General features: G+C 42.8%; 1 protein-coding gene across 13 annotated transcripts; it reads left to right on the plus strand.

Moving 5' to 3' along the window:
• The first annotated feature begins 46,287 nt into the window (after positions 1–46,287).
• PCBP3 (poly(rC) binding protein 3) lies at positions 46,288–110,345 on the plus strand. 13 transcript variants are annotated; one of them, XM_063118555.1, is made up of 14 exons: positions 46,288–46,356; positions 46,970–46,993; positions 51,294–51,326; positions 52,439–52,555; positions 55,295–55,426; positions 56,614–56,751; positions 57,929–57,931; positions 61,735–61,809; positions 71,881–71,922; positions 87,297–87,376; positions 93,132–93,154; positions 96,574–96,626; positions 108,110–108,279; positions 110,224–110,345. In XM_063118555.1, exons 1-14 carry the CDS (start codon positions 46,288–46,290, stop codon positions 110,258–110,260), a joined length of 996 nt encoding a protein of 331 aa, XP_062974625.1. In that variant the 3' UTR covers positions 110,261–110,345. The 13 variants fall into 13 exon arrangements, with proteins under 13 accessions (XP_062974625.1, XP_062974618.1, XP_062974614.1 ...); XM_063118548.1 differs by lacking the exon at positions 93,132–93,154 and adding an exon at positions 88,143–88,202 and having other exon boundaries at positions 87,297–87,372; XM_063118544.1 differs by lacking the exons at positions 57,929–57,931; positions 93,132–93,154 and adding an exon at positions 88,143–88,202 and having other exon boundaries at positions 56,614–56,763; positions 61,735–61,878; positions 87,294–87,372.
• The last annotated feature ends 31,210 nt before the right edge of the window (positions 110,346–141,555 follow it).

Below are 141,555 nucleotides of genomic sequence, written 5' to 3' on the forward strand. Positions count from 1 at the left end.
AATATAATAAAATCATTTAAAATAACAACAATAATAAAATCACAGAAGCTGCAGTATAGTCCAATAAAATCTAACACATCTATAAAATGCTTGGGCAAATAAAGAAGTCTTTGCCTGGTGCAGAAAAGATATCCCTACCAAGAGTATAACTGCCCCTCCCCCCCAAAAAAGCACCCATGACATTCAATCCCTTGGTTTTGACTCCTTGGTATGCATTCAAAAACAAGCTTTCAGAAAGGGTAACTTAAACAACACCCGAAATTATACTTAGATGACTAAGGTGAATTTGCAATCATCTTATATCACCTTTATATTAACAAGTGATATCTGTCACTAGTGTAAGTACTTAGATAAAAAGGCCCATTGGAATATATTGACTGCTGCATCACATGACAAGATGTATTATTTAGCTAGAATTGCATGGATATTGCAATGGGGATATATATTATATATGCACACTCATACACATGTACACACACACACACACACACACACACACACATACATGCATATGTTCAAGACCATAATGTTTGTTCTCCATCTGTCACCTAAAACAAACAAAACAAAAATGTAAACAGTGAAGGAGTAATAATTGGCTAATTGCTGGATCTATCTCTCCAATCATAGGGAACTCCTGTATGCTGAAGCCTCACGGCCTGAGGGCAACTGATTTGCTCAGTGACTTTTTAAAAAATGTCATCAAAATTACAAAAACATCAGTGTTGGTTGCCTCCCATTTCAAGAGAACTAAAGGATTTGGGAGAAAATAGGTCACATGCACTTCATCCCATGTCACATGATTCCTATCCAGAGGCCAATGAGGTTTTAGACCTCTATGCATTTGAACAAGATATCATTGTAATTTCATCCATTCGCATTTTTCTTCTTTTCTCAATGTGGGAAGACTGACCATCTGTTTGAAACCCACATCAAACTAAATCATTTCCAAAGCTGCTTTTTTGGAGGTAAGAAGATTTAAAATAATGTTTTGGTGGAGTACAATAGCTGTGTAAAAATAAGGTCTCCTACCCCAGTGTACTTTATTGGGAAGCATGAAGTCAGATGAGGATATTATCTAGCAAATGAGATAAAACAGCTCTAAAGTCTTATAAGACATGTATTGAACGATCTTCTCAAGAACTTTTCTTGACAGGAAATCTAAAACAAGATATAGTGGATTTAATGTTTTCTCTTTGAAAGAAAATTAACAGAAAATAATTTAATTTAAAAATCTTGTGAGTAAATGTCATATTTTTTTACTCAAGTATATTTGTACAGTACTTAATATATTATATATAACATTGCATTAAATACCTTGACATGGTAGTACTAATCATACAGTATGATGATTAAATTTAAATGATGGAGAACATATTTTCTCTGTGTATCTTTTTCATATATGTAATTAACTTGGATATGGATCAGAAGAGATGAATGTAGCAGTTCGGGAATACTCATAGTTCTGGTAAAAAATATGACGTATCAAACAAAATGTATACATCATGGTAAAGCTGGAAACCTTCATTACTTTAAATATTGAATCTGAGATTATATATGTGTGTGTGTGTGTGTGTGTGTGTGTGTGTGTGTGTGTGTGTATATATATATATATATATATATATATATATATAAAAATTATCTAACATATTTTATTCCTTCTCTTAGGCTGTAATCCTATGCACACCTACCTCAGAGTAAATCCCGTTGCAATAATGGGACTTACTTATGAGTAAACATGCATAGGATTGCACTGCACATCTTCTCCTTTATAGGGAATGAATAAATAAAGTTAGATCTGAGGAGAACACATATAAATTAATACTAAGGGATTGGGTGATGATTTGTTTTTGTTTATCCATAAAAGCTGCGTAATGTAAAATCAAACTGCATTATACAAATTGGTGTTTTGATGTTTCTCAGAACTACATTCAATAAAACGTAAATTTGAAATGTAACTTATTCTGATTGAACTGTTAAGTAACTAACATTAGAGAGATTATATCATAAATGGTGTCGAACATAAATACATCAAGTTTCATGGATCCATTTCCTGGGGAAAAAATCATTCTGAAATTTATCTTTTAGCTAATCTCATTTAAATTTGATCCATAATGCATTTTCTTATTGTGTACTAGTTATCCTAAAATAAATCAGATATCACATATTATATAACATTTCAGTGCGCATCAGTCTTTATGCTATCAGAGAATGTTAAGGAAAGATTAATCCTGGCATGCGTTGTCATGTAGATTAAAATGTAGGAAAAATACTAGGATTTCTATCACATTTCTGATTTTAACTTAATGTTTTAGATTACAGTGAAATATTTGGTATAAAGTTTGTTTATAGTTCCATCAAAAGAACATTCTAAATAATTTGTTTTATCTGAGTTAAACCTCAAGACTGTTAATATTAAAAGGAGATATAATATGGGAAATATTCTAAATCCAAGATTGGACTTAACACTGTTACCATTTCTATGTTTTGTGTGTATTGCTTCCCACATTTTGGATGAAATGGTATAAACTACAGGAAATATAAAGGCATGCAGTGCAACCCTAAGCATGATTACTCAGAAGAAAGACCCACTGATCTCACTGGTGCTTACGCTATAGTAAACGGATTTAGGATTGCAGTTTTACAAAAATAATTATTCAGATTATTAACTGTGCTGCACTATGTCCTAACTGCATGGATGTTATCTGTTTCTCTGTGTTGCAAAATGTGCTAAGGATTGACTATTGAAAGTGCAATTTGGTTTCCAGTGAAATCAGAAAAAATGCAAATTCTAAGCAAGTTTACTCAGATGTAGTTACCATTGAGCATAATGGGGCTTACTCACTAGTAAATTACTGCAACCTGAAGAAATGAAATGAAAATTTGGGTGCAACCTAGGGTGACCATATGGAAAGGAGGACAGGGCTCCTGTATCTTTAATAGTTGTATAGAAAAGGGAATTTCAGCAGGTGTCCTTTGTATGCATGCAGCACCTGGTGAAATTCCCTCTTCATCACAACAGTTCAAGCTGCAGGAGCTATACTAGAGTGACGAGATACAAAAGAGGGCAGGGCTCCTGCAGCTTTAACTGTTGTGATGAAGAGGGAATTTCACCAGGTGCTTCATGCATACAAATGACACCTGCTTAAATCCCCTTTTCTATACAACAAAGGTACAGTAGCCCTGTCCTTCTTTCCATATGGTCACCCTAAACATGGCAAGTCTTAATTAGAAAATGCTGGGTTTTGTTTGTGGTCCAGAATCGCATCCATGCTAGTGCACAGATAAAACCCGCATTTTCTGAATAATTCATATGGAAAATGGCTTCCGTATTATTTCTTGATTCATATAACCCAAAGTATGGGGATTTGTTGTCTAAACAGAATAAAATGTGAAATATGCATCACTTTGTTGAGTGAAATATATGTTCCTTTGCTAGTGCACCTCTGCATATGCTTATCTCATAGTTTTTCATGAACAATGAATTATGATTTCATGAGGAAAGCATTTCCTCATATTAACTCCATCAAAGGTTACCTACAGACTAAATTCACATTATAAATTCAATGGAAATTCTAAATCTACAAGTTCTTCATTTTCTAATTATGTTTATGAGGTTTCAGTGATTATGCAGAGAAATCAATGTTAGAATATATCTGTCAGAATCAATACAGTATCAAACATTTTGCTACAAATTCTTAAAAAAAAACTATAGCAGTTCTGATCTCTTGTTTTGGGCATTCAGTGTTCTGTCCATGCCAAGAGTGGAAAGGAAAGGAAGAAGGAATGTCAAACATTGTGTGTATTTGTGCAAGCTTCTGTGCACATGAATACTCAAACACCAAAAAATGTTGCAACATTTGGTGGATTTATATTTATATCATTATTTAATACCACTTAGAACATAGAAGATTGGTTTGAAATATAGGATACAGAGGTGTGATTTCAGATTTCTGATGATGGGGGGAAATTTGCAAGGGGGTAACGTTCAGAAACCTGAAGGCCCGTTCCTGGATGGATAGATAGATGTTAAATATTTTTAAAGCGAGCATTTTTTACAAAAAGGTGTGTTTTTTTTACAAAAAGTTCATTACAACAGCAATGTTATGAGCCAGGACAAATAACTGCACTTGCTCTTTTCCTGCTCCTCCTCCCCTCATTTTACTTTGAGCCAAGAAATGGGTGCCTTCAGCCGGCACATCTAAGATGCAGACCCAGTTAACTGTTAATAACAATAGCAGGGGACCAGTGAATTGGCCAGAGATATGTGCAGACTTCTACTGTTACTTTCTACTGTTAGTTTTACCCTACCCTGTGCCTCCTTACCCTACCCTGTACCTGTTTGCATTCTCTTCCCCTCCTTATTGTTTTACTATGATTTTATTAGATTGTAAGCCTATGCGGCAGGGTCTTGCTATTTACTGTTTTACTCTGTACAGCACCATGTACATTGATGGTGCTATATAAATAAATAAATAAATTAATAATAATAATAATAATAATAATAATAATAATAATAAAGATATTGAGAGGTGCCATGACAGAAATAATCAGGTGAGCTGAATATGGGCAGGTTGCGGGAGGTGCTCCCCACACTAATGGCACTGTCCAGGAGGAAAGGAAGCCCTCTGAATGCTCCTTAATGTTGACTGCAATGGCCTCCCTGTCCTGAGTAGTTCAACTACTCCTGTGATGACTCTAATGGAAGTGCTGACTTTTCAGGAACTGACAGCATCTTCTTCCTCATGCTAGGATTAGTAATGCAAGAAGGAGTTCCCCTCTTTGTTCCTTACCCCAGTCATGAAAAGTCTGAAGTAATAATAATAGTGTTGTCCGAGTGTTCAAAGCATATCATTTCCATTACCTTTTTATAATCTTTACAAAAGCCCTGGAAATCAGGTCAGTATTATTATCATCCACAAATTTAGGCACGGGGCTTGCAGGTGGAAGAGAGTTGGCTTGCGTAATGAGAGTGTAAGTTCATAGCAGAGGTTAGATCCAAACAGTGACTTTTTGACTCACACTAGACCTGTCTTTAAGCCATGACACTCCACCATAGATGCCGAAGTAGACATTACTCAGGAAAGTCCTACTGCAGGCAGAGAAAGAGAAAAAAGGTTCCATACATGCTCAAGCTATTTATATAGGTTAGAGTGCATTATGCAAACAATTCTATTCATATGCTCACAAATAATATATTCTGTGAAAAACAACTACACAATCTAACACAAAATATTATTCACCAGAACCTATTTATTTATCGGAATTTAGTAATTAATTCGAGGAAACTTTTCTATTGACAGTTGAACGGATCCTCACTTTGTGGGATGTGCTTCATTGTGCAAAAGTAAATCAATGGAAAAAGTGATTTTTCTAAAACAAATTCATTTATTTGTGTATACTTTACCTTTTTAAAAAAATCAAACACATTTTTAAAAACCCATACTTCAACACAGAATTAAACCCTCTTAAATCCAGTTGAAATCAGTGGAAGGTAAATCGAATAACCGTCCTCCAGATTACTTTCAAAGAATAATATTTTTTTCTTTTTTAAAGAAACTACTCTTGATTTTAATTCAGACTGAGATTTAGGTGAAGTGAAAACAGATCTGGAGTGACAGTTTTAGAGCTTGCTGTCAGGGTCAGAATGGAGTGTGCTTAGTTTATGAGGTTTTGCAATAACTGAAGAGCATATAATGACTTCACAGATCCATTATCTTTGCTGGCAAAATATTAAAGATCGGATGGTCTAAAGAATTAACCTACTAGATGAATCCATTTCATGTGTGTGTGTTTGTGTGTGTGTTAAAGACATTTTTAAGAACATAAGAAGTGCCCTGATGCTGGATCAGACCAAAGGTCCATCTAGTCCTGTACTCTGTTGGAGCCATCGGCCAGGGATGAAGAAGCAGGACGTGGTGCAACAGCACCCTCCCGCCCATGTTCCCCAGCAACTGGAGCACACAGGCTTACTGCTGCAAATACTAGAGATAGCACACAACCATCAGAGCTAGTAGCCATTGATAGCCTTTGCCTCCAGGAATTTATCCAACCTCCTTTTAAAGCCCTCCAAAATCAGTGCCCATCACCACATCTTGTGGTAGTGAGTTCCATAACTTAACTATGCACTGTGTGAAGAAGTACTTCCTTTTATTTGTCCTGAATCTCCCACCAATCAGCTTCATGGGATGACCCCGGGTTCTAGCATTTTGAGAGATGGAGAAAAATGTCTCCCTATCCATATTCTCCATTCCATGCATAATTTTGTAAACCTGAAATATGTTTCCCCTCAGCTTCCTCTTCGCCAAGCTAAACAATCCCACTTGATGTAACCTTCCCTCATAGGGGAGATGCTCCAGGCCCTTAATCAGTTTAGTTGCCCTTTTGTGCACCTTTTCCAGCTCTATAATACAGTGGCCGCACACTGTGTGGACATTTTCATCGAGCTGTCCACCACAATCCCAAGATCTCTTTCTTCTTTGGTCACCGCCAGCTCAGATCCCATTAAGTTATAATTGAAGTTGGGGATTTTTGCTTCAATGTGCATCACCTTACACTTGCTTACATTGAATCACATCTGCCATTTGGATGCCCACTCTCCCAGCTTGGAGAGATCCTTTTGGAGCTCTTCACAATCCCTTTGTGTTTTAACAACCTTAACTAATTTGGTGTCGTCAGAAAAGTTGGCCACTTCACTGCTCACTACTAATTCCAGATCATTTATGAACAAGTTGAAAAGAATTGGTCCCACTTCCGATCCCTGTGGGACCCCACTATTTACTTCTCTCCATCGGGAGAATTGACCATTTATTCCTACTCTCTGCTTTCTGTTCTTTAACCAGTTACTGATCCATAAGAGGACCTCTCCCCTTATTCCATGACTGCTATGTTTTCTCAGGAGTCTTTGGTGAGGGACTTCCTCAAAAGCCTTTTGGAAGTCCAAGTAAACAATGTCCACCAGATCACCCCTGTCTACATGTTTGTTGACACTTTCAAAGAATTCTAGTAGATTAGTGAGACAGGACTTGCCTTTGCAGAATCCATGTTGATTCTTCTTCAGCTGGACCTGCCCTTCTACATGCTTACTAATTTTGTCTTTAATAATGCTTTCAACCAATTTACCTGGAACAGATGTCAAACCAACCGGCCTGTAATTTCCTGGATCCTTTTTGAAAATTGGTGTTACATTGGCCATCTTCCAGTCTTCTGGTACAGAGGCTGAGCTTGGGGACATGTTGCATATTTTTGTGAGGAGGTCCGCAATTTCATATTTGAGTCCTTTGAGAACTCTAGGATGGATACCATCGGGGCCTGGTGATTTATTTATTTTCAATTTGTCAGTAAGTTTGAGAACTTTGTCTTTTGTCACCACAATCTGCCTCAGTTCCTCAGACTCCCTTCCTGAAAACATCAGTTCAGGCACAGGCATCTGTCCTGTATCCTCTGCAGTGAACACCAATGCAAAGAATTCATTCAGCTTCTCTGCAATTTCCCTATCTTCGTTTAGCGCTCCCTTAACTCCATTGTCATCCAACAGTCCAATTGCGTCCCTAGCTGTTTTTCTGCTTCTGGTATATTTAAAGAATTCTTTATTGTTGAGCTTGATATTGGCCTTAGCTAGACCTAAGGTTTATCTTGGGATCGTCCCGGGGTCATCCCTGTTCATGTAAATGACACACAGGATATCCCGGGAGCAGGCAGGTACGACTCCGGGATGATCCTGGGATAAACCTTAGGTCTAGATAAGGCCATAATTAGCGATGTGCTCTTCAAAATGCTTTTTTGCAACTCTTATTGTTTGCTTGCATCTCCTTTGTGCCAGCTTGTGCTCCCTTTTATTTTCCTCACTTGGGCAACTCTTCCATTTTTTGAAGGAAGCCCTCTTTTCTACAGTAGCTTCTTTGGCACTTCTTGTTAACCATGCTGGTGACCTCTTGGATTGGTGCTACCTTTCCTAACCTGTGGAATACTTTTTAGTTGAGATTCTATTATTGTGTTTTTGAGTAAGTTCCATGCATTTTCCAAGGATTTAACCCTCTTGATTCCCCCTTTCAACTTCCTTTTCACTAGTTCCCTCATTTTAGAGAAGTTTCCTCTTTTGAAGTCAAGGGTGAATGTGTTGGATTTCCTGGGCAATTTCCCACTTAAGTATATATTGAATCTGATAGCACTGTGGTCACTGTTACCGATTGGTTCAACAATATTTACATCTTGTACTCGGTCCTGGGCAGCAGCACTTAAGATTAAGTCCAGGGTTGCCTCCCCTCTGGTTGGTTCCATAACCAATTGTTGCAGGGCACAGTCATTTAGGACATCAAGAAATTTAACCTCATTGTCATGACTGGAATATTAATTTGTCCAGTCAATGTGAGGATAATTGATGTCACCCATTATTACAACACTTCCTCGTTTGGAGACCTCCCTGATTTCATCCTCCATCTCAAGGTCACTCTGAGCATTTTGGTCTGGGGGATGGTAGCACGTTCCTAGCACTACATTAGTTTTGGGGGCTGCATTGTCACCCACAGCACTCTTGTCTTCCCCGTTTAGGTGCTCTAGTCTACTAGACACAATGCTCTCTTTTACGTAGAGAGAAACACTGCCCCAGTGTGCCCTTCCCTGTCCTTCCTGTAGGGTTTGTATCCAGGGATGACCGTATCCCACTGGTTCTCTCCATGCCACCAGGGCCGGATCTACACTATTGCTTTAAAGCGCTTTAAAGCAGTAGTGTAGATCCGGCCCTGGTTTCTGTAATGCCCACTATGTCTAGGTTCTCCTTTGAAACCAAGCACACCAATTCTCCCATTTTGGCTCATTTGGCTTCTAGTATTTGCATAGGAACACCTATACACAGATGTCTCATAGCTTCAGCTATTGGGCAGTATAGACATGCAATAAATAAATAAATAAATAAATGTCCCTTTTTCACTGTTGCACTTTAGCCTCTTTGATTGCTATCACGTCCTCTCCTGTACTCATGGCCTGTTTGCTCCCCTTCTACATTGGGACAATCTAAAATATGTTTAATTCATCTCCTTCAGATGATTTAACCCAAACCAGATGCTTCTTAGCTCCTGTTGGCTTTCCCACGGGATTTAGTTTAAAAGCTGCTCTGCCACCTTTTTTATGTTTTGCGCCAGCAGTCTGGTTCCATTTTGGGTTAAGTGCAGCCTGTTCCTCTTGTACAGGCCCGGCTTGTCCCAAAATGTTCCTCAGTGCCTAACAAATCTGAACCCCTCCTCTCTCTGCACCATCGTCTCATCCACGCATTGAGACTTCTCATTTTTCTTACAATGATTTTCATGCCGTTCATGGAGAAGAATAGCAACTACTGGAAGATGGTTTTATCCCATTCATTGACAGTTTAGGGCACTCTCCCTCAATGTGGTGCCCTCCAGGTGTATTGGATTAGAACTCCCATCACCCCAGTCAGTAAGCCAATGACCGTGCTGGCTGGGGATGATGGGAGTTGTAGACAACTTATTTGGAGGGCACCACATTGGGAGGGCTGGTTTAGGAGGAGGAGGAGGGGGGGAGACAGGCCATTTGTACTAGGCTGAGTTCATGCCTCCTGAGGAGCTGCCAAGATGTTTGGGGCACAATCATCCTACTGTCCCCAAGGGCTGTGGAATATTGCCAGCCTCCCTCTCTGTGAGCAACAGAGGCATCTTAGTTGTGGCAGGTGAAGCCCCGGCTGGTATGAAGCTAACTAGATGGCCCTGGTCCAATCATACTCTCTCAATTCAGCCTAACCCATCTCACATGGTTTATTTATTTATTTATTTATTGCACTTATATACCGCTCCCATAGCCAGGGCTCTCTGGGCGGTTTACAAAAATTCTAAAATTAAGATAAAAACGAGTATACAAAATATAAAATTCACAGAACATACACGCATAAAGCATTAAAAACCATTAAAAAAACTAAACATGTGGATGATTAAGATGTGCCACCATATGCCTGGGCAAAGAGGAAAGATAGCAGCGTTGGTTGTTGTGATGATAAAGAAGTGGGGGCTGAAGGCATATATACATAGGCGTGCGCAGCACATTTCATTAGGGGGTTCAGCCAGGGATTTTTTTTAAGGTAAACATTGATTAAATATACAGTAATAAACGACTTTTTTTCATTCATCAAACAAACAAAATAAATGAAAACTGAAGTAAACTGTATTTTTTAATTAACAAGTAATCTGTACTTTAAAAATACACATTTTAAAATGGAGACTCTGAATACTATTTTTTTGCTGTAGTGATAACCAGGCATATATAAAGACACAGTCAATTTTCACCATCTTTAAATTTAATCAGATAATGACCTAATCCAAACTTTCTAAAACAGATTCACGTTTAAAACAGATTCTATCACATTAACAACGAGTATCATCTTAAGTTCCAGCACCATACATAGAATACACCATACATAAAATGCCCTAATAATGATTTTAAAAGATTGCCCTGTGTGCTGCTGAGCAAAGAATTTGGAATGAGGTCCAGGAGAGAGACTTCTGGGGTGAATATAGTGAGGACGAGGGGTGGCTGCGAGCCTAGCATAAGAGAGGGCTGGCTGGCAAGATTTGGAGAACTTGTGGGAGTGTAGGAGATCTGGAAGTAGGGACATCTCTGGAAGGCCGCGAAGGGGCTATTGGCAGAAGACAGGAGATGAAGGAGAAAAGAGAGGATGGGAAACCGTCACAAGGGCACATCAGTCTTCTTTACTGATCAATTGTAAGCCGCTCCGGGAGCCTTTTAGGCTGAGGTGCGGGATAAAAATACTCTAAATAAAATAAGGGCAGAAGAAGAGGATTGGCGTAGGGGGAGCCCTGGGGAAAGAAGAGAGAGAAATGCCCCTATGTGTGGGGGTAGAAGAGGGAGAGAGGGTGCAGACAGGAAAGGTAGGAGTGTCCCGGAGGGGAGAGGAAACAGAGGTAATGTTTAGCCTTGAGGAGAAGCCTGAGGGGAGACATGATAACATTCCTCAAATACTTGAAAGATTGACACACACAGGAGGGCCAGGATCTCTTCTCGATCATCCCAGAGTGCAGGACATGGAATAATGGGCTCAAGTTACAGGAAGTCAGATTCCGGCTGGACATCAGGAAAAACTTCCTGACTGTTAGAGTATGACAGTAGAACCAGTTACCTAGGACGGTTGTGGGCTCTCCCACATGAGAGGCATTCAAGAAGCGGCTAGACAACCACCTGTCAGAGATGCTTTAAGCTGGATTCCTGCATTGAGTGGGGGGTTGGACTTGATGGCCTTATAGACCTCTCCCAACTCTATTATTCTATGATTCTATGAAAACAGTAGTGTAGATCCTGCTTGAGACACCTGGGCCCTGTACACTTAGGAAACCCAATGTATGTTGTTCAGTATCTAAATTATAGCCAGCTCTTGCCAGGGCTGGCCCAAGATATTTTGCTGCCCAAAGTGGAATAGCAAATGACATGACCCCCCACCCCACCCCCAAACTCACAGTGCAAAGCCAGTAAAGTCATTTTGGCACTTGAGGCCAGTGGACAATAGCTTATTGTGCCATAATAAAGTTGTGAGTCTTCCAGATCTCACAGGATACTTTACGGCTTTTGAACACAAAAGAAGAAGAGGACTATACCACAACCTGGCCTTGTGGGTCATGTAACCAGCAAGTACAGTCCAGAAAGGAAATCCAGACACAAGCAATTCAAGCCAAACCACACCACATACCCACATACTGTATTATTTTGCCCCAGTCCAAACATTGGTGCTCATATCCCTTTTTGCTGCAGTGCCACTTCTGCCCCCTTGACCCAGATAAGGGGCCTGGGCAGCTTGGAAGAAGCAACAAGTAAAGAAGGCCTATGGCACTCCACTGAACATGTCAACAGCCAGTCTACCCACTCCTCCCCTTGCCAGGAGTCACGCTGCCTATAATGGCAAAGTATAGTAATTGCCTGGGCATCTCTCTCTGCATAATCAGGTAGTAGCTTACAATGGTGTTAAGCAATTTTAGAAACCATATGTAATAGTCTTATAGACCCCTTTATGTCTTAAAATGCATTGCTTCAGTTCAAATGGCAGATATATCTTCCACACTGACAGCTGCTACATTCCTGATACTAGACCAATAGTATATATATGATTCAGCACATGTGAGGAGTTTCACATTTTAAACTCATTTAAGGTGCAAGCCTGTGCATATTTAGAAAGAAAAGAAGTCCTACAATTCTCAGCATACCCCAGCCAGCCATGCCAGCTAGGGGATTCTAGGAGTTGAAGGACTTTTTTCTGTCTAAACATGCATAAAATTGTGCCTTTAACTTATCATGTCACACTAACAGGAATACAGGAATCAAATAGGATTTCCTTCTTCAGTGGGACACACTTACTTAGGAGTAAGTACCATTTTGTTATAGGAAAGGATAATATTTTTTTAATTAAAATTTAAAAATAACTATCACCTGGTATCATCATTATCTACTTATATAGCACCATCAATGCACATGGCGCTGTACAGAGTAAGACAGTAAATAGCAAGACCCTGCCGCATAGGCTTACATTCTAATATGCACAGGCTTGCACCTTAAATGAGTTTAAAATGTGAAACTCCTCACATGTGTTGAATCATATATATACTATTGGTCTAGTATCAGGAATGTAGCAGCTGTCAGTGTGGAAGATATATCTGCCATTTGAACTGAAGCAATGCATTTTAAGACATAAAGGGGTCTATAAGACTATTACATATGTACAGAGTTTTCCTATGGAAGACCTGGCTGGTTCACTGTTGTAATTATTTGATTGGGACTGAAGTAGAGGGGCACTAATTTTGCTGTACTTATTGTCTTTAAATATGGTTAAATATCCCAGTGTGGGATGTACTTAATATCGTTAAATATCCCACAGTTACTTTGCAATTCTATTTCTACAATTCTTTTTCTCCTGTCCTTTCTTCATCCTCTCTTCATTTTCAGGCTGCATCCGGTGAACATTTACCTCAGAGTAAGTTTGATTGATCTCAGTGGGGCTTACTTCTGAGTAGACATACATAGGATTGTGCTGCAGCTCTGTTTTAAAGTGACACAAGATGCACACATCCAATGTTTACCAAAAGAATGGCTTTAAAGAAGGGGGTTGGACACCCTAAAATAAGCAAGGACAGATAGGAATTGTTTTTGCATGCATTCTGAAAAAGGTCCTGCTGAATGAACCCTCCTTAGCCAGGAGGTCCTGGGGGCGGGGGGGCATTGCAGTTCTCCCCTCTTCCCCCTTTCTTTTCTCTTGCTGGAGACCAGACTGGGGTGGGCGGTGGGGCAGCGATGAGGAGAGAAGGCACGCAAACATGCAGCTTCTCCCTCTTTCTCCCAAACATTACAGTACCTGCAGGGCTGATGGGGAGAGGAGGGCAGCAGCTCCGAAGGGGGAAAGGCCCCAATCTGCAGCTCCGGGCAATCTTACTGGGTAGACCATTGGATCAACAGCCTCAGCTTTTCAAGGAGGCGTTCCTCCCCTTCCTCCCTCCAGTTCTCAAAAATATCAATACAGCAACAGCTGAAATGTGCTTAACACCACAATACCAAGAGGCTTACTCAGAAGTAACTCCCCGCCGCCTTGGAGAGGATTTGCTTCCAAGTAATACTTGTCAAATTAAAAACAAAAATAAAACACAGCTTTTTATCTCTCCCAAATTTGTCAGAATTGGGAACCTAATTGCCACATATGTAGACTACCAAAACATATTAAAGAAAGCCACCGGTAACCTTTTGGGGAAAAAAATATAACAGAAGAATAGGCAAAGATTTTATTCTCTGGAAAGTATTTAAGCTGAGCTCACAGAAGACAAGACATTTTACATTAAAGAAAAAGAGAGAGATACAGATGGTGGGAACCTCCTGACGTGTGCTTATCCCCAGGATAGCAATACGGCACAAACACAATCCAAAGCCCATGTTTCCTACACAAAGCCTCCCTTGGAGTAGAGCTTCGTTTGTTCTAGGGGGCTTTTGCAGGAGAAGCAATCTGGGTTGGGCATTATTAGAGGTTGCGGAGGGGGAGGCGGGCGAAAACCAAGCAGCTGAGGATGGGGAATGGACACGGGGGCCACGTACCTTCCCTGGCAGCGCTGCTGGCCTCCCGCTGCTACTCCCTCCGCCTCGTAAGGTGCTGCTGCTGCTGCTGCTTCTCATCCTCCCTCCTCGCGCTGCCCACAGCTCTGGCCCTCGCGCCGCCGCGCCTCGTGCTTCGTGCTGTGCAGCTCAGCCAGCAGCCGGGGTCTTCGGCGCGCTCTTGAATCGCGCGAGATCTCGGCTGCTGGCTGGGAAGTCTCGCAGGAACTCTTGCAAGCCTTCCTACTTCCTGTGAAAGTTGGCTGGGAAGCAAGGCTGCAGAGCAGCTGCGGGGCTGGGCCGCGCTTGTCCTCTCTCCCTCAAGTGGCTCACTGTGCAGGCGGGGCAAACATGGCGGCGGCAGCGGATTAGGGGGTTCATTTGAACCTCTTGAACCTGCTGTGCGCACGCCAATGCATATATACTACTCTGAACTCCTTGGACAAAGGATGAGTTAGTTATGTAGAAAAACCTTATTGAGAATATTCATCCTTAGCTGATTGGTCTCAACCTACAACTGGATCATGCCCTAACCTAAAGTAGGTTGCACCATCACCATACATAGAGGATTTTTTAAAAAAACAGAGAGAGAGAGAGAGAGAGAGAAGGGGTGTGGGAGAAGGAAAAGCAAAATGTACACACAGTAAATACAAAAGTGGGTCTCTTGTTGCAAGTTGGGGCTAGAGTTATTTCCCAGGTTGTAAACAGTTAGACTACAGATCCAAAATATTCAACTATCCCTGGTGATTCCCTTTGGCCTTTAGTTATGTTGTTCCTCAGCTCTTCCCAGCACCAGTGAGCTGGGAGGGCTGTGTGTGCAATGGGATTTCAGCAACCCCCTTGTGTGTCTCCCTCTACACTTCAGCCAATTGGCACCATCTAATTTCATGTGTGTAAATGGGAAGGTTTTTGTATATGTTTGTGTATGAGAACGGGGTGGGGGTGGGAGCCCAGGCCCACCCACCGCCAGCCCTAACTCTACTCATTGGCAGGTGGACCCCGATCCAGCAGACACCACTTCATGCAACTATTGGGAGTAAAAAGGTTTTCCACTCCTGAGTTAAAGGATCTTGGGTAGCAGATGCTGAGAAACGTCTTAGAGAGCCTCTTCTTATCAGGATAGGCAGGACAAATAGTCTGATGTGCTATAAGACATGACTTCAGGCAGGCAGCATGATCATGGCCATTCCTAGCACTTGTTCAAAATAAGTTATATTATTAGAATAACTACTGAGTGTATGAATGTACTACCCCAAAAACTCTTTGGATGTTAAACTATTTTAAAGGGGGATGGCTTTTCTGAGTGGATTGTGCATCTTCAGAGCTTCGGCTATTGGGCTATATAAAAATGTAATAAATAAATAAATAAAGGTCTGTTCACATTTGCATGATGCATAAGGGGTGAGGGATGGAGACCAGATACTAGTCCTATGTCCTTCTTACCCGTCTTTACTTACTTTTTAAGGTGTCTCTAGGGTATTTTAAAATCCACATTAATGATTAGAGCACAAACACACCTTTAAATTGTGTTAAATGTTGCAGCGTATCTAATACCAAGCTGTTCTCTGGCTCATGACAAATAGCCAGAGCATGGCTTGGTATTAGATATATTACAAGACATAATTTAAAAGTTTACAAAATTAAGTGTATATTTTCTTATTTATTTTTAATTTTTATTTATTTATTATCTACACACATTTTGAGCAGTACCTTATTTTCCAGAACACATTTCTTAATTGCTTCATCTTACATTTCAGGTCTGTACAATATTATGTATTTATGAAACTACATAAAATGATACCTTCCTGTCCCATCACTGGAAACCTTAGGGAAGCTAACATACAAATTTAAAAACAGAACCAATAAGGTATCATCAATAAACCAGTTAAACCAATAAAAACAAAACCATCCTCAAACAAGGAACAGAAAAATGCATGGTAAAAGTCCACTGGAATACCATAATGATTTTTTTAATATCTCAGAAATAACCAGGCCACTTCAGAAAAAAATGTTCTTTAAATATATGAATAGTAAATATGTAATCAAATGCATAGTGTGTATACAATGAGTTTGAATACCAAGTCACACTAATGTTTATTACATTTATCCATTCAAATACTACACTACATTCCAAAAGATTAAAAACACAAACACATGAAATGAGGCCATAAAGAGTGCTTTGCTCTTGGACTGAGAGGATTTGAGGAACATGACTAGATCAAGAGATTGAAACTGAAGGCCGATTATTTGGAAGCTATTGCCTGTGGGATTAAAACAAGAGCTATGAATGGATTCAGGCTGAGTGAGCAGAGGGAGAATCCCACATGTAGAGGTCGTTGGCTGTTCAGTTGATATAAAAGCAGAGGAATTGTGTCACATATTAGCAGGACTTTATCCACTGTGTTAGTGGATGGAGGCCTAAATGTAATGGGGTGGAGAGAATAGCCATTCGTGTTGCATTTATATTTTGCAGAGAACCTAGCTGACATATATTTAACTATGTTTCTCAAATTGATAATGGCAGAGTGTTTAACAATTCCATAGGACAGACAGACAGAGGCTATGTTCCAACCAAGCACACCCTCTTGCCAACATGTGATGCTGGTGAGTGCTGGACGTGTGTGTGATCTCCCAGGTCATCCACACTCTGTACGCCCTTCCTGCTTTCCCTGTGGAGAACATAAAGAATGAGCACAGGTAACAAGCTGAGGGAGCTTGTGGATTTATACGAATCCAGTAATGCAGCAGGTTTTATGGAGGTGTTATATACCAGAGGGGCCACTGGACTAGCTAAGAGAGATCCTGCATTGAATGGAGGCTGGTGGCAGTCCCTGCACGTTACAGGCAGCATAGTCAGCATGCCCAGGGGATCCTCTGCCCAACCCAAAAGCTGGCAGCTCAGAACTTTCTCAAAGAGAGGGGCCGGATCTACACTACTGCTTTAAAGTGCTTTATAACAGTTTTATAGCGCTTTAAAGCGCTTTATAACTGTTCCTGCCCAGGAAAGAGAAAAAGTGCTAAAACTCTACAGGAATTTAAACAGAAAGAGGGGAACTGGTGAAAAAGGTGGAGAAGGCAAACAGAAGGAAGATGCTCATAAGAAAGACAGAGTGGTCCGAAGGAGGACAAAGGACAGCAGGAGGACAGAGGAGGAAGAGGGGGGGAAGTGGAGTAGAGTGGGCAAAGGTGACATGTAAGGGAGGTAGAGAAGCCATTTCAGGCTGGGCAACCACACCACTTTAGTGTCTCTCAAACCAAGGGAGCCTCAACCAGGGCTCACCCATCCAAGAAGGTCCAGGTCTGGGAAGAGGCCATCCCATCCCATCCCAGCAGCAAGGAGAGCAGCAAGAAAAAAATATCTCATACCAGTCCTGCAGGACAGCATCATAGAATCATAGAATCATAGAATGGTAGATTTGGAAGGGGACTATAAGACCATTGAGTTCAACCCTCTGCTCAATGCAGGAATCCACCCTAAAGCATCCCTGACAGATGGTTGTCTAGCTGCCTCTTGAACGCCTCTAGTGTGGGAGAGCCCACAACCTCCCTAGGTAACTGCTTCCATTATCCTACTGCCATAACAGTAAGAAAGATTTTCCTGATGTCCAGCCGGAATCTGGCTTCCTGTAACTTGAGTCCATTATTCCGTGTCCTGCACTCTGGCAGGATCGAGAAGAAATCCTGGCCCTCCTCTGTGTGACAACCTTTTAAGTATTTGAAAAGTGCTATCATGTCTCCCCTCAATCTTCTCTTCTCCAGGCTAAACATGCCCAGTTCTTTCAGTCTTTCTTCATAGGGCTTTGTTTCCAGACCCCTGATCATCCTGGTTGCCCTCCTCTGAACATGCTCCAGCTTGTCTGTGTCCTTCTTGAATTGTGGAGCCCAGAACTGGATGCAATACTCTAGATGAGGCCTAAACAGGACCGAATAGAGAGGAACCAGTACCTCATGTGATTTGGAAGCTATACTTCTATTAATGCAGCCCAAAATAGCATCTGCCTTTCTTGCAGCCATATCGCACTGTTGGCTCATATTCAGCTTGTGATCTACAACAATTCCAGGATCAGTCTCATTTGTATTGTTGCTGACCCAAGTATCCTCCATCTTGTAACTATGCATTTGGTTTCTATTTCCTACATGTAGAACTTGGCATTTATCCCTATTAAATGTCATTCTGTTGTTTTCAGCCCAGCGCTCCAGCCTATCAAGATCACTTTGAAGTTTGTTTCTGTCTTCCAGGGTATTAGCTATCCCACCCAAATTTGTATTATCTGCAAATTTGATTAGTGTCACCTCCTCGTCCAAATCATTAATAAAAATGTTGAAGAGCACTGGGCCCAGGACTGAGCCTTGCGGTACCCCACTCGTTACATCCCCCCAGTTTGAGAAGGTACCATTGATAAGCACTCTTTGAGTGTGATTCTGTAGCCAACTATGAATCAACCTAATAGTTGTTCCATCTAGCCCACTTTTAGCTAGTTTGTAAATCAGAATATCACGGGGCAATTTGTCAAAAGCTTTGCTAAAGTCAAGATATATTACATGATACATCCACAGCATTCCCACAGTCCACAAGTACCTCTGAGCTCACTCTGGCTGCCCGTTCCTCTCCCCATCCTCGTCCCCGTGTAGATGTCCCTTAGGACGCAGTTCATCGGGCCCTGGAGATTTGAACACATTCAAAGAAATTAGGTGTTCTGATTTGTTGATCAGTCTCACATTGCAATCCTGCTCCTTCAACTTCTGCTTCACTTTTTCCAGTGGGGTCATAGACCTGCTTTTGGGAGAAGACTGAGCCAAAGTAGGAATTGACCACTTCAGCCTTTTCTTTGTCCTCTGTTATCAATTTGCCATCCTCATTAAGCAGTTGAACCACCATTTCTTTCCTCTGTCTTTTACTGCTCACATATCTGAAGAAAGCCTTTTTATTGCTTTTAGCATCCCTCACTAATCTCAGCTCATTCTCAGCTTTAGCCTTCCTGATGCCATTTCGGCACTTTTGTGCCACCTGTCTGTACTCTTCTTTTGTAGCCTGGCCTTCCTTCCACTTCCTATATGTATCCTTTTTTTTTCCGGCTCATCTCTAAGCTTTTGGTGGAACAACATTGGTTTCCTCTGTTGTCTTCTATCTTTTCTCCTTGTTGGCATTATTTGTAATTGTGCCTTTCAAATTTCCTTTTTAAAAACGCTCACCCATCTTGCACTCCTTTTCTCATTAGGGCCACTTGCCATGGGACCTTAACTTATCATAGTTCTGAGTTTATTAAAATTAACTTTCCTAAAATCCAGAGTTCATGTATGGCTACACTCAGCTTTTGCTTCCTTTAAAATCAAGAATTCAAATATATTATTGATTATTATTATTATTATTATTATTATTATTATTATTATTATTTATATGCTACCTATCTTGGCCAGGGTGGCACTCCTCCTGAAACACCAGGTTTGCTCTTTGTAGGTGCTGACAAACGCAGCATTGTCACTGGAGATCTAACTTGAGAACCAATGAAGATGTTCCATGTCAGCAACATTCTGTCACCATTTTATATGTTCTTAAGCACCGTGGCTTCCAGAATGATCTCTACTTTGAGCTGCCTTTGAAGACAGTTGAATATTACAACTATAACAAAATGTGTCTGCCAGAAATTGTTTGTTTTGGTTTAAAATAAATGTATAAAATATAGCTGCCAGGTTACTAAATGATGTTCTCATGAAGTAACCCAGCAGCTGTATTTTAAACCAAATGAAATTTCCAAGAACTTTTCAAAGACAACCTCATTGACAACATACTGCAGTAGTCTAATGGGTAGAGATAAATGGCCAGGCTGTTTCTGTCTAGGCAGGGTAACAGCTGGATCAACAGTGGTAACTGATGGAAGATGCTGCATGCCAGTTCTCTGAGTAGAAAAAGCCACTACCTTATTTTGGGGTGGACCATTTAGCTTCTAAACTGGTAGCGTAGGATCATACAAATGAGATGATGATGATGATTTTCTTTTGATACTTTGGGTGTGTCTTTTGAAAAATAGAGTTCATGTATGACTACCATGCATAGAACCTACATCTATGGAGGAAACATTTTCCAGATTATTTTACAAAATGATGTAGTGATGGAATTTAGGATAAAATTAAAGTACTGCCTTCTGGAAGGAAGATCTTTCCCAGGGTGCCGTTACTCCTTAGCACTGTACACAGAGAAATGACTTTGGATAATGACATTCTCCCCACCCCCACCCCCGTGATGAAAATGTCATAATGTGACATGAAAGATTAGAAATGCTTATGCCTACCCATGATTCAAATTGTGAACTTTATTGTGGTGCCCATTAATAGTGTGTGCATGAGGGAAGAATAAAGCAAAAAAGCAGATGGATTAAATGCAGACTTGCCTTCTCTGGCTGCCTATTTCACAAAAAAGTACCTACAAAAAGCCAGTATGTTAAGGTCTGAAGCAAACATAGTTGGGAGAAAAGATGAAATCAGCTAATAAGGAGCAGAGAATGTTCACATGAATTCTACCTAGACATGAAACCATCTGATTCCTTTACATCTGCTGAGAGCAGTTGCTAAATGTTCCTCCTCTCACAATTATGGTTGCTAGAATAAAGAAGGGTATAAAGTTAAAACTGGTGGCAGCAACAACTGCAGTCCACCTAGTGAGTATACAGGGGTGTATTGAGTATGAGGTAAAAGTAGCCACAGAAGGACCCCTTTAGTCACAGTGCTTAGCTCTAGCTCACACACTGTCCAGTCTAGCTGCTAACTTTGCTTGTAGTTTCCACTGGGATCCTGAAGTGTTTCCTGTACAACAAGGGCTGCAGGACCTCTTTCATCCTGAAACCTGAATTCCATTTTGGAGAATCTCTCTGCAGTTCTGATTTACAGGGTTAATGGTAAAAAAAAATCACCCACAACCTGCCTTTTTGAAAGTCCTTGACTCAACTTGAACCTCAAATGGAAATGGCAGTTTTCTGAAATTTCTCAGCATATGTGCCTAGCATCTGAATAGGGCATAGCAAATTAGCTATGGAATTGTTTCAGTTTTGTTGTCAATTAAGGGCTAACTGAAGCAAGGTGCAATTCAGTGTGAAGAAAAGTGACCAACTCAAAAAGTGTCAGGGGAATTCTGTGAATTATAAACAAGATTCCGTTCAACCTGTTCTGGAGCAAATTACGCTCCCCTGAAGGAGCAGGTTCATAGCTTGGGGGTTCTCCTAAAACCATCTCTGTCACTTGAGGCCCAGGTGGCCTCGGTGACACAGAGTGCCTTCTCTCAGCTTTGGTTGGTGGCCCAGCTACACCCCTGTCTGGACAGGGATAACCTGGCTTCAGTTGTCTATGCTCTGGCAACCTCCTAGTTAGATTACTGCAAAGCGCTCTATGTGGGGCTGCCTTTGAAGATGGTTCAGAAGCTGCCACTTGTGCAAAATGCAGCAGCCATATTGATAACAGGGAGAAAGAGGTTCGAACATATAAGACTGACTCTGGCCTGCTTATATTGGTTGCCTGTATGTTTCTGAGCCTGGTTCAAGGTGTTGGTTCTAACCTATAAAACTTTACATGGCTTGGGAATGCAGTATCTGATGAAACGCTTCTCACGACATGAACCTACCCATACACTATGCTCAACATCTAAGGTCCTCCTCCAGGTGCCTACTCTGAGGGCAGCTTGGAGGACAGCAGCAAGGGAGAGGCCTTCTCGGTGGTGGTCCCCCCAATTATGGAATTATCTCCCCAGCGAGACCCACATGGCACCAACATTGTTATCTTTTCAGCACCAGGTCAAGACTTTTCTCTTTTTTCTTTTAATCAATCCCAGATGTTTTAATGTTTTAATTTTTTGTCATCAAGATCCATTTCAATCAGGCTTCAGGCCTGGTTTTGGAATGGAAACCACTTTGGTCATCCTGTGGGATGACCTTTGCCAGGAGAGGGACAGGGGGAGTGCGACCCTGTTGATTCTCTTGGACCTCTCAGCGGCTTTCGATACCATCGAACATGGTATCCTTCTGGATAGGTTGTCTGAGCTGGGAGTTGGAGGCACTGTGTTGCAGTGGTTCCGCTTCTACTTGGATAGCCGATTCCAGAAGGTGGTACTTGGAGATTATTGCTCTGTGCCATGTCATTTAGGCCATGGGGTTCCACAGGGCTCTATTTTATCCCCTATGCTGTTTAACATTTCCATGAAACTACTGGGAGAGGTTATCCGGAGATGTGGGTTGAGGTGCCATCAATATGCAGATGACACCCAGCTCTACCTCTCCTTTTCATCAAACCCAGGTGAGGCAGTGGCTGTTCTGAATCAGTGCCTGGGCACGGTAATGAACTGGCTGAGGGCCAATAAACTGAGACTCAGTCCAGACAAGATGGAGGTACTGTTAGCGGGTGGTTCATCTGTCCAGCTAGGTGATGTTCACCCTGTTCTGGATGGGGTTGCACTCCCCCTAAAGGATCAGGTTCATAGTCTGGGGGTGCTCTTTGATCCAGAGCTGTCACTTGAGACACAGGTGAACTCAGTGGCAAAGAGCACCTTTTATCAGCTTAGGCTGATATACCGGCTGTGCCCTTTTCTGGATGGAGATAGCCTAGCTACAGTTATCTATGCTCTGATAACCTCTTGTTTGGATTACTGCAATGCGTTATACGTGGGGCTGCCTTTGAAAATGGTCCGGAGACTTCAACTGGTACAAAACAGGGCAGCACGTTTACTAACAGGGACTGGCCGCCGAGACCACATTACGCCAGTCCTTTTCCAGCTTCATTGGCTGCCAGTCCTGGTCCAGGCCCAATTCAAAGTGCTGGTATTAACATTTAAAGCCCTAAACGGCTTGGGGCCAGGCTCTGAAGGAACGCCACCTCCCGTATGTACCTGCCCGGACCCTAAGGTCATCCTCAGGGGTCCTTCTCCGGAGGTCTTTGCCAAAGGAAGTGAGGCAGGTGGCTACCAGGAGGAGGGCCTTCTCTGCTGTGGCACCCCGGCTATAGAATGAGCTCCCTAAGGAGGTTCGCTTGGCACCTACATTATATTATTTTAGATGCCAGGTGAAGACCTTTTTATTCTCCCAGTATTTTAACAGTCTATAAATTAATTTTAACTTTGCTGTTTTAAATTTGTATTTTAAATTTGTATTTTTGCATTGCTGCTGTTTTTATCTTGGTTGTGTTTTTATATTGTATTTTACATTATGGTTGTATACTGTTGTTTTATACTTTGAATTGTCTTAATTTTGTAAACCGCCCAGAGAGCTTCGGCTACTGGGCAGTATAGAAATGCAATAAATAAACAAATAAATAAATAAACTGCCCAGAGAGCTTTGGCTACGGGACGGTATAGAAATGTAAATCATTATCATCAGAGAATTATAAACACTACATTTGAAAAAATGAGTCTAGGCCAATTCTCATAGTCCTGATGTGAGAGCCCAGGACATTTTGCTTTCAGAAGCAAAACAGCAAATGTTCCCTCTCCCTCACCTTGGTACATAGTACCTAAGATGGCCAAGTTATTTTGGCACCTGAAGAAGAAAATTCCCCAAGTGCTTCTCCCTTGGAGTAAAAATACAATATTATAATAATAATAATAATAATAATAATAATAATAATAATAATAATAATTTAAAAAGTAACCATGTGCTGCCCATTCATGACATCCAAAATCAGCTGCCTCATTCTCCCTAATGGATATGTTCCTTCTCTTCAGGGAGCATATGCTGCGCTGGCTATGCCCTGGAAATGCCTTTGTCTGCCAATAGCTCCACATAGCAACAGTAATGTCTGAGATCACACCACCAAATCAATGGCCATTGTGCAGCACAATCTGCCTGAAGAAGAAGGCTTTCAATGTGACCAGGCCAGGCCAGGGCTAGAGGTTCTCATAAGCGATGGCGGTCACATGGAGCTGCCATCACATAGAAGTATTTTCCACATCCTCTCATGTAAGGTTATAATGTGGCCGTCAGCCTTCAGTATTCAAACAGAGATATATTTTAAACGTGTGTTGTATGTAGTCCCCCTATCTATTCTGGTGTCTAAACCTGAACAGATTATTCTCTTAACAGAATTCAGGTGTGTGCTTTGCTATGTTTAGCAAAATGTGGCCTGCCAAGTTTTTAATTTTCTCTTCTTCCCCACCCCCCTCCCCACAAGGCAATAATTCAATGTGAAGTCTTCTTGTTGGATTATAAAGTCTCTAATAAGCTCTGTCAGCTTCTGCTAGCTTGGGCCACACACTGGATGATGTGGGTACTGAACTGTTAAACACAATAAATCAAAGCTGCATTCTTTGTTCCCGAGCTCTTCTTTTGATGGGCATATTAAGTGGGGCAGCTGAGGATTCAGCCAAATCCATTTGCCAGCACAGTACAGCAACTGGAACGCATCTTACTGAAAGATAATCAAGAGCTTTTGTTACTGAAATGGGTTCGACTAACATGGCCTTACGCAAGCCCCCAGCCGCTCTCAGTCTCAACCCTGCAGTCTGCCATATGTAACTGACCTCCCTTAGAGGGCTTTGGTAAGATTTGTAATGATAACATATGCAAAGCATTTTGTGTTCTCTAAAGCATCATATAAGTGGCAGTTCTGAGGACTTACAACAAGAATAAAAGAAATTGACACATAATACAATAAAGCAGTGAACAATAAAGAATGAAGGTATAAAAACAAGTGAAAAGGAAATTGGTTAGATCTGGAATGAATTAAAGGGCGCCGTGGGGGGGAGTCTCTACATGGCAAAATAGACATCAGGGAAGATGGCCCTCTCTGAGAGGGTATTTAGCTGAGGCACCATCACTGACAAATCCCTGAGGGTCTCAGAAGAAAATCTTAAGGTCCTGAAGATTCCTTTCAGCTATCCCCTCTGCTGGTTCTTCCCCCAACCAGATGTTTCCTGGCGGCCTTATCAGCTTGGCCTCGTGTCTGCTGCTGCTGCTGCTGCTGCTGAATGCCTGGTCAGTCCAAAACAAAATCTCCCTCATCCATGATCTGATTGGGGATGAGGGGGCTGACCTGGTATGTATCACTGAGACCTGGGTGGGTGCACTGGGGGGGGGTAGTCTCACCCAGTTCTGCCCTCCTGGGTACTCGGTGCAGCACCAGCACAGACTCGAGGGCTGGGAAGGGGGCGTTGCTGTTGCCTATAGAAATACGATCTCCCTCTATAGGCCTCCTGTTCATTCAAGTGCTGGTCTTGAGTGTTTGATCTTTGTGTTGGGTACTCAAGACAGATTAGGGATTCTGCTGGTGTAACATCCACCCCGCTGCCCAACAGTCTCCCTGCCTGAGCTGATGGAGGTTGTCTCGGACCTGGTGTTGAGAACCCCCAGGATGGTGGTTCTGGGGGATCTCAACTTCCATGCCGAGGCTGCTGTATCCAGAGTGGCTCAGGACTTCATGGGTGCCATGACAACCATGGGGCTATCTCAACATGTCATTGGCCCAACGTATGCAAAAGGACACATGCTTGATCTGGTTTTCTCAACTGGACAGGAGGATGGTGATCTGAAAGTGGGGGAACTAACATCCACCCCCTTGTCATGGTCGGATAACCCTTTCCCCTCTGCAAGGGTGGGGGACCTATTAAAATGGTCTGCCCGCGGAGGCTAATGGAATCCGATGGATTCCAGAGGGCTCTGGGGGATTTTCATGTTGATATGGCCAGTGCTCCTGTCGAAGCCCAGGTCGCTCTGTGGAATGCAGAGATGACTCAGGCAGTTGACATGATCATGCCCAAGCATCCTCTCCCTCTGAGCAGAGCCCAGCCAGCTCTTTGGTATACACCTGAGCTGAGGGCAATGAAGCAAGAGGGTAGACGAGTAGAACGCAGGTGGAGGAAAACTCGTGCTGAGTCTGATTGAACATGGCTTAGAGCTCACTATCGAGCCTACTCTGTGGCGATGAGGGTGGCAAAGAGACAGTTCTTTTCCACCAGTATTGCATCTTCTCAGTGTCATCCAGTGGAGCTTTTCCGGGTGGTTCATGGCCTGTTACACTCTGGGCCAGGGCGAGAGATGGTGGAACCCTTGGTAGCACACTGTGACGAGTTTGCACGGCACTTTGAAGATAAAGTCACTCAGATTTGTCTTAAATTGGACACCACGCTTAATGCAGTTCCACTAGTAGAGGTGTTCAGAGCGCCATCTGGGCCAGTTTTTTTGGATGTGTTTCAGTTATTGAGGCCTGAGGATGTGGACAAGGTGCTTGGCCAAGTCCGGTCGACCACCTGTGTGCTTGATCCTTGCCCTTCATGGATTATTACATTAAATAAGGAGGGGATAGCCAGCTGGGTCCAGGAGGTTGTAAATGCCTCCTTGAGAGAGGGACTGGTGCTGGCCTTTTTAAAAGAGGCAGTACTCCTGAAAAAGCCAAACCTGGACCAGGAAGATGCTAAAAACTATAGGCCGGTGGCAAACATCCCCTTCCTGGGCAAGGTGCTTGAGCGGGAGGTTGCAGGACAACTCTAGGCACTCTTGAATGAAATGGATTAGCTAGATCCATTTCAATCAGGTTTCAGGCCTGGCTTTGGAACAGAAACTGCCTTGGTCGCCCTGTGGGATGACCTCTGTCGGGAGAGAGAGACAGGGGGAGTGCGACCCTCAACCACAATATCCTTCAGAATAAAGTGTATTGGAAGGACATAGTGAAAGTGCATTTCAGGACAACAGCATTTCAAAGGGAACACAGTATTCCCTTTGCACTGTGTTCCCTTTGAAGTGCTAATATTGTCCTGAGATGCTGTTAAGAAGGAGGGGAAGACCATTCAGGATGGGTGGGCTCCACACACACCCAGCTCACCAACCCCACCCAAGGAGGCCCAACCCCTGCCACCTGAAGCATCAGCCACTGCCACAGTTACCTTCTTCAGGAGTCACCTGGGCGGGCAGACAGGATTGCCCACCTCCCAATCACCAAGGGGAACGGCTTTAACTGGCCAAGGTTCCCCATGCTGCTCTTTGCCAGGGCAGGTAGTGGTCCTGGCTGGTGAAGCATGACCAGGTGGCGCATCCTGATAAGACTTCTCCACACACCAGCCAGCTTTTTGTCAGCAGTGTCAGGGGCCCTCTTTCTTCTGAGGATTTGGCATGGCGAGTCACCTCCCACAATGGGAGAGGCCATATGGGCAGTATTGGCCATGGAGATATTCTTTTGGAAAGGCTAGGGTGACTATATGAAAAGGAGGACAGGGCTCCTGTATCTTTAACAGTTGCATAGAAAATGGAATTTCAGGAGGTGCCATTTGTATATATGGAGAACTTGGTGAAATTCCCTCTTCATCACAACAGTTAAAGCTGCAGGAGCTATACTAGAGTGACCATTTTAAAAGAGGGAAGGGCTCCTACAGCTTTAACTGTGGTGATGAAGAAGAAATTTCACCAGGTTCTCCATATATACAAATGACACCTGCAGAAATTCCCTTTTCAATACAACTGTTAAAGATACAGGAGCCCAGTCCTCCTTTTCATATGGTCACCCTAGAAAGGCCCACATGGATCAACACTGAGAAATGATGAAGAGAGAAGCTGTAAATAATAATTGAACATTGCCTTTGTTGAGCCTGACATCCATTCCTAGCAACATCCATTTAAGGCCTTAACCCTGAGATCTAGCCCAAATGAGGAGCAACATAAAATATATTCTACCTGAGTTGTTGCTCATTATTGAAATGGAGAAATTTTTTTGTCCCAGAGATAGGAGAGAGATGGGGCAGGATGTTTGATAGAGAAGGAAAGAGAGACTTGCCTTGGCATGCAAAAATCTCGGACAAACTAGATCTAATGGGAGAAACTGATTAGGACTGTGGTATCAGTGGGAGGGGCATTACTGCTTTTACTCCATACTTTTTTGCTGCTTAAAGTCTGCCTTCCCCAAGTATTTGCTCCAGAAAGAAAACTGGCACATTTCATATATCTTTCCTTATATTTTGCCATTCTCTGGTTTTTCTTTGAGTTTTCTCAGTTTGTCTAAAGTTGTCAACATTACATATGAATGCTGACATTCATTAAATTTCAGACCCACACAATAACAAATATTCCCAACTGTGTCATGTCTTTAGATTCTGAGCCTGAAGATTAAAAATAAAAATATAGTTTCAGTGTAAAGCGAGCAACACTTAGGAAGCCGGCGGACAGAATAGTCAATTAAGAGACCCCTTTCTTGTGACTGCACCATGTATAAATGCATTTTTTTCCTCAACTGGGGTTTAGTCCAGCTTATCTGGTGTTCTCTAAACAAGCTATTTATAGCATGCTCGTTTCTGGCCACTCACAGAAGTTTCCAGGTCAATTTAACGATGCTGCAATCAAACAGGAGGGCCTCCCGTAGTTCCCCTCCCACCCTGATTCCATTTTAAAATACATCACAGATAAGCTGGGGGGGGAAACTCCTAACGGCATGAAATTGGCAGCGTGTAAAGCTGGCATTGCGCTATGAACATGCCAAGGAAGTGAACGGAGGAAGAAGAGGGTAAAATGCCTCCCTGCAACAATGGGTCGTAAATTATTTATTTATTTATTTATTTTGTTACATTTATATCCCACCCCATAGCCGAAGGTCTCTGGGCAGTTTACAGAAATTAAAACAGTGAACATTAAAAACAAATATACAAAATTTAAAAGCATAAAAAGCATAAAAACAGCCAATTATCCATTTAAAACAACTATTCTGGTGTCAGTTAAAAAAACTCAGCATATGCTGTTAAATGCCTGGCAGAAGAGAAAAGTCTTTTTTAAACCTTTTTTTATTATTATTACTATGAATATCAACAAACAGAACAGAAAATACATCGTAAAAAGGCGGGGCCGGAATCAATGCATTGTGTATATAGAATTATCATTTCCATCGTATGTACCATTCCAAAAAAAAAAAAAAAGTTATACAAAAGTTTCAAGAAGGGCAGAGCAGATATCCATATATTTATCCACTTGCAAGTTACGTCTGTATAGGAAAGGAACCTCTCGTGCAAGCACTGAGTCATTACTGACTCTTGGAGGGACACCTGCTTTCGCTGACGTTTTCTTGGCAGGCCTTATAGCGGGGTGGTTTGCCATTGCCTTCCCTGGCCGTTATTACCTTTCCCCCAGCTAACTGGGTACTCATTTTACTGACCTCGGGAGGATGGAAGGCTGAGTCGACCAGAGCCAGCTGCCTGAGAACCAGCTTCCGCTGGGATCGAACTCAGGCTGTGGGGAGAGTTTCAGCTGCAGGAACTGCTGCTTTACTGCTCTGCGCCACACGAGGCTCTTACGTCTATATAACACTTGTTCAAAAGTTGATAATGTTATTAGATCCTCGATCCATTGCATTATGGGAGGTGTGTATTTGTCCTTCCAATTTGATAGTATAAGTCTTTTGGCTGTCATAAGGGCTCTGAAGATCTATCTGCGCTGACCATGTGTTAACTTCCAAGAAGCCAGTAGGTAATTTAGAAGGAGATGTACATTATTCCATATTATAGATTGTTTCAGTACAAAGTTCATCCTTATTATAACCTCCTCCCAAAAGGTAGCAACTATGGGGCATTGCCAAAACATATGAGTTAAAGAAGCATTAGATGCATTGCATCTTCAACAGTTATGCAAGTTAGACAAACCCTTATTGAAAAGGCATTGTGGAGTCCAATAGATCCGAAACAATTTTTTTTTCCTGAATAAGACGTAACCTGAGATGAATAGAAACTTCAGATACAGATGCTAGAGCAACCATCCATTGCTGAGGCAAGATAGAGCACTCCAATTCTCTATTCCAATCTAGTCTTAAACTTTGGGTATCAGATTTACTTGCTGCATATGTGTGTGTGGATTGTGGATCTACGTGTCAGTTCAGCTGTTGAAAGCGTTTCTAACAATGCTGAAGGCTCTGAAGCTGTAAAAGCAGCTGAGCCATACGTAGATTCCAGCAAGTGTTGCAATTGCAAGTATTGCCATTGAGCTGTTGCAGATAAATTATATTTAACACACAAATCTGAAAACAACAAAAACTCATCATCTGAGCCTATTAATTGATCCAAAGTAAAAAAAAAAAAATCTTATCTGTCCATGTCCTCCACAGAAATGTTTTCTTTTTCCAATTTTTAAATCTGGGTTTCCCCATATAGTCAATTTAGCATGAAAGAATGGCTCAAACTGTAATTGACGTGATATTATACACCATGTCTCTCTAGCAGCCAGAACTGTAGGGGGGGGGGGGGTTTCCTTATTCTGATATAACATGAACCGAGTGCTGTCCATTTGGGAAGAGGTTCTCACCATAAGGCTTCCAGAACTGACCATGGTGGCATTTCTGAGGGAGCAGAAGATTATCAGAACTTAGTACAAGCCAACAGGTAAGCCTGATGGTACAAAGCTAGGTCTGGAAAACCACACCCATCTTCTTTAATTGGAAGCTGCATCCATTTCAGATATAGTCAAGGTGGAGAAGAACCCCAGAAAAAATTATGAAACAAAGCATTAAATTGTTGAAAATATTTGCCAGTTATAAGTAAAGGAATCCCACACAAAACATAAAAAAATCGAGCTATAAGATTCATCTTAAGTGTGTTGATTTTATCCCACAAGCTCAACTTTTGCAGTGCCCATCTATCTACATCTCATGTAATCTCACTAATCAGTTTATTTAAATTTATTTTGATCAATTGAGATATATCTCATGGAATAAGTATTCCCAGATAGGTAATATAATCAAGGCACCACCAAAACTGGCCATTAGCCAACACACTAGGAAACATACTATCTCCAATCAGCATCAACCCTGACTTTGGATCAATTAATTGAGTAGCCAGAAAGATCACCAAAGATGTTAATCAATTTCATCAAAGTAGGAATAGATGCCTGGAGTTTAGAAATAAGCAATAAAATATCATCAGCATAAAATAATAATTTAAAATTCTAAGTCAGCATGTACAAACCTGTGAATACTACTAACCTGTCTAACTGAACAAACCAGGGGTTCCAAACATAGATCAAAAATCAATGGGGAAAGTGGACATCCTTGTCTAGTACCTCGCTCAAGCATAAAAACTGCAACAGGGACAACAAAAAGAAAAAGAAGAGGGGGGAAAGATGAAGAGCTGAAACAGTGGTATTGTAAATATAGCAACTGGCACAATGCCCTGAGGCTCTGATCAGCAAAAGACTAAACACAGGAGGAGCAGAGAAGAAGGGAAGAAAGAGTGGGGAGGAGAAGCAGGCTGGTGATTATTAACACAGCATCACCTCATTTTTGAGATTTAAGTCCAATTAAGAATGATTTTGCTGATTCAGGGATATGGAACTTGTTGATTTGATAATCATGATGGACGCACATGATGGCAGGATATTGCAAATAGTATTTTAAACCCATATCTTTAGTTAATAGCATTGCCTTGGTAAACTTTCTTCTTTGATCCAACACAGCCTTTGAGTAATCAGGGTAGACCATTATTTTTGTATTAGCCAGACCCCAATGGAGATCACCTTTCTGCTGAGCTGTACATAAAATAAATTCTTTAGTTGAAGCATAACAGGTCCATCTCTGGGTCCTTGTTTAGAACCACCTGGCACATGGTAGCGCTTTCAATATCCAGCTGAAAATCTTCAGGCAGTGCAGCAGCTCACATAGAAGTTTTTCCATGAAATATGCTAGGTTTGTCTGTTGAAGTTGTTGAGGAACATCAAGAATGCGCAGATGGGATCTTCTAGAATCATTTTCCAAATGGGTGATCCTGGCAGATAGCACACTAGGTGATGCAGCAGCTGCTGTTTCATGAGTGATCACCCGATCCTCCAGCTTGCTAAATTTAGACTCCTTTTGCTTAAGACGAATATCAATTGAATCCACAATCCCCTGTAGAACACCAATAGAATCCAAGATCACCTGGAGTTGATCCAGCTGATCCAGCCACACTGACTGCTGAGACAGCTGTAATGATATATTTTTCATCAAAACACGCAAATCTTCTTCACCATCTGTCTGAGAAGTCTGGGCAGACTTAGCAGCTGGAGCCTCCTGAGGTGTGGGTGGCATTCCTACAACTTTTTTAGTTTTCGGTGGAGCCATCTTCAAAACCACCCACAAAATACAGCAAGTAATTAAGCAGAAAGTAAAAGCAAGCAAAACAGAGGCCATGCAAAAAGTTAGTTGATAACAAGGCAGTCAGAAGGCTTGTAAAAAAAAAAATAACTGGAACAGAGCAGAGCAGGAATGATTTCACTATGCCTTGATCTCAAACCAGAACTTGAAGAGAAAAGTCTTGACCTGGCGCTGAAAAGATAACAATGTCGGCACCAGGAGAGCCTCATTGGGGAGATTGTTCCATAATTGGGGGGCCATGAAGGTCCAATCCCTCGAAGTAGGCACCCAGAGGAGGACCTTAGATGTTGAGCATAATGTGTATGGGTAGGTTCATGTCAGGAGAGGTGTTCCATCAGGTATTGTAGTCCCAAGCAACCGCAGCTTTTAAAGATCAACTAAAAACTTTTCTTTTTCCTAAAGCTTTTAACACTTGATGTTGTGCAGACTTCTACTGTTACTTTCTACTGTTAGTTTTACCCTACCCTGTGCCTCCTTACCCTACCCTGTACCTGTTTGCATTCTCTTCCCCTCCTTATTGTTTTACTATGATTTTATTAGATTGTAAGCCTATGCGGCAGGGTCTTGCTATTTACTGTTTTACTCTGTACAGCACCATGTACATTGATGGTGCTATATAAATAAATAAATTAATAATAATAATAATAATAATAATAATAATAATAATAATAATAATAATAAGGCTTTATAGGTTAAAACCAGCACCTTGAATTGGGCTCAGAAACAAACAGGCAGCCAATGCAAGCAGGCCAGAGTCAGTCTCGTGAACCTTCTGGTTCTGGTTACCCATCTGGCTGCTGCTGTGATGTTCAGCTGCCTTTATGCTGTAAATGTAAATATATATATACAAAGTCATTGTTTATCTTATGTATAAGGTTCAGGAAATAAGTAGTCCTCAGGGTACTTACAATTTGTAAAGGGGGGTTGAATGCCTGCGTGTTGATTGGATGGTTGAAGGGGAGTGCAGGTTGGCTGAGTAAGAGTGGGAGGAGCTGGAGAAATGTATCTATATATAGTTAAGTGAGTGAGCTTGTATGAGGTGGTATGAGATGGTCTGTGAAGAGAGTGAGAGAGACAGTGTGTAGGGGGATTCCACACGTCATACTGAGGGCGCTTCAATGCACCCCCAGTGCGCCCCCAAAGCGATTGTGTAGCTTGCCTGTTCGAAGAGACGAGGAAGAGGCGTCCTTGCCGCCGCCGCCACCCACCTACCTCCTTGCCGGCCGGGTCGGAGAGCTCGGCCGAAGAAGGCACCGCGCCTTCTTCGGCCAAGCTCTCCAACCCGGCCGGTGAGGAGGTAGGTGGGTGGCGGCGGCGGCAAGGACGCCTCTTCCTCGTCTCTTCCAGGCAAGCTACACGATCGCTTTGGGGGCGCACTGGGGGCGCATTGAAGCGCCCTCAGTACGACATGTGGAATCCCCCTAGGTTAGAATTCTGTGTGGTAGAGAGAAGTAGATGATTTTAGGATTCTATAGCGGGACCTGGTAGAAAAGAAGTGACGAAAACCAATACGCTTAGAACCTTGTAACCATATGCATTTGCACTGAGGAAACCATTAAGATTGTACACACATTTACTTAAGTTAATAAATTCAAATTATATTTACAAATATCTGGTGTGGTCTGTGGAGGAGTGTCTGAAGAGAAAACAATTAATGGTGGCAGTGGAATGGGAAACTGAGGGCCCAGTTGCTGGGCTGTGGTGCTGTGGGGCCTGAAGAATAAAGGTGAGACAGGAGCAGCACCAGTAGGCCTAAACCCTCACACATGTCATCAGCACTGGGGGTATTGAAGTGGTCCTGGATGCTAGTGGCGTGGACAGCCCTGTCAGGTAGCTTGTGGGTGTCTCAGGTGAAGTTGAGATGACATAGGGGCCGGGTGTCAGAGCTGCATTTTGCACAAGCTGCAGCTTCTAAACTGTCTTCAAAGGCAGCTCCATGTAGAGTGCATTGCAGTAATCTAACTTGGAGGTTACCAGAGCATGGGCGACTGAAGCCAGGTTATCCCTGTCCAGATAGGGGCATAGCTGGGCCACCAACCAAAATTGGTAGAAGGCACTCTGTGCCACGGAGGCCACCTGGGCCTCAAGTGACAGAGATGGTTCTAGGAGAAACCCCAAACTTTTACTGCAAATATTATTTTTGCTCAGATGCAAGTCCTGGCTTTCCTTTGGGCTGTGAGGAAACAGACAAGAAGAAACCACCGCCCCTCCTTTGCACATATGCCAGGGAGGGAGGGAGGCACTCTGATTCAACTGTGTCTCCCATTTAAAGGAGCCCCGGGGAAACAGCAGCAGGACCTTCCCTCCTCCCTCTCCTCCCTTGTAATCCAACTTGTATCAATTCATATCAATCCTGCCAAAGAAACAGGAAGTACCACAGTGCTGTATTAGCAATGGGATTTCCCTTAATGTAGAGAAGCTCTGTGATATATTTCAAAATGGAATAAGGGTGGGAGGGGAACTATGAGAGATCTCCTGTTTGATTACAGTGTCATTAAATTGATCCAGAAACTTCCATGAATGGCCAGAAATGAACATGCTATGAAGAGCTCGTTTAGAGAATATACTAAATATACAAAATAAATATACTGTATTTTGTATTTGTGTTTTTAACCTGTTGGTTGTTTTATTATGGTTTTAATTTTTGTGAACCACCCAGAGAGCTTCGGCTATTGGGCGGTATAAAAATGTAATAAATATTTTTTTAAATGTAATAAATAATAGAGAACACCCAAGTCTGTCCAAGCAATGGAGGGGCCTTGACATTTATAATTAGCATAATGTTATACAATAGGCAATTGGATACTCTGTATATAAAACAGAATGTGTTATAATTCTATGTGCTATTTTACTAATTCATCATTTTATTCCTGATGTAAAGTGTTACATATAATGACTATTTATGTGAAAATAGATCAGAGGAAGACTCATTTTTCAAGTAGTTCTTTCTCCGTGTACAGCCTGACTCTATGTAGTGGCAGCCACATCTAATGAATTCCCATGTATTTGACCTGGAACTAAGTACATAGTGAATGTTCAGTTGCGGGGCTGGCCTTAGGGTGGATGAGCTGGCCAGATGCCCAGGGCACCGAGCTGAACAGGGGGTGCCAAACGGAGCTTAGTGTCTGTGCTTCCTCTTAATGTACTTTCTACAGTGATCTCGGGGGGGGGGGGGCAAGAAGCAAGTGTCTGTAACTTTTTTCCCCGAAAGTTCTACATGTTGTTTGGGTACTAACCACAAAAACAGACTGCCTTCAATTAGCTTTATATCATGGCTGTGTACCACCTTGGGCCCAAACCCTGAATCTAGGTGGTGTGATGTGTGAAGTGCTTCAGGATGCCTCAGCCCAACGTGGGGGTGATGAAGAGCCACTCCCCTTGCCTGCCTGCGGGAATTACCTGAGCTGTCTGGCAGTTGCAGCACTTTTAAACAAAGATGGGGGCTCTGTAGTTTCCTAGATCTAAGGTTTCAAACTATGGACACCATTTTAAATGAAGATGGGGGGCACCAAGCTTTGCTGAAGGGAGGAACCAAGCTGAGCTGCTGGGTGGGCGCCTGGAAACTCAACGGCCGACTTACTTTAGGTGTCTGGATCTTGTTTCAGATCCAGATCTGAAGCAGGTTGGTCAGGGCGCAAAGCGTTCCGAATCAGCCTCTGGGTCAGGGGGGTCCATGCACAGCCCTATTTTAAAGTATATTTCCTTTTCAATTTCCAGTTTGATGTCATTTGTGCTAGGTAAAAATCAGTACAATCCTGTCGTAACTTCTTCTGTAGCTAGAGCACTTGAAATCATCCAAAATTAAAGTAGGGCAACCTCCAACCATCAGGCCCAATGAGCAGGCCCTGCCCACTCCCCCCATGAAGCTCCATCCCCTCACCAAGCCCTGGAAGCTACTAGGAGCTTCCTGAGGAGACTTATTGTCATAGTCACAATTGGTGCTCTTGACCCAGAGTTGTGACTAGGTTTTGTCAATGTAAAACAAGAACTCGGTGATCCATGGCTGCCAATTTTATTTATTTATTTATTTATTTATTTATTTATTACATTTTTATACCACCCAATAGCCAAAGCTCTCTGGGCAGTTCACAAAAATTAAAACCATTAGGATCATAATAAAACATCCAACAAGCTAAAAACCCAAATACAAAATACAATATATAAAGCACAACCAGCATAAAACCACACAGCAGAAATTCATATAGGATTAAAATACAGACTTAAAACAGCAAAGTTTAAATTTAGATGTTAAAATACTGAGAAAATAAAAAGGTCTTCAGCTGGCGATGAAAAGAATACAGTGTAATCGCCAGGCAGACCTCTCTGGGGAGCTCGTTCCACAGCTGGGGTGCCACAGCGGAGATAGCCCTCCTCCTAGTAGCCACCTGCCTCACTTCGTTTGGTAGGGGCTCACAGAGAAGGGCCCCTGTGGATGATCTGAATGTCCGGGCAGGTACATATGGGAGGAGGCGTTCCTTCAAATAACCTGGCCCCAAGCCGTTTAGGGCTTTGTATGTTAGTACCAGCACTTTGAATCGGGCCCGGACCTGGACTAGCAGCCAATGAAGTTGTAAAAGAACTGGCATGATGTGATCTCGCCGACCAGTCCCTGTTAGTAAACGGACAATTTTCCGTTTACTAGTGGACAATTTTCTTTCTTTTTTCTTCTTCTGTGGCTTTATCGACCATTGGAATGATGGAGGTGAGCGTTAGACAATTTTGCCAGGTAGCCCTGCCTCACTCAAATAGTGTGAATTGCTGTTTGAGATAACTTGACTTGACACTGGGGCCGTAGCTAGACCTAAGGTTTATCCCAGGATTGTCCTGGGGTCAAACCTGTTCATCTAAGTGCCACACAGGGCATCCAGCATTCAGGCAGGGACGAACCCGGGATGATCCTGGGATAAAGCTTAGGTCTAGCTACGGCCTGGATATTGGAAAATCTCACAATATTCAGAATGAATGCCTCAATTTGTCACTTCTAATATCTGCCCAAAACATTCTGGCAGCCATTCTGAAATCTACTATACTTTCACTGAGTCCAAATATAAGTTCCACTTACATGAACAAAAGGCATGTTTTCACAATACTTTTGTGGTAATCAGTTATTCTCTCAATAATTCAACCTTTGTGAATAAAATCATCTTCATTTTCATAAAATATTTGTCCCAAAGGATGGGTATGCTTGCAATGTCTCCTTTCATGCCAAACTGTCTTCAACTGTTTGTGCATCAATAAACTGATGCAGAAAAACAACAAAAAAGATGTGCAAAAACATTTGGAAGCTTTGCTTAAATTGAGGAACTGATCAGACAGGGTGGGGACTGCCATCTGGGAAATTTCCCTGGAGCCACATGCCAACAGTGGCCATGGCCAGATCCCAAAGTGTGCATGGCCTCTGCACCCTCTCACTCCCACATGCTCAACCTTCATCCACCCACCCCCGCCTCCGCCTCACACATGAAGACAGAGACAGGGCAGCCGCCTCTCTGCTGCTCCTGCATAGGTGACACGGGAGCTGCTCCAACCGCCAACACCAACCGCCCCCATCCTTCAAGGCACTCGAAGCAGCTGCTCCCAGTGAGGTGCCTCCATCTTTTCCAATGGGGGAAGGTTCAGAGAGGGGGTGGAGCCTTCAAAGGAGGGGCATAGATTCAGGGAGGGGGAGGGGCGATGGTAGAACCGCCACTGGTTGGATGGGAAGGCCTTGCAGACCTAAGCTGGCCCCACAAGCTGGGTTCTCCTCACCCCTGCTGGTGAAGAATGTAAACTGGCAGGTGAGTTTTCCACAGAAAACAACAACGATTGGAAAATGGATCAGCAAATATTAATATGACTATGATTATTAGTTTATAAAGTGCCATAGATGTACATGGCCCTGTACAAAGACTTCTTACAGAAGGTTTTGCATCTGTGTAATGGATTTTGGTTGCTTAATTTGAATCCTAAGCAGGAAAGAAACTCCCATGGAAGTGTGAGGGCCTACGATAAAACCCTGAGATACATCTCTGCAAGTAAGATCATAATTCAAGTACAGGTGAACATGAGGGAAGCTGCACTTGATTATAGTGAAATATTTTGGTGCAGGGAAAGTCTGGTTCTTCAAGGCATGTGAAAACACATCGCTCAAATTGCAACATGTGTTTTCAACCATCATTTTCAATGTGCTGTACTGTGGCCGTGTTTTCATGGGGTGGTATTGCTGATGAAGGAGAGGGATGTGCAAATTTAAATCCTTCCTTCCTCCTGCTTCAGAACTCCCCTGCTCCCTCCTGGCAGGGAAACAAGAGCAGCTAATAAATCCCCCAGTTGAACAAGCAAAAAGAAGTAGCAGCAACCCTCACCCACATATATACAAATCAAGCAGACACCGAGAGAGGAAAGGAAGGGGGGAGACTCTTTAGATCTGTGTGTGTTTTTAACCATTTTCCACTGCAAAGGAACACATTGTTCCTTAGTAATGCTCTTCAAAGCAAGACAAGGCTGGTCAGTTTCACCCAAATGTCTTGTCAGTTTCAAGCGAAGTCCTTTGGCTGTTTCTGAATCCATGTGGCTGTGTGTATTTGTGTCCTTTTCCATCCCTCTCTGCCCAGTTCCCCTACCCCCCTCCTTGCTCTCCATGGGGGTGGGGCTCCTCCCAACATCACAGACACAGGCTGTGTGTCTCTTCCCTTATTGATTCATCTCCCTAAAACATGTGTTGCTCTTGTTCTTATTTGAATGGGAGTTCCTTTGAGCATGTGAAGCTGAGTGGGGGATGGCAGAAGACACGAACAGGGGGAAGCAGAGATGGAAATGTTCTCCATGGGGGGGGATCCTGCAACTCCCCACCTTTTTCTCTTTTTTTTTTTTAACAATGGGGGTCCAGTTTTTATGGGGAGCCCCCACATGGGAAAGGATGGCTTAATCCTCTCACTAACTGTGATTTCCCCCTCAATTCCTCTGCCTGCATTTGAAGTCTCCTCCTCCGTACACTGGGAGTTGAGATGGCCACTTCCTACCTCGCTTCACTCCCCCATCCCAGCCACCCACCCTGTGGGTTTTTTTTCCTTTTTAAAGTTGCAAAAATTAAGACTGCAATCCAAGGGGCCCTAATTTGGAAATGCATTCCATTGAACCCAATGGGATTTATTTACTGAGTAAGCATGCAGAAGAGTCGACTGCAGTCTTACCTAACATTCTACTTTGGTGTTCAGTAACAAGTGAAGCAAATGCCAGTGCAAGACCCTGTTGTCCGAGGGGGAGTTGTCCCCACTTCAAACAACCAATAAATGGTAGGAGGTACAAAGAAGAACTGGATGGGGTGGGGATAACAACATGTGTGAGTGAACCTCAACGGATCTCCGCAACGCGCTACAGCAGAGGCGTAAGTTTACAAGTTTTCATATGCTATATAAGCACTATATAAGCACGATATAACCGAAATGGGATAATTCAAGGGTAAACCGGAACAAAAGTGTATGTGGGATGAACCTCTGCATCTCCAAGGAAATGTCAACATGTTGAAGGACTCATAAATACAAAGTTAAAAGCCCTGTCTGTATTGTAGCACATGTTTTCACTGAGGTTCTGAACAAAATGCTTACCTTTCACTAGTATGATAAAGAAAAGACTAATGTAGCTTTCCTGCACACTGAAGCATGAAGCATGGATAATTTAATAATGCTGATAAATCTTAAAGCCAGGAGCATTTGGCTTAACACATGACCCAGTTTTTCAATCAATTGGAAACATTTACATAACAGGCTACTTCTCAGGCTTTACATTTTCTTGAGAAAGGAAGAAAGGACTGGAGCACATCCTGACAAATCCTTCAATGGGGCACATCTTACATTGATTCCCCCATTAAAGTCTTGCAGAATCTCCTCCTTTCTCAACGACGCCTCAGGGGAAAGAGTCTGAAATCAAGATCCCTGAATGGGGCAGCCTGGATCCTTGGAACAAGAGGACATGGGGTTGGGAACCTCTGTAGCCAGATATCTTGACTGCAGAGCAGACTCATCCCCTTCCTTTGTAAGAATGAATGTAGCAATTACCACGCCACTGGCTTATGTAGAAAGGGACTGATTGGCAAATACAGAAACCAATGGGAGGCACACTTGTCCCCAGGCCTGGGCTCTGCTTGGCAAGAAACAAGGGTGCAATTGCATCAGCGGATCTTCTTCTCAGTCACATTTCTTCTAGCTCCTGCTCCTTCCATAACGTTCTACCTCTTTGCAGCCCACCACTATCTATTTCTGCCTCTGTATTTCAGAATATCAACAACTCTTGGTGTCTGTATTTGAGAAACCTGTCTATGAAGTGCCCTGCCTGTTGTGGGGCTGTTTTCACCCGCAGTTTCCCTCTCCTGGGGTGGCATCACGTAATCCCAACACCAAGGAGAGAGTGTGGGGGTTTCCAGCAGCCATCCAAGTAACCAGAGGAGCCCCTCCCCCTCTTCCTGGTGGAAGGTGACCAATTGCCGGTTGCCTTCCACCAGGCGCCCCACCCTCGCATTGGCCCCGGAACAACATCAGATGGCAGAAGAGCCCCAACTTTTTCAATACGCAGCTCCATGGGAGAGCCCCGGGGTAGCTGCAAAGCTGCACCTGTGTGTAACTGACCCAGCACAGATCCACACCCACCATGGGGCTTTCCCCACATATAGACAGCCCCCTGGATAATGAACCATTCTCTTCCTGCCCCCCTTCACATACACTTACACTTTCTGTATTTTATGTTAGGTTTGTGGGTTCTGCTTTCTTGCCACTATAGTTTAACCATTGGAATTTATTTATTTCTTTATTTATTACATTTTTAAACCGCCCAATAGCCGAAGCTCTCTGGGCAGTTCACAAAAATTAAAACCATAATAAAACAACCAACAGGTTAAAAGCACAAATACAAAATACGGTATAAAAAGCACAACCAGGATAAAAACCACGCAGCAAAATTGATATAAAATTAAAATACAGAGTTAAAACAGTAAAATTTAAATTTAAGTTAAAATTAAGTGTTAAAATACTAAGAGAATAAAAAGGTCTTCAGCTGGTGACGAAAGGAGTACAGTGTAGGCGCCAGGTGGACCTCTCTGGGGAGCTCATTCCACAACCGGGGTGCCACAGCGGAGAAAGCCCTCCTCCTAGTAGCCACCTGCCTCACTTCCTTCGGCAGGGGCTCACGGAGAAGGGCTCCTGTAGATGATCTTAAGGTCTGGGCAGGTACATATGGGAGGAGGCGTTCCTTCAAATAACCTGGTCCCAAACTGTTTAGGGCTTTGAATGTCAATCCCAGCACTTTGAATCAGGCCCAGACCCGGAAGTCAGATACTCTTGCTGATCTACTGAAAACCATCCAGGGATCTACCAGCTGATCCCTATATACCTACGACCCATCTCAACCACCTCATGCCCTTCTCTCCAGCCTTCGTTGTCCATCATTCTCCTTACAATTTCTAGGGAATTGCAATGCTGCTGCTCCCCTTGATTAAATTTACTAGAGGCAAAATACATTGTAACATCTAACTCCTTTAAGTTGCATATTGCTGCAGCTTCTTGTTATGGTTTTAATTTGTTTGAGCTTATCTACTTACAGTTCAGTACCCTGGAAGCCTTTGGCTGCTTGTTTACTCCCTATAGCAGATTAAAAAAAACCATCTCTAAACAAAGTGGACACCTCAGATAGTTTGGTGGGTTGCAATCCAGGTTTAGTACGAACAGTAATTATAGTAGAGGAATTTTTGAATCCATTTTTTTCTTTTATTGATACAAATATAAAGTTTTTTAAAACAGCTAAGAGTGCAGCCCTATAAGAATGGTCGTAATTTATTTATTTATTTATTACATTTTTATACCGCCCAATAGCCGAAGCTCTCTGGACGGTTCACAAAAATCAAAACCATAATAAAACAACCAACAGTCTAAAAACACAAATACAAAATACAGTATAAAAAGCACAACCAGGATAAAAACACACAACAAAAATTGATATAAGCCTCTGAACTCCATCTAGTGCTGAGTGGGAGGATTGGGGGAGGCCCATCCTGTGGAGGGGTCAGGGAGGGGGAGGGAAGGAGGCTGGGGAAGGCGGCCGGGGAAAGCTCATATCCCTGCTTCCGTAGTCTTCCCCCCCCACCTCGCCGCCATGGGAATGCCCCCTTTCTATCCTGTCTGAGGTTGCCTTTGTGACCTTGGAGAGGCAGCCAGTGTGGTTCTCTCCACGTCAACTGTGAGTGACGGGGGGTGGGGAGCGCGGATTCCTGGGTCCAAGGTCAGACCACTGTCTCCAACTCGGATCCAAGAGTCTGAAGTATTCTATGGTCTCCTGTCTCTGTGTTGGAGCCATCAGATGGCTCTCTAAAGTTGCATTTCCAAGCATTTCTTGTTACAAAAAACAGTACTGATGAGCCCATTTTGCTTACCAAGTCTTCATTATAGAGTTGTCTGGCAGTATCACAGGCAAGGAGCTTTGATATTAAAGAAGCCACCTGACCCTCGATTTTAGTCCTGATGTCTAAGTGCAACCTACAGTATCAGAGGCAGTAAGCCTATATACACCAGTTGCTGGGGAACATGGTCGGGAGGGTGCTGATGCACTCATGCCCTGTTTGTGGGTCCCTGGTTGAGAGCTGGTTGGCCACTGTGTGAACAGAATGCTGGCCTACATGGACTGTTGGTCTAATCCAGCATGGCTCTTCTTATGTTCTTATGTTTTTTATTTGCCTTTGGCAAAGTGATTTTTTACTCAAAGTTTACTAAGTATGTAAATTTTTATAAACACCTATAAGCTCCATCACACTGGGGGTTAACACGCCCCCTACCTTCGCTTCTCCACCCATGTTTTCATTCCTCTGTTACTTCCCCTTTCAAAAGAGGAAGTACGCAAGGTGCACGAGGCCCATCGAGTCCACTGTTCTAATAGTGCTGTTTCTCCTGCACACTGCAGGAGAGAGCAGCAATTCCAAGTTTTTTTTAAAAATCGGACTTAATGGGGGGGGGGGGTTTGTCACGAAAGGAAGGCCAGAAGGGATGGAAGACACACAGGAGGTAGACGACGTCATGTGAGGGACCTGAGTAAACTCCATGAGTGCCCAGGAACGAGCATGCAATAAAACACTTGTCAGATGGAGCTTTGTATATCAGACTTTTTAATGCTTATGCCTTACACAATGTTTTTGCTCATTAGCTGATAAGCGAATTACATTTCAATAATTACCTAAAGTTCATCGTGAACTCACTTTTTACTTTCCTTATCACTACCACTTATCTTATTATTTATTTAATTCTCTGGTTTCTTAATTGCCTTTTATACAACTTGCTTAATTACCTGGAGCTTGCAGCTCCAAGGCAAGACAGGTGTGTGTGTGTGTGTGTGTGTGTGTGTGTGTGTGTGTGTGTGTGTGTGTGGTCGGGGGAATAGTCACTTTGTTCAGGAATCATTTTGAGCACATTGAAGTCTGTGCCACCAACCTTTTGTGGCAGTTCTGTGACATCCTCAACCAAATTTACTCATATGGGAGGTGTGGTATTAAACTACTGTGTGGTTGTACTCAGATCTTTCCTCTTCTTTCCTTGTCTCCTTCCTAATTCCCACAAATTGACTTACTTTCACATAAGAGGAGCCCAGATGTTGGATCAGACCAAGGGTCCATCCAGTCCAGTATTCTGCTCACACAGTGGCCAACCAGCCATCCACGGGAAACCCTCGAGCAGGACATGAGTACAACAGCTGCCATCCCGTCCATCTGTATTCAGTCTACACTGTAAATCCTGAAACCAGACATAAACTCTTGCAAGAGTGGGCACTATCAAAAGGATCCCCCCCTTGTATGAACGGCCCAACCTCAAGGGCCCACCTGGCACAGCATTGCCTGCTCTGACTACCTGCAGCTTTCGCAAGACTCAGACATTGGATTCTGCAGGCAATGTGTCAGTTCTTCCACTGCAAAGTGGTCCCTCCCCTAAAACAAAATATCAAGAAGATTAACCCACAACCCTCGGAGGCAGATTCATACGTCTAGGAAAGTTACAGTTTGCTGTAAGCTGTGTATATGACTGCATCTTTAAAGCGTCTGTTTTTTTTATGCCATGCAGAATACAAATAAGCTCCTACATGTTTGCCCTGGTTTGCCTTCAAATTATCCGCCTTCGTTTCCATAGCGTATGAAAGCCTGAGCACTTACACCTTTGCACTTTTATGTTTCATTCATCTTTACACCTCTCCTCTCCTGCGCACCAATGTATCACCGTTGTTCCATTGAGATGCACTCTCAGATCTCCTTTGAACCTCCCCCTGCAGTTCATTGGTTGGTGGTAGTTGGACACCTCGTCCTCCCTAGTAATCGACATGGGGCACTCCTGGTCTTGCTCTGCTTTTTCCTAGGAAGTAGCTTCTCTTGTTACTGAACTCACTTCAGGAAAACTCTGTCTCTGTCTCTATCCTACGTACTTTGTTCCCCTCACCCTGCCTGGAGGCTTTGGAGCGTGAACTGCAGAAGGTTGCAGCGTTGTGTAAATTGCATTGATTTCAACTGCATTTACATCCAATTCATACTAAAATCCCATGCATGCTTACCTTTGAGTAAACCCCATTGAACAGAGACAGGCCAACTGAAATGGAGTTTATTCAAAGGTAAGCATGCATGGGATTTTAGTATGAATTGGATGGAAATGCAGTTGAAATCAATGGGATTTACTCTTGAGTAAGGGAACAGCAGATCGCTATTTTATAAACTTGGAAATGCACACCTTAGTATGATTAAAGGATCGATCCTTCGCACTTGTGGACTACCAGGAAATGGATTTAAGGGGGGGGAATTAAAAATATCCTAAAACATTAAGGGATGGACCAATCTCATTCAAACTTGGGATGCTGAAAACTCTACTTAAGAGCTATTACTGTGCCAATTTTGATCTCTTTATCTTTAAAAATGAGAGAGTTTTTGGCAAGGAGGGCGCATTTTCCACATTCCTTTTGTGGAAATGTACCCCTGGTCATGCCTACTCAGGAATAAGAACATAGAATTAAATGGGACCTTTCTCCCTCCCCCTTCACCATTGAGTGAAGAATCACACCACCCTCCTCTTTTGTTAGTGAGACCACTCTTAGACACACACACTCCCAACAAAGAATGGGATGGTCGATAGAATGCAATCACGAAAATACATGGGAGGGAGGAGAGCATTTATTTCACAGGGAGGGAAAATAATCCAGACTTTCTGCGCTCCAAAAAGAAATGAACCATGGAGGATAAGAGCTGAAATGAGTGCAGGAAGTGGATGACATCATGTGGGTATCGGGCTGAAAAACTGCATGCCAGGCGTGGGGAGTGTGCGATAAATTGCTGGTGTGATGGAGCTATATTCACACATCCAAGGTTACTGGATGTGTGAATATAGCTCCTAGAAAAAATAATGCATCCCAAGTTATTCCCAACTTGGGTAAAAGGAATGGGGCAACAGGAGATACAAAATGCAGAGAGACTACAAAGGAAATTATGTTTTCTACATGTTACGTTTATGTTTTCAGTTCATGTTATGAAGTTACATTTTCTCCTGTTACATTTAACCAGAGAAATGAAAGATGAAGTAAAAGTGGCAGGAACCTTAGGGGAAAGTGCCCTTGTCATCATGGAATTCATGATAGAGATGGCTATGAAAACTGAGCTTACTTGGAGGTGTACTTTAGACTTTAAGAAAGTCAATTTCAAAAAGCTCAGAGAAGATTTGGGTGGGATCCTATGGCTAGAAAAAAAGTGGTTCAAGAGTGGTGACAGCTCTGAAAACTGAAATACTGATGGTGCAATCACAGACTATTCCCATGAGAAGGAAAAACAGCTAGAAGCTATTCAAAGAAGCTGCTGCACAGGGAGTTCTCTGATGAGCTGAGACTCAAAAAGTAGATGGAAGGAAGAACATATCACCAAGGAAGAGTCAGGGGCAGTGTGAACCCTACAGTGTCTTTCCATAAATCACTAACAGTTTTACATGGTGTCAAATTCTCTTAAGGGTCAGAGACTGAAAACATTTTCAGCTTTGTACAGAATTAACAAAATAAGCACTGATTTGTTCCTTTTGCAGGTGATCCTCTCCTGCGGAGGTACTTCTATATTTTCTCTGGTCTCCTACCATCCTACTTTTTAACCATACCACACTACAATAGAAGATGGAATCTAAAGTCTCTGAAGGTGGCCTGAATGTGACTCTCACAATTCGGCTACTGATGCATGGGAAGGTGAGTGGTGGGCAATTGTGATATTGCAATCTTTTTGTCTTGTCCCACGGGCTTTTTAATAGCTACATGAAACCTCTGAGCGAAGTCATCCAAAAATGTCATCAATATGTGGATGACACATTGCTCTGCATTTCATTTCCATCTGCTCATCTCAGTGAGGCTACAGAACTCTCCGACCAATGTCTGGAGGTGGTTTTGAGATGAGGAGCAGGAAGATCACGTACAACACCTTGGGCTCCTTCAAGGAAAAGGCAGAATATAAATGCAATGAATAAATAAATGCCTTGAGATCCCAGATGTGTTTAGATCCAGATGTGTTTGCTAAAATATTCAGGCTTTCCCTACTGCCTATCAGCACAGGAAGAAGTGGATGGCCAGAACTGTCTATCCCTGTCAGGCTGAGCCCCTTCCACACTTCTAAAACATTTCTTTGGATCCAAGCTAATGCTTCCATGTTCTTTATGGCATCATCTTGTCTATAATAATTTTCTCTGTATGGGTCCATATGATTGAGATTGCCAATTGATCAAGCCAAGTGTACCATCAGCAATGTCAATAACATGTTTTATGGATGACTGTTCTTATTGTGTTGATTTTTTTTATTTTAATACAGGAAGTTGGAAGCATCATCGGGAAGGTAATTTCTTATTCAATTTAATACTTTTATATTGACATGTGAGGGGGAGGCTCTTCTCCCCCTCCCTTTCTAGCTGATTCTTGAGTATACACAAACCACAGGGTGTAGTTTGGTGAAACATGAGATTCATGTGGGACTTTTATGTGTACGTTCAGCCATCCCCATCCTTCCTAAGCAATAACCTCTTCATTTTCGCATTGAACTCTATGCCAATACTCTTCCACACACATATCTATATTTCCAGGGGCAGCAGAATCACAGAATCGTAGTTAGGAGAAGTCTTGGAGATCTTTGAGTAAAACCCCCTGCTCAGTGCACACTCTGCAATGTAGGGTGCGGTTGAAGCAATTCTGAGAGGTGGCCATTCAGCTGAACTACCTCCTGCGAATGAAGGGATTGGCTATCCTTGACTTGATACGGACCAATAGCGACGACTTAGAGGATAAAGTGAGAGGTACAGGAAGTCTGAGGGAAAGTGACCACATCATACTTTTTGTAAACAACCCAGAAAGCTTTGGATAATAATCATAATAATAATAATAATAATAATAATAATAATAATAATAATAATAATCTTGAATTCTTGATTTTAAAGGAAGCAAAAGCTGAGTGTAGCCATACACGAACTCTGGATTTTAGGAAAGCTAATTTTAATAAACTCAGAACTATGATAAGTTAAGGTCTCATGGCAAGTAACCCTAATGAGAAAAGGAGTCCAAGATGGGTGGGCATTTTTAAAAAAGGATTTTTTAAAAACACAATTACAAATAATGCCAACGAGGAGAAAAGATAGAAGACAACAGAGGAAACCAATGTGGCTCCACAAAAAGCTTAGAGATGAGCCAAAAACAAAAAACGATACATATAGGAAGTGGAAGGAAGGCCAGGCTACAAAAGAAGAGTACAGACACGTAGCACAGAAGTGCAGGAATGGCGTCAGGAAGGCTTAAGCTGAGAATGAGCTGAGCCTAGAGAGGGATGCTAAAAGCAATAAAAAGGCTTTCTTCAGATACATGAATAGTAAAAGACAGAGGAAAGAAATGGTGGTTCAACTGCTTAATGAGGATGGCAAATTGATAACAAATGAGAAAGAAAAGGCCAAAGTGCTCAATTCCTACTTTGGCTCAGTCTTCTCCTGGAAAAAGTGAAGTACAAGCTGAAGGGGCAGGATTGCAGTTTGAGATTGAGAAACAAATGGTCAAGGAACACCTAATTTCCTTGAATGAGTTCAAATTTCCAGGGCCGATGAGCTGCATCCTAGAGTAATAAAGGTGCAGGCAGAAGAACTCTCAGAACCACTGTCTATTATCTTTGCAAAATCATGGAAGATGGGTGAGGTGCCGGATCACTGGAGGAGGGCTGATGTTGTCCCTATCTTCAAAAAGGGATAAAATGAGGAAACTGGGAACTACAGACCAGCCAGTCTGACATCCATCCCTGGGAAAGTTTTGGAGCATATAATAAAGAAATCAGTCTGTAAGCACCTTGAAAATAATGCAGAGATTACTAGAAGCCAACATGGATTTGTCAAGAACAAATCCTGTCAGACTTATCTGATCTCATTTTTTGATAGGGTAACCTCCCTTGTGGACTGTGGGAATGCTGTGGATGTCATATATCTTGACTTCAGCAAAGCTTTTTACAAAGTGCCCATTAATATTCTGATTAATAAATTAGCTAAAAGTGGGCTAGATGGAACAACTATTAGGTGGATCCACAGTTGGCTACTGAATTGGACTGAAAAAGTTCTTATCAATGGTACCTTATCAAACTGGGGATGGTAATGAATGGGGTACTGCAGGTCTTAGTCCTGGGCCCAGTGCTCTTCAACATTTTTATCAATGAGGAGGTGCAGGGAACGCTGATCAAATGTGCAGATGACACAAATTTGGGTGGGATAGCTTATACCCTGGAAGGCAGAAACAAACTTCAAAGTGATTTGGATAGGCTGGAACACTGGGCTGAAAACAACAGAATGAAATTTAATAGGGATGAATGCCAAGTTCTACACCTAGGAAAAAGAAACCAAATGCACAGTTACAAGATGGGGGATACTTGGCTCAGCAATACTACAAACGAGAAGGATCTTGGAATTGTTGTAGATCACAAGCTGAATATAAGCCAACAGTGTGGCATGGCTGCAAAAAAAGCAAATGTGATTTTGGACTGCATAAATAGAAGTATAGCTTCCAAACTGCACGAGGTAATGGTTCCCCTCTATTCAGCACTGGTTAGGGTATTGTATTAAGTATTGTGTCCAGTTCTGAGCAGCACACTTCAAGAAGGCACAGACAAACTGGAGGTGGTTCAGAGGATGGCAACAGTTCTCCCACGTTGGGCTTTCTGAGATTTTTTTTAAAAAACTTTTTTAACATGAAAAATAATAATTAAAAGACCTCACCAGCACCAGAGCTAGTCTCTCCCTCTTTTTGTACATAGTTTTGGTGCTTCTCCCTCCAACCTTTTTTTCAACAGTTCTAGAAACATCTCTGTCTCTTGAAGCCCAGTTGGCCTCAGTGGCACAGAGTGCCTTCTACCAGCTCCGGTTGGTGGCCCAGCTATGCCCCTATCTGGACAGGGATAACCTGGCTTCACTTGTCTATGTTCTGGTAACCTCCAAATTAGATTACTGCAATGCCCTCTACTTGGAGCAGCCTTTGAAGATGGTTCGGAAGCTGCAGCTTGTGCAAAATCCGGTGGCCAGATCGATAACTGGAACCAGAAGGTTCGAACATATAACACGATTCTGGCCCACTTGCATTGGCTGCCTGTATGTTTCCGAGCCTATTTCAAGGTACTGGTTTTAACCTATAAAGCCTTACAGAGCTTGGGACCACACTACATGACGGAACGCCTCTCCCAACATGAACCTACCCGTACACTGCGCTCAACATCTAAGGTCCTCTTCCGAGTGCCTACTCCGAGGGAAGCTCGAAGGATGGCAACAAGGGAGAGGCCTTTTCAGTGGTGGTCCCCCAATTATGGAATGTTCTCCCTGATGAGGCTTGCCTGGCGCCAACGTTGTTATCTTTTCGGCGCCAGGTCAAGACTTTTCTCTCCTCCCAGGCATTTTAACAGCATTTAACAACGCTAAGTTTGTTTTTTAATGGACCCCAGAACTGTTGTTTAAAAATGGATACTGTTGTTTTATACTGTTGTTTTGATGGTTTTAAATTTTGTATACTTTTTAATGTTCACTGTTTTTAACTTTTATAAACCACCCAGAGAGCTTCAGCTATGGGGCGGTATATAAATGTAATAAACAAATGAACAAACAAACAAGGATGATCAGGGGTCTGGAAACAAAGCCCTACGAGGAGAGACTGAAGGAACTAGCCATGTTTAGCCTGGAGAAGAGAAGATGGAGGGGAGACATGACAGCACTCTTCAAATACTTGAAAGGTTGTCACACAGAGAACAACCTCCCAGAGTACAGGACACGGAATAATGTGCTCAAGTTACAGGAAGCCAGTTTCCTGTTAGAGCAGTACGACAATGGAACCAATGATTTAGGGTGGTTGTGGGCTCTTGAGGCCTTCAAGAGGCAGCTGGGCGGCCATCTGTCAGGTATGCTTTAAGGAAGATTCCTGCATTGAGCAGGGGGTTGGACTCAATGGCCTTATAGGCCCTTTCCAACTCTGCTATTCTATAATTCTATTATTCTATAATTTTATTTTCTGCCTCAGGTATGGTAGTAGTAGCCTCTGAAGGAGTACAGTATAGTGATGTGCAGAATTATGGGTGTTTCCATTACTTACTACACAGTAAAAGTGTAATTTGTGATCTGTAGGAGCGGGGTTTACCTATTGTAAAAGTGACTAGAGACAGACCTTTCCTGATTACTGTTAGATAGATTTTTTAGAGACCAATAAATCATGTAGAGGGTACATGATTTATTGGTCTCTAAAAAATCTATCTAACAGTAATCAGGAAAGGTCTGTCTAGAACTGCCTTAATAGATTTAAGTTGGCTATTTGGGGGGGAAAGGGTTTACTTTTTAGTACTGAAATTATCACATCCCTCTGTTGTATAGGAGATAAATAAACTCATTAAATTTAAATCTAGGCTGATTATGTGTATAAGCAGTGCTTTATCCGTATTTTCCCTGGATACTGGACAAGGCAGTAAAACCTCTTCTTGAAGCAAAGCTGTGCTAAAATTCCTCTTGAAGCAAAAATAATACGAAATTTATATAAAGAATTAGATAAAGATAATATAAATATTTGACGATGTTTCTGTTAAGTTTGTTTCAAAGTGTTAATGTTACTGCAGCAGTTTTTCTTTTAAAACATTATTTCAGAAAGGAGAAACAGTGAAAAAGATGCGTGAAGAGGTGAGCGTCCAGTCCTTCATGATGATTCCACAAAATGTAATATGGAAATGAATACAACAGGTCTAAAAATGCAGATTCCTGAATAACATTAAAAAAGGGGAGAGGAAATATGTTTGTGTTTGTGGACAGTTGTATTTTTTTCATTAGGGATGATATTTATGCAGCCCTTGCAGTGGCATGGCCCCTGAAGGAAAAACCAAGCTCCCCTGTAACAAAAGCCAACTCCTCCTCGCTGTGGTGGAACCCGAAATCACGGGTCCCTGTGGTTCGCTGAGTGGTGGTCACAGACTCTCAAGACACAATTTCTCTCTCGTTAGAAAATTTATTACAAGCAGCGCTGCAGGGTGACAGTCTGAGGAACTGCCCAACAATTTCAGGAAAGGTTAACATATTTATAGGGTCAGGTCCCCTCAGATACAATGGCAGAACCTTCCCACCAATCATAATACAGCTCTGCAATACAATAACGAATGAGAAGCAAAGCACCTAGGCATATACAGAGTTCAAGTACTTCTCTGACTAGAATACTATAATGGGTATTACAATAGTTACAGGAAATACATCTCCATCTGTTTCCTAGTTGTGGTTAGCTTGCCTTAAAAAATATCCTACTATCTGTTTAACTGTCTAACTGTTTTATGACATGTGGTTTCAGCATCAGCTGAATTGTGACAGCAAGCGCAACATTAAAAATAGGTTTTAATTAAGCAGGAAGCTATGAACTTTATGATGTATAGGGCTAATGTTTTATAGATCCATTTTTCTATATCTGTGGGCATTAGGTAAAAGAACCACCCAGCTTGATTTCCTCGACACCACTCCCAGGCAAAAACAAGACTTATGGTGGGACGGGACTTGTGGGCCAATAATGCCTGGCTGTTTGCCGCATTCAGTTTAGTGGATCACAACTTGCGTGCCCTGCACTAGATTATTCTGTTCATACCGATGGGTTTGACTTTTTCTTTCTTAACAAGCATTTTTATTATTCCAAGGTAGAATATGTGTAGAGGTCATAATTAAATATGAAGAAGAATCCATTTTAAATGTGCAAGGAAAGAATAAACTCTATGCAGCTTCTATATGTATGATAAGATGTGATCTCTCCATTGTAGAGTGGAGCACGAATCAATATCTCAGAGGGAAATTGTCCAGAGAGAATTGTGACTATTACAGGCCCCACAGATGCCATCTTCAAAGCTTTTGCCATGATTGCTTACAAATTTGAGGAGGTAAGAAAATTAGTTAACAATATTACATGAAGTTACTGGATTAGCAAATTGTTGATGAAGGGCATGTATGTCGACCAAAAACTGATTGCAAATATTGTGAGATTTGTGAACTGCCCAGAAGGATTGTGTCTGTGTGGTGCAGTGTCTAATTGTGTCTGTGCAATGGATGAAAGGAGCAAATCAGATATACCAAGTTAAATGAGTTTCAATTGACCACCTCTGAATAGGCTTGGCATAGGCATAGGGTGTGGATCCAGCCATAGGACAGCATGGCTGCTGTCCGATTTTCCTTCCTGCCCACCTGCCAGTAGCATTGATGGTGGATACCAAAATCAGGGGCCCGCCTCAGCACACACCACTAATGTGAACCTCTTTCCCTCCACTGTTGATGAGGCAAGCTCAGAGCCACTGTGCTGGCCTTGTCTTGCTGCCACATCCCCAAGTTCCCTTAAGGGGTTCCCCACCACAGAGGACCAGGGAGCCCAATCCTGCTCCCCTTCCCAAATTGAACTGTCACACCCACAAAGTTGTGACACAACCAATACAATCCATAAGCCAAGACTCCACTCTTAAGTATAGATCAGCTTATTTACTCAGGGTACAGTCTTGCATTGAGGAAGGACACTTGTTTGCCAATTGGAAAACAGGTAAAATTCATTCCCAGTCCTGATAATTGACAACTAACTTCCCTCCACTGCAAAATCTACTTTTACCAGGTGTGGGTGGTTGGGGATGTCAGGATGGTTGAGCTGTGCATGCAATGCAATGCCTTTACGGGCTTTAGGTGGACCAGTTCTGCAAGTGGCAGTTCTCGCCCCGTTCCGGCCTCCTGGGCCGCTGCAGAGTCCAATTGACCTTCCCATTCACTCAGCACTTTTGTGCTCCTGGGAAATAACCCTGCTGCCAAACCGGCACCCAACCTCTGCCAGCTTCTGTTCTTTTCCCCTCTGGCAAAGCCCCACACATGGGCCACAGTTTCAAGCTACAGGAAAGGCTGTTCCACCCCTCCCCCATGGGGACTAAACCCTTGAGGATTAAAGCTACGGAGGCGGTGCTTGCAGCCGCCCCGCTTTGCACGCATCTCTCCTGTAGCTTTAGGGGAGCAATCCTTTGCACGGGAACGGGGGAACGGCTTGGGGAGGGAAGCTGCCCTGCCCCACCCAGGGAGAGGACATGTACGTCCCCAGAAGCATGGCCACGCAACGGAGCAGGCATGCCACCAGGTACTGACAGTGGGGTGACCCAGCACCAAAGGGGATTCTAATGGGAAGCAGCACTGCCATTCAGTGGGAGGGCAAGGAGGGGGTTGTGGAGGGTGGGGATCAGCTACAATAGTTAACCACGTGTTAATAGTCCACGCACGGTCAATGATTATGATGTCTCATGGGGAGTACCTCCTAAATAGGCAGCCATGGAGTTGACAATTGTGTCGTCTGAATGCGCCCAAAGGCTGCCCAATTTTACTCAAGCCCAAGCCAAAAATCTTGCTTTTGGAAATACAAAACGTTGTGCCTCTCCTTTGATTAACTTTGGGAAAACCACAAATGGTTACAACCTTTTTGCATTTTGACAGAATTGGATGAATGTTTTAAGCATAGCATCCCTTTCAGAGAGGATGATATCTGCCAAACCTCCAACAAATAGTTGCAGGGGTTTTGAACATACAGCATACAGCCTTAAAATTTTGATACATATAAAGGAAACAGCCAATAGTTGTTTTAAAAAATTCTTGCCAGAAGTCGATAAAATTTGCAGACATTGTTTCCTCTTCTGAGGGGATGCATCTCACCAAATTTCAGATAGATGGGTACAGTGTGTGTGTGTGCGCGTGCGCGTGTGTGTGCATGTGCATGCGTGCGTGCATTCATACAAGAGCTGCCTTTGCAGTTTTGGGATTTTCATAAAAGGATTTGCTTACCCCCCTGTATTTTGGGGGATTTAATTTATATGGCATGTCAGACCTTACAGAGCTGCCCCTAAGGAGGAAACCTGAAAAACAAAACCAGAAGGATTGGGGGTGGGGGAGGTGCATTTTTGTTTTGTTTTTGCTAGTCACATTTAAAGATGTTTGAGGGTGAAGTGTTTCTTCCTACACTCCTCCCCATGGTTCTGTGAAAATTTCTACCCTGAAATCTACTGTGAGATTTAACTGAATATCTTCTTTATTCTTAAATCTGGAGATTCAAGCCATGAGGTTTTTTGGGGGGTGGGGGGTGGGGAGATCCAGTTCAGCCTTGTGTGCAAGTGTGGGCCAATGTTCAACTTCTTGCCTAAGCAACTTAAGCAGGAGAGACAATCTAAGAATGCCATAAAATGTCTGCCTCATTTGTAATAAGGTAGCACGTATGTACCTATAAGCTCCATCACACCGTGGGGGGGGGGGACACGCCCCCTACCGTCACTTCTCCGCCCTTGTTTTCATTCCTCAGTTATTTCCTCTTTCAAAAACAGAAGTACACAATGAGCATGAGGCCCACTGAGTCCGCTGTTCTAATGGTGCTGCTTCTCCTGCACATAGCAGGAGAGAGCAGCTATTCCATGTTTAAAAATACATCGGACTTTACGAGGGTTTTTTTGTCGTGAAAGGAAGGCCAGAAGGCCAGAAGGGGCGTGGGAGGCAGGCTACATCATGGGCGAGACTTGAGCAAACTCCGTGAGTGCCCAGGATCAAGCATGCAATGAAATGGTCCTCGGATAGAGCTTTATATCACAAAGCATCTTTCTTTTTTTCTGTCTTAGGATATAATTAACTCTATGAGCAACAGCACAGCTACTAGTAAGCCACCAGTAACACTAAGGTTGGTCGTGCCAGCTAGCCAGTGTGGATCACTGATTGGTAAAGGAGGCTCCAAGATTAAGGAAATCAGGGAGGTAAGCTTGTGGTTTTCTTATATGACAAGACTGGTTTTCTAGGAGGAGTGATGGGAAGACCAATTTGCAAATTCTCCACTTGGAACAACATCATATACAGGAAACCATCACTAAGTAAGGGTTAGAGCCAGGAACTTCTTCAGGGATGCTGACAAGTAAAACTGAAGCATTGTCATAGAAAATGGCCTTGATACAAGCCAATTCAATTTTGCTGGCAAAGAATTGCACCATAGAAATTATAAAATAAAATAACTAAAACATAGCTTAGTTTAGGTAGTGTTTATTCTTGTGTCAAAAAATGTCTGGATTATTGGAGAAATAATCCCCTAAATGTGTATTGTAGAGAAGAGACATAGCTGCCATCTCATTGCAGGGCAAATGGTCATTAATACTTTAACACTAAAATAACACATCAAATCAGTGTGTTAAAGGTAATAAGACATTATGGTTGTAATTGTTCTTTTGTTCTCCCTGGCCAGATATCTAACAATTGGGAGATAATTTGTCATTGAATGGGAAAATGGCTTTTGCTGGTCATTCCTCACAGAAGCACATAAGGAGAGCCCTAATGCTGGATCACACCAAGGTCCATCTAGTCCCGCACCCTGTTCACACAGTGGTCAACCAGCTTTCCACCAGGGACCCCCAAGCAGGACATGAATACAACAGCAACCTCTCACCCCTGTTTCTCATAGGCCTACTGCCTCCGATAATGGAGGTGGCACATAGCCATCAGGACTAGTAGTCATTGATTGGCTTCTCCTCCAGGAATTTGTCCAATCTAAATTGGTGGCCATCGCCACATCTTGCGGTAGTTTAACTGTGTGTGGTGTGAAGAAGTATTTCCTGTTATCTGTCCTGAATCTCCCACCAATTGGGTTCTAGTCTTATGAGAGGAGGAAAATATCTCCCTAACCACTTTCTCCACAGCCTGCATAATTTTGTACACTTCTGTCATGTCTCCACTCTCTCGCCCCTCTGAACTAAACAATCCCAGATGTTGTAACCTTTCCTTGTAGGGGAGTTGCTCCAGCTCCTTGATCATTTTAATTGCCCTTTTCTTCACTTTTTTCAACACACGCTGATTATCTCCCAATTTCTTGTTGCCTGCAGAGAACTAATAAAGCTGTTCTTCTATATTTTTACTTTCTTCCTGTCTTCTTTCCTTCCTTCCTGTCTTTCTCCAGTCAACAGGTGCTCAGGTTCAAGTGGCCGGGGACATGTTGCCCAATTCCACAGAGAGGGCAGTGACCATCTCAGGGACCCCCGATGCCATTATCCAATGTGTCAAACAGATCTGTGTGGTGATGTTGGAGGTACAATCTGTAACAATAGGGGTAAAGTATACAGGGATAAAAAATTACTGAAAACTCAGATAATCTATATTTCTTGTAATTCAGAATTTTATCATGGTTTTATATTGTTATAGGTTCTTGCCCAAAGCGTTCAGCTAATCATGGTTTTAAAGTATCTTTGAATGACATGAGTGATAAGATGTTTCCAAGAATACTTGACGTAATATAGCCAGCCATGTGTAAAGACAGAGGAGATACTGTAGAACAGTCAGAAGAGCCAAAGTAATTTTTTGTGCAATGCCCAATGGCCACAGCCCTTGTATACAAAGTACATGAAGTGGAACATGCCTATGGCGCTTGGCTATAAAACAATTATATTCTTCCAAAACCCAATGTAAACAAGAAGTAAGTGGCACTCTTGATGAAATAGACTAATAAGGTCATCACTTCTATTATTCTTATTCGTTAATCTCCCTATATCACATGTACTCTTCATCCCTAATAGATATTTCCAACATCATATTTGTCCATTGTTTCTGTTAATCTTTTTATATACTTTCAGAGAAAATATCAGTTGATTTCAGAGTACAGTTTTATCAAACACACAAAACACAAAACTCTGCTCAAAATGTACTAGGCAATTTTGCTTTGATTTTACGTGTGTGTGTGTGTGTGTGTGTGTGTGTGTAAAAACTAGAAACAAGAAGTGAGAATCCCAGAATATGTAGAGCTTGCAATTTGACTGATATTTACAAAAGGATGTTGAAGAAATCAGGCTGGTACTGTTTTTCGGAGGTGGTTCTTTGGTTGCAGAAGGAGGAGGGGCAACCCCAAGAAACTCAAATCCCATTGAAGTCAAGAGTAGGTTGCCCCGATACTAAAAATGAGTAAGTGGTTATTTTTTTACTACAGATTCACAAGGTACACACTGAATGTTAAATAAACCTTTCAGCGTGGAAATTGGTTCACTTCATTTTCAGCATTTCCATTCTTGTCATATCATTAAACAGCCCTTCAGTGTAAGTCAGAGCCTATCTCGGTCTATAATGCTTGCCAGGGCCTCCTTCATTGTAGAATTCCATTTTACATCTCCCCTACATGCATTTCACTGCCAAGAACCCCACTGGGTATTTAGAATTGTTCTCTAAAGTGAGGCCCTCGGTGTTCCAGAGGACTGATAATTGACCATCCCCTACCCCATTAAAAGCAAGTATGGTGAACATGCCTTATATTGTCAGATGACTAATCTATCTAGCCCAATATTGTTGCCTCTGACTGACAGAAGCTCTCCAAGGCCTGAGGCAGAAAAGTTTTCCCCAAACCTACTTTCTAAGAGCTTTTTCTAAACCAGAGAGCCAAGCAAAGGATCTACCACTGAGCTACGCTGTATCTCCATTTTACCACTGGAAAGCTTCTGTCCATCGTTTTCACACCCTTAGATTTTCAATGGAAATTCAAAAGTGGAACTATTTGGCATGTTATTATGGAAAACAAAAAAGACGTAAATACCGTCAAAAAATTATTTACTTACAGTTTCAGATTTATTTCCTTCTTCGTCGCAAAAGCACAGGACAGACAATCTAAAGGGATTGCACTGATACTGAGTAAAATCTATCTGATTATAAAAACATTCAAATCTTAACTTCCCTCCAGGCTTAACCATAATAACCTTCAAAAATTAGCTCAAACAGTGGAACAGAATTGCAAAACTGGAGAGTAGCCATCAAGTGCATTTGATGCTTGAATATGCCACACATGGTATCATTAATTTGGTAAACTGGTAAAACTGGATGAAAGGGGAAATCTTCCATGTTTTACACTCTGTCAATCCCTATGCCCCCTTTACTTGTGTATTGATTTGAGATATAAATATATGATTAAACACAACAGCAATAACATGACACACACCTGAAGAATGTTTTCACTAATGCATTTGAACAGGATATTCTGGCAGCATCAGAAATCTCTGTGGTGAGATAATAAGGATTAGGAAGAAATCTGAGAAGCCCAGAAACTTGGCCCCGATCTCGCCAGGCTGCATGGAGCATGTGGGAGAAGAAATCAGGGCCACGCAACGGAAATTAGACATTTCTTCTGTCCCTACTTTAATGCAGTTTCATGCCTTGAGTCTAATTCACCAGAAATGAATGCTAAGGATTTATTGGGATCCATTTGGTGCTGGAAAACATCATCAACAACAGGTTGTCACTAGGGTTGCGAGAGGATTTTGTTTGTGGGATTATTTCTAGCTCAGCCCTGTGGATTTTGTTCTATTTTCCCCTGCAGGTGCCAACTCATTCAGTAGTGAGTTGAGCTAATACGCAGGTTCCTTTTTTTTTTTAATGTTGTCAATTTGTGCATTTCTCCATTCCTCCTGTCATTTGCTCAAATTATGATTTGTGCAACTTGTAATTTGAGCAATGGAGGGGCAGGGTTTACAGGTCAGGAAGGGGTCTCAAGCAAGTGCCTTTGTTATAGATCTAGCCTTCTCCCCGCCCTTTTGCAGCTCATATATTATCTGTGTTAAAAACTCTTGTTTAAGACTCAAGGATGCATGAACTTGAATCAGGGGGCCCAAATGTGTCAGTTCAACACTTCAGATGAGTAAGTGGTTATTTTTTTACTACAGATTCACAAGGTACAGACTGAACGTTAAATAAACCTTTCAGCGTGGAAATTTTTCTGAACTGTGACCCCAAAAAAAGTTTAAAAATTGCTCAAAACCCAATTTGTACAAATCCCAATTTGTGCAAATGGCAGAACTCAGGAAAAACAAAATCTGCAAAGATTTCCTTCCCAGAAACAAACAAACAAAAGCTGATTCAGTCTGCCTTCACTCACCAGAATAGACATGCTTTGGAAATGTGTTGGGCTTGAATTTAACAGATTTCCCACTGACGGGTATTCCTAGTTGTCCCCTCATGAGAACTACAGAGATTTAATAGAGTACTGTATAATATGGGCTTACCAAGTTATATTCACCTCCTGGGAAGAGGTGGTAGTTAGGAACAACAAGATACTGTAGAAACAAACTTTTAATATACTGGCATTACAATCCAACAAAATGGGGCATTAATTCTTCAGCCAAGGGTTGCATTTGAAAGACAGACTTAAGGCTAAACGGTTTGTACTGTTACACCAGAGAAGCACATTCAGAGCAGTGGATCTGGGGCTGGTGACTCTGGCAGCCATGAAAAATATCTTTTATCCAAAACAAACAAGAGATGTCATAAAAACATAACTTAGGCCTCAGCTAGACCTATGGGACTAGCGTGACGGAGGGGTGAGGATCTCACGATATTTTTATCATGAGATCTCCCCCTCTGTTAACACGTGGCGTGCGACGGCCTCAGATGAAAGAACAGAAGGAGCGCTCGTGCGCTCAAAGGTAAGTTTTTTTAAAAAAATAATAATTTACTCACTCCCCACATCCCACCCCTGATGGGCACAGAGCTCCTGAGGAGCTCTGTGCCCTGTGCACAGTTCCCGGCTCCTTGCGAGCAACGGCGAGGAGCCGGGACAAACCGTGACAGTGGGCCACACTTTCCACGGTCTCAGGATCATCCTGAGACCCCAGAAAAACCATGCCTAAAGGGTAGGGTGATATCCCAGGGAAAGGGAGGGATCATCCCTCCCTGTTCCCGGGATCCCCTGTGCGTCATGTGGGCGCACAGGGACGATCCCCGGGATATCAGCCCGTCTAGCTATGGCCATAGTCTCGTAAACATATCTCACTTTGGTACAGATATTGATGGGTATGATAGTCATTTTTATTAGTACTTAATAAATAACATATAAAGGGGATGTGGAGTAGACATATAAAATGGTTTGCAAGTATATTGTACAATTCTGAAAACTACATGCATGAAAAATACACCTTTATTGATCTAAAAGATTACATGGAAGAAATGGTTGGCACAAGGCAATAGGTGAGTGTAAGCCATTGAGAGCTTCATAGGTTAAGATCAGCACTTTGAGTTGTGCTTGGAGGACCGCAGGAGGCTATTAGTGTAATATGCTCCCCCATTATTCATCCTATATGGAGATAGCTGGCAACGTTCTGCATCTGCTGAAGCTTCTGAATACTTTTCAGGGTGACCGTTATGTGGAATTTTGAGGTGAAGATGTGGATGATGGAGACCAAGTTTTCATCTTAAAGATAACACTTTTTAAACGTGGGCATTCTTATGTTAATAATACATAGACCCTGTGCAGATGACACGCTAAGCCACTGTGGTTAAGCATTTTGAGCTAAACATTATGGCTCAGTCTGCTGTGTGATCCATGACCAAGCATGTCGTGTGAACTATTCCCAAGCATTGTAGCTACGTAACCATGGTTTAAACATGCTCACCTGCCATTTGCTGCAAAAAGATTAGCAGACTAACCATGGCTTAGTGTGTTGTCTGAACAGGGCCATTGAGATGTGAAGGAGCTGTCAAACTAAATAAAGCCAAGAAGACTTTAAAGTAAAACCTTCAGAGAAATAAAATTCTGAGAACACAAGTGACACCATGACTAAGAGTGCACAGTCCTATGCATGTTTAGACAGAAATAAGTCCTACAACTCCCAGCATTCCGCAGGCAACATGGGTGTCTGGGAGATACTGAGAACTGTCAGGCTTCTTTCTGTCTACACGTGCACAGGACTGCTGTGAGACAGACAGGCCGAGAGCAAATCTCACCTCAGTTCTGAATTGCTAGAATGTAGCACTGCAAGTAGGGCCATGCCCCTCTGGACCACTACCCACCATGTAAAGTTCAGGGTTACTGCAAGGATTACTGAGAGAAGGAATGCAATGTGTTATTTATTATCAATCATTTTTCTCTGTTCAGTTTTTATTTAGTGACTCTTAATTGTAAATGGAGCACGGTAGACTTATAGCGCTGTAAGTTATTCCGCAGTATGGTTTGAACGTTTAAGTGTTGGGCTGCTCTCTAACTCTTTTTGCAAATGTTTCAGGAAATTGGGTCTAATGTTCTCTCTCCCTTCTCCTTGTCCCCTTTTCCTAGTCCCCACCGAAAGGTGCCACCATTCCCTATCGCCCAAAGCCCGCCTCCACCCCTGTCATTTTTGCAGGTGGTCAGGTAAGAGCCGACCCGCTTGCAGCCTCAACTGCCAACCTCAGCCTTTTACTGCAGCACCAGCCGCTGCCCGTTAGTGCACTCAGGTTTTCTCGCCTTTTCACTTGCATGGTGTCATCCCGTTCACATTGTGCCAAAGCAAATGGACTCAAAGCTCTTTGTTTGCAGAACTGATAAATGTTGGGTGTAGCTGCTTCCTCCATTGGTTAACAAGCATGAAAACTATTTATCACAGCTAAGGCTAACAGGCAGCAGCCTGGTTCAGAAAATGCCCCCCCCCTCGGCCCGCCAAATTCTCCCCAAGTACAACATTAAAGAAAAGAATACACCGGCCCACCCAAGCCCAGAGAGCACATTTGTCCTGCTATGCTTCCATTCCTGGCCATAATATCTGAATGGGTTTATGTGTGTGTAAAATCCAGCCACAAGACCGATAGCTCAGTTTTGATTGATTACGTACGTATAAGCCACTTTATAACAAAAGTTCTTAGGTAGAATCTGGGAATTGGCCATGCGATTTGGGTCTATACAAGCATGGGTGTCTGGTGGCTGTCGAGGTGGAACGAGCAAGTTGGGTGCCTGGGGAACGGGCATGTTCTTGCTGCCCATCCACAGGAGGAAAAAATCAGGGTAGGGGATCCTCTGAACGAGGCCACGTTCTCTGGACTGCAGAATGTGCTTTATATCACCTATATTGGCATTTAGAGCTTTTCAACACAAGGCTCTTGATCCACTGCATCTACTCTTGGTTTCATCGCAGAATTGAGTTCTGAGCTCTACTGAAAAAGTGTTTTCTTTCCTGCTTTTCTGCTAGGTCGCACTATGCTAGAGCAGAATAACACAATTACACAAGCATTTTCTTTTGCTTTCAGAAATAATACTCCATTTCCCCCAGTCTAAAAAAAAAGACCGGGGAAAGTGTTCTTAAAAAACAGAAGCAAACTGGAGGATCTTGGCATTGTCCAAAAAGCCCATAAACAAGTATCAGGAAAGAACCATGAGCGCACAATAAATGCCTCATATAGAAAAGTTCTTAATCACAGTGCTGCACCTCTTAGGTATGCAATTCAGTCGGATGCTGGTGGTGCTCTGAGAGCTTTATCTTATTCATTTCAGCACTAAGCAAATTACACAAAAGCATGCTAAGGAGTACAAAGCAGACATAACAAGATAGATAAAGCATAAATCAGATCTCAAAATATCTCTGAGGCTACAATCCTGTATCGATTTACCTGGGAGTAAGCCCCATTGAAGTGACTGGAACTAATCTCTGTGTAGAAATGAATAGGATTGCACTGTAAACGTTTACACTCTAAATAGTATTGAATAACCATTTTAGTTCAACAAAGGTATCTTTGTATTGACTACAGAAGAAGTTCACAGTGCACAGGGTTCTATTTGATTTTTTTAATTATTATTTTTGTATTACCCAGTCCTGACAATGTTTTAATTTCAATAATATTAAAATCTGAACTAATCTCAATTTCATTTGGAGAATGTAATGGTACATTAGCATCTAAGTGAAATTAAAAAAAAATCTCACAGTTTCAATTGTCAAACCTGGTACTCAGAACACAAGACAGAAAGCCATATATTTTCAAACAAATTATGTGTTGCATTCCATAATGCACAGGCACATCTAATGCGTGATACATAATGGTTGAAAAGTATCTGTATTTCACTTTCTGAATTACTGGGCCAATTAATGGAGTTAGTAACCAGTTCATAATTCCATCATTTTGGCATTTCTTCTTCAACAAGCAGCTACAAGGAGGACAGATTTGAACTTGCTTGGATTGCATTTGGCTGTAGTGATGGGAAAGAAGGATCCACTCAACAAAAACCATGCCTCTGTTATCCCTTCCACTGCTACTAGCAGCTTTGGGAGGAAATTAGTTGGGGAATCAGCACTGTGGCAAAGAGATATTCCACCCAGTCTGCTTTTTGAAGAAGAAAATTATGTTGAATATTCCAATCATGGAATTCCAATATAACATGCAATAGTTTGCTCTATAAAAAAACTGGGGCATTTTTTTAATATTAGTTAATTTTACAAATTCCTTTAAAAAATGAACACTGTTCAAATGGATTTGATGTCCTAGAAATCATATCAAATTCTATTAGCTAGCCACACCTAACTGACTGAGTCATCTCTTCAGTATTACACAGAAACCGATGTCTTAGGCCATAGCTAGACCTAAGGTTTATCCCTGGATCGTCCAGGGGTCAAACCTGTTCATCTAGGTGAGACACCGGGGATCCAGTGCTCAGGCAGGGGCGAACCCTGGATGATCCCAGGATAAACCTTAGGTCTAGCTGTGGCCTTAGAGAGCCAGTTATGGCTCGAGGAGAGCATCTGGGGCACCACAGGGAGCCGCGGATCACCTCCTCTGCGCATGTAGACAGAGCTACGAGCAGGGAGAAAGCGATCTGATTGTGGGTCTTCCCTCCCCCTTCCTGCACTCAGCCACCACAAAAGGCCTCTCTGACGAGAGAGGAAACAGGGGCGGGCTGTGCGGAGGGGAGGGGAGGCTGGGATAGGCAGAATCCTATGGCCTCTCCAGGCCCATCCTCAGCCACTGAAAGATATCTTTGCATAGACTTCGGAAGAAATTCCCAGTGCATAGGGTTCTATTTGAATTTTTTTGTATAACCCAGACCTGACAATGTTTTAATTTCAATATTATTAAAATCTGAACTAATCTCAATTTCATTTGGAGAACGTAATGGTACATTAGCATCTAATTGAAAAATCTCACCGTTTGAATTGTCAAAACTGGTACTCAGAACACAAGACACGAAACCATATAATATTTTGCCGCATGCAGCCACTGCAGAAGGCCTCTCTGACAAGGGAAAAAATGGGCCATGTTGTGGGGAGGGGAGGGGAGGGGAGGCAGAGGCTGGGATAGGCAGAACCCTATGGCCTCACCAGTCCCTTCCCCACCCACCAAAAGATAAATCAACTAGACAGGCCCAGAGGTCTGTCAAGATCCCCATGCCCCCCCCCCCCCAATTTAAGTGGAGGAACAGAGATGAAATCATCTCCTTGCAACCTGCCTGGCTATTGCCAGCAGGGCATAGGATCTCTACCTAGCTGGAGAGGATTCATAGAATCACAGAATAGCAGAGTTGGAAGGGGCCTACAAGGCCATCGAGCCCAACCCCCTGATCAATGCAGGATTGCACTCTTACACTTTTATTACATGGTCTCTGTTATTTACTGAACATCTAAAAGCTATTATTAATGTTGAATTTTTGGAGAACAAAAATGACATCATGGACATCATTATCACTCTGCACAAAATCTTTGATCCATGTAGCTGGTTAGGTGATTGAGTGGTTTATAAATATTTTAAATAAATAAATACTAAACCAATAAAGAGCTTTGAGTCCAGCCTTTGCTTCTCAAAAGGGAGAGTAAGACAGAAGGAACAATGATCAAGCCTAATAATAAAGTGTTCATGTCTTGAGCAGAAGTTATTTCAAGGAATGTGGTTTTCCCTTAATCTAAAGAAGCCCATGAAGTCCAAAAGGACACTGCTTTTTCAATCCTAGTATTCTTGGCTGTAGTACATCAGAGCTACAGAGAGGGGAAGGAGGAAGAAACCCCCTCCTCTCCCCACTCACTGCTGTGCTACCACTACTACCTCTGCATTCTAATAAGTAAAGGGAAAGGTGAAGAGGGTGCTTTGGGGGGGGGAAATGTTTGGGGTGATGGAGAGGGCTTGCAGGGATGGGAAGACTGGGAAGGCCAGAATCTTCCAGCTTGTAATTTGATCTGATGTGTCAGTGTATGTTGAATAGGTAGGAGAACTGGAAGAACTTGTAACAGTCAGGAACAATAACTTAAAGGCACAAGGGGAAGGCTGAAAGAACAGCTCCCAGGAAGTGACTCAGCATTGACAGCACAGAGGCAGAGCCGGAGGAAGGGACACAGCGAGTGAGGAGTTAGAAGCATGCTTGTTCTAATAAGGAACTTTATTTTTACATCACCTCAGCCTGTTTCTTAAGTGGTCGCAAACACCACTTGAAACATTAAAAGCTCACATCACCTTTGAGGCAAGCTTCTAAAAACCCTCTTATGTTCATTTCCAAGTCAGGCTCAAGCAAACTTCATCAGCACCATTAGCACATTTATTTATTTTAGTTATTTATTACATTTATATACCGCCCCATAGCTGAAGCTCTCTGGGGTTGGGCTATGGGGCGGTATATAAATGTAATAATTAGCACATATTCAATAAGGTCCTCTTTTGGACAATGCTCTTTAAATAGAAAGTACTACTACATCTCATGTTACCAAAGGAAAATGAATCTAGAATTTGGGGGGCACAAATAAAATTAGGGGCGGACTGTGTAAAAGAAGATAGACAGAAGATAGAAAAGAGTAAAAGAAAATAGAGGAAAGAAAAGATAAGATAGATAGATAGATGCCTCATTCAGGCATTCAAAGGTTATTAAAATCTTCCCTAACATTGGTCACTCTGGAAGGTGACTGTCTCCAGCAGGGAGGCTCCTGTCTCCATGGGGGCTCCACATGAGGCAGGATGCTGAAAAATCCATGTTCTCGCTCACACGGTGTGCCGCCACAGATACAGGACGCTCCCTGCTGCAGACATTTGCCCTCCATAAGTAAAGAGTGGCAATCCTGAGGGAGGAGACAGCCGGAGCTGGAGCGCCCCTTCATGCATTGTTGTTAACCCTTCTTCAAATGCCTGAATGGGGCTACAGCAGACAGAGTGTTAGGAAGTAAATATCTGGCAGAATTCTCCTCCCTAGTCTCAAGTGCTGCTCACTTCTCTTCAGCCTCCAGCTTGGTCCCTAATTTGAGGGTGTCCTGTACCTCAGCTGATCTGAGTTTTAAATGTGATTCTGCTTTTTCAAAGGGTTAGACATCTATTTTTCCTTTGCTGTTCTTACTCTCTCTTTACAGATGGTCCATTTTTTGTCCCATATATGTTACAATTGTCTTAAAATTACCTTAACTTATGAGAAATGTCTTCCAAAACACTGAGCTTCTTCGTTTGTAAAGTCTGTTGTTCTTTTCCATTATTGTCAAGAAAAAGAAAAGGGATGTTTTAGGGCAGTTGCAAACTTTTCATTTTGAATAAAACCAACCGTTAAGTAAAGAGAATGATATCCATGCTTCGACTAGGAGCCTGGCCCACTCATAAGAATCAGTGCTGTGTGTTTTGGATTTGTTTTACTGTCTAGTTTAAAGACATTGGGAATTCTTGGCTTTGTTCGAGCTCTCTTCTCCACAAAGAAGAATAGAATAATGTAAAATATCCGTATGTGGAAAATGTTCTGATATTGCATATTTGCCAACCAAACATGTGGATGTGAGACTGAAATTTTGCATTATCAATGCAGATGTTAAGGAGCGTTAGCAAAGCATTACAAAAATCCTCAACAGTAGAATTGTGTGATGCCTGAGTAGGGTCTTATAATAAGAATGGTATTCTGGCTGTGATAAATTGATGTAAACTTCATATCAGGTTCTTTGTTTTCATGCTGCACAAACATTTGTGTTTGAATGTGTTTCAGGAACTGAATATCTGAGGTTTTTGATAATAGCTCTTTGAATTACTGGGATGGAAAGTGTCCAGGCATAAACTCAAATGATGATCCTGGGAAATCAACCGTTTTTCCATCTTGCTTCCCCATCTTCATAATGGAAATGTTCAGAATAAGGCTAGTCTGATGAGGAAGAAATAATAATAACAATAATAATTCCATTAGTCACATCAGTCAACAGCATCACATAGTCTATTTATTTTTACAGAAAACCTTCAGAAACTGGGCCTAACAAAATTCATGCACACCAACATCCCGAAAGCAGTCATACGTAAAACAGGTTTAATAGTCAGGAAATTCCTGAATCAGTAAAGGGCAAAGCCCGTCATGACTGCCTAGAAAAACTGGCATGAACAAGAAAGGAGAGATAATAATAATAATAATAATAATAATAATAATAATAATAACAACAACAACAACAACAACAACAACAACAACAACAATAATAATAATAGACACTTCCTCTGGAGTCAGCTAACCTGCTTTCTGCACCCAGTATGGTCAAGAAACTATGGGGCACACACACCTGGCAAAGGCTATCAGGGCTGATGCATTACTTACTAGGTGGGCTGTCTGGTTCATCTGATGGCAACACTTTAATCTGCTGAGACAGGAACCTGTGAATCTGGTGGATGTTCAATAGATGGAAATTGTAGGCAGCCCCTCACTGTGTTCTCAACATAGGAACACAGCAAGAGACAGTCATCCACCAGGGACCGGGACCAAATGGGTACCTTAAAGACAGAGGGGAGGTAACAAAAAAATCAGGATTTCAGTTTTATCTATGTTCAGCTTGAGGCAGTGAGCAGACATCCATGAGGAAATCTCCAGCAGACAATTTCCCACAGATGCCCACTCTCTTACTCAAGCCAATCAAAGGACTGGTAAACTTGAGTTTCATTGGCATAGATTTCCAGAATCAGAAATGAGGGAGCCCACAGGAAGGGTATAGAAAGAGAAAAGGAGAAGTCCAAGGACAGACCCTTTGGGTACCCCAACAATGGGGGGGGGGGGAACATCTGAGACAATTCCAGAAAAGGAGACAGAAAAAGAGTGATTTGACAAGAAGGACATGAACCAGGAAAGAGCAGCGCCAGTAATGCCCAGGGAAGCCAACTGAGCCAGAAGTACCCTGTGGTCTGCTGAGAGATCTAGCAGAAGAAGGAGATGGTGGTCCTACTACCTCAGAAATTCCATTCATGCAGTAAACACAATGGGTAGCAGCAGATGCACAGGAAACGCTGTTACATTTTCTACTGATTCCAGTGCTAGTTTGGGTCTTAAGACTTGTAATTTAAGATCTTTGTTAATGTTACTTGATACAGACTACAACAGACCTGCACACTTAAAATCCACTAAGCAAGGGATGGGTATTGTGTAGGTCTCCAGAGGTGGTTGGACTGCAACTCGCAACATCCATCACCACTGGCCACGCTGGCCAGGGCAGTTGGGAATTCCCCACCCCTTCACTAAACCAAAAGTATGACAACCTGCCAGTGGGGAAGGTGCCCCATTTTGCTACCAGCTATGGGCTGCCAAACCAAGTGTGTGTGTGTGTGTGTGTGTGTGTTTGTGTGTGTGTCAAGCCCCTGACAGGCCACAATACGTGGCTGGTGAGCTGAATCCAGCTTGGTGGCTCAGAAGTTATGCAGACCAGTGATAGCTATAGCTCATTGCAGTGCTTGACCCACTGGCTATTCAGACCTGACATCTATCTATTTGAAGTGATTTTAGCTTTCGCAAATGTTCATTTTGGGTAGATTGGAGTCACTGCCATTGCATAGAAGCTTCACTACATATGATCCATATACTGGAAAAATAGAGAGTAAGCTCTTGTGCAAAAGGAGTGTGGAATTCTGGGTCAGGATGAATGGGCACAAGCATTCATCCTGACCTACACACAATCATTTCTACGCAGAATGAATACCTGTACAGTGCTCTTGACAGATATATGTATTTATTTATTATGTTTCTATACCACAAAATTGCCAAATCTATAATACTATATTATACAAAAACTGCAATATATTTAGGATATGCAGGGGTGTCCCTGGAAACTGATGACACAATATCCAGGTTCAAGGCCCTTCTTCCCAGAGGAAAGAGGGCAGGACAAGCTATGGGGGACTCAGGAGCTGGCTGAAAGTAAAGATGACAATTCACAGAAGCAGCTGTTCTGATAGCCTGCAGAGTCTTGGGGATTTAATGTTGGATGTATCTCTAAGGCCATGCCTAGATGGGGCGATATCCTGGGGATCACCCTGGGATCGTCCCTGTGTGTTCACATGACGCACAGGGGATCCCGGGAGCAGGGAGGGATGATTCCTCCCCTTTCCCTGGGATATCACCCTACCCAGGGCCAGGCAAAGCTGGTAATAGGCCTGGGTCAGATGAGAAATGTAGGCCTCATTTCAAACTGCTCATTAAGTATTTTTTAAATCAGTTCTAAATACATATGAACTAGAACGATTTATTAAAAAAGGTAATGGCAAGCACTTTTATTCAAGATGTATATAAGTAGGCCCCCTCAAAATTGTAGGCCCATGCCAACTGGCCCCACTGCCCCCCTTCTACCCAGCCCTGGCCCTACCCTTCCCTCCAGCTTTTTCCGCAATCCCGGGATAATCCCGAGACTGTGGAACATGTGGCCAGGCGTCGTGGGTTGTCCCGGGTCCTCGCGAGTAACTGTGAGGAGCCGGGCACGAGGCACAGAGCTCCTGAGGAAGGTGGGGTGGGGGAGTGGGAATTTTTAAAAAAACAAAATGGCGGGCGTGACATCCTCTTCCTCCTATGATGTCGCACGCCACATATAGACAGAGGAGGAGTTCCCGCGATAACCATATCACGAGATCCTCCCCCCTCTGTCACGCTAGACCCAGTAGGTCTAGCCATGGCCTAAGAGTAGGGATGAAATATTCACTGGACCAGTGTAATGTGGATAGTCACATAAAATAGCATCATTTGAGGCATGAAGTCTTAAGCCTGTTTGATGAATTACAAGTTATGCAGGCCTGAGACTAGAGTGGACCAGAGACAAACAACAGAATGAAATTTAACAGGGATAAATGCCAAGTTAAATGCCACCTTGGAAAAAGAAACCAACTGCACAGTTACAAGATGGGGGACACTTGGCTCAGCAATACTACAAGTGAGAAGGATATTGGAATTGTTGTAGATCACAAGCTGAATATGAGCCAACAGTGTGGTGTGGCTGCAAAAAACGCAAATGCTATTTTGGTATGCATTAATAGAAGTATAGCTTCCAAATTGCACGAAGTACTGGTTGCCTTCTATTCAGCACTGGTTAGGCTTCATCTTGAGTACTGTGTCTAGTTCTGGGCTCCACAATTCAATAAGGATGCAGACAAGCTTGAGAGGGTTCAGAGGAGGGCAACGAGGATGATCAGAGGTCTGGAAACAAAACCCTATGAGGAGAGACTGAAAGAACTGGGAAGAGAAGAGAAGATAAGATTGAGGGGAGACATGATAGCACTCTTCAAATACTTGAAAGGTTGTCGCACAGAGCAGGGCCAGGATCTGGTCTTGATCATCCCAGAGTGCAGGACATGGACTAATGGGCTCAAGATACAGGAAGCCAGATTCTGGCTGGACATCAGGAAAAACTTCCTGACTGTAAGAGCAGCACAACATGCAACCATTTACCTAGAGAGTTTGAGGCCTATCCCACACTAGAGGCCTTCAAGAGGCAGCTGGACAGCCATCTGCCAAGGATGCTTTAAGGTGGATTCCTGCACTGAACAGGGGGTTGGATTCAATGGCCTTATAGGCCCCTTCCAACTCTACTACTCTGTGAGTCTATGATTCTGAGATGGCAAAGATATAACCATATGATTTTTCTTATTATGCGGTAATCGTTAGAGTTATGCTGAGATGACACTGATATGTAAAAAGTCTGGTATTCTCGAAGTGCTGTCTCCTAGGGTTGGATGAGAAATTTGCTTAATCAAGTTTGTGTTTACATACTTACCCAATCTGTACCTCCTGGAACTGAACATGGAAATGGACACAATCTGTGGTTGGAATTCTGTCCATCTGCAAGCTTGCGATGCATTCTGTGAAAGAAAAATAAATGTGTTTGACAACATGCACACATTTGAAAAAATGTACAAAAACACTGCATAGATTAAAATGCATAAACACTCTTTAATCAGTGGGGGAATGCATCGATTAAGGCATCCATTAGAAAAAGTGTGCACAAAAACACATACAGATTTTTTCTGTAAAAGAAACTCAAACTCAGATGGAACTGATACAGAATGGATGTGGAGTCTAGAGAAATGAACTGTTTTATTAGATACTTACATTTTATAGTGTTATATAACACAATATACTTGATATGCATGTCTGACTCAATCTAAAATAATGGATTAGCCTAAAATGCTGGTGGCAGATAGATCAGTGGTGATTTTTACAATGGTGTAAGGGCACTACCATTAAAATCTTACACTGCTTGTTTTTGCTTTTCTTTTGCAGGCCTATACAATTCAGGGACAATATGCTATTCCACACCCAGATGTGAGTTTTATCTTCATTTTTTGTATGCTGTTTCTTTCTTATGTCACCTGCATGCTGCTGTCAAATATAACTAATATTAATATTAGACATTAATATTAATACAATTTTCTCAAAGTGTAGTATTGGTAATAGCTTTTAACCTATTAGCACTCAACTATATTTCTACTGAGGACTTGGCCTGTTGTCAAATTATTTGAATTATTCTGTGCTATCCCTTTGCTATGCGCACGCACACACACGCACAGGTGGGTGTGAGGGTGTGTATGCATTTTGTGCCTCAGGTACTGGCTGTAAAAAAAAGCTGTTTCCTCTACATAGTAATCAGATGCACCATCCTAATCCTAATAATCTATCCATATGCTTATTTTATGATATAGATATACCCCAAAATCCTTATACATTATATGCTTCTCTCAGAGTTTGTTTGCTGAGATGAATCTACAAATTGGTCTGTCATTGTACATAATCTCAATCGTAATGGAAAAGAAGCCTGAATGCCTGGTGATGCTGAAACCCTTCCTCGCAAACTTCTAAGAGAAAGTAATTTTAAACTGGTGATAGATATTAATGTTCTTACATCTGAATCATATGTGAAAATGAACATATGTAGTTATATATTTAGCAAAGGTTGTTGTTGTTGTTGTTTTTAAATGCAGCATTCTCTAAAAGGAAATATAACGCACATAATCTTGTAAGGCTCTCAGGAGTATATTTAGTACAAACTGTCTTCTCTTATGAGATCAAAGATTGAGAGAGGTAATAATTCTATGTTTGGATTCTACCACTCCAGGCTGCTGGTGGGAGTTCACTTTGAATTAATTAAAAACAAATTCTGTCCAGGGAAGCCATATTTTCTATGTGTAGGAATCTTTTCGTATGGATGAGCATTTAGTTGTACTCTGAAGTGATAGGGATGGGAGAGTAATTCATTTTAATGGAAATTTCCCTAATTTGGACTTCTCGAATCAATACATTATCCTTCGGTTTTTGCACTTCACTGAATTTTGCAATGCAGTTCTCCAATCACAAAATGCATACAAAAATATGTATATATGGGGGGAAAGAGCATTAAAAATACATGTATCAGTGAAAATACTGTACAGAAATGTAGTATTAAGGGGAAATTGCTGGCAAATAGCATTGTTATGAAGATCCACCCAGGGCCCACAAGAGCAGTGCACACCCCTGCATCCGGCCCTCATGGGCCCAGGCAGACCCGTCCAAGGCCTGAGTGCTCTAGAGCCTTTGAGAGCACTTGGATAGGGTCTGCCCTGACTTCCTGGTAGTGGTGGACCTTTTCCCCCTTCATAGAATCATAGAATAGTAGAGTTGGAAGGGGCCTACAAGGCCATCGAGTCCAACCCCCTGCTCAATGCAGGTCCAGCTGCCTCTTGAAGGCCTCTAGTGTGGGAGAGCCCACAACCTCCCTAGGTAACTGGTTCCATTGTTGTACTGCTCTAACAGTCAGGAAGTTTTTCCCGATGTCCAGCTGGAATCTGGCTTCCTGTAACTTGAGCCCGTTACTCCGCTGCTCTTGTGGGCCCACTGCATTAATGGCAGCCAGCCTTGGGGTAGTCATATCTTTCTCCTTTCCCACCCCCTGCTGATGGGGGCCTTAACAGGGCCTTTAACGCCCCCATCAGCAGCAAGGGGAGAACCACTGACATTAGAGTGAGGAGAGAAAACACACTATTTCCACAGCCTTGAGGAAATGGCATATTTCTTTTCCACACACACCCATCAACTAGGGCCTTAAAGTGGGGCCACACAAGTGGGCCCCGGCTGTGCTCGCCAAACCCTACTTGCAAAAATGTATGTATTAGGCAAAATTGCTACAAAGGTGTGACATAGAAATGTGCATGAAAATGTGTATGAATTGTCATGTAGACTTTAAAAACATACATAAACTGATGGAAAAACAGAATGGAATGAAATTAAGATTGGGGGGAAAGGAAAACTGAGAGAAATAGAAATTGACAGAGTTTCCATCTGTCTATACAATCTATACTCAGGTTTACCACCTGAAGAGGAAACTAGACTTTTGAAGTTTTGTATTGATTTGAGCAGGTGTGTTTGTAGCAGCATGAGGAGGATGAACAAAAGATCCTGGACATATTTATTCCTTGCATACTATCAGGGATGTGCACCTAGCATAGCACTGTCAAATTACAGGGACAGAAGTAGGGTGACCAACTGTCAGGATTTCCCCGGATTTGTCCTGGTTTTTGTTCTTTCCATGGTGTCAGGGGGGATTTTCTATAATTTTCAATAATGTCCAGGAATGACACACCTTCCTCTTTAAGGCTGCCATTAGCATGGCAGGAGGGAGTGACATGCTTTCTTGAGGCACATCATTCCCCCACCCAGAGCTCCAATTGAGGTCTTAAAGGGGAAAGTGGGTCATTCGTGGACATTATAGAAAAGGCCCCAATTGGAGTGGATGGTGGTGGTGCAGAATGAAATCCTTTTCCCTCCTCCACTCCAATCGGGTTCTTTAAGGTGGCGGGGGAATAACGTACTTTTTGCAGGACTCAGAAAGCTGCTTCCCCACACACACACTAGGTGTCCTCTTTTTTGGTTTCCCAAATATGGTCACCCTAGACAGAAGGTAACAAGGAACGTAAAACAAGGCCCTAGGTAAGATAGCTGTATGCCAGTCTGTCTTAAATATTATGAACAGTAACTCTCATCTTATGTAACAAAGCACATACCCAACCAGAAATGGTTTAGAAAAGAATAATAGAAACAATCAGGGGTCAGGAACACTTTCCAGGTGTAGGGTTGTCATGGGCACCCAACTAGGTCCACAAGTTGGGTCCTCTCCCCCATGCCCACCCCCTGGATTCAGGCCCACCTGCCCTCGTCTGGAGCCTCTATTGTGTGCAACAGTGGCATCTCTGGAAATTGTGTATTTCCAAAATTGCATGAATGGTCACCATAAAAACCCGATTTATGCAACATTAAAGGCATGAATGCTTCCTTCACACCTTTAATGCTGCATAAATTGGACCTCCACGAGTTGCCTTTTACGCAACTTTCGAAATACACGATTTCTGGAGCCATCATTACTGCGCACAATGGAGGGAGAAGAGAAAGTGGGGAACGACAACAAGTGAGTAGGGAGGGGGGAATTTTATTTGAATTGCAGTTCATTAAGAATTTACCAAATTCATACTCCCTGGATCAATAGGTGGACTGGAATGCTATAATCCTTTGCTATTTTGTAAACCGCCCAGAGAGCTTTGGCTATTGGGTGGTACAGAAATGCAATAAATAAATAAATAAATAAATACTGAGTTTGCAGAATTTTGCAATGCAGTACCCTTAGGGGAAAAAAGTGTATTTAGGGGACTGGTGTACACAAAATAAGTATATTAAGAGGGGGGAATGAAGAGGGACAGTATTATATTAAGGAGAACAAAAATGTGTCCAGAAAGGCATGCATTAAGTGAAATGCACCCAAAATGCAGAAGAATATTCATGTGGATGGGTTTTTAAAGCTACAAACTGATGCTGAAACTGGTTGGAAAGATAGAAAAATTAGAAATAGACAGAAGCCCAAAATGGACAGTTTCTTCCATCCCTCCAAGTGAGTAGTGAGAATGAAGTACAGGGCATTCAGGTGGCAGTGCCGATAATAATAATAATAATAATAATAATAATAATAATAATAATAATAATTTATTACCCACCTCTCCCTCTGGATCGAGGTGGGGTACAACATAAATACAAACACAATAAAATACATATAACTAATTAAAACATTTAAAACAAATACATTATTAAAAGCAGCAAATTATTAAAAGGCATCTTAAAATTCAACTGGGTAGGCCTGCCGGAAGAGATCAGTCTTTATGGCTTTCTTAAATGCCAGAAGACATGCAAACACAGTAATGCTATAGGACCTCAAGAAAGGAAGAACAGGACTTTGAAGATAGACTTGGAGGAGGCGAAAAATTAACATAGTTTATAATGGGAGGTTCTAACTTTCAACTGTAGGGGCCAACCCGGCAGTCAGTAGATAAAACCATGAAGATTCGTGAGGAGTTGTAGGGTGCAATGTAAATGCTATTCTGCTGGCAGAAAGGAGGCCCGCTACCTGGATGGCACTTAAACCCCAGAAGAACCTCTACCCCAGTACACTGGTGAAGAAGTCCACTGGTGCAGATGTATTGCAAATGGTAGGGGAGTAGAGAAAAGAGAAAGTGGAATAAACCCATCCCCAACCTCCCAACCTAGTTGAAGCAAGCCAGAAACTTTAGATGTGACCGTTGCTCCACCACAGAATCTTCTCCCACACGTGTAATAGGATTGCTTAACCCAGAAGCTAATCAGAGTTCCCAGCAATCTTCAGGCATTCTGGATTTTGTGGGGCCATATCAGGAGTATCTGGGTATTTCTGCCCCCATTGCAGTGCTGCGTAGAAATCATAGCATGCAACTGGGCTCAAGTTTCCTGCAAAGTTTCAGAAGGATATGTGCAATAGTTTATGTGGAAGGAGAGCCCTAAAATTGGGGTGGGTTGATGATTGGCTTCCCCTTCTCTCCTTCCCATTATTGTTGTTATTATTATTATTATTATTATTATTATTATTATTATTATTATCATCATTATCATCATCATCATCATCATCATCAATTTGTATGAAAATGGCACACATCATAGATGTGTCTTCTGGAAAGAAATCTGCAAAGTTTCATAAGGATAATTACAGAGGCTGGGGAGTTATGATGATTGAAAACAAGTTTAAGGCTTCCCCCCCCCCCATAGGAAAGCCTGGTAATGTCGGAAGAAGGTTGGCCTCTGGTCTCCTTGTCCTCCCTCAAAGCACAGTGATTGGAGAAGCCCCTAGTAAATCATGGCTTATGCTTAGAAGTGGACCATTATTCTACCCCACTCCCCGCCCCATCAGCATTTCGAGAAAGAAAAGCAAAAGACACTATTTCTGGAGATGGAATGCCTGCCTTTCGCAAGCCACATCACAAATGAAGCCTCATGCAGGGTCCAGCTTCAGTTCTAGTCAATTCGGAGGGAAGTCCACTTTGCTTTGTGAAGCACGTGAAGCTGTCTGAAGGAGCACAATATGGCTCAGGCTGTGGGTGAATCTGATGCGCATCCCTAGCGAATACCATTCAGAGTATGTACTCTGGTTTGGGAAGGGTTCTTGGAGGGCCAGCCAGAGTATCAATTGTCCACCCGCCCTGCTCCCAAGCCTTAGACACAAGACATTGACTTGAGAATGCCCCCCCTAAAGCCATGTTACTGCACAATGCACACTCTTCACGGCAACCTCTTCCTTATTATTATCACTTGATGCCTCATCTAAGCTTAGCTCAGTACCTGGCTCTAAAAAATAATTATGGTATACAAAGGAAAGCGGCTTTAGGGACCTAAGAAGAATTTCTCTGCTGGATCATCCCATCTAGTCCAGTATCAGCCTGTTTCCCACAGTAGTCAATGTGTTTTGTGAAGAAAGGCTTTCTTGTTTTCTCATTTTCTGCCCTCAATTGGCTCCTTTGCCCATCAAATTCACGGGGTGACCCAAGTTTAAGACAAAAGATTCAAAACAAGACACAAGAAGGGTAATCACTCAGGCCACAGCTAGACCTAAGGTTTATCCTGGGATCATCCAGGGTTCGCCCCTGCCTGAGCACTGGATCCCCTGTGTGTCACCTAGATGAACAGGTTTGACCCCTGGATGATCCAGGGATAAACCTTAGGTCTAGCTATGGCCTCAGGCTCCTTTGGCAAAAGACAATCACAATCCACTTAAACACTCAAGGTTCTATAGAGAATCAGACAGAGAGAACTCTCTGGGCAGTATTGAGTAGGCCCTGCCAGCTGCAGTCCGCACGCGGCTCCTACTGTTTGCACCTGCAATGTAGTGCTTGGGGTGGGGGGTAAGCCCTGAAACAAGTCAAAATGAATCCTGCACCTCCTCCATTCTCCCTCCTTCCTTTTCAGATTGCAATTCTACATACATGTAAGCTGCATTGAACACTATGGACTTACTTCTGAGTAAACATGCATAGGCTTCTACTGTCAGTGGTACTTAGCCATAGATGTGCACAGGTTTGAACTTCCAGGCTGCAATTCATTAGCAATCCTACATGTTTAAGATGGGAGAGGTGTATCTGAATGCTGTCGGTGTTCCCAAGAGATGAGTGTGGTGGAGGAGACGAAAAGGAGACGGGGATGACAAGATGAGAGAGATGTGTGTGTAAGGGCAGCAAATTTTGGTTAAGATGGGGAGAAGCTAGATGGGGGTGGCAATGAAGAGTGGGGAGTGACAGTAGAGACAGGCTGGTTGGGAAAGGCTGGCCCATCCCTGGTGAGCACATAAGAGCAGCAGCCAGGGGAATAAAGGTGGGTGGAAGGGGCCACATGGAAGGAACATCTGGGCTAGGCAAGGCTCATGTGGGAATCCTTGGCTTTGAGAGGGCCATTTTTCTGCCATTCAGAGTCCTTAAACAGGCACTGCAGTTGAGATACAGGGAGGGGAAATCGGGAGGATGCACCAGTCCATCAGCACACAGAAAGATCATACCAGTCAGGGGCACCACCAAGTTTTGTGTGCTTTCATTCAGGTGTGAGAGGTGGGGAGATGGTGAGGATTCCTCCTCTGCTGCCAGCTTCAATGAAATGGAGCAGTGCCTGGGCTGCTATGATGGAAGCCCATCATAGGTATTCCTCCTGTTTAGCTGCCTGAGCCAAAGGTTTCACTCAGAATGGCTAATTTCCCCCTGAAACCATTCCTCACACACACACATATCCGAAACTGCACAGGACCTTTATCCTTTACTGGGTGGGTGCTCTCTCTATGAGAATACCCCCACCCCAAGTTCATCCCATTAGAGCAAATCTATTTATAAATCTACATAGCAGCTCTATTTTTATAAACTGGAGATGCACAACTGTTCATCAGCAAAGTAAAGGATAAAAGGTCCTGCACGGTTTCAGGTGGGTGGGTGCGTGTGGGTGTATGGAGGGTGGGAATGGTTTGAGGGGGGATTTTTTTTAAAAAAAATAATCCTAAAAGTCAAGGGATGGAGTGATCTGCTTCAAACGTGACATACCTAAAGCCCTCCTTAAGAGCTACCATGCTGCCCAGTTTTATCTCTTTAGCTTTAAAAATGACAGAGATGTAAGCATTTTGTTAATTGCCATAGGCTATAATGAAGTGATTATCCGAAAACGGGACAGAGCTCCGAATGACCTTCACTCTGCACTGCAGGTATCTGATGGTTTTAAAAACATCCCCTACCCACACTGAAAGTTCAGAGCTCTATTGGAGCACCATCAGACCCTCCGGGTTTTTGGTGTGCACACCCCTAGCATTCATTTATGAGAAGGCCATAGTAAAATGATACATTTTAAAGGCCTTCTTAATAACCTGTAAGGATGGTGCATGGCAGAGTGCTGGGCAGGATCTACACTATTCATTACACCGTTGTTTAAGTGCATTGTTGCGTCCTCCCTTGCTACGTTACAAAATGCAACTTGAGCCCAGTCAATCGAAATACCTTTTCTTCTATCGTTTTACCCGGGCACACTCTTCTTTAGAACGTTCTTCATTAGCTCTGAAGTAAACCTCCTTCTTCCGGTGACTCTGAGCTAGACCTGCCGGGATAAGCCGGCAGGGAGGCGGGGCGATGCGTAGGGACGAGGGAAGCCCTGCAGCGTCTTAAAGGGGCCACGTGAGCCCCAAAAGATAAGCGGTTTTTTTAAAAAATTAAGCCTCTGTCCCCTCTTTCACCGCCCTCCCTCCCTCTCCCCCTCCCCCTCGTCGCGTTGTGCCAGCTCTCCCTCCCCTAGAAAAGCCCTCACGTCCTAATCAGGAAGCAAAGACCATGGTCACGAGACATGACTTTGAAAGATGGCATTGAATACAACGAAAGGTTAGGGCACATTGTTAGTTTTAAAACGATTTTAACAGAAAGTGGAACGGTTTTAAAAGTCAGAAGAAACGTAACAATAACAGCATCACGTGACTGCTGACGTCATCTCTGCCAACTTGTTACGTTTCATCTAGACAAGTGTAGACGGGCTGCTGGTGGGAGTTCGTTCCACAGGTGTGTCCCATGTGGACACCCACCTAATTTCTGTCACTGGTGGGCAGATGAGAAGGGCTCTCTTCCTGGTCTTAAAGTGCGGGCAGCCTGATATGGGTGAAGGCAGTCCATCAAGTAGTTTGATCTCAAACCATTTAGGACTTTAAAGCAGGACTTTGAGTTTGGTTTGGAAACCCAGGTAGCCAGTGCAGCTGGCGCAACAAAGGTGTTACATGGTCAGATCGCCTCGCCCCCATCGATACTCGGGCGGCCGCAGTCTGCACCAGCTGAAGTTTCCAAACTGTCTTCAAAGGCTGCCCTATCTTGCCCCTCCCAGGTCAGCCTGTTGCACAAGGAAAAGGGCTGTGGTGGCAGCAGCTTGGGTTTCTTCCCAATGTTGTCATTTTAAATGATGGCAAATTTTTCTTTGCTAAATTTGATTAACGGCTGCAGCTGTTGTGGCTGCATGGACAGTGCGCAAACTGGAGCAGCAAAGGGCGCGGTCTTTTTGGCACTCTGGTGCCCTCATTGGCTAAGCCCTCCAAAAGCATCGTCTGACCTGGGAGTAAGTCCCATTGAACTGAATGGGACATAACTTTTTTTGGCTCATTGTTTCTAAAGTTGTGACAGTGGTTTTAAATGTATGCACAGTTTGCATGTTTTTGTGGTTTTTAATTTTATGTATATTGTTTTTAAAATGTTTTATCTTATGTGAACCGCCCAGAGAGCTTTGGCTATGGGGCAGTATACAAATGCAATAAATAAATAATGGTCAGATTAATCACTGAGCTACAGGGACTGCAGGCCCTGCCACCATCTCAACAGGCTCACTAGCTAGCCCCGATCCCCAGTTTTCAAATACACAAGAGCAAGTTTCTACTTCCTGTAAAACCTAAGAAATGAGACAAAACAACCAGCAGAATTCTGTTGTTAGGAATGAGCCTGCTGCAAGGGGACGCTTGTGTTTGCATTTGAGCTCTCTACCGTCTTTGGCTTCCAGGAATGCCTGGAAGATGATTTTCACTAAAATATGCAGTACAAATTTTCTTTGCATTATTGTTATACGTACAATAGCTTTCTGTGTGTATCCATAAACCTTCTATATGAGTTCATTATCGGGGGCAGAGTAAAAGCTCCACTATGGACAACTAGCCCCAGGGCCCTTCATGGCCCTGATCCAGCCCTGGTTACTCTCAAGTAGATGTGCATTATACTGTAAACCTTACAGCCACACTTTGTATATGTTGACAAAAAATATTTTCAAGTTAAATATAACGGTCTTTAAATCTCTAGGAACATAAAATTCCAGTTTGCCCCATTGTAATAATGAACAAATTTACCTCTAAACATTGAAATGCATTAATACCAAAAATATTACAACTGAACTACTAGCACTAGACATAAGAGAGTTATAAAGCTGTGCAAGGAGGTGGTGTCATAAATTCTAAAGCTGTAGAATGAAGTGATGTCATAGAATCATAGAATCATAGAATAGCAGAGTTGGAAGGGGCCTACAAGGCCATCGAGTCCAACCCCCTGCTCAATGCAGGAATCCACCCTAAAGCATCCCTGACAGATGGTTGTCCAGCTGCCTCTTGAATGCCTCTAGTGTGGGAGAGCCCACAACCTCCCGAGGTAGCTGATTCCATTGTCGCACTGCTCTAACAGTCAGGAAGTTTTTCCTGATGTCCAGCCGGAATCTGGCTTCCTTTAACTTGAGCCCGTTATTCCGTGTCCTGCACTCTGGGAGGATCGAGAAGAGATCCTGGCCCTCCTCTGTGTGACAACCTTTTAAGTATTTGAAGACTGCTATCATGTCTCCCCTCAATCTTCTCTTCTCCAGGCTAAACATGCCCAGTTCTTTCAGTCTCTCTTCATAGGGCTTTGTTTCTAGACCTCTGATCATCCTGGTTGCCCTCCTCTGAACACGCTCCAGCTTGTCTGCGTCCTTCTTGAATTGTGGAGCCCAGAACTGGACGCAATACTCTAGATGAGGCCTAACCAGAGCCGAATAGAGAGGAACCAGTACCTCACGTGATTTGGAAGCTATACTTCTATTAATGCAGCCCAAAATAGCATTTGCCTTTCTTGCAGCCATATCGCACTGTTGGCTCATATTCAGCTTGTGATCTACAACAATTCCAAGAACTTTCTCGTTTGTAGTATTGCTGAGCCAAGTGTCCCCCATCTTGTAACTGTGCATTTGGTTTCTATTCCCTAAATGTAGAACTTGGCATTTATCCCTATTAAATTTCATTCTGTTGTTTTCAGCCCAGCACTCCAGCCTATCAAGATCACTTTGAAGTTTGTTTCTGTCTTCCAGGGTATTAGCTATCCCACCCAATTTTGTGTCATCTGCAAATTTGATAAGCGTTCCCTGCACCTCCTCGTCCAAATCATTAATAAAAATGTTGAAGAGCACTGAGCCCAGGACTGAGCCCTGCGGCACCCCACTCGTTGCCTCTCCCCAGTTTGAGAAGGTTCCATTGATAAGTACTCTTTGAGTCCGATTCTGTAGCCAACTGTGGATCCACCTAATAGTTGTTCCATCTAGCCCACTTTTAGCTAGTTTGTTAATCAGAATGTCATGTGGTACTTTGTCAAAAGTTTTGCTGTAGTCAAGATATATGACGTCCACAGCATTCCCACAGTCCACAAGGGAGGTTATCCTATCAAAAAATGAGATCAAATTAGTCTGACAGGATTTGTTCCTGACAAATCCATGTTGGCTTCTAGTAATCACTGCATTGATTTCAAGGTGTTTACAGATTGACTTCTTTATAATCTGCTCCAGAATTTTCCCAGGGATGAATGTCAGACTGACTGGTCTGTAGTTCCCAGGTTCCTCCTTTTTGCCCTTTTTGAAGATAGGGACAACGTTAGCCCTCCTCCAGTCATCCGGCACCTCACCCGTCTTCCATGATTTTGCAAAGATAATAGACAAAAGTTCTGAGAGTTCTTCCGCTAGCTCCTTCATTACTCTTGGATGCAGTTCATCGGGCCCTGGAGATTTGAACTCATTCAAGGAAATTAGGTGTTCTTTGACCATTTCTTTATCAATCTCAAACTGCAATCCTGCCCCCTCAACTTCTGCTTCACTTTTTCCAGGGGGGTCATAGACCCGCTTTTGGGAGAAGACCGAGGCAAAGTAGGAATTGAGCACTTCAGCCTTTTCTTTGTCATCTGTTATCAATTTGCCATCCTCATTAAGCAGTTGTACCACCATTTCTTTCCTCTGTCTTTTACTACTCACGTATCTGAAGAAAGCCTTTTTATTGCTTTTAGCATCCCTCGCTAATCTCAGCTCATTCACAGCTTTAGCCTTCCTGACGCCATTTCGGCACTTCTGCGCCACTTGTCTGTACTCTTCTTTTGTAGCCTGGCCTTCCTTCCACTTCCTATATGTATCCCTTTTTGTTTTCAGTTCATCAATAAGCTTTTTGTGGAGCCACATTGGTTTCCTCTGTTGTCTTCTATCTTTTCTCCTTGTTGGAATTGTTTGTAACTGTGCCTTTAAAATTTCATTTTTTAGATACTCCCACCCATCCTGCACTCCTTTTCTCTTTAGGCTCCCTTGCCACGGGACCTTACTTATTATAGTTCTGAGTTTATTAAAATCAGCTTTCCTAAAATCCAGAGTACGTGTATGGCTACGCTTGACTTTTGTCTCCTTCATAATCAAGAATTCAAGTATGACGTGGTCACTTTCCCCCAGATTTCCCATAACTGCCACTTTATCCACTAAGTCATCCCTATTGGTCAATAACAAGTCAAGGATTGCCGATCCTCTAGTTCCTTCCACCACTTTCTGTAGGAGAAAGTTATCACCCATACATGTCAGGAATGGAGAATGGAGAATGAATTGCGTCATTGAACTTCTCTACATGAGCTATCAATTGCATACTCATGATTATCCACTCACGGAAGTTTGCAGGTCCTTTAAATGACATCATCAACCTCCAGAACATCTCCCACCCCTTCCCCCGGTAATCTCGCTTTTAAAAAGATCAGAGATAATGCACTATTTAAAATTATCGCAAGATATTGCAGTATATCCCCACTGCGTAAAATCGGTGTTGCACAGCCACTAGATGGTGCTATTTCATTGAATTTTGTGGAGCGGGGAAGTTTCAATTACAAATCACGTGGTCGCCGCTGTTCACCGTCTAAAGGAACCGTAGTAAATGCAGAAAGATCCCAGAAGATGAAAGCCTGGTAATGTCCCCTCCCCCACATCATCATTACTTTGTTTATTGTGGAATGCAAAGAACATCAAGACTGACCAATAGGAAAAAATGATTTTTGAAGTTAATACTTTTACGGCATCATTATCTCACAGGGGTGGTTCAAATCTTCCAAAACATTTAACGCTGAGTTTCTGTGGGTCTGGTCTGGTCTGGTCTGGTCTGACGATGGTGGCAGGTGTTGCTCCTGGCTGTGAATAGCATAAATTCGAACAATTAAAAATGGGCCAATGTGTTCATGTGAATTGCCATCAGAAAGCACAACCTGAGTTTGTGGTTGCACTGAATAAAGTGCTACTTTCTCGAAGCAGAGTTTTTTGACTCAGGGTGTTTCCAAGTGGAGGGCTCCTAGCACTGCCAAGGAGAAGGCACCGTGTACCTATTCCGTCTTTTCATTATGAATGAATTGCGTATGATAAGAAAAAAGGCAGAAGTGGTTACTTAGGGTGACCATATGAAAAGGAGGACAGAGCTCCCGTATCTTTAACAGTTGCATAGAAAAGGGAATTTCAGCAGATGTCATTTGTATATATGGAGAACCTGGTGAAATTCCCTCTTCATCACAACACTTAAATCACAACTCTATACTTGAGTGACCAGATTTAAAAGAGGGCAGGGCACCTGCAGCTTTAACTGTTGTGATGAAGAGGGAATTTCACCAGGTTCCCATATATACAAATGACACCTGCTGAAATTCCCATTTCAGTACAACTGTTAAAGGTACAGGAGCCCTGTCCTCCTTTTCATATGGTCACCCTAGGTTACTAATTGAAGGTAACAACACCTGGACATAACATGCTATGAAATGAGGCATACCACAACGGTGCAATGAAAGTCTTGTTTTGAAGCCGTCTTAGAATCCTGGGGCAATTGGTTTTGACTGCAGTTTATTCCGTCACAGGTTTGTATGTGTTTCCAGGTAGCCTCTGAGGAAATACACGCTCGGACGTATTTCTTGACATTTCCTGAGTGTTGGAGCTCAAAGATATGTCTGTTAGAAATATGAGTGTCTTTGGACGTAATCTTGGCATTGAACTCCGCCTTTGTATACCACAGCTAGAATCCATCTGCTTCTACCATGTTCCTGTTATGCCATGTAGCTTTCAACTAATTTGCTTTTAATATTTTTTAGAAATATTTTGGATTTACTAATGGAAAACAAGGGATGGCCCTAATTTGTTCCAATATTATTTCAATTCCACTGAATAAAAATCTTTATTAGATTTAGAATAATGTGTAGGCTAGTTGAGGATTTCCAAGCAGTTGATTACATTTTGCATTTAACAACTCTGATGATGATGATGATGATGATGATGATGATGATGATGATAATGATGATAAAAAATTAACTCTTCACATCAGAAAAAAGAAATTGAAGTGATCTGGAAATGATGGCCATGGGTACATAAAACATTTGTACCATTCCTGAAAGGAATGGAGGGAACTTTCAAAGGAAACTATTTCCATAGCTTTAAAGCAATACCAACTTAAGTTTTTGACGTTTTGATAGCAAACAGGGTACTTTTCATTTTAGGAAAGCCTCATTATTACATCCCTATAGGTTCTTTTTGTGTATGTTCACCCATCGTCTTCTGCTTTTATTACCAGAATAAGCTTGCACTGTATATTGTAGGTCAGTCCTGAATAAAGAAAGGAGTGGAAATGGACAAGAAATCAAACAGCTGAGACATAAGCAGAAACAAGCTTCGGCTATTGGGCGGTATAAAAATGTAATAAATAAATAAACAAACAAACAAGACAAACTGAACAGGGATGGTGTAGAATTTCAACAGGAAAAGGGGTCATTATCTCGTTTCGATATAATTGCGTAGGAATCATGCTGCATGTGACCTTATTAAGAGAGATTTTTTACGTTGATATTAAGGATAAATTTCATTATACTGATGAGTACATGGAAAGGAGTATATGTCAGATGTTTGAAGAGTGATATTAGTGAAGTCTTTCATTTGGAAGGTAAACTGTATTTTAAAATTTAGTTGCTTTGGATTCCCACTTCTCTCTTCTAACTTTTTAAAGTTGACCTAGCTTGCATGTCATTTGCTTCTGATGTTTTGTTTACCAAGTCTGATAACTGATTGAAAGCTCTACTTTTCAAACTCCCTTTACCTCCCTCCCTCCCTATTTTCTTCAGCCTCCCAGGTGTTCTGCCTCCAATGCTTCACCCTGACTATTACCAAACCAATGTCAGACCTCCCTGCACCCCTCCCCTCAAATATGCTGCAGGAGCAAGTTTTTTAAAAAAACAAACAAACCCACACAATTCAAATTATGAGCTCCCAAACCTTATATTTTAGTGAGCTGGCCTGGGTGGCTTGATGAGATGTTCCTATGGATAATTTCTATGGTTTTGTTAAGATTTCTGTACCATATAAGGACTAGTATTACTCCCCCAGTCTGCACAGCATAATTTTGAAAGCAGAGTTGCTTTACCATTATTTTGCTACTTGAATAAATATGGAGATACAGCACAAAATGTATTCCAATGCATTCCTCTTTATCGGACCTTTGTGAAGGGGCCATTAGAAGCATCCGAGCAAAACAAGGGATGATCAGGGTCTGAAATACATACCTATTTTGGCCAAAGTAAACACTGGACTTTTTACTTGGCCTATAGAATTGTGAAACCCACACTATTGCCGTGTCCCTTGAGTACCAATTCCTAGTTGCAGTTCCAGGAGCTTAGTTAGCTTCTGTGCTGAAGAGTCCAAGTTGCAGCTGGAAATGCCACATGCATGCACTCTCATCCTGGTCCAGTTATTTCCAGAAGATGGAGAGATGACCCTATCTGTAGGATTTTATTTAGTTCTTTCAACTAAGGAGGGACGAACACCAAAATTAGGCTGCTGTATTTCAGACCCTGATCGAGCACAACTGCCTCAAATTTGGGCATGATTGTATTTACCCAGGCCAAGTCCTTCTGTTAAAGTTGTGTTTGCCATATTTCCACATGGCTTCCTGTTTTGGTTTTTTATTATAATTTTGTTCTTAGTTTTTGGTGTGACTTGTATTCTATAACAATAACCTTCTTAGTTCTAATGTCCCTCCTACCCCTCAGCAGTTGACCAAGCTCCACCAGTTGGCTATGCAGCAAACCCCCTTTACTCCCCTTGGACAGACCACCCCTGCTTTCCCTGGTACGTACCCAAATTCCCTTTACAGATTTCCTTCTCTTCTTACCTGCGCAGTTTCTCTCTCTTTCTAAGCTTGGTTGTTTAATGAAAGGAAAAAGGATATGTAACCAAACCTGCCACTATCAATGGGAGACAAGTTAAAAGCAGGCACTAGGGTAATTTTTATTGGCTTGCTCTCTACCTTTCTGAGAAAAGCATGGGTCACACGTCTGCATGCCACAGGTTCATATTGTTTGCTGCAAGACATCCATGTGTCCGAACAATGCTTTGTTGGGGCATGAGCAGAGTAAGTCAGATAAGGGGATTTGAATTCCTCAAAGTTGTCTCTCATGGCTTTGATCACTGTCTGTGCTGTTTCATGTATTCGAAGACATGGGCAGGTTGTTAAAGAATATTCAGAATGTGAAGCTCATGCTTTCATGAGAAATGCTGAGACCAATACATTTCTCTAGTAGATAAGGACTTTCTTTGAGGCATGAAGCAAGACTATAAGGACCTCTAACAGAAACTTAATAAGAACGATTGTTAGTGAAATATTAAGTAAAATTAAGTAAATAACATTAAGTAGAATTTTCCACACAAAAATAGGATGGCAGATAGATTCTATAATCTACATAATGTGTATGTTACCTATATCTTCATTTCATTAGGACAATCACAAAATGCGTGTTCTGCCATTTTGTTCATCATATTTTGAGCTTCCTAGATGAAGTGACATTGCTTATCTCCTTGAAGGCAAAAACCATTAAATCTGTTTCTTCTTTGCTCTTCAGGAGAAAAGCTGCCCTTACATTCCTCCGAAGAAGCTCAAAATCTGATGGGCCAATCATCAGGTAAAAAAAAAAAAAGGCTTTAGGGAAATACACAGGGTATTTTGCATTTATAAATATTTCTGGAATTGGATCCTGACACTGTTATAGCCACATACAAACTGCCTGCTCTGATTATACTTTTGCAAGTGGCTTAAGCTATAATGGTGTACAATAAAGATGACAAGGACAGCTGAAAAGAGAATACTGCACTTCTTAGAACAACTCTGTGATAAAATTCCAGCGATAAAATGCTTCCTTTTTAAAGAACACTTTCCCTGTATCAGAAGTCAAGATTTGGCTCCTTCAGGTTTTCTGTTTTTTGTCTGTCTTTGGAACTGCTGTTCTTTAACTACCAAAATGAGCTATCAGTGGAGTTAGAAGCTTTGTCTAGGATCCGTAAGTCCTGCGGTCAATTCTGTGAACCTACAGGGGCTTTCGGTGTATGTGTATTGAACAGAAAACCTCCATACCACATAGTACACTGCTTTTGAAAATAGAAGATAATTTTCTAAAGGAGTTTGTAATATGGCGTAAGAGAAAAAGTTAAAAAAATATGTTATTAGACATGCTCAAACTATAAAGCACAGCTGTGCAGGGCCGGTTCTCCCATTGGGCACCATGGGGCAACTGCCTCAAACAGCAGGTGCTGGAGAACAACAGTGGCAGCCCCATGGCCATTTTGCCAGTGTTGAGGTAAAATTCACTTGCCAGTCTAATTGGCTTCTGTATGTGGGATGGTGTGGGGGGTAGGGTCAGGCATCTTTTCCTTTGCTACAGGCAGCAGGATATCTTGGCTCAGCCCTTAGCGGTATAAAGCAGGAATTCAGTTACAGGTCTTCTTCTTTAGATATTGTTTTAGGGGATTTCTGCTCAGGTGTCAGCAATGTAAAATTGGCTGCTATTTAGAGGACATATGCATGAGAAAAATTAACCCCAACTTCCTAATTTATGTGCAAGATATTGCTGTTGTTTGTGTGACAGTAATGCAATTAACACAACGTATTTCCAGTTAAAATGTTTCCAGGCAATTACTGTGCCAGTTATAGGCACAACACCCACTGGCCAGTGAGCTGTTGGTAAAAAGAAAAGAAAAGAAAAGAAAAATCAAGGCATGAGGCTTATTTGTACTCCAAGAAGAGCCACAGGTTGGGTTAATCTTCTACAGAAGCTCTGGCCTGGGGGGCCCCAATCCAACCAAATGCCTGCCCAGCCTGCTCAGTTGATTTCTGTCTTAATGTAAACTAAGGTTACCATATTTTGGAAACCAAAAAGGAAGACAGCATGGCCAGCCTTCAAGGAGGTGTGCCCATCCTGACATGACTGGCCCCCAAGGGGGCGTGGTCTTGGTCACATGTTCACAATTAAGACAAACCTGTTCTATGTAATATCTTAATGTTACAATCACTGAAATAAAGAACAAGTGAGACATTCAATGTATCTGAAATTAACTTCACCCACTCCTACTTTTGTAGCTTTTGCTGTACTTTGAGGCTTTTGCTATATTATGTGTGGTACAGTCTCCCACTCCTTCAAATGTCTTTTCTTAATGCAAATCCTTCAGTGGATGACCATTGTCTCACATTTCCTAGTGTGGGCTCTCCCACACTAGAGGCCTTCAGGAGGCAGCTGGACAACCATCTGCCAGGGATGCTTTAGGGTGGATTCCTGCATTGAGCAGGGGGTTGGACTTGATGGCCTTGTAGGCCCCTTCCAACTCTGCTATTCTATGATTTAACACTCTCTCCCCATCACCTTTCACATAGCCATTTTAAGTCAGGATCCATACTCACAGATTCAGCATACTGTTACCACTGAACAAATGAAGCAGAAGCCAAACAAACAAATGAAGATTTTTGCAGAAAAATCTAGTACAACAACCTAGCATTCACAAAGAGTAAAAAAAAAAAACTATTACGCTGCAAACATTAGCCATGGAACAAAATGGACCAAAGGCTTGTTGCAGTCACTTCTCATTAGCACCTTTTAGCTTGTTTCAACTTCCAGTTTAGCAATGAGAAACTATCACAATGCTAGACAAGGATCTTACCCTTCTTTTATCCAAATATTTCTGGAATTTACACTGCCTCAGCGTGCAGAGCACAGAAAACCCAGTCAGGGACCCAAAGAAAACTTCCCAAAGAAAACTCAGAAATAAGTCCCATTGATTTCAATCAAGCTTACTCCCAGATCAATGAATATAGGATTTCAGCCTTAAATGAAGGTGCTTACAGGGCCATTAGTATTTTATTGCTGTTTATGATAAATCTTCACTGTGACAGAATACATGTTTACTTAGAAGTCCCACTGACTGCAATAGCTCCTGCAATCCCAAAATGTTTAAAAAAACATAATTACAAACACATTGACTAAAGATGGGGAAAGTTGTTAGGAGGGGGAGGTTTCTGCAATTGTGTAGCAAGTTGTCAGTCACACACAAGATGAACATAGTTTGCATAATTTGTGCGTCTTCAAGGTGCCACAAGACACTTTGTCGCTTTTGAACACAAAAGAACAAGAGGTGCCTCTACTTCTTCATATCTGTTCTCTAGCAAGTCAAAGCCCCTTTTGTCAAGGAGGACTATGCACCCACCAGAGCCTGGCCTCCTGGATCATGCAACCAGCAGGTGCTGTCCAGAAAGATGCTTTCAGAGCCCAGGAGATCCAGGCACACTCAAACAAGCCAAGCCAGACCATGCTATGCACTCACATATTACCTTGCCCCTTAATCCAGACATTGCTACTCACATCCCTTTTGTGCAGCAAAACCTGGACCAGCTTTGAAGAAGCAACAGGTGAGGTAAGCCTCTGGCACGCCATTGAACAAGTCAGCAGCAAGTGTACCTGCTCACCCCTTGCCAGGACCTTCACTGTCTACGATGGCAAAATGCAGTGTTTGGCAGCTGGGCACCTCTCTCTGCCCAGTCAGGCACCAGCTTACAATGCTATTGTTAAGCAATTTTGGATGCTGGATGTAATCATCTTACAGCCCCTTTATATCTTAAAATGCATCACTTCACTTCCACATTGCGCAGCTGCTACATTTCTGGTGCTACAACAACAACAAGAACAGCAACCCTGATCGATCGATCGATCGATCGATAGATTTCCTCACGTGTGCAGAGTTTCACATATTAAACACACTTAAGCAAGCCATGATGGCAAGGGTGTTCTAGGACTTGTAGGACTTTTTCTGTCTAAACGTGCATAGGATTGTGCCTTTAATTCATTATGTCAGTATGGATACAGGAATCAGATAGGATTTCCTTCTGGTGTATAACACAATTACTTAGGAGTAAGCACCATTTTGTTATAGGAAAGGATAATATATATTTTAAACTAAGATTTTTAAAAAGTATCTGTAACCTAGTACAGAGTTTACCATGGAAAACCTGGCTGGATTACTGTTGTGATTATTTAATTAGGACTGAAATGCAGTTACACATGACAGTAGGAGAGGCACTATATATAATTTAGGAGCACTAATCATTCCTGTACTTATTATTGCCATTAAACATGGTTAAACATCCCACAGTTATCTTGCTATTCTATTTCTACAATGCCTTCATCTGTATCCTTTTGTCCTATCTTTTCTTCACCCTCCCTTCTTTTTCAAACTGAATCCTATGTACATTTACCTCAGAGTAAGTCCTATTGATCTTAGTGGGGCTTACTTCAAAGTAGACAGCCTGTGCTGCAGCTCAGCTTTTAAGGTGACACAAGATACACATATACCATGTTTACCAAAAGACAGCTTGGTGGTTACTCAATCATATTTGCTTGGAAAAGGGGGGTGGATAAAATAAGCAAGGGCAGATAGGAATTGTTTTGGCAAGCGTTCCTCCCCTCCCACTTTTTAGTGAACCTATGCAGGGTTACTCAAAAGTAACCCTCGCAGAGGCAGAGCTCAACGTGGCTCCCTCCCCAAGAAGTATGCTTAGGATTTGGGCAGTATCCAATGTCAATCCTATGTAGAATAGACCCATTGAAATGAATGAGATTTAAGTTAATTACAAGTAATTTAAGTCCCATTCTTTTCAATGGCTCTATTTACATAGGACTAACATTGGATACTACCTGTTGTGGCATAAGGTTCCCCACCACCATCCTACCATTTCTATACAAGGCTTAAACATATTACAACATATAAGCACAGCCTACGAGTTGCTGAACTGCTACAGCACTAGAAAGGGGCATTTGAAGCAGCAGTCTGGCTGGTGCTCCAGAATTGCTTCTTTTGAGCCAATTTGCTCCCAATTCAGAGAAGCTGTTTTAAACCCGGGCCACCCGCCCCTCCAGTGCACCAGCCAGCCGGCCTGGAGGGTGGGGGGTCAACCTAATTTCATTGCGCTCTCTCTCTCTCTCTCTCTCTCTCTCTCTCTCTCTCTCTCTCTCTCTCTCAGCAGGAAGGGGGAGACCCATCCTTCAGGGTTGACAGTCAGGTAGTGCACGGGAAGAGCCAAACTCACCCACAGCACGCAACACCGCCGGTCTTGCACAGACTAGGCCCTATAGCAGAGGCAGAGGGCAAACCCGCAAGCTTTGCTTCAGTCTTCCTGGGATAAGTACCTTCATGTGACTCTTAGGAAATGGAGGAAGGCCCCTGTCCCCTCACTGGCTCTGCCCCCTCACTGCTGCTGCTGCCACCCCCTTGCCCCATGCACCTTCACACTGCACACCTTCACTCCGTGATGGTGCCATTGCTGGTGTCATTACTGGTGCTGCTGCGGTTGCTGGTGCCAGTGCCATTGCTGGTGTCATTACTGCCACCACCAGCCAGGCAGCATTTTCCTCATTGGCGCATGTATGCATGGCCCACTTCTCCCAGGAGTCTCAGACACCTCATCCCAGAAGTCTCACGAGACTTGAGACTCCTCTGGGAGAGGCAAGGAAGCTGACAGCTTGCTTAGTGAGCATACACAGGGTTGAGGCACTGCGGCGGGGAGACAGGAGGCACGGTGCACTTGGTTTCTCTGGTGAAATCAACCCCTGCCCCAATAAAGGGTGATTTTGCCAGGTGAAACTGGGCATTTCCAGAAATTTGGTCACCCTATGTAAACCAAGATGATGTAAATCATCTTGTACAAGGAGATAATCTCTGGGGGAAAGTGACCACGTCATACTTGAGTTCTTGATTTTAAAGTATGCAAAAGCTGAATGTAGCCATACACGTACTCTGGGTTTTAGGAAAGCTTATCAGAACTATGATAAGTAGGGTCCCATGGCAAGTGACCCTAACGAGAAAAGGAGTGGGAGTTTTTTAAAAAGGAAATCTTAAAGGCACAATTACAAACAATTCCAACAAGGAAAAAAGATAGAACTGTTGTTGTTTAAATGGATACTGTTGTTTTATACTGTTGTTTTTATATTTTTGATGGTTTTAAATTTCGTATAGTTTTTTAATGTTCACTGTTTTTAACTTTTTAAACCGCCCAGAGAGCTTCAGCTATGGGGTGGTATATAAATTTAATAAAGAAATAAAATAAATAAATAGAAAACTAAAGAAGCCAATGTGGCTCCACAAAAAGCTTAGAGATGACCTGAAAACAAAAAAGGATACATATAGGAAGTGGAAGGAAGGCCAGGCTACAAAAGAAGAGTACAGACAAGAGTACAGAAGGCTAAAGCTCAGAATGAGCTGGGTTTAGCGAGGGATGCTAAAAGCAACCCCAAAAAAAACCTTCTTCAGGTATGTGCATAGTAAAAGACAAGAGGAAAGAAATGGTGGTTCAACTACTCGAGGAGGATGGAAAATTGATAACAGATGACAAAGAAGATGCTCAATTCCTACTTGGGCTCAGTCTTCTCCTGAAAAGGGGAGTATGACTCCCCCCTGTCAAAAATGAAGTACAAGCTGCAGCTTCAGATTGATAAACAAATGGTCAAGGAACACCTAATTTCTTTGAATGGGTTCAAATCTCCTGTGCCTGATGAACTTCATCCTAGAGTTATAAAGGAACTGGCACAAGAACTTTCAGAATCACTGTCTATTATCTTTGCGAAATCATGGAAGATGGGTGAAGTGCCAGATGACAGGAGGAGAGGTCATGTCCCTATCTTCAAAAAGGAGGAACCTGGGAACTACAATCCAGTCAGTCTGACATCCATCCCTGGGAAATTTTTGGAGCAGATTATAAAGAAATCAATGTGTAAGCATCTTGAAAATAATGCAGAGATTACTAGAAGCCAACTTGAAATGCACTACATCAGGGGTGGGCAACGTTTTTGCCCCCGGGGGCTGCACGTGGCAGTGGGCTGCATGCCAACAGTGAGTGTAGGCAAAGCCAGTCGTGGGTCAGACCTGGCATCCCCTTCCTCTTCTATCCTACACACACAAAGACACACCCTGACTGCCACTGCCTCACATCCTCACAGACCTCCCCCTTACCTCTCCCCATGGGGAGTTTGTTCTTCATCAGGGTCATGGGCAGGTAAGAGTTGGACCTCCCCTTCTCTGATGGCTCCTCTTTTCTGGTGTTCATATCCCTGCTCGGGGAGAAGAAGGCAGGTGGCTGCTCTAGCCCACCTAACTTCATGGTTTCTCTCTCAAGAATAATTTCCTTGACAAACTACAGAGCATAGAAAGCTTGCTGAATTCTATGGTTTCACCCTCAAGAATGTCACCAAGTATGGTGAACTTGAGCAACAAAAGTGTCCGCTTTTGGCCCCAGAGGTAAAGAGGGAGATGTGAAGAGGGGAAATAAGGGTGCCACAAGGAAGACCCACACACACCAAGGGCTGCATGGGCATAAATACTCATCCGTTATGATTAGTGAGTTGCGTCAGTTGGTCACAAATCTGTTCTCATTAGATCTACAGTTTGTGTCAAATCATTACAGATATGGAATAAAAAGCAGGATATAATGCTATGAAAGCAGCGTATGGAATCCAGATTGTGCCTTAGCATTATCAGTGCACTTCAATACCACTATAAAAGCAGTAGTGTAGATCTAGCCTCTGTCTTGGAGTCGGTCCACTGGATGCAAAACACATTGAGTGGAATAAAAACAGCTGCTTGTATTTTCTGCCAATTCTTGTAAAAGAGGCTGTGCAGAAGAGTTTCACACACTGATATCATAGAAAGGTTTAGACCATTTTTTGTGCTTCCACTTGTTCAACATGGTGAGATTCTTTTGGCTTTTATAAAAAATAATGCCTAAGTTTTATTTTGGCCATGTATTGTTTGATATGATGTCATATATCTAATAAGGGTGGGTTTGGGTATTTTTTAGAAAACATTACATAAATTAATAAGAGCATATCAGTATGTTTTTTAGTCATAGCTTTCAACCCTGAAACCCATGCTTTTCAACAAACTCCTGCAAGAAATGTGTACATTTATTAAAAAGTGGTTATAGAACTACGATTCTGATATCTATGTGATTGGAGAAAACAAAGAGATTCAGGAAAATAAAATAAATGTGATATTCTTTAATTTACTGGATAAAGCCATGACAGCTCTAATTCTCCTTTCCATGTTTTCTGATTTGTATTACTTGAATGTGAATGTCAAGACTAAAACATTCATTGTATTGTGGACTTAGTACCTGTAGTAACTTGTATGTTGGGGGGGTGGGGCAAAGTAGCCAACCTCTTGCTCATAGATTTCAATATGACAGTAAGTTCTCTCTCTCTCTCTCTCTCTCTCTCTCTCTCTCTCTCTCTCTCTCTCTCACACACACACACACACACACACACACACACACGTACGTAGGTACGTACAGAGCACATGCCTCCAGAGTAATTTCATAGTAAAACTCTGTCCTTTATTAGACCTTCTGTCAAGATTTCATCCCTCCTTGTCTTTGGCATCAATACACTGTGCAGAGAGTAGCAGAGTGGGTACCAATTTGTCTACTTTTAGCAATAAAAATGGCTGGAGACTCAGAATAAAATATGTTGATGTTGGCTTTACCACATTGGTTTCTATGGAGAACACTCCATCATGGCCTGAACATATTTGCACCCCAAGGAGCCACAAGGTCATGGCTAATGGGCGTAAACCAGATGGGCTTTATTTTGGCTAAATTCAAAAAAAGCAACGCTTTGAGCACTGAAAAATGGAAACATAGTGCAGTTGTCAAGGAATGTTCCTATTTCTGATTTCAAAGGGAGGCAAAGTGAGATGAGGATACTATTACTCATGGAATTTGTTAATAATCGTATCAGAACCAACTGGACAAGGTCACTGGAGTGTAATGACCACTGGTTCCTAGAACTCTAGCTTAGTAGTACTAGTGTTTTCCTTGTTATTTTACCAAAACATGTTCCTTCCTTACCCTCTGGCCCTGGTGTAGTCTGAGAAATTCACAAGGTCTGCTATTTTGGTGAAACACCAGACAGTGTTCTGCATTTTCTGTTCAAGCTATAACCATTTTCCCTTGCATATGTCCAGGTTTGGATGCCAGTCCCCCGGCCAGTACTCATGAACTCACCATTCCCAATGATGTGAGTATCGCATGTCAATGCTCTCTGTGTCATCTTATAAACATTAGTCTACTCGGCTACTCAGCTTTAGAAAATCCCATTCATTAACTCCAGACCTACCATTTCATTGTATTTTGTCACAGTATAGTTACTAAACTGCAAGGAACAAAACAAAGAGAGGAGAGGAGGGGTTGTCTTGCTACTTTTCTTTAGCAACTCGTACTTTTGGAATTTGCCTGATTGGCATTGCTAGGGAATGACACTATTTTCCATCCTTCTGAAGAGCACCTGCATGAAGAGTTTGCAACTTGTTAGCAAGTTCTGCCTCAGCAATTTGTCTTATGGGATGAGAGAGAAATTGGTTGATTATTTTTTATTATATTTTTTGCCCATTCCAATCCTGATCTCTCTACTGAGTGATAATTTAAATCAGGGCAATTTGTTGTGAACTGAGCTGAGCTATTATTATTTTTAAAAAAAGGCTTACTTGTGGTGGGAGAGGATGAGGACAATGGAAAGGATCTTTTCCTTGGTTCAGTTTGTTATGATGATGGTCTCCTATTATAACAAGAAACTGTACTTTATTAATGTTAATTTTATTTATTTATTTATTTATTGAATTTATATCCCAACCCCTCATCATATGTGATCTTGGGGCGGGTCACACCAACCAAATAAAAACAGATACAATTTAAAAACAGAACATCGAACAACAATTACCCAAAGGAGGGGGGAGCCTGTAATTAGCACTGAAAGATATATGATGTAGGAGCCAACTAGAGCTTGGAGGGCAGAGAATTCCCAGAGTGGGGTGCTTCTGCCAAAAAGGCCCTCCAATGAATTGTAGATATTTTTTACCTCTTCCAATGATGGCATAATCAGAAGGGCTTCCCTAGCTACTTGCAAAGCCCAGGCAAGGCTTTATGGGATAAGACATTCATTTACCCAGGTCCCAAGGTTTAAGGCCTTGTATGTTCATCTTCAATATTACTTTAAATTCAAGCCAGTGACTAATAGGCAGCAAATAATAATAATAATAATAATAATAATAATAATAATAATAATTTGTTTCTTACCTGCCTCTCTATTTTGATCGAGGTGAGGAACAACAGTAAATATAAAATGCATAAAATTGAATTAAAACATAATATACATTGTTAAAACATCCTAAAAACATTCTAAAAACATCCTAAAATTCCACTGGATAAGCCTGCCAGAAGAGATCAGTCTTTATAGTTTTCTTAAATGCTAATAAACTGTTAAGTTGATGAGGCTCCTCCAGTAGACCCTTCCACGGTCTGGGAGCAGCAGAAGAGAAGGTCCTCTGGGACTGGCTGGAGTAGATTCTTCCCAGAGGACCTCAGTGTGCGGGGCGGGAGAAGGCGATCCCACAGGTAGCCTGGACCCAAACCATGTAGGGCTTTAAAGGTGATAACCAACACTTTATACTTCACCTGGAAATGCATTGCAAATGCATTTCTTTAAGGACCAGTGTGACAGACACACCCAGAAACACTCTGTGCCACTTGCACTCTGAAGGGCAACCCTACGTAGAGTGAGTTCCAGTCATCTAAACTGGAGGTTACCAGCACATGGATAACTGGGCCTCAGGCTCAAACATTTTAGATTATAATCCTATCTCTGCCACAAAGCAGATAAAAAGTGAGGAACTCCCCCCACATTTTCCAAAGCAGTCTCAACAACTAATAAAAAAAGGGACAGAACAAATATAACACTTCATTTCAAACTATATATGCAGGAACATTATATCTCATGCTGTTTAAAATTGTTTATATATTTATTTAAGATGATTTAGGATCAAAAAAATGAAAATTCTCTGCTAGTCTATTCCAACTATGCAACCATATAAATTTTTGTAATCAAAAATTTCCCCATGTAAAAGTGTGCTTTCATTTTAATAAAATTGTGAGGATTTTTTCTCAATAAATTGTATGGGTATGGAAAATAAATACATCCTTTAAGCAAAATGAAGTCATGATTTTGTATCTGCCTGATGGGCAAAATCAATTCTCTAATGTTCATTGTAGTGTGGCTTTTTTTCTTTTCTTTTAGAAACAGAGCATTGTAGTAATAGAATAGTAGAGTCAAAAGGGGCCTATAAGGCCATCAAGGTAGTGAATTATACCTCTTTTCTGTTTCGATATCTAACAGCCAAGACCAATCATTCCCTAGACCACCTCCTTTAACTTCCTGTTTTGAGCATTCCGAATCTTCTTTGTACTCATTCTGTTAAAATTCTTGATTTAAGCCAAAATGTACCCTTCAATATTGGTTGCATCAAAATACATATATGGTTTTGTGTAATTTGCTTAGCACCAAAAAATAATTCTCCCTGATTCAGCACGCAGATTTCAACAAGAACACAGAAGCTCAGAAAAGTTCAGCTTCTTGAATGTAGGTGACCAAAACAAAATTCACATGAGATCTTATCAATGCCCTGGTTCATTTATTCTGCAGGGCAACCAGTAAATGGCTGGTGGAAGAACAATGCAAGCCCCTTTCCCACATAGGTACTATCTAGTGGGACCCAGAACCTTCACACAATTGCTTAGCCATGTTTGTGTGTGTTTCTCTTCCTACACTGTTACTCCGCTATGCAGATTAAATGAATAACACTACATTAATTGAGCCTTGGGTCCTTGCTAGACCTACCTTAAAATCCGGGCATGTGGAGGGGCCAGCCCGTGCTAGAAGTAGCGCAGGCTGTCGCTCCTATCCACACGTTGATGCGACGGGGTAAAGGAAAGCCCTGTCGCATCAGCCATTTTGTTTTATATCTTAAAGAGGCCATGTGCACAGGAGTGCACCAACGAAAAAGGTAGGTTGTTGTTTTTTTAAAAAAGGGTTCCCCACTCCCCCGCCCCGATTTTCCCCCCCCATCCCAATTTCCCCCCCTGGCCACGATCCCCACCCACCCACGTTCTCCGATCCCCCCATCTCCATTTCGCCCCCCCCATCTCCCCACCCTGCCCTGATGGCCGCAGTGCTCCTGTGGAGCACTGCACGCCGTCCACCGCTTTCTCCGGCTACTCGCGAGTAAATGCAGTAGCCAGAAAAAGCGGCGGAACGGGCTACACTCCCGTAGTCTCAGGCTCAGCCCGAGACCGAGGGAAATACCAGGCCACAAACGGTGCCAGTTATCCCAGGCCAAGGGAGGGTTACCCCTGCCTGAGCCCAGGATCCCCTGTGCGTCATCTGGACACACAGGGGCCAGCCCAGGGCTTGCACCAGGCTACCCCGTCATCTAGCAAGGCCCTTGGTCTCAAAGAATGTAAGCACTGAGGCACTGTTTTCTACAATTACAGAAATACTTTTTTGTTCCTACTGAAAATGTTTCACCTAATAATCATAATTTAGAATTAGGGAGCATTTAATTGGTGCTCATAGTTCTCCTGCTACATACAAGCATAGTCACTTCAAGATAATGTTTGTTATCTTGATAATGTTTTCTAAAACAGACAACTCCGCAAAAGGTGATTAAATCACGTGGTTGGTGAGGAAAAGATGATGCCCATGGCACCTTAAAATGCTTGTTTCCTGATGTACCCATTCAACATTCTCCCAGAGTTGCATATCCATGAGCACATCAACCAGAGCTGTGGGCTGCATCTCAATGACCCAACCATGTGGGTGGAGCTGATGGTGTGAGCTTTTCCATATAATTGACACCCCATCAGGAAGAGGTGCACTGATTTCATGGCAAAGACCAACACAATCAGCTCTGCCCATGTTACTGGGTCATTCAGATGTTTTCCCCACCATGTAGGATCTGCTCCAACTTAGTGGCCCATACAACTGTGAGACCATTGAAAGGGCACCTCCACAATGCATAATGAAGACATGGAACCCAGGAATCCTGACTTGAGAGTTACATTTAACTGCCCATGCAAATGATGTTTCAGCTTGGCATGTCTCCCTAAATTTAGAGGCAACGTTATTATATTCAGTGAGACAAATTCTTCTCTTTTTTTTCTTTTTTTGAAAATCAAAGCAAATTCTCATGATTTGCATTGTCTTTTTTCAACCTTGGTTTATCTTCTGCCTCTTATCCTCTACAACAGTTCCTCTTCTGCACCTGTAATCTAGTCTTACTCCCTGGCCCATTAGGAATGATCTGCCTCCGACCCTGCAACACATAATCCTGGAGGATACCTGCTACGTTCAAGGCTTCTTTTTTTCTGTGCCATTTTTCCAGAAAGGCTTGTGTTGCATTGTATGTCCTGATTATAGATCCTATTATCACATCCTCCAACAGTTATTAGATTAAAATCGGGGCACTTGTGATTACGGATACCACCCCCTATTCTCACACTGAGGATAACTGGTCTGAATTCCACCGCTAACCCCAGATAACACATGGCTGAAGACGCTACTGTATATTGTATTCATTTCCTCTGTAATAAGATGTCTTCCAATAGCTTCTGAAGCAGGGGTCTTGATAAGCCATAACAGTTTCCCTTAAAATAAAAATACTTAATGGAATGATTCATCTAACAATGGATCTACTTGTACTTACAGGATATTTCATAGAATCATAGAACAGTAGAGTTGGAAGGGGCCTATAAGGCCACCAAGTCCACCCCACTGCTCAATGCAGGAATCCATGTTAAAGCATACTTGAAAAATGGCTGTCCAGCTGCATCTTGAAAGCCTCTAGGTTGGGAGAGCCCACAACCTCCCTAGGTAATTGGTTCCATTGTCATACTGCTCTAATAGTCAGGAAGTTTTTTCTGATGTCCAGCCGGAATCTGGCTTCCTGTACCTTCAGCCCATAATTCCATGTCCTGCACTCTGGGAGGATGAAGAAGAGACCCTGGCCCTCCTCTGCATGACAACCTTTCAAGTATTTGAAGAGTGCTAAGATGTCTTCTCCACAGTCTTCACTTCTCAAGGCTAAACATGCCCAGTTCTTTCCTTCTCTCCTCATAGGGCTTTGTTTCCAGATCCCTGATCATCCTCAATGCCCTCCTTTAAACCCCCCTCCACATCTTGTCTGTATCCTTCTTGAAGTGTGGTGCCCAGAATTGGACGCAATCCCCAAGATGAGGCCTAACCAGTGCTGAATAGAGGTGAACCAGTACCTCACACGATTTGGAAGCTATACTTCTATTAATGTAGCCCAAAATAGCAGTTGCTTTGTTTGCAGCCACATCCACTGTTGGCTCATATTCAGCTTGTGATCTACAACAATTCCAAGTTCCTTCTCGTTTGTAGTATTGCTGAGCCAAGTACTCCCCATCTTGTAACTGTGCCTTTGGTTTCTCTTTCCAGGTGTAGAACTTGGCATTTATCCCTATTAAATTTCATTCTGTTATTTTCAGCCCAGCTCTCCAGCTTATCAAGATCACTTTGATGTTTGCTTCTGTCTTCCAGAGTATTAGCTATCCCACCCAATTTTGTGTCATCTGCAAATTTGATAAGCGTTCCCAGTACCTCCTCATCCAAATCATTAATAAAAATGTTGAAGAGCACTGAGCCCAGGACTGAGCCCTGCAGTACCCCTCTCGTTGCCTCCCCCCAGTTTCAGAAGGTGCCATTGGGAAGGTACCATTGATAAGCACTCTTTGAGTCTGATACTGTAGCCAACAATTAAGTGGATCCTCCTAATATTTGTTCCATCTGTCCCACTTCTAGCTAGTTTGCTAATGAGGTTGTCACGGGGCACTTTGTCAAAAGCTTTTCCGAAGTCAAGATATATTATGTCCACAACATTGTCATGGTCCACAAGGGAGGTTACCCGATCCAAAAATGAGATCAGATTAGCCTGGCAGGATTTGTTCTTGACAAATCGATGTTGGCTTCTAGCAATCGTTTCAATTTTAGTATATATGCTGCTGAAGCAAAGCACTCAGCAGGAGCTTCCATTTACTACCTTATAGGCAATTATTGGGGGAGGAAGCATCTCCATATGCCCCCCCACAGGGAAAAAAACCATGGACAATGAACTACTAGGGACTGTTGCTAGGAAACACACGTAGTTAAATAGGGACAGTTGGAACATTTGTTATTGCTCTTAACACTCAGATTGGGTCAAAATTAAGGTCTGCTTGGCATCAACTTTGAAATTCACTCTTTAGGCTTCCTTAATTGTTCTCCCAACTGGAAAAGGTAACATAAAATACACGTCTGAAAGAATTTTATAGGTAAACACTGTATAAGAAAGTTCTATAGGTAGCTTTGCATCCGGTATTAGATTAGCATTTTGAGTACGCTACAGCTTCATGAAAAAGGGTTATTGTAGAACTGGAAAAAGTGCAGAAAAGGGCAAATGAACAAAGGACAGGAACAACACCCCAAGGAGAAAAGGTTACAACATCTGGAACTGTTTAGTGTATAGAAAAGATGATTGAGGGGGGATTTGATAGAGGTTTACATAGTGTAGAGAAAGTGGATAGGGAAACATTTTATTCCATCTCATAATAGTAGAACCTGTAGGAGATTCAGAACAGATAAAAGGAAGTTCTACTTCACACCGAGCATAGTTAAAATATGGAATCCGCTACCACAAGATGTGGTGATGGCCACCAATTTAGATGGCTTTAAAAGGCAATTGAATGAATTCCTGGAGGAGAAGGCTATCAAGTCCTGATGGCTATGTGCTACCTCCAGTATCAAAGGAAGTAAGCCTATTTATACTAGCTGCCTGGGAACATGACTGGGAGGATCTTATTTCACTCATGTCCTACTTATGGCTTTCCCACAGGCAGTTGGCTGGTCAAGAGTGGAGGCTGGTGGCTCTGATTTTGGTGGGGCTGTGAATCCATTCTAGGTTTCAGTCAGAATCAGCCAGAATTCTAAAAGGAACTATCCAAGGTGCTGAACCCTATCCCCAAAATAGGTTCCACTACTTGCATAGCACCTTTAGAGTTCTGAGTGGTTTTAACTAAAACCCAGAATGGACTCACAGCCCAACAAAAAAAAGAGCTACCAGCCTCCACCATTAGCCTGTGTGTAAATAGAATGCTGGACGAGATGTACACTCAGGCCACAGCTAGACCTAAGGTTTATCCTGGGATCATCCAGGGTTCGCCCCTGCCTGAGCACTGGATCCCCTGTGTGTCACCTAGATGAACAGGTTTGACCCCTGGACGATCCAGGGATAAACCTTAGGTCTAGCTACGGCCTTAGTCTGATCCAGCATGGCTCTTATGTTCATGTTTCTGCAATTGTAGAAACATTGTCTTTGTTTAATAAAATGATACATTAGCTCCCACTTCAATGGCTTGAAAATTAAAATAGCATGACATTAGTCAGAAATGAGTGGATAGTGTCGAATGAGGTATGTGAGTTGGGAAACTCCTGTCCTGGAAGTTTTAAAAGCTTCAAATTTATAAATTCATAAGCTGGGGAGCAAACTGCTCCCTCTTCATCTTTTTTTGCCGCGGCCCCCTCCCCCCCCCCAGCAGTGAGGTGCCAGCAATGAGAGTGCGGCTGTTGGGAGGGTCTGGGTGGGGGGCAAAAATGCCCCCTGGCCCCCTGTCTGAGGTGATTTTGTGTGTGTATGAATAAATCTTATACCAATAGTTGGCATCGGTTCCTCCAGAAGGGAGACCTGCGATTTACATTTGTTTCATTTTTTATTATTATTCCATCCTTTCTCCAAAAACCTCCAATGAGTCCCTATTTTATCTTTGGCCATAGCTAGATGGGGCTTTATCCCAGGGTGATCCCTGGGATCGCCCCTGTGCATCCACACGATGCACAGGGGATCCCAGGATCAGGGAGGGATTATCCCTCCCTTGCCTTGGGATCTCACCCTCCACTTTAGGCCTGGTTTTTCCACTGTCCCAGGCTGAGCCCGAGACCGCAGAACATGTGGCCGGATGCCGTGGGTTGACCCGGCTCCGCACGATTCCTCGCGAGGAGCCATGAGCCATGCATGGGGTGCAGTGCTCCTCAGGAGCAGGAGTGCTGCGCCCATCGGGGGTAGGGTGGGGAGAGTGGGGAAAGTAATTTAAATTTTAAAAACCACTTATCATATGCGCACGAGTGTTTGTGCGCTGCTGGCCCTTTAAGCTTTTTTTAAAAAAAATGGCAGGCACGACGCCTCTCCTTCTGAGGTTGTCGCGCGTCGCGTGTAAACAGAGGAGGGATCTCGCGTTAAACGCAAGGCAAGATCTTCCCTCCTCTGTTGCAGGCTAACAGGTACATCTAGCTAAGGCCTTTGTAACTCAGAGAGAATAAACAGTTGTCTAATCTGCCCTATGATTAAACTGAATGAAAGTTATCATCAGCTATAAACCAGGGATATGTCAGTCAGCCAAGTAGGGGCCAGTTACTGCATCTTTCTCAAATTATTTCTGATGGGTAAAAATCCTGTTTATCATATTTTAATTAACATCTCTATACTTTGGTCCTACCTATATTTTGAGGTCGGCTCCTTTTGTTCAACAGGGTTGCTGATTTGACAGAGCATTTCGCTTGGATTTGTTTGGCTATTCATGAGATTTTGCCTTGGTGTTTGGTTCATAGAATCATAGAATAGCAGAGTTGGAAGGGGCCTACAAGGCCATCGAGTCCAACCCCCTGCTCAATGCAGGAATCCACCCTAAAGCATCCCTGACAGATGGTTGTCCAGCTGCCTCTTGAAGGCCTCTAGTGTGGGAGAGCCCACAACCTCCCTAGGTAACTGATTCCATTGTCGTACTGCTCTAACAGTCAGGAAGTTTTTCCTGATGTCCAGCCGGAATTTGGCTTCCTTTAACTTGAGCCCGTTATTCCGTGTCCTGCACTCTGGGAGGATCGAGAAGAGATCCTGGCCCTCCTCTGTGTGACAACCTTTTAAGTATTTGAAGAGTGCTCTCATGTCTCCCCTCAATCTTCTCTTCTCCAGGCTAAACATGCCAAGTTCTTTCAGTCTCTCTTCATAGGGCTTTGTTTCCAGACCCCTGATCATCCTGGTTGCCCTCCTCTAGGGTGACCATATGGGGAAGCAGCTTTCTGAGTCCTGCAGAAAGTACGCTATTCCCCTGCCACCTTAAAGAACCCGATTGAAGTGGAGGAGGGGAAAGGATTTCATTCTGCACCACCACCATCCACTCCAATTGGGGCCTTTTCTATAATGTCCACGAATGACCCACTTTCCCCTTTAAGACCTCAATTGGAACTTGGGGTGGAGGAATGATGTGCCTCAAGAAAGCATGTCATTCCCTCCTGCCATGCTAATGGCAGCCTTAAAGGGGAAGGTGTGTCATTCCAGGACATTATTGAAAATTATAGAAAATCCCCCCTGACACCATGAAAAGAACAAAAACCAGGATAAATCCAGGGAAATCCTGACAGTTGGTCACCCTACCTCCTCTGAACACGCTTCCTCTTTTCTGTGTGTTTTTCACACTTCACACATTCAATCATAACTGTACAAAAGTAGTTTTATGTTCACCGTAGTTTACTGGCAAGGCTTTGTTGTATTGAAGACCAGTGATGTGGGTTTGCTGGAAAATTTTGAATTGGAAAAGTTTCTGGGGATTTTTCCAATGCAAATTTGGTTAATTTGTAGAAACTTTCCAGTTTGCATTGGAAAATGTTCTGATGCCCTAGAGCAGGTCTGGACAACTTATAGCCCTCAAGGAGTTTTAACCTACAACTCACATCTTTCCTCACCGTTTGACACTGCTGGCTAGAGCTGATAGGAGCAGTAGGCCAAAAACTTCTGGAGGGCCTCAAGTTGCCCACCCCTGTACTACGGAGATCAAATTTAGCATGTTTATTTTATTTATATGTAGTAAACAAATAAAAAAAGCAACCCCATTAAAAATGTCCTAATACACCACCCTTTTTTTGTCCCAATACACCTGAAATATTTGGGGGCGGGGCGGAATTAAAGCACACTTTATGGGATTTAAATGTTATATTATGAACAAATATTTGTTGGCATACTTGTATTTTTTTAAAACAACAACAACAGTATTTCCCTTATATTATTTAAATTTAAGAAGAAGAAAAACCCAAAGGGACTGAAAAGTGTTTATTATTACATTTAGATGCCCCCTTTTTTCCTCTTGTAAGGAACCCAAGATGGCTTCCTCTCCATTTGCCTAACTTCAGTTAGGCTAAGAGTCAGTAATTAGCCCAAAGTCACTCAGTGAGCTTCATGGCTGAGTGGGGACTAGAACCCAGATCTCCTAAACCCCAGTGCAATACTCTGTCTACTATACAACATTGACTCTCAATATTAATTTAAATTTGTCACAGTTAATTTTAGCAACCCAAAAAGCTGTGCATGATATTCTGACAACCACTCATCTATTTCAACACCTTCAGTTTCATTGCTACTATTTATTCATCCCATTGGTCATATATGTATTCTCTCACATACTTGCTAAGGATAATCACTGGAAAAACAGGAATTGAAACTTTGAAGCTGCCAAGCTGATCTAATTTTGTATTTGTATTTGTTATCTATTGATTTTTACTAATGAACTTAAGAAACGGAAAATTTTCCATGGTTAAATAAAGCCCTATAACACTGTTGAAGTCCTACTGTTGATTGTAGCTTAATGGGAGAAGCTAATGAGTGATTGGGCATGAAGAATCAATTACCTTCTCATCCCTACTTATGACCACCTGTCCAGTTCTGCTCCATACCATGCACCTAAGGGAAGAAAAGAAGGGGGCACGTGGTCTACTATGCCATGCACTGGCCTGACAAATCACAGGGCTTCCTGTCCCTCTCCCTTCCCTGGTGCCCAGCTCAAAGTGGAAGACCTGCCTCCATTCTTAATTGTGAACTGCCCAGAGAGCCTTGGCTATTGGGCAGAATAAAAATGTAATAAATAAATAAATAATAAAAATAAATTCTGAGCACATATTGGAGGAGAGAAAGGGCTGGTGTCTCAGGCAAGTCACAATGACAGAACATTGGAAGAGGGCTATGAGGAAGCTCCAGTTCTCCAGCACACAGCTCTCCTGAATGCAGGCTCTGAGATGGAAGGGGAGGAGGCAGAGAGCCCTTTTGGCTTTCATCCAAGGCACTGCCACTGCCACCATCTTGTAATACATGGACAACAGGGCATAGAACTGCCTGCATTTGTGGTGTTCACTGAGGAGTGGGACATCCACAGACTCGCTGCCTCACAAACCTTGTCCAGGTACTGCAACTGTTGCCGCAAAGTCCAGGATGCCGGCGCCTCGAGTCTCCTCAGCCATTTAAATAACCATGCCCAGAGCTACATCCATTTCCAGCATGACAGGACACGCTTGGCTTTTATGAATATGATAGGCCTGGTGACTCTGTTTTATAAACTTAATAGTAGATTGTTTTCACAAGGTAAAACCGGGATGAGATAACTTAGGTAAAAGCATAATTCAGCAGGAGACAGGTGTAATAAAGCTCCCCTAAGTATTAAAAAAATTCCAGAGTAGTAAAGTAAAATTAACCAGAAACAGTTGCTCTGAGAAATATCTGTCACATTTACTGCTCACAGCCTTTAACCACAGAGGCACTGTAAGTAATTCTACCCCATCCCATGCCTTTTTTCTAGCTAATAGGCTGCATAATCGGACGCCAAGGGACCAAAATCAATGAAATTAGACAGATGTCTGGAGCACAGATCAAAATCGCCAATGCCACAGAAGGTTCATCAGAACGTCAAATAACCATCACAGGAACCCCAGCTAACATCAGCCTTGCTCAGTACCTCATCAATGCCAGGTGAGATGTCTTAATTACGGCCCCATTCATACCTTTCCCATCACATTTTCATAACCAGGAAACAGCATAGCCAGTTAGTCTACAATATGAACATCTCAGGACCATCACCTGTTCACATGGAACAACAACCCATTGGGCTGTTGGGGCCATGAGGGAGCAAGTGAGCAATGCTGCCTCCTCTCATCCACTTGCTGGCTACAGTTTGCATCTTGTTTAAAAAGCAGGAGTTCTTTGTTTAAACCCAGAAATTTTGGGTTTGCACAACACACTGAAAAATCCGGGAGCAAGGCGTTCCTGGATTATGTTCTAAACTTCAAAATTGGACAACAAGGGGCCAAAATCTAATTGGATGTCTAATTAACCCATGGTTGCTCCTTCCATGTGAACTGGGTCTATATGACAATTTCCATGCAGGAAGTGAATTCATCCAAAACTGTGAATGCAATGGATAGGGACATCGACATTAATCTGGAGGGAATCTACACGTCGTACTGAAGGCGCCTGTGTGCTCTCCGACCTGGGTGGCTCTTACCCCGGCAGCAGGAGGCCGGCGGGGAGGCGGCGGCGGCAAGGACGCGGCCGGTTCCCCAGTCGCCTCCTCCTCCGCCTCTTCCTCTGTCTCTTCTTTCTCCGTCTACACCATCGTTTTGAGGGCGCACTGCAGGCGCACACAGGCGCCATCAGTACGACGTGTAGATTCCCTCCTGGTCCCATTATTCTATTATTTTAGCTGAAGCAACATCTAATTGTTATCTTAAAAGCTCCTTTGGCTACACTAACGTCTCTTTTTTAAACTGATTTAAAGAGATGTTGAATTTAGTTGGTAATATTATATTCCTGTACTGATGGTTTTCATCTGAAAAACTGGAATGGATTTGAATTTCCTGCATATTTTTAAATAAAAATAGGCACTCCTCTGAAAGAGAGCACATAAGGTGATAAGAGGTAAAAGTAAAGAGAAACAGGCTATCATTCTGTCTTAATAAAAGAACAGGGTCAGCAAAATATTTTTATATCACTGGTGTGATATCACTAATTCCTTGCCCTTGTGGCTGATCTGTGGCATGGAAGGAATAGGTCAAGGGAATTTTGACACACCTAGACAGGAACAGGAGGACCAGTGCTGAGCCTGACTTTAGCATGGAGGTCAGGTCTCTATGCCTTCCTGCTCTCTAGTTAAACAGATTAAAAATCAACATCACACCAAGATAGGTGTGCTAAGTACACACTTTAGTGTACACTAGAATGTCACATAGGGGAGGGGATCCCCTATCTTACCTCCTTATCCCCCACAGAGTCAACATATGCATGGCATCAATGACATGCATGGCAACCCAGCATGGCATCAATAACAAAAATGTGACAGCCAGGCTGAGAGAAAAATGTCTGAGGTGCCGAAACACAGGAGAAGTCAGAAGATTCATCTTCTATGTTCCTCTTAATATAAAAATTAGATGTCACGCACCCTGCTTTATATGTGAATAGGGAAGACAGATGAAGGAAAGACTGCTGTCATCATATCTAGTTTGGCGCTTCATACCTTTGAACTCAGCTGTGGTGCAATTGCTAAAAACAATTTGGACAACAAGAAACCAAAAGGCAAAGGCTCTTATTGATAAGCAGGGGAGAAAGTGTTTCCAGAAGGGCCAAAATTTATTCAAGCCCACAATGTTTCAGGATTTCTCCAGGGGCAGTTGGAAACAGGCAAAAGTAAGCTCCTTGGGCTCTCCTTAAGGAAACAAATTGAAATTTACTTTTGTAAGTTACCTGTTGCTCCTGAGGAAAGACATTTTCCTTTCCAAAAAGCATTGGGTTAAATTGGGCACTTCTGAGAATAGTTTCTTTCCCACTTACTTGTTGTAAAATGTTGGCTAACTCTGCTCAGACTTTAAGCACTTATGTTCCCCACTTTCACCCATCTATTTTTACCTTTATCTACTCTAGGCTGACGTCTGAGGTCACTGGAATGGGTGCACTCTAATTTCTACCATCGTCCTTCTTTCTGCATCATCTGACCCTACCAAGCCAATGACACTTCATCCAGCTTCTACAATCTTTACTTACTGCTTCACACACAGCCCTTATTTCCTTAAATACTTTCCTTTAATAACAAATATATGTGTGTGTGTGTGCATGTGTGTATATGCATGCACACCAACACACACTTACGCATACTAATACTTTCCTTTATAAGTTGCATTTTGTGCTCCTGATTTTGTTCCTGATTTTTAATTTATGCTCCAGACCAGTCTGTGTTTCAGATGTACAGTGCTAATTATTTTAAATAGGTTTTGCTGGGGTTTCCTTGGTAAAACCCCAGAAGAAGGTTGTACTTGCTAGTCTCTATTTAAGCTCTATTTAGCTAAGTTAGTTATCTTAGCATTTTCATTTTCATTTTTTGCAGTACCTGCAGTAGTACTGAGATCTTGCCTCATCTAGAGCAGTAGTTGCTTTGAAATATTTATTTCTCTTAATTGTTCTATTATTCCTTCCATTTTGGATTGTGCTTGTCCTTGGCTTATCCTTAAAACAGTGTTTGCGTCTATGTCCTTAGAACGTGGCAGGGCTTCTCCCGTTCCATGTTGGAAGCGGAACATGCAGGAGCCAATGGGCATCCGTGGGGGATTCTCAGGTGTTTCCGTGGGGTCTGTGCTGCTTCCAGTAGGGCATAACCAACACAAAGCCATTTTCATTATCAAGCAGAGAGCAAGGTGATAAAACCTTTTTAAAAAATAAAGAGCGAGAGAGAATTAGAGAATTAGAGAGAAAGAGAATTATTTCGTGGAAACGAGATGATGAAATGCAACACAAAGTGTGGCAGGAACTGCAGGGGGTTTTCTTAAAACCTACAAACTATTGGACTTGGCTCAGGAAGCTCCACTCTATGTGAGCCTGCTGTGTTTGCCATTGTTTGTATTCAATAAAAGCCGGTGCAGCTCTGCTAGCAACAAAGTCCGCAATTGGTCTTACTGTTCTCAATCTCGGTTTTCCCTGACAAGCGCTTTATATCTCCCACCTTCTCTCCTGACTTCCAACTTTTGTTTGACAAGATTGGATTCAATATGTGTATCTCTTCAGAGGGTTGGTTTTTGGTTTCCTCTTTTAATCTTCCCCTCACATTCTCATTCATCCTTACTGATAAGAAGGATAGACCCTCTAATGACTGAGAATCTTAAAAAGGCAAATGTCTGGGAACAATCCATTCCAACAACTAGCTCGAAATCTTGGCTCTGTTAACTATGAACCCCCAAACTATAATCTTTTCCAAACATATGCCAAAGTTTTGTGTTAGTTTTGTGCCATTTTGTGCCACAAACCATTTTGTGCTGCCACCATCAACTGTGTATTGATACTTCAAGTGTGGGTTCGTAGTTAACACACCAAAAACCCAACTTTGTCATAGAACCTCCACACCGTTCGGTGTGGTCTAGAGAATGACAAAAAAATTCAAATTGTCAGATCAACTCCAAACCAAAAATTAGTGCTGTTTTGTGCCACAAACCCTGAGTTTTGTGCCACCCCAGAAAGCTCGCAAATGACATACTCTTAGATGTGGTCTGGTGACTGAGGAAAAATTAACACTCATAGGCCGTAACTAGACCTAAGGTTTATCCCAGGATTGTCCTGGGGTCAAACCTGTTCATCTAAGTGCCACACAGGGCATCCAGCGCTCAGGCAGGGACGAACCCGGGATGATCCTGGGATAAACCTTAGGTCTAGCTATGGCCTCAGAACCACTCCAAACCAGTGCCAAAGTTTTGTGCCATTTTTGTGCCACAAACCCTGAGTTTTATGCTACCACACAGGCAGGAGCCACACTACTGTTTATAGTGGTATTGAAGTGCACTGAGAAGTGTTGGGGCCCATTGACACATACCATATACCGCTTTCATACCACTCTCATCCTGCTTGGTGTGGCTCCTGCCTTTTATGTACCACTTTCATGCCACTTTCAAAGTAAAGTATCCTGCTTGGTGTAGATTATGTCAAAGTCTAAAGTTAACAGTAAAGCGTGACATTGTGAAAACTATTCATGAAAATACTGCCCACCCACCTCTGATACATTAGAATATACTTGGAGAGGAGATGACAGTTTTGTTTTTCGAGCTTTTAGCATGCTCTTTTGACTTGGATCATCCAATTAGAAAGAGAAAAGGGGTGATCAGAAGTTACTAGGAACAAGATTTCAGTACATTGTACATAGAACTGATGTTTAGTTTACAGTTTACATTGAATTCATATACTTTGCATGTGTGTGTGTACTAATAAGAGTATTTAAATTTTTTGTATTTTGAGCTAAATGTTTGGCCTCTGCCCTTGTGCAGAGAGTTGTGCTCTTAAATGGTTACCAGGAGTTGAAGTCTGGAATGGCTCGTGATGAAAATTCCTTAGGATAAAAACAGGGGATGGGAAGGCGTTATACTAGTATAATGCTTAATGTTGTGCCACTTTACACATCTCTCTTTCTAAAGGTGTCATAGATGGTAGATCTGAACACAGGTTGGATATTCACACATAACATTCAATTTGTGTGGAACCAGTTACCTAGGGAGGTTGTGGGCTCTCCCACACTGGAGGCATTCAACGGGCAGCTGGTATGCTTTACCAGCATATGCTTTCAGGTATGCTTTAGGATGGATTCCTGCATTGAGAAGGCAGTTGGACTCGATGGCCTTATAGGCCCCTTCTAACTCTACTATTCTATGATTCTATGATGTAAAATGTACACTAGTAGTTGCTTATCTCCAGAGAGGTGCAGTTACTTACATGTAACAGTGCATATACACATGAATGTGCAAGGAAATGTCCTATAAATAAGGACTTGGAAATCTATCTCATACATGAGGTTGATTTGTGGATCCCAAGATTATCTCAACAGTCTCAATCCTGTTATCATCAGTGTCATTAAAATATTATTTTACACTGAATGGAAAATGAACACGTATAATTTGCTGTAGTCAAAGGAGGATTGCTAGCACTTCCAGGCTGGATCCTTATGCCTTTAAAAGCTGCCTGGCAGGCAAACAATTTAAAAGGGAAACCTCTCCTCTTCACAAAGGCGAAAGCCCAATGGAACTCAGCAAGTCTTCAGTGAGTAGTAGAAACACAAGACTTGGGATGGCATGAAAGAACGTGAAAATGCATAGAAAATTGCACAGTGATATGACACTGTGGAAATCCCAGCCCTCACATAGCCCCAAATGAGGTTATGTCTTTTTCAAGCTTCAAGTGCCAGAATAAAACTGTCCCTACGACAAGCTGGATTTTTCAGCCTTTGCCAGGCTCCACCTAGGGGGATGTTATTTCATGGTTTTGTGCTGGCATAAAACTCTGGATTTCTGCAACAAAATGTCCAAACTGGAGAGGGACCTATAGGAAGTCACCCAGGAGAAATGTAGCCCCTGATTCCATGAGAAAAAATAATTGTAGAAGAAGACCATTGTACTGTAATGGTGTGATAACACAGACTACCACTGTCATGGGAACACATCTATGTAATAAAATCCAAGAAATAATTTGCCACCTGCTGATTTACAGCACATACGAACAAGGAATTAATGTACCTGCACCATTCTGAAGTTGACCATTGTAAGATTCAGTTCAATGAGCAATTAATATTTTCAATTCATTGTCAAATATGAAAAAATGAGAGTTTCCAGTAGGCTTACCTTCATTCCATTTTGTGAATTACTAGAGATTTCGTCATAGTTTTATTTTCTACACAGTACCTTGAATCATTTATAATGTTCATTTTCATGTTTGAGATTTGTGCCACAAAATATGGCACACAAAATATGGCAATTAGCCAGGGTTCCCCTGTAGGATATATGCATATGTCCCTGTCGAATCAACAAAACTATCAGAAAATTCTGAGAATGTGGAAGTTTTCTCATTCACCAGACCAGGGTATATCTAAGGATATGTCATTTCCAGGCTTCCGGGATGGCACAAAACTTAGGATTTGTGGCACAAAATGGCACAAATCTAGCACAAACCTTTGGCACTGGTTTGGAGTGGATCTGAGAATGTGATTATTATTTTTCTCATTCATCAGACCACACCTAAGGATATGTTTTCGCACTTCAGGTTGTGGCACAAAACGGGATTAGGGGCACAAATCTAACACAAACCTTTGGCACTAGTTTGGAGGTGCTATGACAAAGTTGTTTTTTGGGTGTGTTAACTACGAACCTGCACATGAAGTATCGATTCACAGTTGTTGGTGGCGGCACAAAACTAACACAAAACTTTGGCATATGTGTGGAAAAGATTCTAGTTTGGGGGGTTCATAGTTAACAGAGCCCGAAACTTACTAGAAAAATAAAATAAATTAAAATAAATGGATCAGCAATGGGGAAGCAATAAGAAAATTAATAAATATTAGAATACAGGCATGTATCAAAATATGGGATTAGGGTGAGTTCACACTATCAGTGCTAGTTCACACTACCACAGCATGCAGCTGTAGGAAAATGTCATGATAATATGCCAAATTCAAGCCATATTGTCCAGAACTGAGCCAATCAGGTGAACCTCTACGCTCTAAATTCACCATGGATTTGCCTTTCGTTTGTCATCAGCAACAACAACAGGCACATCAGTCAACGTTGGCCCTTACATAACCTCAACTGGACACCCTCAAGAAACAGTAAGTGGCAAGTTGGTAGGATCAGAAAGAGAGAAACAAATAAATGTCTCTGAAGCTGCTAAAAAACGAACAAATATTTTCAAATTCTTAACACTCTAGAGATTGTAATAAGTAGTGAAAGATGTAAATGCCAATAGAAAGTTGAGCAGAATTGCAAGAAATAATAAAAATGGTAACAATGAAATCAAATAATAGTTATACTACAGCTCTCTTTCTAATATGTACTTTTAAAATTCGAAAACTCTACGGCGACAAATCATCACCATTTCAGAGTTTGGTAGAGCAGTCTTCCCCAATCTGGCGCCCTCCAGATAATTGGACTTCAGCTCCCTTCAGCCCCAGACACATGGCCAATGCTCATGGTGGGAGCTGCAATCCAAACTACAGGTTGGAGTGGATTACAGCAGAAACAGGTGATTTTGCAACGTTCTTCGACAACCTGATGGAGAGGATTTTGAATAGCAGAAGTCCATTGTCAAGATCTAGCTTGAATTGTACAACATGATGGTTTTGGAAAATCCAAATTTGAAAACATAAGTGCAGAAATACTTAATGTAATAGACCCATGATCCCATAAAGACTTTACAATGTGATGCCTGAGAAAGATATTCCAATAATTAATATAGAAGAACATATTGCATTCATAAAGAAAAACTCCATCAAAGACGGGGTCGTTTTTAATTTTTCTGATGGGAATGAACCAAGAAATAAGGAATCCAAGTTTAGGACAAAAGATATCATGGGGTGGGGGGGACCTCTATGGTAAGAAGTTAATAATGGATTCAACTTGGAAGGCAAATCTGGTGTTAGTAGAACAACTAATGGGCAATGAGAATAATCTCGGCAGCCATGATTTGGCCAGAGGAAGAGAGCCCATTATACATTGTAGTTGTTATATTCATGGGCAATAGACAGCTAATTAGTATTAATAGAAATTATTGCTAATCAGCTTTAAATATGCAGTCCACAAAATGTTAATCAGATATAACCCAGTTAACTTGACATACCTAATTTACAGTATGCTGCTACAATTATTCTACTTCGCAAGAACGTATCCTACTGTGTTATAACTGAGCTGCCAAACTGATGCAAATCCAGCAAATACTTTAAATAGGCATTTGTAATAATGTGCCTGGAGGGTATTTCCATAGAAGCAGACAGAATGATCGTGCTTCTTTATATGGGTAATTCTAGATTAATACAACCCTGCAGAAATAGTTGTCAAATGTGTCCCTTGTTTACCATTTACACTATTTGTTTTGGAACGGCTGTTACAATAGAATAGGAGGGAAACTTGATAAATACAGGAGGTCTCACTCTGAATTTATTTACACCATATGGTTCTTTCTCCAAACCAAATTCCTGCCTGCTGATTGTGTGGGATGAGCATGGAATTCAACTGCAGAGGCACAGGGCCATAAAAACAAAAGTAACATCATTTGTACAATAGATAATATGAAACATATGAGCAAAAGTTATTTTACATAGCTAATGCTGAATACATACACATACACATTGCAAAATAAAAGGGACTGCTTTTCAGGTTCACAGTTTTCAATATTAAAATATATAATCTGTTCTAACAGAGGTTGCCTTCACATTAAGGGGAAATTGTGCTGCTTACCTGGGGCATTTGTGCTTCCTGCTTTTCGGCATGATTGTTTTGGACTGCATTACGTAGACAGAGGGCTTATCTACACCAAGCAGGATATTCCACTACGAAAGTGGTATATAAAAGGCAGGAGCCACACTAATGCTTTACAGCGGTATTGAAGTGCACTGACAGCAACTGTGTCAAGTACCCATGACACAGACCATATACCACTTCTATACCACTGCATCACTCCTGGTGTGGCTCCTGCCTTCTACATACCGCTTTCATAGCGCAATATCCTGCTTAGTGTAGATGAGCCCATAGAGGGGCAACCACGTGGTTTGAATTGAATACTTCCCCTCCATTCACTTCCACTGAGACAGCATCATCTAGTGGTGGAAGATCCTGCTTTCCCCCAGCTGTTACCACTTTAAAATTGGTTCTTTTCTTGGTGGAATTTCTAAAGGATACTGAGAGAGATGCCCTGGTCGTTCACAAGATCATGTAAATGGCCCACAATCTTCCATGACTGACCAATCATGAGCTTGCAATAAATCGCTCACATAAAGAAACTCAGTATGGCATGGCTTAAAAACCATGGGCGATATCCCAATGCACCCACTAACACTGTTGGCACTGCAATAGAGGTCCCTTACACTTATGTATGTGGTTAAAGAACAGAAAGCAGAGAGTAGGAATAATTGGTAACTTCTCCCAAGGGAGGGAAGTAAATAGTGGGGTCCCACAGGGATCGGTATTGGGACCAATTCTTTTCAACTTGTACATAAATGATCTGGAATTAGGAGCGAGCAGTGAAGTGGCCAAGTCTGCTGATGACACCAAATTATTTAAGGTGGTTAAAACAAAAAGGGATTGTGAAGAGCTCCAATGGGATCTCTCCAAGCTGGGAGAGTGGGCGTCCAAACAGCAGATGTGGTTCAATGTAAGGAAGTGTAAAGTGATGCACATAGTGACAAAAAAACCCCTCAACTTCAAGTATAACCTTGAAGCACCATGTACATTGATGGTGCTATATAAATAAATAATAATAATAATAATAATAATAATAATAATAATAACCTGATGGAATCGGAGCTAGCAGTCACCAAGCAAGAAAGAGATCTTGGGGTTGCAGTCGGCAGATAGATAAAAATGTCCACCCAGTGTGCAGCTGCTATAAAGAAGGCAAACACCATGTTAGGCATTTTTTAAAAAAAGAATTGAGAATAAAACTGCCAGATCATGCTGCCTTTATACAAATCTATGGTGTGACCACATTTAGAATATTGCGTAAAATTTTGGTCACCACATCTAAAGAAAGATATGGTAGAGCTGGAAAAGGTGCACAAAAGGGCAACTAAAATGATCAAGGGGCTGGAGCACCTTCCCTATGAGGGAAGGCGACAACAGCTGGGATTGTTCAGCTAGGAAAAAAGGAGAGTAAGGTGAGACGTGTTAGAGGTGAACAAAATCATGCATGGTGCAGAGAATGCACACAGGAGACATTTCTCTCTCTTTCCCATAATACTATTACCCAAGGTAATCCTTGAAGCTGATTGGTGGGAGACTCAGGACAAATAAAATGAAGTACGTCTTCACACAGCGCATAGTTAAACTATCAAAATTGATTCCACAAGATGTCATGATGGTCACTAATGGTCCCAGGGGGAAAGGCTATCAATGGTTATTATTTCTGATGGAATCATAGAATCATAGAATAGTAGAGTTGGAAGGGGCCTATAAGGCCATTGAGTCCAACCCCCGCTGGATGCAAGAATCCACCCTAAAGCATACCAGACAGATGGTTCTCCAACTGCCTCTTGAATGACTCTAAGTGTGGGAGAGCCCACAACCTCCCTAGGTAACTGGTTCCATTGTCGTACTGCTCTAACAGTCAGGAAGTTTTTCCTGATGTCCAGCTGGAATCTGGCTTCCTGTAACTTGAGCCCATTATTCTGTGTCCTGTACTCTGGGAGGTTTGAGAAGAGATCCTGGCCCTCCTCTGTGTGACAACCTTTCAAGTATTTCATAGAATCATAGAATCATAGAATAGCAGAGTTGGAAGGGGCCTACAAGGCCATCGAGTCCAACTCCCTGCTCAATGCAGGAATCAATGCTAAAGCATCCCTGACAGATGCTTGCCCAGCTGCCTCTTGAAGGCCTCTAGTGTGGGAGAGCCCACAACCTCCCTAGGTAACTGATTCCATTGTCACACTGCTCTAACGGTCAGGAAGTTTTTCCTGATGTCCAGCTGGAATCTGACTTCCTTTAACTTGAGTCCATTATTCCGTGTCCTGCACTCTGGGAGGATCGAGAAGAGATCCTGGCCCTCCTCTGTGTGACAACCTTTTAAGTATTTGAAGAGTGCTATCATGTCTCCCCTCAATCTTCTCTTCTCCAGGCTAAACATGCCCAGTTCTTTCATTCTCTCTTCATAGGGCTTTGTTTCTAGACCCCTGATCATCCTGGTTGCCCTCCTCTGAACATGCTCCAGCTTGTCTGCATCCTTCTTGAATTGTGGAGCTCAGAACTGGACGCAATACTCTAGATGAGGCCTAACCAGGGCCGAGTAGAGAGGAACCAGTACCTCACGTGATTTGGAAGCTATACTTCTATTAATAAAGCCCAAAATAGCATTTGCCTTTCTTACAGCAAGTGTTTCCTGCACCTCCTCGTCCAAATCATTAATAAAAATGTTGAAGAGCACTGGGCCCAGGACTGAAGCCAGATTGAAATGGATCTAGTTAATCCATCTCATCCAGGACTCCCTGGAATTGGGAGGCCACCATGTCCAGAAATGGAATATGGGAGACTGACTGGTAATTGCCCAATACAGTGGGGTAAACAAAGGTCTTACCACCACCTCCTTCAGGCAGGCTGGAACCCTGCCTTGGCAAAGCGAGGCACTGACCCACCCCTCTGGCTGCTTTTGCGAGTCAGGAAGGGTAAGGATCTAACACCCATGTGGTGGCTCTCACCTCTCCAAGGATCGTGTCCACATCCTCAGGCTGTACAGATTGAAAAGTACCCAGTAACGCTGGACAAGCAGGAACTAAAGTTGCATTCACTGGGTCTGTATCAATTAGACAGAGCGGATCTGAGTGGTTTTATCTGCAAAGGGCTGGACAAATTGTTCACAGTGGGCTGCCAAAAGGTCTCAATTCTTCTCTTGCAGGCCAGTGTGTAAAAGGGCCCTGACCACCCAAAACAGCTCTGCTGACTGCAATACACACCGGCTCTTTGCAGATGCAATAGTGGCAGAGAAGAACAGTTGTTGTTGCCTGTATTGCTCTAGCCCATGTTCAGTCGGATTCATTCGGGTTTTCCACAATGTCACTCTAGTCACTGTCTCACTCATTTAATCACCACCAGATCTCTAGAAAACCAGGGGGGGGTCTCCACCTCATGAGAGAGGACAGTCATGTCCAGTACCCTGGTCATTTCTCCATTGCAGACATTAAACTGGGTAGTGACAGAAGGCAATGGAGAGCCTTCAAATGGTTTCTTCATTTCCAAAGCCATCAGGAAACCATTCAGATCCATCAGCCTCCTGGGGTGAACCATCTTAATCAGCCATCCGCCCCTGCAGAGGTTCCAAGTGCTAGCAAATCTAAACCCCATCTGGTAGTGATCTGTCCAGGACAACAGAACTATGCAAAGTTTCTCCACTCTCAGATCACTACCACCCCGTTCAACACAGAAAACAAAGTCCAGAGTGTGCCAAACAGTGGTTGTCATGGGAGAAATGAAGTCCTGAGCCACTCCTGATAGGGCATGGATGTTGAAATCCCCCAGCGCAACAAGCCAGGGGGACTCTAACACCATCCCTGAGACTAGCTCAGGAAGGGAGACTGTTGAGCAGTGGGGTGGACGGTACACCAACAGAATCCCTGTTCTGTCCCGGGCACCCACCTTCAGATACACACATTCGAACCCTGCAGACTGTGGGACAGGGCACCTGGTCAGGGGGATGGAATCCCGATAGACCCCTGCCACTCCACTTCCCTGCCCCCAGGCCTTGCCTGCTGCTGGACAGAGAACTTTGGTGGGCAAAGCTGAGAGAGATTAACCCTGCCCCCAGCTTCATCCAACCAGGTCTCTGTGATACAGGCTAGGATCAGGTCCTGGATAGCCGTTGTTTCACCATGCAGCTGCATCCACTCCCCAGTGCATCCATTTTAGTCCTCCTGATCATCCCAAAAGACCAGTAGTATCCAATGCTTCTGATATTTTGATCTAGCAGCCTGCTTTCCCACGCTTTCAAGTGCTAGCAGTTTGCTAGATCATGCTGGAATATCCTAAATCATTATTCAAACTTTCCAATAATAAACTGCAAAAGAATCGTAAAGAAGAGACTTTTGTTAAGTCCAAAAAGCAGTGAGCAACCAGCTCTAGCTAAGGCAAGCAATGAAGTGAGCACAGACAGGTGCCAGAAGCAGGCAGCAAATGTCTGAGCTCCTTACCTGGTTTCATGAGATTGTAGTCTAGTTTCTAGCACAGAACCCTAGTCTGGTGCACAACTATTTTTAATCTAATGATGATGTAACAAAGCTATCACAAGGCGAGAACTGAGCATTGTGATTTGTTTTGCTTTAATGAATGTTCAGACCTGCCTCCAATATACATCAAGATCATAATTTACCACCTGCTGACTTTTCCTGGCCAGAATCTGCACTAATGCTTCAAAATGCTTTATAACAGTTTTGACAACTGTTGGGGCCCAGAACACAGAGCTCCATAGACAGTTGTCAAAACTGTTACAAAGCACTTTAAAGCAGTAGGACAGATCCGGCCCTGCATTCCAAAGGGGTTTCAGGAAATGATGTCATGAGTTCTATCCATGTTGAAAATGTAGCTGAACATTCAAAATGACAGGTTCCAAGGTTACAAATGACAGCATATTCTCTTTCAAGTCAGTTAGATGAAATTGCATTCTGATTTTGTGCTTGGAGGAGAAATTACTGTTTTGACATCTCATGGTGCACACCTGCTGATAAGAGAATGTCTTTACTCAACGCTAGTTGGGCAGGGGAAGTCATAGCCCTGAGCATGCTTGACAATTGGGAGGAGATGTTCAGGTGGATATGACCAAATATGTCTGAAGATGAATGCTAATTCGAAGAAGATGTACCAGGGGGAATCAATCAAGATAACTTCAATCAAGATAACACACCAAGATGGAGGACTTTTAGCCATGTTTTTGTAAGCTTCAATTAACCTATTAATGGTAACGCCAGAAATGTTTCCAAAAAAACACATGGCCATAATACATGAGATGTCGGGAAGGGAAAGAACCTAACATCTGATTGATGAATGGGTTGTCTAATCTCTTATTCATGCCATTTGTGGTTGGAAGATGGTGGTTTCATCACTCATTGGGGCTCCCACCTTTAACCAAAACAAGTGTGTAAAAGCACAGGTAGCATTTAACTTTTTGTCTGCTTCACCTCTGATTTTCTTTGGACCAACAGACTCAAGGATTTGGATAACTATGGATCTCTTTAGCTTTTAGACTTTAGAATATTTTCTGAAGATGGGATTTAGAATATTTCTGAACTTGGGACTTGGAGTTATTTTTGAAGGTGGAATTTAGATTTTTCCCCTCCAAGTCTTGGGTTTTTCTTCTCACTCAAACTTCTACTTTTATTCTTCACATGCCTAGAGGAACTTAGCAATGCTTTAGTGTAGCTTTTATATTCAAGTAATGTGCAGAAGGAGGAAAAGGTAGAGTCGACAATTATGTTTTAGTTTAGCTTCAAACGGCAAGCAGTAAGCAGGAACAGATAAGGAGAAGTCATAACAATGTTAGATGCTCATGCCATTATCTTATTAGCTAAATTTGTAATGCTTGGTTTGGCAACTGCAATTCTTTTGATTAATTAATTCTTTTAACTATTTTGGTTGCATTCTCTTTTCTTGTAACCACACAGAGAGAGATTTTAATCTTATATAACCACCGTGCCATCATTTATTTTCTTTAATTTTGTGATTTTCTAAAATAAATAGATTCTAATTTAAAATTATGTCTGTGGTGATGTTTATTCATTGGGATGTTTGTCTGTTTGGAATAGCACTGGTAATCCACCAGGGTGTTTCAGGCCCAGTTAGTGTAGGTTCTGAAGTTCAACAGGACCAAATTTGCATATGTTTCCTAGAAAATTTGTCCGAAGTCATAAAGTTATTGGAAAGGTGAAGTCCTTGAACATACTGCAAGAATCTTGCCATGTACAAACCTCAGTGTTCTCATGTGATTGGACACAGCAGCTAAGGGCAGTGGGAAGTGGCCTGATAGCTGATGGTTGTCAGCAATCAGTGGTCTGATTGCTGATTGTGCCTGAGGGGCCTGAAGGGGAAGTGGCTTGATTGCTGATTGTTGTCAGCCACCCAGTGACCTCATTCTGCTTCCTGAATCCAAGAAGAGCAAAAGCAGAGAAGATTAGTTGGCCCAGCTGAACTAGAAATTGGAAAACGAAGCCAACTCCCAGAGAGTGAGCGATCAGGGTGAGCTAACATGAATGAATACCTTTATTGGATAAGTCTTCTGACCATTTCAAAAAATCACATAATCATTACATTACTTAAAATTTATGATCTAAAATTTTAAAACAATATACAGTTCATATATGATATATTATATATGACTAACAGTTAATAAGACCCTTCGTATATTACAACATTTGATAAAAACTTATTAATTAATCCATTTTTTCTCATTCTTTTTTCCTTATGCTGGCTGCTTTAAGAGCGAAGAGAGCAACCCTCTGGGTCACAAAATAGTTAGAACCATGTAAGAGAAAGGACAATTTATCCTTGGCTGTCCAGTCTCTCATGCGTATTAAAAACATAGATAGATAATGTTCTCTACATTTCGAATATAAACAACATTCAAGTAAATAGTGGGCTAAATCTTCTATTTCAGGGTTGCCACATATACATAGTCTATCTTTCGATGGAATACCTTGGAATCTACCCTGTAACATCATTGTGTCCATCACCTCGAATCAAAGCCGGGTGCATTTTCTACTGGATGCCAAGTGCAGTACAGACTCTTTGCATTATGGATGCAGTAAAATAGCTTCTTTGATCAGACTCAATCAAAAGCGTGGAATTAATTCATCTAACAATTTATTGATTGCTTCTCTGGCCTTACAAGTTCTGTAAGCATATGCCTTCCCCCAACCAGTGAGCTGGTTGACTAACACCAACAAGTATTTGAAACCTTGAGATGGAGGCATTTCAGCAAAGTGAATTTGAAGTCTCTGGAATGAGTGTGAAGGACTAGGGAGTTGTGAAGTGTTGCTGAGTTCTGAATTGTACCAGTTTTCCTGTTAGGTAGTAAACTATAGTGGTGATGGATAGATAGGGATTAGTTTGATATATTTTATGGCTGGTATCTGGTGGATATGTTTATGGCTCAGCTGGCGCCAGGACCCAGCTTGACATGTGGGAAAGAGGGGGAGTGAGGCTTCCCGAGGGCCGGAGTTTCTCCGAAGTCCCGAGGTCAGTTAGAGGCCTCGCACCTGTATGCTATCTCCTAGTTTGCTTTGCTTTGGTCAGCCGAGTGCGTCTGTGTGTCTTTATTCCAGAAACTGCCGGTCCCACAACGAAGGGTCTTGGGGGGGAGCGGAGCCAAGGAGTGGAGAACCCCTGAGCGAACCCTTGGGAAAGTCTGATTGACTCAGGCTTCCTTCACAATGAGTATGCTGCCCGTGGTCTGCCTCCCATTGGTTGGGGTGGCGATCTGCCTTTAGCTCTTGACTTCTGGCAAGCAGGGCACGTTGCCGCAATCGTCTGTGCTTCTAGGTTCAGTTCAGTCATGCTGGGTTTGGATGATGCAGCAACAAGGGGGGCCAGATCAGCAGTTATGCCCAGTGGTGTATTTGAGCACAAAGTTGTTGCAACGAGAGAGAGCGCTGTCAACTATTGAAAAAGATAGTTTGGCTATTGTTTGGGCCCTAGGCAAACTGCGGCCGTACGTGTGGGGACGGCCCTTCAAGCTCCAGACTGACCATTCCCCTTTGTGTTGGTTGTCTCGGATGAAAAGCTCGAATAGGAAGTTGTTGCGTTAGAGTTTAGCTTTTCAAGATAACAGATTTGGGATTTGAGATGAGGGTCTTGAGGGATTAGCCCTCAAGACTCATCTTCTAAAAGGGGGCGTGTGAAGGACTAGGGAGTTGTGAAGTGTTGCTGAGTTCTGAATTGTACCAGTTTTCCTGTTAGGTAGTAAACTATAGTGGTGATGGATAGATAGGGATTAGTTTGATATATTTTATGGCCGGTATCTGGTGGATATGTTTATGGCTCAGCTGGCGCCAGGACCCAGCTTGGTATGTGGGAAAGAGGGGGAGTGAGGCTTCCCGAGGGCCGGAGTTTCTCCGAAGTCCCGAGGTCAGTTAGAGGCCTCGCACCTGTATGCTATCTCCTAGTTGAGCTAATTGGACCAAGTGTGTGAAGAAGATCAAGTACCCTCATTAGGGAAGAGGGGTTGGTATAGCCGGGGAGAAGAGGGATAAAAGAGCTAATTGGATTAGGCTTCAGAATGTCTTCAGTCTGAGGGCGAAGGATGTCAGAAGCAACCCAGCCAGGGTGCTTAGGAGAAGTTAGAGTTTTGTTATGTTTTAGAGTCTGGTTTTCTAGGACAAAGCTCGCCACGGTTTGGCCGGGAGAAGGGGGGCCTAGTGGTGTGGTTGCATGCTTTTTTTAGATGGAATTGTGGTTAGTGATATCTGCTACCAATCTACCTCATCCCTTCCCTTTCCCCTCCCTTTATTCCCCACCTTTCTTTTATTTCTCTGTGACTATTTCAGACCAAAGCCTTACTTGTTAATTGTCTTGTCTACGTATTAAACTTTGCTTTGGTCAGCTGAGTGCGTCTGTGTGTCTTTATTCCAGAAACTGCCGGTCCCACAACGAAGGGTCTTGGGGGGGGAGCGGAGCCAAGGAGTGGAGAACCCCTGAGCGAACCCTTGGGAAAGTCTGATTCACTCAGGCTTCCTTCACAATGAGTATGCTGCCCGTGGTCTGCCTCCCATTGGTTGGGGTGGCGATCTGCCTTTAGCTCTTGACTTCTGGCAAGCAGGGCACGTTGCCGCAATCGTCTGTGCTTCTAGGTTCAGTTCAGTCATGCTGGGTTTGGATGATGCAGCAACCTGCGCTGCAGTGAGGGTAATTAGGGAAACATCAGGCATGTGAACAGCACATGCAGGGGAGCGGGGGGGGGGGGAGAGAGAGAAGGCCTTCTCTGATCCTCCAAGCTCAACCAGTGTGTCTAACTATATGATTTTTTTGCATATTGCCAGTGACTGGCAGAAGTTTCAGCAAGTTAGTGCACATCAAAAACTGCAGGCATTCTACTATCATGCCAGAATGGTTATGCCATCTAACTTTTTTAATCAGTCAGATGTAAACTTGCACACAGATTAAGTCTGGGGTGCTACTTTATGATTTTTGCAATGGCTACTAGCCCTGATGGTTGTGTGCTATCTCCAGTATTCGAGGCAGTAAGCCTGTGTACGCTAGGGTGACCCTATGGAAAGGAGGACAGGGCTCCTGTATCTTTAACAGCTGCACAGAAAAGGAAATTTCTGCAGGGGTCATTGGTATATATGGAGAACCTGGGGAAATTCCCTCTTCATCACCACAGTTAAAGCTGCAGGAGCTATACTAGAATGACCAGATTTAACAGAGGGCAGGGCACCTGCAACTTTAACTGACATGATGAAGAGGAAATTTCCCCAGGTTCTCCATATATACAAATGACACCTGCAGAAATTCCCTTTTCAATATAACTGTTAAAGATACAGGAGCCCTGTCCTCCTTTTCATAGGGTCACCCTACAGTTCTCCAGCAACTGTACGCTGTTGCACCATGTCCTGCTTGTTCTTCCCTGGCCGATGGCTGTTTGGCCACTGTGTGAACAGAGTGCTGGACTAGATGGACCCTTGGTCTGATCAAGCATCAGGGCACTTCTTACGTTCTTAAAATAAATGTCTGGGCCTACAGTTAGTGTCTGTAGATCCCCTGTAATTCTTTTCACCCCATCGGCACTGTATTTAGCAAGACACCTCACTCCCAATAATATGCTGAACCCAGAAGAATCCAGGTTCAGCATATTCTCATTAGAGGTAACATGAATTTGTTTTTTAATATATATATATATATATATATATATATATATATATATATATATTTCCCCTCTGCTGCTTTCTTAAGCAGATTAGTACATTGCTACTTGTTTTATCTGCAAGATTAAAACCGTCTTAATCAGTTTTGCCCTTTGTTATTAATTTCAAAATGTGGGCTGGGCAGGAGGAAAAAAACTTTGGGTCCTTTGCCCTCTGCCAGACTCTTAGTTCTCTTCAGATTTTTTTTTTGTAGGCTTGGAGCTGCCTTGTCTGCTGTGAAAATTCCATCTCCAAACTGAATCTACCCTCATTTTGTAGAAAATCAAGCCAACCTTTTCCATTCAGACAGCTATTAAAGATATATTATTTCCAGATGTTTGGGTTTTTCCCTTATAAACAGAAGCCAGCATGAGTTAACTGGAAAAAATATTAACCCATCCAAAACCAATAGTGAACCGAAGCACACTAGAACCTAGACCGTTACATACACAGCTGCACTGCATCTGGTACATATCCTGGAGATGACTGCCTCCATCCACCTGGTAAACATGAGGTCTGGCTAGTGGGTGAGCGGAAGTAATAAAATGGGAAATGGAATCGAATCAGCTGAGCTAACCTGAGCTCCTTGGAGGAAAGGAAGGATACAAATACAATAAATTAGGGTGACCCTATGAAAAGGAGGACAGGGCTCCTGTTTCTTCAACAGTTGCATAGAAGAGGGAATTTCAGCAGGTGTCATTTGTATATATGGAGAACCTGCTGAAATCCCCTCTTCATCACCACAGTTAAAGCTGCAGGAGCTATATTAGAGTGACCAGATTTAAAAGAGGGAATTTGAAGTGATTTGTTCCTTGTGGCCAGAAATTAAAACTAATATGGACCACTCTTGGTATGCACTGTATAAATCAAGGAAATCCTGAACCCCTGTGTACGCCACGCTCTTGCCAGGTTCAGTGGTGGCAACGCCAACAAAAACCCAACACCTGGCTATTTGCCACTGAATTTCAGCACCAAAACGCTACAGAATAGGGTGACCCTATGAAAAGGAGGACAGGGCTCCTGTATCTTTAACAGTTGCATAGAAAATGGAATTTCAGCAGGTGTCCTTTGTATGCACGCAGCACCTGGTGAAATTCCTTCTTCACCACCACAGTTAAAGCCGCAGGAGCTGTACTAGAGTGGCCAGATTTAAAAGAGGGAATTTGAAGTGATTTGTTCCTTGTGGCCAGAAATTAAAACTAATATGGACCACTCTTGGTATGCAGTAATACACATATCTGAGAGACTACTGCTACTCCATAATGGCCTTGACAGGAAAAGCCAATATAGTCATGATTGTTTCACACACACACACACACACACACACACACACACACACACACAGGCCTCAGTTTCTTGAACCCATAGACTGCTTTTACAAGTGATATCTGCATAGATTTTGCACTTGCAGGGTGTGTCATTATAGTTGAACAAGACTAGAATATGTCTTTGATAATAAAAACGGAGCAGTTCTCTCCTGGCCCCTTCTTTACAGTGGCGCTTTGGCACCGTGAGGCGCCCGCACTTGCGTTCCTTCTTGACATCTGCATGGGAAGAGACACAAGTGTAAACTTTCCTAGTCTTTAAAAGCTTTTTTTTAAAAAAAAATGGGGTGGGGAGAGAGGAGTGGACAGGGGTGGGGAGAGAGGAGTGGGTGAGGCAAGAAGAGGTGGCAGGGACTCAGGGTGAACCACCTCTCCTCTCCTCTCCTCTCCTCTCCCTGGCTGCCCATTCCTCCCCCACCCTCATTCTTTTTATTTTTATTATCTGTATCTGCACAGTTGCAGAGATTTAATAAAAGAAATTTAATGGATGGAGGAACAGCCCTGTTCCTCTCCTCCCCCTCCCATGGTGACCAATCAGGGGGCGCCATGGGCTCCACTGCCAAAAAAGTTGGGGTAAGTGCCTGAGTTTTTTGGAGCAGCGTTTCCAGGGTTTGCCCCCAGATTGCTTTGCAATGGTGGCTGCATCATGCAGATGACGTGCCCCTACTGCGAAGCCACCCTGGGGCAAACCCTGCGTGTAGACAGACCCCTGCTTTCTAATATGCATTAACAATATTTACAAATGATTATATCTGGCAAGATACTATTGATCATAACAGGTCTGGCCTTTAGAATCATTGATAAGTATGACTCTTACCCCAACATATAGATAGTTGTTAGAATGTCTGCATATGTCTCATACTACATAATTCATAGGTTTTGGTATTTTTAATGTATTTTATTGCTTATGTATTTTATCGCTTATTGTTGTTCCCCGCCTTGATCAAAATGGTAAGAATACTACTGATTATTGTTGTTGTTGTTGTTGTTGTTGTAGGAATATTCTTAGCTAGGGCTTCCTGCCTGCCTGAGTGCTAATTTTGAGTGTTTGTATCTGGTGTTGGAAACCTGGAACAGATTGGGTATTCTGCTGGTGTACTGCCTACCCCCTACCACACATGCTGCCTAAGCTGACAGAGATGGTCTCAGACTTGATGCTGAGGATTCCCCAATGATTGTCCTAGGGGACCTCAATATGCATGCCAAGGCTGTCCAATCTGGTGCAGCTCTGGGATACCATGACAATCACGTGGCTGTCCCAACATATCATTGGCCCAACACATGCAGCTGGTGACACTCTGGATTTGGTTTTCTCTGTTTGTCAGGAAGATGGTGATTTGACATCTACCCTTTTGTCATTATTGGATCACTCCCTGTTGAGGTTTAGACTTTCAGCAGCTTTCCCCCTCTGCAAAGGTTGGGAATCACATTAGAATGGTCTACCCACAGAGACTAATGGAGACTAGTGGCTTGCAAAGGGCTCTGGGGGATTTTCCAGTTGGCCTGACTGCTGCTCCTGTCAAAACCTGGGTCACTCTTTGGGATATGGAATTGACCAGGGCAGTAGACGTGACGATGTCCAGGTGCCCTCTCTCACTTGGCAGAGCCAAATCAGTTCCTTGGTTCACCTTGCAGCTGAGGGCAATGAAGCCAATGGTACATCAGCTGGAACACATATGGAGAAAAACTCGGGATGAATCTGACCAAATACAGGTGAGAGCTAAGGCTTTAGAGAACTTGTGGAGGCCCTGCCCTGCAAGTTGGCCACGCCCTGCTCACATGGCCCTGCTCCAAGTAGGGGACTGTGCAAAACTTTGGTGAACAGTTGGGAGGCTGCTCGAACCTTCCAAGCCCTAGGCAAAGTGGGCTTTCCGGAGCCTCCAGAAAGTGCGCAATTCCCCCAGCCAAGCCATTGCATTGTGCACTTTCCAGGGGCCCGAAAATCAAGCTTTGCCTTCCCCTCCCCCATGGGTGCAGGGAGTAAGAGGGCCTCTAAGGCCCTATGGGTGCAGGGGGTGGAGGAAGAAACGTGATTTCCTCAAAGCTGGGAAAATCATGTATTTTTCCTCTCCACTATAATGGCAGCCACAAGGTTAAGAGGGCCTTTAAAGCCCATATCAGCACCGGGGCGGGGGGGAACACAATTTTCCCAAGGCTGGGGAAATCACGTTTCTTCACACACACATGCCGATGGGGCCCATAAAGGCCCTGTTAATATGGCCTTTAAAGCCCCCATCAACGTGAAGTGAGGGGAAAGAAACACAATTACCCCGAGTCTGGGGAAATTGCGTATTTTCCTCTGCTGCATTAATGGCAGAAAAGGGACAAAGGGTGCAGGTCAGGGCAGACCTGCACCCTACTGATGCTGAAGGCTCGAGAGCAGTCAGGCGTGGGCCTGTCCTGGCCCTGGGTGGATCCGCCCAGACCTGTGAGGGCCAGGTGCAGGGGTGTCCACTGCCCTTGCAGGCCCAGGCAGATTTTCAGTCCAATACTAGTTAGATCTCCCATGTGGTGGTGAAGGTGGCAAAGAATTTACTTTCCACCTCCATTGCATCGTCATAGTGTCAAGCTGTTTCAGGTGCTGAAAGGGTTGTTTCAATCTAACCCTGAGGGGTAATTGGTTACACCTTCAAGAGCTTCCTGGGATAAATTTGCATGCCACTTTGAAGATAAAATCACTTGTATTCAGCATGAACACGTTAGTTCAATTCTTTTAACGGAAGTGTTCAGAGCACCATCTAATCCGGCTGTATTGGATGAGTTTCAGTTGTTAAGGTATGAGGATGGCCATCTAAACTTGTTATGTCTAATAAGGAGGGGATGGCCAGTTGGGTCTGGGAGGTTGTGAGTTCCTCTTTGAGAGAAAGGGTGAAACCATCCTCCTTAAAAGAGGCAGTAAAGAAGAAATCTAAGCTAGACCCAGGAGAACTATAGGCCAATTGCTGACAACCTTCAAACACAAGGTGCTTTAATGTGTTATGTAAAACTGAAAATTTCTCAGAGAATTATCTTTTAAGAATTTTTGGCTCTGTGCTTCGTGATTGTTGCTACACTTCGAAGCTTTTGCTGTGCACTTTGTGACACAGTCTCCCCTTCCCTCAAATATCTTTTTCTGACTGCAAATCCTTCATTCTGACCTTTCCTAACATTTAACACTCTTTCCCCATCACCTTTCTCATATTCATACTCACAGATTCAGCATACTGCTACCACTGAACAAATGAAGCAGTTGACAACTACAGAAAAATCTAGTACAACAAACAATCAAACAATCAAAAGAGTATAAAACACCATTGCCCTGCAACTGAATCCTTTTCAGTCTGGTTTTCATTGTCTTCATTCCACCGAGACCACCCTTACTAAGATTACTAACAATCTCCTTCTTGCCAAGTCTAAAGGCCTCTTTTCTGTTGTTTTTCTTCTGGACCTTACCACGGCCTTTGATACAGTCAATCATAACCTTCTGTTGAACTCCCTTCGTGACCTTGGTTTTCGCAATTCACTCTATGGCCTTAGCTAGACCTAAGGGCTCATCCCTGTTCATGTAAATGACACACAGGGAATTCCGGGAGCAGGCAGGGACGACCCTGGGACAATCCCGGGATAAACCTTAGGTCTAGCTAAAGCCTCAGACTGGTTTGTCTCTTATTTATCAGGCCTATCGTTTAACGTGTTGGCTAATGGCCTCTCTTCTGCTTCCTTTCCCCTTTCAATCGGGGTCCCACAGGGCTCTGTGCTTGGCCCGTTGTTGTTTTCTCTTTATACATTACCTCTGGGTAATCTTATTCATTCTCATGGCCTTCAAAACCATCTATACGCTGATGATACCCAACTACACCTTTCATCTCCTGATTTGTCTTCTGATGTTCAAGATCATATCTCGGCCTATCTCATTGAAGAGAGACTGAAAGAACTGGACAAGTTTGGCCTGGAGAAGAGAAGATTGAGGGGAGACATGATAGCACTCTTCAAATACTTAAAAGCTTGTCACACAGAGGAGGGACAGAATCTCTTCTCGATCCTCCCAGAGTGCAGGACACGGAATAACGGGCTCAAGTTACAGGAAGCCAGATTCCAGCTGGACATCAGGAAAAACTTCCTGACTGTTAGAGCAGTACGACAATGGAATCAGTTACCTAGGGAGGTTGTGGGCTCTCCCACACTAGAGGCATTCAAGAGGCAGCTGGACAACCATCTGTCAGGGATGCTTTAGGGTGGGTTCCTGCATTGAGCAGGGGATTGGACTCTGCTATTCTATGATTCTATGTCTCAGCCTAGATCAGTGGTTCTCAACCTTCCTAATGCCGCGACCCTTTAATACAGTTCCTCATGTTGTGGTGACCCCCAACCATAAAATTATTTTCGTTCTTCTCTACACGATCCATTGTCATGGGATGGTTTGCTAATGAAAATAATACATAACAATAGCTTTAATAATACAAAAGATGATACATGACATAGTTCAGTCAATACAGTTTCCTAAGACCATCGGAAATATGTGTTTTCCGATGGTCTTAGGCGACCCCTGTGAAAGGGTCATTCGACCCCCAAAGGGGTCCCGACCCACAGGTTGAGAACCGCTGGCCTAGATGCTTTGGCGTCACCTGAAACTAAACATGGTGAAAACAGAACTGCTACCGTATTTCTTCGATTGTAAGACACCATCGATTCTAAGGCGCACACTAATTTCAGTGCCACCAACAGGGGAAAAAAGCTTTGATTCGAAGAAAAAATAAATTTCTTTGAACATCTTTTATGAGTAGAATTTCTTAGAAAGAGCTGGGTTTGGGGGCCACTGGGCTGGGAGAGGCTTAGGGGTAAGCAAGAAACAGGCGCTTACCCTCCCAGCTCCTTGTCCCGGCTCACGGCTGCTGCAGGAACTTCCTCTTTTGGCTGCCTGCCTGCACGTGGAGGAGAGAGACGACTGGAGCTGCCGCGTGAGAGCAGCTTCGGTGGAGCAGCACTTCTTTAGCCTCTGGGCACAGGTTTTTCCGCGGGCATGAGGGGTTCCAGGTGGGACAAGCGCTTCCCAGCGTGGTGGCTGGGGGGGGACCCGGTGCTTGGGGGGGGTGAGCCTCCTGACTCTAGGAGCCGCGTGTCTTCCTGGCGCAGCTGACAAGGGCCGGAGCTGCACGGGGCGCGCTGTGGGCCCCTGCTTGCTCAGCTTTCTAAAAGCAATAAAGCTAAGGAGACTGGATGTTTCAGACCCTTTTTAATGGAATAGAGTCTTTTTGCATCAACCATATTGCTTCGATTCTAAGACGCCATCGATTCTAAGGCGCACCCCATTTGTAGAGCTTTTTATTTAGGGGGAAAAGTGCGTCTTAGAATCGAAGAAATACGGTAGTTTTCCCTCCTAAACCCTCTCCTCTTCTCTCATTTTTTTATCACTGTTAATAATGTTATACTCTATCCTGTTGAGGAAGCTCACAGTCTTGGTTTTATTTTTAACTCTTCACTTTCTTTTTCCTCCCATATCGAGGCTGAAGCTAAGTCTTGTCATTTCTTCTTGTATAACATCTCTAGAATTCGCCCGTTCTTATTGGTCTCTTCTGCCAAGATTCTCGTTCATGCCTTGATTATTTCCCACTTGGACTATTGTAATCTCCTTTTGACTGGTCTTCCTTCTTCTCATCTTTCCTCATTGGTCTCCATTCATCATTCTGCAGCTAAGATTATTTTTCTGGCTCATCATTTTGTTCACGTCACCCTGCTTCTAAAATCCCTTCACTATTGAATACAGAATTCAATAGAAGCTTGTCCTTTTGACTTTTAAAGCTTATCATGGTCTGGCTACTCCCTGTCTCTTGTCTCTTATTTCACTTCATTGCCCTGCTCACACCCTTCGCTCTCATAACACTATGTCTCTTACTTGCCCAAGAGTTTCTACTTCTCTGGCTCGTCTTCACCCGTTTTTGCTCACTGCCCCCTATGCCTGGAATTCTCTTCCAGTGTATCTGTGAACTGCCATGTCGATCTCAGTTTTTAAATCTTAATTGAAAACGTTTCTTTCTTTGAACGCTTATAATCCGTAGTGTGATGATAGTAGTTTTTATTATTTGTTTTATTTTCCCCCATGACGGTTGGCCTTTCCCCTCCCTGTTTGTTTGTTATTGTGATTTTAGAATGTAAGCCATAGGGCAGGGTGTTTTGAATTCTGTTTTATTTCATTCTGTACAGCACCATAAATGTTGATGGCACTATATAAATAAATATTAATATTATTAATAATAATAATAACCATTAGCCATGGAACAAAATGGACTAATGGCTTTGTAGTCACTTCTCACTAGCACCTCTTAGCTTGTTTCAACTTCTGGTTTATCAATGAAAAACTAATCTAAAAATGTGTCATTATAACTCTGGTTCATTAGCCATGTAAACAAGACCATGGTCAGTAGCAATACAAAGATAGGCCAGAACAGATGCCAATGATCACACTGCTAGACAAGGATCTTTTCCTCATTTTATCCAAATATCCTTAGTGTACAAATCAGGGACCCAGAGAAAACTGCCCAAAGAAACCTCAGAAATAAGTCCCATTGATTTCAATAAAGCTTATCCAGATATATGGATATAGGATTGCAGTCTCTTCACATCTGTTCACTTAACTCTAGCAAGTGCAAGCTTCTCCTGTTAAGGACAACTATGCACTCATCTGAACCTGGCCTCATGGATCATGCAACCAGCAAGTGCTGTCCAGAAAGATGCTTTCGGAGCCTAGGAGATCCAGACACACTCAGGGCCCTTCCACACGTCGTCCCCAGAGCGCATCTATTCAACCCCAGTGCAGTCTGAGGACGATCGTGAAACTTGCCTATAAAAGAAACGACGAAAAGACGTCCTCCGCGCCGGCGCTACCCAGCTTCCTGCTTCCTGCCCGGGACGGATAGCTCGGCGGAAGAAGGCGGAGGAGAGAGCGGAAGAAGCTCTCTCTCCCACCTTCTTCAAAAAAAGCTCTCCGAGCCGGCCGGGGAGCAGGAAGCTGGGAAAGACGTCCTCAGCGCCATTGCCGCCGGCGCCGGCGCTACCCAGCTTCCTACTCCCCGGCCAGCTCGGAGAGCTTTTTTTGAAGAAGGTGGGAGAGAGAGCTGCTTCCGCTCTCTCCTCCGCCTTCTTCCGCCGAGCTATCCGTCCCGGGCGGGAAGCAGGAAGCTGGGTAGCGGCACTGGTGGCACGGAGGACGTCATTTCGTCGTTTCTTTTATAGGCAAGTTTCACGATCGTCCTCAGAGTGCACTGGGGTTGAATAGATGCACTCTGGGGACGACGTGTGGAAGGGCCCTCAAACAAGCTAAGCCAAGCCATGCTATACACTCATACATTATCTTGCTAGGACAAAACAATTCTGGGACATGACAATACTTTGCAATCAACCAGACATAACAGTCATAAACAAAAAAGAGAAACACACCTACCTCATTGACAAAGAAAAACACACCTACCTCATTGACTCAAATCCCAGGCAAGTTTCTGGAAAGCTTCAGGATGGTGAGTAGAAGCTTTCTGGAAACTTACCTGGTATTTGAGTCAATCCGGCTTGGAGGACATTTAAAGATGTTTTGGGACAGAGGAACAATTTAAGAATTGCCTCACCTTTCTTCCATGGCACAAGTGGTGTAACTATAGCGAGGTTCTGAGGAAGCTGTAGCAAAATAGGTGTAAAATCTGGAGTCCTGTAAAGTTTTCTCTTGCTTAGCAATTTATTGCCAATTTATGTACCTGTTTTCTGTAACTATTACTCTATGTAGATATGTATACTGTTATATAGCTCGTTGCATTGTTCAATCCTGTTATAATTTTTAATATTAGTCCTTTTACCCCACTGTCTTGACTGTCAATCAGATATTGTGCAGTTGTATGCTGTTTAGTATTACTCTGCTGAGTACTTCTCTTATTACTATTTAAATGTGTAAACAAAATACCACTGTATGAAAAATCCTTGATTAACGGAAGAATATCCTTGTCTGAACTTGTCAATTTTGAATCAAAGTTCTGAATGGGGGAGTTCCTTTTTGAAGAAACCATGTTTCTGTGGAAATTAAGCAGAGTTTGTAACTTAAAATGTGTTTGTGTTAATAAACAAAGTTCTGGAGAACAGAGCCCCAGAGAGCCTAGATGTTCTTGAGAAACCAGCTGCAGAACCACACACAGTAGCCAAGGGTGCGCTGTTGCTCTTTCCAAAGATAGCTCTTTCTTTCAAAATGCAGCTGGGCTCTAGCCCAGCTGTGATTCCGCCAGGAAAGCATGTGTCCTTGATGACTTACAGATGTGAAACAACTTCCAAATATGGTAAAAGATGAACTGCAAAAACCATACCATTATCATTAGGCTTTAGCAGACAGTAGGCTCCTTTCCAGTCTGTACTGTTCAAAGTAGGCATGGGGACATTTTAAAAGAACAACGTTTCCTTGAGACTATTACTGTTTTTAAAAATGTGAAGATATCATTGTTGATCACAGCAAAGATTTTTGCTAAGATTTACAAAGAAAAATGGAAACACATAAAAGACATTCCAAGGTGGTGCGTGTGTGGTTACATTTAACATTTTCATTTTAAAGAGGCAAAAGCCTAGAACAGCGGTAGGCAACATGAAACCCTCTCGATGTTTTGGACTATAACCCTCATAAGCCCCAGACAGCATGGGACTATGGGTGTTGTAGTCCAAACCTTCTGAAAGGCATCAGATTGCCTATCCATGGCCTATATCCTCTTTAGAAGACCATTGGTTTTGTTTTTCCCTTATCAAGACCCTAAGTCTGGTTCAAATCCAATGAATAATAAAGTCCATAATGCAGAAGGCAGCTCTCCTCCAGAGTTAAGCTAACCAATTTCTGTCTTCAAGTTTTATTTGACCCCTTTGCTTAAATTAGGTCACTGGACTGGGCTGAAGTAGATCTCAAATTGCAAATAACTTCTTTTTTTTTGTCTCACATTACACTACTGTAACAATGTTTCTATCCTCACAATATTTCTTGCATAACTTGGCTAAATATTTCAATTAAGTGACTTTATACTACATAAGAACCATTTAAAGTTTTATGGAATTTAAATTCTCCAAATGATGTGCTAATTTACTAATATTTTATTTCCCTACTTGCATTTTTTAAACATGAGTACAGGAGCTCCTGGAAACAATAGGCAAGTACATATTGCATTTCTGTTTATATGCTGCTTCATTCACAGGAAACCAGTAAGTCTGGAGGCATGAAATTTTGCTCCATCAAACCAAGTATGAACCAGCTGTTACTATTCAGAATTGTCAATACTAACATTTACTGCTGCATTTATTTTTATTAACTCCTTTCTTTTCACCTTTGAGTGGTTATAATTATTGTTACCATTAATCGGTAAGACCTGAAATCCTCTCAGTAATTGATCCATTAGATTTCTTATTCACCCTATTCCTGGGCTTTCCTCTTGGCTTTTATGGTTGAAAGAGACTGATTTGCTCAAGCATCCTACCACACCCCAGAAATGCCATGGCTAAGCAAGGCTCTTTCAGTATGGGTCTCTCAGGCCTTTGCATCATCACGGCCCTAGAGGGACAGAGATGAGACCTGCACAGAAGTGGCATGATGGGAAGAAACAGTGGACTATTAAGCCCTCTCCATTATATAAATAAATAATAATAATAATAATAATAATAATAATTCTCCCTTCACACAATTACCGTCACCTGAGGGGGAAAGCAGAACCGTACTTATTGGCCCTGGCCCCACATCACATCCCCCCCCCCCGGCACCAGTGCGTTGAGGAGGAAAGGTGTGACATGGGGGGGGGGTCTGCTTTGTGCAAGTAGGCACCCCAGGAGACTTGGGCTGTGTCAAGCCCAGCCGTTTATTCCAGGATAAAATTGAAGTCGTCTCTACTGCGCCACATGACGCACAGCTGATCCCACGGCGATCTCGGGTCAACCCCTCAGTTATTCAGGAATGTTGCTGACTGCTTTTGTCACATTTCACTGGGGGGGGGCCCTCTCTCGCTACAATCCCAAAGTCCGCAGCTAGTATGCCCCCCCTTTGTGAAGCTGTTGCTGTTCAGTGCAAGCTCCTGGCTCAGCGAACAGCCAACCCACTGACGGGAGCAACAGGCACAGGCTCAGCATGTTTCATCGCTGACTATTTTTATTTTATTTTTTGTATAAACAAACATCTCTCGACACAGTACCCCTCCTCCCCTTGTGTTGCTGCATGTCTGCACTGGTGAGCATCTCTCAGGAGTTGTTAAAAAAAAAAAGCGCCTTGTAGCCATCTGCCTAGTCCCGTCCACTTCTGCTGATACACATTCAGAACTGCTGTCATGGGGCCCACGTGCTCCCGCAGTGGCTCTCTTTCAATGGCGGCAAACATCGGTGGCGTGTGCCCCGTAAGCGCCAATCGCGGAAGCTGGGAACCATGGTAATCATCTCTCCTCCATTGCGAAAAGGCTGCAGGTGGAGATTAGGCCTTAGAATTCTAATAGCACACAGGTCCTGCTCCATACCTTCCTTTCCCCATGCATGGATGGAAAGTGGAGGGGCCTACAAGGGGAGAATGCTTGAAAAGGGCATTGCTTACTAATATAAAAGAATTCTAGAATAGATTATAATGTTGATAGACCAGGTATGAATCTTACTGTTATGTGGGGTGACCATATGGAAAGGAGGACAGGGCTCCTGTATCTTCAACAGTTACACAGAAAAGGGAATTTTAGCCGGTGTCATTTGTATGTATGCAGCACCGGGTGAAATTCCCTCTTCATCACAACAGTTAAAGCTGCAGGAGCTACTACAGTGACTAAATACAAAAGACGGCAGGGCTTCTGTAGCTTGAACTGTTGTAATGAAGAGGGAAAGTCAGCAGGTGCTGCATGCATACAAATGATGCCTGCAGAAATTCCCTTCTCTATACAACTGATAAAGATACAGGAGCCCTGTCCTCTTTTTCCATATGGTCACCGTACTGTTAAGTATGGAAGTGGGCTTGTTTTAAGATAACCAAATGTTGTGAAGGGAAAACCCAATTTGTTCATGTTTGCTATTAGTAGATTTAATTGTACAAACTATGCACGTATTATTTTGTTGACTGCAGACACAAGTTCTATTCATAGAATAATAGAATCATAGAGTTAGAAGAGGCCTACAAGGCCATCGAGTCCAACCCCCTGCTCATTGCAGGGATCTACCTTAAAGTAGGGTGACCATATGAAAAGGAGGACAGGGCACCTGTATCTTTAACAGTTTTTCAGCAGGTGTCATTTGTATGCATACAGCATCTGGTGAAATTCCCTCTTCATTACAATAGTTAAAGCTGCAGGTGCCCTCTTCTCTTTTCTATCTGGTCAAGAGGGCAGGACTCCTGCAGCTTTAACTGTTATGATGAAGACAAAATTTCACCAGGTGCTACATGTTTGTAAATCACTTGCTGAAATTCCCTTTTCTATACTACTTTAAAGATACAGGAGCCCTGTCCTCCTTTTCATATGGTCACTTTAGCAAACAAAGCCCTATGAGGAGAGGCTGAAAGAACTGGGCATGTTTAGCCTGGAGATCAGAGGATTGAGGGGAGACATAATAGCATTCTTCAAATACTTGAAAGGTTGTCGCACAGAGGAGGGCCAGGATCTGTTCTTGATTATCCCAGAGTTCAGGACATGGACTAATGGGCTCAAGAGAGGATCTACACAGCATCGTGAAGGCGCTTGTGTGCGCCTGCAGGGCACCCCGAAACTCCTTGTGTAGATCCTGCCTGCAGAAGAGACGGAGGAGGAGGCAGCGGCAGCGGCCCCACATCGCCCCTCACGGGGACGGGGCGAAAAGTTTCTGGGCTCGGTGCGTCCTTGCCGCCGCCGCTGCCCACCTCCCCGCCAGCCGAAAACTTTTCGTCCCGTCCCCGCGAGGGGTGATGCGGGGCCGCTGCCTCCTCCTCCATCTCTTCTGGGCAGGATCTACACAAGGAGTTTCGGGGCACCCTGCAGGCGCACGCAAGCACCTTCACGACACTGTGTAGATCCGCCCCAAGTTACAGGAAGCCAGATTCCAGCTGGACATCAGGAAAAAAATCCTGACTGTTAGAGCAGTACAACAATGGAACCAAATGCCTAGGGTGGTCATGGGCTCTCCCATACTAGAGGCATTCAAGAGGCAGCTGGACAACCATCTGTCAGGTATGCTTTAAGTAGGGTGACCATATGAAAAGGAGGACAGGCCTCCTGTATCTTTAACTGTTGCAATTTCAGCTGGTGTCCTTGGTATGCATGCAGCACCTGGTGAAATTCCCTCTTCTGCCGGAGCCCTGCCCTCATGACCAGATACAAAAGAGGGCAGGGCTCCTGCAGCTTTAACTGTTGTGAAGAGGGAATTTCACCAGGTGCTGCCTGCATACCAAGGGCACCTGCTGAAACTCCTTTTTCTAAGCAACTGCTGAAAGCCCTGTCCTCCTTTTCCTATGGAAGTGGATCAGCTCAAAAGCCCACAGCTTTGCTGCTGTGAGGCAAAATCGATAAAGCTAGACAGGGCCAGAAAAAGCGGCCCTTTCAGAGCAGGAGAGACATGGGAAACAACCGTCACCTCCACTGAAAAGCAACACTTCAGTACCGTCACCTTTGCATTTCCTTGGAGGAAATTCTTGCCTCTCCTTTCCCATTTGGGAGAAGGGGGGAATTTAACAGAAGGACATCTCAGCCCAGCTGCTTCCCCAACATCTCCCCTCCCAGCAACCACCTTTTCTTTCCCTCCCACTAGCTTCTCATGCAGCTGCAACAGCTGCCTTCCCCCCCCCCCCACAGCCTCTCACCCAGACCTCTTCCTCTCAGGGCAGGAAGTCCCTTCAACTTCAGCACAAGTTTTGTGCCCTCCTCCCCCCCCGCCCCCCATACTACAAATTTAGAGCTAGCTTGCTTGCTCTCCCCACATGCCGCTTTATTATTTGCGCAGAAACAGCCGGGAACGTCAGGCTGGCAGCAGTAAAGAGCAAGCTACACCCACTGAATAACCCTGAGCAAAGGTAAAAGTCATGGTAAATCTAAAGTCTGAAAATGCGCAGTTTAGGAGGGGATCCAGATGTGGCTGTGAGTTGGTGATTGTGTCATTTAAACAATGCAGCGCCACTGCATAGCCACTGTGGGGTTAATAGAGCACGTAGAGACCCCCAAGACTGGGAAGCTACACAGGGAAAGCCAGAATTGCTGTGCCCAAGCAAGACCCAGGCCTGTTCTTAAAGTAAACAGGAGGGGGAATATATGCCCCAAATGAGCCTGTAAACTACAGAGAGAGAAAATTGTAAGTCTATGCAGAATATGCTACAGCTGCTCTGGAAATGGGGCCACCTATGTGAATCCTTCCACCAAAAAAACTTAGTTTTAGTAGCTCGTATTAGAAGAGTTAATCACAAGCAGATTCAAGTCTAAACTCTTGAATATTGTCATGAGAAGAATGCCATCATAGTGATTTAACTCTGCCCGTTTTACATACTTACCCTTTAGCCATCCAAACACTCCCCCTTGCAATATTGCAAGAAGCATCATCAGATAATTCCCAATCATCACATCAGGTCTTATACAAAAA

Source organism: Elgaria multicarinata, chromosome 2 (genome assembly GCF_023053635.1).
Source record: "Elgaria multicarinata webbii isolate HBS135686 ecotype San Diego chromosome 2, rElgMul1.1.pri, whole genome shotgun sequence".
Taxonomy (NCBI): domain Eukaryota; kingdom Metazoa; phylum Chordata; class Lepidosauria; order Squamata; family Anguidae; genus Elgaria; species Elgaria multicarinata.

What these genes read in the sequence shown, in the direction of transcription:
- PCBP3 (XM_063118544.1), top strand. Translation starts at nt 46,288, where the DNA reads ATGGAATCTAAAGTCTCTGAAGGTGGCCTGAATGTGACTCTCACAATT. An exon ending in AGATTAAGGAAATCAGGGAG is followed by an intron (nt 55,427 to 56,613) that starts GTAAGCTTGTGG and finishes GTCTTTCTCCAG; the next exon opens with TCAACAGGTGCTCAGGTTCA. An exon ending in CAGTACCTCATCAATGCCAG is followed by an intron (nt 108,280 to 110,223) that starts GTGAGATGTCTT and finishes TATCTACTCTAG; the next exon opens with GCTGACGTCTGAGGTCACTG.